At 34.2% G+C, this 144179-nt stretch overlaps 1 protein-coding gene across 1 annotated transcript; it reads right to left on the bottom strand.

Moving 5' to 3' along the window:
- Positions 1-44606: 44606 nt before the first annotated feature.
- Positions 44607-119654, bottom strand: Rtkn2 (rhotekin 2). The gene is made up of 12 exons (XM_046419866.2): positions 119362-119654; positions 113936-114132; positions 92417-92475; positions 88470-88523; positions 87031-87148; positions 84254-84451; positions 71163-71257; positions 67577-67683; positions 66506-66637; positions 54712-54877; positions 50408-50515; positions 44607-48961 (listed from the first exon to the last, which is right to left on the bottom strand). Exons 1-12 carry the CDS (start codon positions 119419-119421, stop codon positions 48426-48428), a joined length of 1830 nt encoding a protein of 609 aa, XP_046275822.1. The 5' UTR covers positions 119422-119654; the 3' UTR covers positions 44607-48425.
- Between the last annotated feature and the right edge of the window lie 24525 nt (positions 119655-144179).

The following is a 144179-nucleotide window of genomic DNA, read 5'->3' as shown; positions in this document are numbered from 1 at the left end:
TCTGCCAAATATGGTTAGGTATCAATCCTCTAGGATTGACTTCAAGATTAACTTGTGGTAAAAAGGTCACACAATTTTGACATTGTTTTATTATTTGTCTAGCTTGTTCCTTAGTTATTTTAAAATGCTTTTGTAAAGTATTAGCACTGACATGGAACTTTTTATGAAAATTTGTAGCTTCTTCTAGTGTAGAGAAAATATGTATGTCACGTGTAGTTTTATCTGCTAAATCATTACCCAAACTAAGGGCTCCAGACAATCCTGTATGTGCCCTGATATGTCCTATAAAGAATGGATCTTTTCTGTCCCAGATTAGACTTTGTATAGTGGAAAGCAAAGAGATGGCTCTCAACATCTCCAAGTGGAGTGACCAGCACCATTTAAATGGCAGATGCTCATACAAATAAGTAAAATTTCAATTTCTCTCCAACAAAATTCTGTGCTATGATTATTTGCAATATTTTCACTTAACACTTTTCTTATGACTATCCCTCAGAGGCCTGAAAGTGGCTATGACTTATAGTAGCCAAATAAGTCATCTGATTGGCAATTTAAGGAAATTTACTTGAAAATTTACTGTCAAGTCAAAGACTTTCTGACTCCTCTTTCTCAGCCTCTCTTCTTATTTTTTTAATTTGTTTTTTAATTAGTTATACATGACAGTAGAATGCAACTTATATACTTTGATGTATCATATATAGATGGGATATAATTTCTCAGTTTTCTGAGTATACATATTGTAGAATCACATTGGTCATACAGTCACATACATAATACAGTAATAAAATCTGTTTCATTCTACTATTTTTCTTATCCCCACATCCCCTGCCTTCCCTTCCTTTCACTTCCCTCTTTTTATACCCAAGTGACTTCTCAGGCAAAAATAATTCTCTCTCTCCTCTTGCACAAAGTCTATTCATAAGAATTTATTAAACCATTTAGTGGCTGACATATATTTTCTGTTTCTTCTCAGTAGGAGATGGGGAAGGGAAGACTGGGGTACATAATGAAATGCTTTGGGTATTGCTCAAGGTATTTCAGGGATCATAATTGGAGGTATGAGGAAAATTCTGGAGCTCACAGACCCTTGAAGACATTTTCTAGCATTTGTCCCTGGTAAATGGAAGTTGGTTGTAGCTTCTCCTTTCTTACAACTTGCAGATTAATCATAGTGAAAGGGGCATAGACCTCCCTCTCTCTCTCTATCTCTGTACCTCACCTAGTGCTGGTGAGAGCTCACCACAAAGATGACCAAGGGAGGTCTACACAATATGGTAGTCAAGGCATCAAGTTCAGCATAAGATATTCTTAGTTCAAATTCTACATTTGCTAGCTGTGTCTCCCTAAGAAAAACAGTTAAGCTCTCTGTGGCTCTATTTCCCTGGATATAAAATGAGGATAATAATATTGACCTCTAAGAGCAGTGGTAAAGCAGAGAAATGAGATTAGACATGTATAATAACTGGCACCAAGTAAGTACCTGAGGAATATGAATCCCTTCTTCTCCCCCATACTGTAAGTTTTGGTAAATGATGCTGGATTTATGTGAGTCATCAATCTACTTCTCGGGTTCAGAAGACTGAGTCCCCACTCAATTAATTTCCCAAATTAACATTCTAGAATATTAAAATTAGAAGGCACTTTTCATACAACCTTGTTCAGCCCACCCATTTTGCAGATGATGAAACGAAGATCTAGAACATTGAGGGGCCTTGCTCAAAGCCTGATATTTCTCCTTTATTGCTCCTTGTCCTATATCTCATTTATTACCATCTTTTTTGAAGTCCATGTTTACACACCCTGGCTGATGTTTAACTATTTGCACCTCTAGTAATATTTTTTGGTGTTGCCACATGGGGTTATTTCAGATCTTTTACAGTGTTCTTTCAAAAGGACAATGCAGTGAATTCCTCAAGCTCCCCAAAGGTGCCACACTGGTGCTTGGAACTGGCCACGGGTTCCAAATCCCTTCTTCTTGAGAGAAGGCCATGCCCTCTAGACACATGTGTCCTCTGTCAGAACTGCATCCTTTTGAGGTTGGAGTACTCTCTCAGAGGCAGGGGACCCCCACACTCTTTAAAGACAGATTTCCCTCTGTCTCAGGACCAGGGTCTGTCAGAAATCCTGAGACATGGAGTTGGATCTTCCAGTCCAGAGGCCTCAGGCAGTCTGGATGGCTTCTACTCCATCTAAGTTGCCAGTTTCTGCTTGTACTTACCCGTGTGGGAGGGTCCATCAGTGCCCCTTGGGAACAAAAATTATGAAAACAGGCTAATCAGAACACAGAAGAGTCTAGCCACCTCCTAGAGAACTGAGCTCGCAATGTCAAGTGCAGTGAGTTCCACCAGGGAGAACAGGGGGACACACAGGAAGGAAGCTCCCTTGGACTCCTGACAGATCCCAGCACACTGTGATACCCCATTGCAATGTCATCCTCAGCCCTCGGTGTCTGGGATCACTTTGGGAGATTTCAAAGTCTGAATGTTGGCAGGGAGGTGGGTAGACATATCAGAGTCTGATTGGGGGCAGGAAGGATATGTTTCAAAAACTCCCCAATGTATCTCATGAGCTGCTCCCCATCTTCTAGGGTTGCTGGATTTCACAAAAACCAAAAAACAATAAAACCACAATACCTTAGTTAAAAATGAATTTCAAATAACAATGAACACTCTTTAGCAAAAGTATGTCCTAGGTGATACTTGGGGCATGCTTATATTCAAAAAAATGTTATTTATCTGCAATTCAAATTTAACAGCCACCGTGTATTTTATCTGGCAACTCTTCTACCGTCCCCACCCTCAAACAGGAAAGTGACATTTTAAAATATCATTCTAAAAAAATACACTTACTGTCAAAAATTTAGAGAAGTATGAAAAATAAAAATTAAAACCAGTCATAATTTGCCACCCAGAGTTGTTAACCACTGTTAACATTTTGGTCTATTCTTGTCAGTCCGTGTGTGTATGTGTGTGGGGGTTGATTTACTGTGAATCATGTTTATTTATAAAATTATAATTATATAAAATACATGGTTTTATATTATTCTATATAGTATTACACATATATATGAAAACATTTTTATATTTGAGGAAATATGTAGCATTAAGCATATAATGTTATATCTTTATTTTACTTATCCTTATATATGTTTAATGCTATATATATTCTTACATCTTTAATATCTTTCATGAGCAGTTCTTTTTAAAAAAAAATTAAGTTGTAAATGGACACAATGCCTTTATTTTATTTTTGTTTTATGTGGTGCTGAGGATCGAACCCAGTGCCTCACATGCGCTAAGCAAGCGTTCTACCACTGAGCCACAACCCCAGCCCATGAGAAGGTCTTTTAATGGCTGAAAATGCTCACTTACTCCAGCTCAGGCATGCTGGGGAGTGAGAGGACAGATCTCTACAGACACCTCCATTTTTGCAGATCGTGATTAGCTATCAGATTCCTGATATGGCAAATACCTAGCACCATGCCAGACCCATAGGAGGAATTTAAGAAAGACTTGTTGATTAAGTGAGTAAATGAAAGAATAAACCCTACTGGACCTGGGAGCACCTAAGCCCAAACACAATGCCCATTTTCCATCACATAGGTTCCTGTTGAATGGAAGAGTTCCTGTTTGAATTTAAGCAAGGAGTTGATAACATAGCATTCTGGCCTCTGATGTTGAACAAAAGCAGAGTCCTTATTTTACTTCAAATTTCATAAATATTCAGCATCTGTCTGGTACCAAGCTCTATTGTGGGCACTCTGGATGTAGAAATGAACAGGATAGAGGAACTGAGGAATTACAGACATATGAAACTACATTTGTGTGGGCTGGTGGTAATAACAGATAACAATAGGTAATGACAGATAATAAAGGAGTAAATAAATAAACATCATAATTTCATACAGTGATGAATAAGAACTGAAGCCATTACAGACACACAGCCTACTGTCTATGCTAACATGATTACACTACTCCACAAAATTCTAGCCCTAAAATGACCAAGTTACAAATAATGTTTGTCTCAGGAACTTTCTGAAAATCCATTTTTCTGAAAAAAAGACTCTTTAACAGGTAGTCAGCTGTTTCTCAGAACAATCCAACTGGTCTACACATTCTTCAATGCCCCCTGGGAACCCTCATCTCACTGTTTTCATCCGTTCTAAACTATTATCTCACAAATTTGTAATTTGATGCAGACTTTGCAATTCCCATCTGTCTTCACATTGAAAGACCCACTTTAACATAGACTCTCAAAACCTTATCAATATCCCAATCTTTTCTATTTTATTTATTTTTTAGTTTTAGATGGACACAATACCTTTACTTTATTTATTTATTTTTATGTGGTGCTGAGGATTGAACCCAGTGCCATACACATTCTAGGCAGGTGTGCTACCGCTGAGCTACAAGTGCAACTCCAGTATCCCACTCTTGAGCTCCCCCTCGTAAGAGGCTTCTATGACTCCATCAAAGTAGTTACCACTTATCACACCAAGCAACAAACATGACTTTGTACAATCAGTGTTATTTCAGTAGTCTTATGTGGGATTTAGCAGTCAATATGAGTACTAGGAAGTGAAAGCAGGGTTGCTGGATCCCACAGTGATGGTGGTGGGGCTGACAGTGGTAGTATTACTGATTGGGTGGAAGCTTCTCAAAAATGAGAGCTGAGACCTGAATAAAGACCAGAAGCCTCAGCTTTAGCCCTTTCCATATCCTGGGAGCAAAGATTTCCAGGCACTGGGACTAACAAAAGAAGGAAGTTTGGAAGCAAAGAAAAGAAAGTCAGAGAGATGAGGAGTAGGTGAATGCCACAGCCCAACATAAGGAATTTGGATTTTATGCTAAGTATGATTTTTAACAACTGGAAGATTTAAGCAGGGAAGTGATATGCCTTCGTCCATTCATCCAGTCAAGAAACATTAATTGAGAACCCTCTCTTACCTGGCATGTGTGTGTTGAACTGTGGCTGGAGATTTAGCATTCTGAAGGAAAGACAGACACAAACAAGCCAGCCTGCAGAAGGAGAAGCCAATCCCCATGTATCACAGGAAGTGTGGGAAGGAAAGGATGAATAACCTAGAAGTCATACAGCCAGCCCAACTGCCCTTCCCTGTCACTGTTCTGGCTTCCACATCTTCAGGGTTTCATGTAAATGTGGTTTGCCTAGTGGTGCTCTCATCTTAGGGCTCCCAGGACATAAAAACAAATCCAGGCTGTGGACACCCCAGGGCAGCCTTCTGCACACAGTATGTGCTCAACAAATGTTGGAAAGGTGATTGAATTTTTAGGTACTTATGTACAACCAGTTCCAAACCATTTTGAAATTGTGCAGAGAGCTGTAAACATTATTAAAATGCACACATGTGTGCACACACACGCACATACACACATACACAATGATAAATCAGATCAAGGGAATGAAAAGATAAGGAAATAAATAAAATCCATAAAATCCAGAATTAAAGTTAGTAGTTAAAAATACTTAATGAATAGTTTTTTGAGTTGAGGTGAATTGTAATAAGTCTTCCTGCAGCCACTGAAAAGAGAGCAAAGGTCCCTTGTTAGACTCATAGGAAAAACAAAAAACAAACAAACAAAAACTAGAAGTCATTGGCTCAGGAAAAGCCTAGTTCTTTCCAGTACTGGATCAAAGAAGTTTTTTATGGTCCTAATAAAGGGATTTTTCTGTGAGACAGTATATATAACACATCCCTAAAACAGATATAGTTGTGGGTTTCAAATGGCTATTTCTTGAAACACCCCCATGGGAACATTATCTAGGCACATCTGAGCATAATTCCCTCAAGGTGGCTGGGCCGGGGAGGAGGAAGTAGAGTGACAACTCTGACCAACAGTTTGCTGATGATCACAACATAGAATAGCAGGACTGAGATGATTGTTGGTGTGGATGGAGTTGATAGGGGCCCAGTGCTCTCTGAATGTGGTAGAGGCAGGTGCATATATGCATTGCACCCACCTTGGAAAAAAAGTGACTTAGAACACAGGAGGCACCCTCTCCTCACATCCTGCATGGACCAACTTTAGGCCTTACTGGAGCAAAGTGAGGGGAGCTGGAGGCCTCAACAGAGGAGGGATTTCTTCATGAAAGAAGAAAGATGGGGGGAATCCTCATGAAGTGCTAGAGTAAACACTTCATATTTTACATCTGTGAAGAAAGCATCTCCTGGCAGGCAAGCTTACAAAATGTGTGCAGTTAGTGGTGGGGTCATCCAGGGCTTGTCTGCGGCTCCATCGGGGTGCCCCATTTCCTGGCTCTACAGCAGCGACATAAAAACCTGCTCCTGACTGATGGCTGACATATGAGGTGACAGGCAAGGAAATGGTTTCCTTTGGCTGCATGCGTGTGTCCCAATTTACAGCTCCTCTGGAAGTAGCAAGGGCAGATGACTCTACTGCTATTGCATAATTATGGACTCTCAATGGCTTCTTTATGGAGAACACTTGGTTTGGAAAAGAAAATCATGATGAATTCAATACAAAAAAGTAACATCTCTTTTTCATTATTGTTATTATTGAATAATTTTGAGCAATGCTTAAATTCCTTGAATTTTCTAACCAGATCTGTGTTTGTGGACATAGCCTGTGCTAGGCTTTAATGATGTTGAATACTTTAGATGAGAGAGCTGTATTTCTTGCCAAGTGCATTGTCTTTTTGGATCCTGACATTGTTTGTAGATTGGGAAATGGAAGCCCATTGAAGGTTCAGTGACTTCACTCCAAGACCACACACAGTTGCTCCTGAATCCCCAATTTCTTAACCCCTACTTGATTGCCCTTTACATGAGATGATGTTGGCTTAGACCTAATGCAGGGCAGTAGCAGCAGGAGACAAGACATTGACATCCAACACCTGTTAGCTTTATCTTTTCCATTTTGCTACTAATGGGATACTCTTAGATTGGGGAATAAAGATGCAGTTGTTTCCATAGTCTGACCCTCTACTTCTACATTTCCCAGTATCTGCCTTTCCATGAGTCCTAACTAAAAATGCTCTAAACATATGCTCTTCATCCAGCATATCAGAAACCACCCAGGATAATGAAAGATTTGCAAGACTGGCATTAGAATTCCCTCTTTGCCTTAAGACTCAGCCTTGTCATTGACTCTGTGGCCTCAGATCTGTTACCATGTCTTTCTTTTCCAAGTAGCATTACCAACAATAACAGCGTTTTGTAAAAGCTCATATATGAACTGAAGGATGAGGAGAAATACCAAATAGGATGAAGCCATGAGCAACCACAAGAATAGCAAGAGGATGGAAGTCGATGAGCAAACCACAGGTTGCACACTCTGGTGAAGGATATGAGGCAAGAAAGAAATTTATAAATTGTTAGACAATAAAATCAAGTAAATTAATTATTTGAATGGTAATAAGATAGTGGTGGAATTTATGACTACCATTATAGTGCCAGGTTTGCACTGATTTCAACTTTGATGGGAAAGTCAACAACACGCACCGCTTAATCTATATGATCATGTTCCTTCCATTAGGTATACAATGTTAAAATTATATTCAGGTTTCAACTTCATATGATGTACATATTTGATTTAGGTGCTATTTTGGGGAGAGGAGAAGGAGAATGGGCATAAAGGGAAAAGAAGGAGTAAGACATTCTGTCTATCAATGCTGATCATAGACTATTCTCTGAGTAAATGCCTTTGGAAGGCCCATCTGCTGAATAAACAGACACAGCTTAGGAAGGGTTATCAGAGGACTATGGAAGAAATATTTATAGCCATTTTTCAATTACAGAAAAAAAATACAAATATCTAAGGGGGACTAAAAGCAAACAGGAAGAGTAAATAAATGCAATTGATCAATATTCCACGTTTTAAAAAAGAAACCAAGGTACTTTCAAAGGATTTCAGCACCAAACATTGGAACAAAGAAGGTTTTGCCTTCTAGTAACCAGAATCTTCTATGAACTAGGTTGAGCTATTCTCTGATATTTGTTTATATGCAGACTCTGATTCCTATGTTTCCCTTCAGCCTGCAAGTTCCCCAACTATGATTACCTCCAATATATGAGCTCATTTCTCTGCACTTACTCCCAAATGGTCGACATCGATTTGCAACGTTAATGAAGTAAGTACCCAAGTATCCTTGTTCATGAGCTATTACCTCGGTATTGATTGTAGCCTTAATTGACAATTACTTGAATGAGCCGGGCTACACTGAGCTTTTATTAATTTTCCATTGTGATGCTCATTACTAAACTTCATTGCAATTGTGTAACAATGTAAACTCCCCACTGTGGCTAACTGAAGTGGAAAATTCCACTGGCCATTTCCCAAACCTATTTATCCTGGAAAATAAAGAATTTTGGTATTGTTAAATTTGATATCAGGATTTTAAGCCTTGATTCTGTGGGAAGAGAATCATGACTTTGGTTGTGAAAATAAATAAATAGAATTTGCTAAATTATTTTTCCTTCACTGCTATTTCAGAGGACATGTGGTACTCAGGGACTTGATTTTCCCCTTTCTGCCTAGAGAAACTGTGAACTCCATGCTACTGTGAAATTATATTTATCCCCTCTCCTTTTGTTAGATTAATTTTAATTAAGGGTGGCAAAGAACCAGGGAGATGATATTATATGACTTGAGAAATGTTTATTTCCTTCATCTATGCCCTGTGAATATATATATATGTATATGCATTTTAGTATTTATTTATTAAATATGCATATATATATATATATATATATATATATATATATATATATATATAAATTGACCATTCTTGCCAACAGAAAAATGTTTAATTTTAAACTTTCCTCAAATAATAAGCAAAACATATAAGAAATATCAAGACCCTATTGGAAATGAAAGTCAGAGCGTCATCACAGATGCGCTCTTAGGAAAAGCAAAATCTTGCTCACCTGTATACCTCTCAGGGACACACTGAGACAACAGTTCCTCCTTTTTGTAGACCACAAGAATCAAAAACTACTCTGGCCCTTCCCTCTTCACCAGCCTTATACTAGTATACCTTTATCATCTAATATGCCCCTGTCATTAATCATTTGGGGGTTGTAAACATGCAAGTTGTGCTGAATTATAGCCACACTTGGAAAATGAAGAAATATAATTATAGGGGCCATTCCTTCTGATCTATGCGTGGTGTGGACTGAGTTTGAGGCATATGATGGGAAAAGGTGATTTGGAAATTTGACTTAGGCCATCTGAATAAGCCTGAGCAATGGATGTGATATGACATAGAACTGATTTGAGTTGGATTCACTTTGTTAAATCTACTAAGGTGAGGCTACTCCCATGGTCTTCTGAGAAAACAACCAGCATAGCAGAATGGAGGGAGTTTAAAAGTTCACCCATCAGGGAACTGTTCAATTCTTGATCTTGCTGTTCTAGAAATATAATTGGTAAATATCCACAAACATTTTAGGAAAGATATTGATTTAACACCCAACGAATTCAACTTTTAATTAATCACATTGGTTTTGTTTTGTTTACTGTTACACACTCATGGGAGGTCAATGATTCTCCTATGAGAGAAGATGTCGCAAAAGAAAAAGAAAAATGAACATAACCTACTTTGTACACAATCTTGTGTGAAAGGCAATGCATGTGATGGAAAATATTCTTTCCCAGAAGTTACAGTTCTCCTGGCTTAAATTCTCTAAAGCTCATTGTAAAATGATAGGGGTGGTCCATTTAACCTTTGAGGGACTTTCTGTGCTCTCAAGTGCTATGATTTTATTCTTGAGACATTGAGTTGCATGATGGTAAGATAATGTGAATAGTTCTGCACTGGGAGACCAGAACATTGCTTCAAATTTTCTTTCTCTTTCCCACTGTGTGGCCTTCACCTCACTGGACTGCACTTTCCTCTGCTGAATTATGAGGGGCTCTTGAGCCAGGTAGCCTGTATGGTCCCTTCCACTTCATAATTTCTTCAGCAACATATCAATGTGGCTGGCTACAGGACCCAGTTATTTAATTAAACACTAATCTAGGTGTTGTGAAGGTTCTTTTGCAGATGTAGTTAATGTCTACAATCAGCTGACTTTAAGTAAATAAGATGAATTACTCTAAAAAATGAGGGCAGACCTTGCCTAATCAGTTGAAAGTTCTTAATAACATAAACTGAAGTTTCCAGGAGAAATGAAAAATTCTTCCTCAAGGTTGCAGCATTATTCCTGCCAGTTTCTGGCTTGCTAGCCCACCCTACAGATTTGGGACCTGTCAGTCCCCACAACTGTGTGAACCAGTTCCTTAAGACAAATCTCCTTATGTACATATTCATGCTGTGGCTTCTTTTTCTCTGGAAAACCCTGATAGACAGCTCTCCAGGTGAGATGGTAAAACTATGGCAATCAAAGGAAGATGCATATCTTCTACTTGCTAACAGGTAAGAGTAAGCATAGAAACATAAAACACAGTTGACTTCAGTGGCTATAATCAGCTCCACAATATTTATTTCTTAGAGCTGCATAGTTTGTTTTCAACATTTAAAAACAAGAAGATATAAAGTTTGAATTTCTAATCCTCTTAGATTACTGGAGATCTAACAAGCTGAGGGTCTGTATTCCTACAAGGAAATAATCAGCTCGAACTATATCCTCAAACTGGGTTACCTGTCACCCTAGGGTACTCTATGGCTTTCCGTGTTCTCATTTCTAAAGTTGATCTTCTTGGCAACCAGCTTGCTTTCTGGTTTCTGAGCCTCATAGCTGCCCTGTTTTCCCCTCAGCTTGCCTTTACAATCCTTCTTTTCCCACTTTATTAGATACAGTAGATAGAGAGATATGTGGCTCAGCTACCCCTTCAACAAAGGACTTGCTGTCTGTCCCAGTCAAATGCTGAGCCCATCCTGCATAGATATGTTCACCTGGAATCTTAGAATGTTATCTCAATGGATTAAGGGTCTTTGTAATTAAGGTCAGGATCTTGAGATGAGATCATCTTGGATTACAGTGAATTCTAAATGCAGTGATATCCTTATAAGAGATTGAAAAGAAGAGAACAGATATGGAGACAGAGGCAGGGATGGGAGTAATGCATCTACACACCAAAAGCCAAGAGTTTCCAGGAACCACCTGAATCTGAGAAAAGGCATGAAATATATTCTCTCTCAGCGCTGCCAGAAGGAACCAACTCTGTCCACATCGTGTTTATTGGACTTCTAGCATCCAGAACCATGATAGCATAAATTTCTGTTAATTTAAGCTACAAATGTGTAGTAATTGGTTGTGACAGCTCTATGAAGCCCAAACACAGGAGATTATGATCAGTAGACAGCAAACCAAAGGTCAGTTGCTTCCAGCCCTGTCTGAGACCACACCCTTCCCAGGACAGCCTGAAGCCTGTTGGCTGGGTGTATGATGTACATTGTGGGAGTAGAGCCTGTCACCAGAACTTTAATGGGCTGGTTAAGTCTACAACAATATCTTTTCTACTCAGGCCTGCTACCTCCCCCTTTTCTTTCTAATTTTGATGCCTAATAAACATCTTTCCCTACATTCTGCTTCCCAAGAACCCAGCCCTCAATGCAAAGGAGATAGACACCCTTCGCCCAACTCAAATCATACTATGGTGCAATCTTAATATGGGGTTACAACTTTTTGTTGACACTGAGGCTATTCAGAATATTGAAGTTGATGTAACAAAATGGTTCCTTTACTCTTTTTTTAATATTTATGTTTTAGTTGTAGTTGGACACAATATCTTTATTTACTTTTATGTGGTGATGAGGATCGAACCCAGAGCCTCGCACGTGCTAGGTGAGTGCTCTACTGTTGAGCCACAATTCTAGCCCTCTTTACTCTTTTTTGCAAATCAGGTTTTTTAGCCTTTACATCTATAAATGCCAAAAACAGAAATGGAGATGTTGCTAAGCTTGTTGATTCTAGTATTAAGATCCATCCATCCATATGTGAACCAACTGGAAAAAATAAAACCCCATCCATCGTCTACAGGCATTCATTTTTAGGTAAAATTCTAATTTTATGTTTATTATTCATAAAAATGTTAAAAGCATATGTAGGTTGTTTTGATCAATTTTTCCAGAAGATACATTTTGTGAACACTTGTATGACCTTCTGGTCACAAGAAATAAAATTTCAATTTGTATTTTTATTTATGTCAGTATGAAGTCTGTTAAGGCAATGAGAAAATACATGAAAACAAATATTAGAATACAATTTTGTGGTATAAATTAAAATATGAATTCACAGAGTAAAAGAGTAAAATTTTGTGTATCAAATAAAAAGTTGTGCTTTTTTTTTAAATGGTTGATGGTGCTATGAAATTACTATGGGGTTTACATTTTGTTAAAAGATGTAAACTTTTATTTTTAAATGTTACCATTTAATGTGCAATTCTAATTACCCTTTAAGAGTTAACCTAAAAATTTGGTAAGAGGTACATAGTTTATAAAAAAAAATTTAAGGATGCTCATGAGCAAAAATGTTCAGTGACCCCTGATGTGTTTTTCTACTGGCCCTTTTAGGCTTTCACTAAACAGCTGAATACCTCCATCAATCTTGAGTTGCATTTCTTGGAAGCATTATCTTCACCAGATCTCTGAATGCCATGGCTGAAATACAGAGATGGGTGGCTTTCCTTTAATTCCCACAACAGCTCTTTATAGGCAAGGACCATAGCAGAATGCTCTGAGGGACAAGAAAGAGACTTGAGTCACAAATTCCCCCAAAGGTATTTAAGAGGGTGTTCCTTCCCCATCTTCCCCCATGCTCTATCCCCAGCTTTCTTCCCTTCTCCAAGGGGTTCCCTTAGTAGTGGAAAATGATAGATCTGAGGAGGACTATTAGCTGCATGATTGTTGTTCCTTCTGAAATAATAATTAAAGCTATAAGATGGACTCCTATTTATTAAGTGCTTACTCTGTGCCAGGTGGAAAAAAAATGAACTCTCTTTAACAGTTGTCATCAGAAATCTTTACAAGAAGGGAACTATATTGGGGAATACCTTGATAAGCTCTCTTAGGGACTTTTCATAAAATTCACCCAGAGAATGAGTGAGCAAAGCAAGAAAATGTGGGGGGTGGGGAATTACGACAATGATAGCTGACACATTTATAAATGCTTACTATGTGCTAGGTACTTTTTTAACTGCTCTGCATATAGAAATCTATTGAATTCTTACAACCACTCTATTATTATTCCCATTCTAAAGACAGGAAAACCAAGGTGCAGAGTGATTGAGTAACATGTCTCAGCGCTGGAAAGTGGTAAAGTGTCACCTGGCTCCCAAGTCTAATGCTCTTATTTACTATACTGCATCTATGTTCTTAACCACAGAACTATGCTACAACAGGACTTTTTGAAATAACAAGATAGTGATTACAACAACCTTGTGCCTTTTTATCATACGCTAAGGAAACAGAATAGAGACCGAAAATAGACCCGTACATAGAAAATTAACATATGATAATTAGGCATTTCAAATCAGTAGCAAAAATGAAAATAAATTTCTACTTCACACCTAACTCAAATTAAATTCCAGATGGATCAAATGTATGTATATGTAAATGTATCAAAAATTTTAAGCACTAGGAGAAAATATTGGAATATTTTTATAAGTTTGGCATTTTCTTCTAGGAAGACGAAGCCTGGAATTAAAAAAAAAAAAAAAGATTTGTACCTTTAGCTACATAAGTATAAAAATTTTCTATATGGAAAAAAACAATTTAATCCAATTGCAAGACAATATTCTGAAAAAAAACTGAAAATGTATGATAAAGGGACAGAATCTATGATATATTTAAAAAGTCTGTAAATTAACAAAAAAGCCAAACTGCCAATTAGAATAAGGGAGGAAAACATGCAATTCATAGAAAGATAAATCCAAATGGACAATGAACGTATAAATATATACATAATCATATCAAAAGTCAAAACCGTGCAAATCAAAAAACAGAGGATATCATATTTAAAGAAACAGCAAAAACTAAAATGTTTGCAAATGCAGCAGATAAGAAAACTCTTAAGACACTGTTGGCATATTGGTGGTACTGTAAATGTTGAACCTTTTTGGAGAACACTGGCTGTAGCTATTTCAACAGAATATTCATATTCCCTTTGTCCTAGAAATTACAGAGGGGGATTATCATGTTGCCAATACTCAAGAACCTTAGAGTGAGTTCACATTTTCCTCCTGGGTCAATTGTGCATCTCAGCATGGTATGCAAAATCCTCCATAATCTGGGGATCCCCTACGTATTCAGTGCCACACCCCAGCAACCCCTCACTCTAAGCCTGTCAGGTCACAAAAAAGAGCACCTCCCCACCTCCTTATGCCTCTGCTCATGCAGTTGCATCTTATGAAGGACACAACCTCCTTGATTCCCCACATGCTTCAAGGCCCAGAGACATGTTCCATCTCTTCCATGATACCAGGTTTCTAATAGTCCCTTACACAAGTAAGGACCCAATAAACACAAGTTTTTGTTACTTTAATATTATTGGCACTTCACTATCTACTCTCTCAGGTGACTCCATGACAAAGCACTATAGTTTACAGAGTTTTAACATCAGACCTAGGGTAAGGCTTGATCTACCATCTTCTGTTTCAAGTTATTTTACCAGCAGGCACTGGCCCATAATACATGCTACATCTACTGTTAGCAGAATGATTCCAGCCATTTATCTGCTCTCTCTTTTCATGCTTGCCCAAATCCCCATCAATGCCAAAAGAGAATCAAACCTGTGGAATCAAATTTTTCTTGCAAGTAGATTAGGTAGATGACAAAACTATCATGTGTTCTATCACATGAAATTTAGTGTGTGTATGTGCATCTGAGTGTTTTCATTCATTCATTCATTCATTCATTCCTCCATTCCTCTAAGAGAAGTTCCTCTTTGTTTGCTTTTAAGTGGGCTAGTAACTATTCTCAGTTTAGAACTAGCCAAAGAATCAATCTTGACCCAGTTGCTAGGATACTATGTCTCTGGAGCAGAAGTTAAGAATCAATTTCCCCATTCTTTAAAGAACATGTATTTAAGTAAATCACTTCCTCAGAAATATCAATTCATTCCAAAAGAATTTAAATAATATGGAAAACAAGAGGATTTTTGTGTAGAAGCTGTATCTTGACAGTGAAGTAGATGTATACTTAAGAAAAATATATTTACACAGACAATCTACCTCTTGTTCAAGAGAGAAAATAGACTTTAATGTAGTAATAGGACTATTTATGCAATGAGCTCTCATGGGCTGCTGCATAAATAATGACTTTTGAATTGTGTGAATGTTTTTATGTGAAAACTGGTTTTGTGAACTTTCCTAAGAATTTAGTTCTGTGATTACATCAAAGGCTGAATTTATATTAGCAAATGAAGTACTGTGAAGACATGGAGGCATTTTCTAATGAAAACATAACTAAAAGCACATTTTCTTAAAAGACATGTTTTGAAAAACCTCAGCATCTTAATTTAATGGCCCCAATGTCTTGCAAAGGATTCTCTTGGTCAGCAAATGGCTTCCCTGGCATTCTCGGACATCAGCAAGCCCTGCTCCAGGGAGGGATGCCAGCCAGCCTGTGAAATGTTTCTGCAAGAACTTTTGGCTGCCTTAACTGCCTAAAGCAAATGTTTGTTTGCTGCAGTGCGCGAATCAAATGCTTTTGTGTGAAAACACTTGCTAGAGAAACAAATGTTTGTTTTGGTAATCGACATTTGGACTGTTGGAACATTACCACTTAAGATATTGGTTTGAAAAATATACATTTAATTGGGAAAACACCAGTTAGGATCAAGGACCAGGTAGGACATGAATTGAGGCTGTAAGGTAATGAGATTGAAATTGGGCCCAAATTTTTCATTTCCCCTTGTCAGAACTGACTAGGAAAATGGCGCCTTGTTTTTACATGTTGCTGTATAATGTTACTGAGCAACACTATAAAAAACGAGTGATTTACTTCCTTCTAGAAGTGTATGACTTATAAATTATCAAAGACGGCAGCAAGAGTGTATTTATCTAGTATTAATATTTAAATGCCATTTTCCTATTGAATGTACCACATGCTCCATATTAATCTTTTAGATTAGACTTAGTACAAATTGATGTTTCCTAAATGGAAGATTTCTTCTTACAGTTCACTTTTGATTATCCATGCTAACAGGCAGGAGGAAAGGTACAGATACTCTAAAACAGCAGGAGATGCAGAAATAAGCTTTGGCTTCTGAGAGCATTAAATTTTTTAGTAGCAGAAAGAAACTAATTACATTTTAAGGGAAAGAGATATTTAGAAAGGAGCTTGGGTGGCAAGATGGTCATTTATAAAGTAAATAAATTTGGTCATAGATAGTCCATGAGTAGAAAGCCAAATTTTACTATACTGAGTCCAAGAGGGAAGGTTAAAGGGACAAAAATTAATGTCAACTATTTCCCTGTACATTTTATTTATTTATTTATTTATTTATTTATTTATTTATTTATTTATTTATTTTCTTACTGATAGTCTATATTTATACTGGGGACCTCAGGGCCCTAAAATCCTGAAAGAAAAAGTAAAAGAATAAATAACATAATCAGCAACCATATATCTAATACAATTTAGTTGATTTTAAACTATATTTTTAGTTTGCTGAAATTCATGAGTATACATAAATATATTTGATTTTTTACCATTGAGTTTTTCATTTTTTCAATTTAAGTTCATCTAAAATTTATGAGCTGAAACCTATAATCTAATCACTATATACTTAATATTATAATAAAATTATGACCCAAATTCTTTGCTTCTAGTCTTAGCTATAGTTGGAGTCTTTGTGTGTGTGTTTGAATATATATATATATATATATATATATATATATATAGGCATATATTTATATATTATACATATGAAATATTTTTAAATAGAAAAGTAAGCCAGCATCAGTTTGGAATAGCCAAATGGAAGAATTATTCATTAAAACATCAAGAAACATGACTTTGTATCTTAAATCCACCCATTACTAACTATTTCCATTTGTCAACTTCATGAGAAAGATAAGTGATGTAATGCATGTATATTTGAAGCACTTTGAGCTCCCCAGAACTTAATAATTCAGAGTATTACAGTAAATTCCCATTTATTCTAAATCCAAACTACCAGAAAGAAGAAATAATGAGAATTTTTTGTGCAATTTACAAAATGATAATGTCCCTGGAGCATTACAAGATGCTAAATTCTTTGAACAGTCAGAGAAAAGATTAAATTTTGTTCAGCATAAAAGATTAAATTTTGTTCAGCATAATTTTGTGGTAAGAATAGAGTTCTAATTCTTTGAAGATAGTAATTAATCCATGTGTACCCTATGGTGATTCTTCTTTTTAACTTCAATATAGAAATAGTATCTTTGCATTTCCAGGAAACTTTGGCTTTGTATTTCTAGTCTAATCAGACCTTAAAATATATAGCACATCATAAACTTAAGTTTGATAATGGATCACATGTGTCCTACTTCATTAGCTATAAATGATTCAATGTGGTTGCCAAGTTAAAGGGAAAAAAAGTCCACTCAAGCAGATAAAAGGACAAGATAATATTTAGTACTGGGCTCTCTCAGAGTATACAAGCCCATGCTCAGGCACACACTGGAACCAAGGATGGGAGATCTATGGGAAAGCTGGGAAATTTTATGCTGCTTTCTGTCTTTGTGTTACATGTTTTACATTATCTGCTTTATTCTTTTCTCAGACTGCAAACCAATTTCTTTCCCTGTTCTCTCCAGTAGGTGGAGAGTTGGACCCTTTATGGTAACAGACATATTGTCTTGTGGGGTCAGGTGTTGGAGAAAAAGAAAGCTCTTTTGGCCTACTTGAACAGTAAGGGGAGGATAGGAAAGGTTTTGCTGGAGTCAAAGAACAGCCCCTACAACCCATGGACCCCCTTCTATCCTTCAGCTGATCCAGGGAAGAGAGGAAGGATCATAACCCAGAAAAATCAACAACCATCATGGATAGAGGGAGGGGAATTTATCCAAGAAGAGAACTGGCTCAGTGTCAGCTAGAAGATTTATACTCAGTTCTCAAACTTTTTAGATTCAGAATCCCTTTATAGTCTTAAAAATTACTGAGGATCTCAAGTAGTATTTGTTTACATGGTTCATAGCTATCAAAATTTACCCTATTAGATGGGGGCTGATGTAGTTCAGTGGAAGAGCACTCACCTTGCATGTGGGAGGTACTGGGTTTGATCCTTAGCATCACATAAAAGTAAAATAAAGGTATTGCATCCATCTACAACTAAATTTTTTTTAAAATTTACTATATTAGAATCTAAAATTGAGAAATTTAAAATGATTTAATTTTTAATTAATTAAAAAATAAATCCACTGTATGTTAATATTGATAACATTTTTAATTAAAATGACAGTGTTTTCCAAAATAAAAAGAAAAGTAGCGAGAAAAGTAGCCTTATTTTACATTTTTGCAAATCACTGGCTTGATAAAAGGTAGCTGGATTCTCATTATCTCTTTTTGCACTTAATCTGTTATGATATATTACTGGGCTGAAGTATATGTAGAAAATTCACCTTCCACAGATATGTATCTGGGAAAAGAAGGAGTACTTTAGTAGCCTCTTAATATAGTCATGAATATTGTTTTCTGATACTCCATCAAAATCTGACAAATGATAATTGCAATGTAGAATAGGAAACTTTATCAATGCACATCTTGTACTCAGTTACAATTTTATCAGGTCATCTAGTACTTTTACTCATGCACAATTTTGTAACATCAAACAATAGTCATTTGAAAAATACTGACTGAATTATACATGTTTTCCAAATGTTGAGATATTTCCTTATGCAATATAAAAACTACATTTTCTACTATTATCACCAATTAATCCATCAGGAGTTTTTAAGTGCTAAGAAGCTGTCATAAAGTTCTAATTTTCTCTAGAAAGCTTAAATTTTAGAGTGTTGTTATTTCTGTGTCTTTTAGACACAGTGACCTGGTTTACTTTTGATAAAATGCCTGAAAAATACACAAGCCTAAGTAACCATTATTTGTAAGCAGTTGTTATTTCAAAAAAAAAAGGCTAGATAAGCTTACAACTGAAGTGCCCACTCAAGAGCTTTTCCTTGAGACAATCCTCATATTCTGGTACTTGTTATCACATGAAACATTAAAATAACATGTCATCAAGGATCAGTGTTTAATGATAATAATAATTAACTGTTCCATTAAATATGCTATAGGAAACTCCCCCACTCCTATTTCATGCACTGTCACAAAGAATACAATGACCAACCACTATTAGCAGGGCCTGGTGTTGCTGTTGAAGCTGCTTTTGGATTTACCCTTCAGCTTTTTTACCATCAGGGTTAAGTCAAAGTAGTAAAGAAGCAAACATCATTTTAGTGTTATTATGATAATAGTTTTGCCTTTTCATACTATTAAGTGGTATCAAAGAGAACCTACCACCGCCTCTGCCAGGTATTTGATATATATCAACCTGCTAAACACAGATTTGTATAAGCTGAAACCACTGAGCAATTAAATTGTACATCCATATTAAATAGGAAAGTGCTACATTAAATAAAAGCATAAGCAAATTATAACTTTTTAATAATCAATTCTACGGGGAATTTAAAAACTCAGACTGATACTAGGCATAGTGGCACATGCCTATAATCTGAGTGACTGGGGAAGCTGAGGCAGGAAGATCCCAAGTTCAACTCTGCAACTTACTAAGGCCCTAAGCAACTCAGCAAGACCCTGTCTCAAAATAAAAAGTGAAAAAGGACTGGAGATATGGCTCAGTGGCTAAGTGTGTCTGGGTCAATTCCTAGTACCAACCAACCAACAAACAAATAAAACCCAGGCTGGTAAAGTTGTAAAAGAACCTTGGTTAAGGTTAAACATAGCATCCAGTGGAAGAGTATTTAGAATAATAAATGCTGTGGTTTTTGTTTGATGGATTACCTTGCAGGAACTGAGAAGGCCATGCAATGAGCCATGTGGTATGGCAATTTTCCAAATCACATAAAATTAAAAATGTAAGGAAATCCTTAATGCTTAAACTACCACAAATAGGTTTGTAAGTTAAAACAAGAACAATAAAAATAACACAAAACTAAAATTTCAAAGGAGGAAGTTACAATATAATATTGACTCAAGATCACCACTGTGAATTTACTGACCCACAGAGCCATGACTATAGAAAGAAAGATTTAATCCAGACTTAATCATGCATCAGCTGTATAATCTTAATTAGGCCTCAGTTTTCACATATGCAAAATGGGAGTAATAATCCATATATGACAGGTACTATTATATTACATGAGCCAATATATTTAAAGTATTGAAAAGTACCTGACACATAGTAGATATTTAAAAAGTTTTATTGTTATAAAAGTTTTAGGAGGCTATAGTATAGAGAAACCTGGTTGCTTATCTAATAAATTGGCCTTATTATATACCTTAAATAAACCATTAAAATAAAACTATAGCTTGAAAATTCAACAAAGGAGATAAATTGAATAATTTTTAAAACTCAATTAATCTAAAAGATGGCAGAAATAGAAGAAAAGGCAGAGGTTTAAAATTGGATTAAAAAGCAAGACCTTAGTTCTAGAATGCCTGCAATAAACTTGCTTTAAATATAAAGAACAATGGGGTTAAATGTGAAACAATCAAAAGAGGTAAACCATACTAAAACTAATCACAAGAAAGTGTTTTCAGCTGAATAAAAATGAAAACACACATACCAAAATTTTGTAAGATGCTGCTAAAGCTGTATTTAGAGGGGAATTGATGCAGTAAATGCCTATAGGAGATAAGAAGAATAGTGTCAAATCAGCAACTTCAGCTTCCACTCTAAAAAACAAGAAAATACAGGCTGGAGATGTAGCTCAGCCAAGAGTGCTTGCCTGACATTCTCAAGGCCTTGGGTTCCTGGGTTTGGTCCTCAGTACTGAGAGAGAGAGAGAGAGAGAGAGAGAAGGAGAGAGAGAGAAGGCAGGGATAGAGAGAGAAGAGGGGGAGAGGTAGAGAGAGGGAGAGAAACAAACAAACTAGGAAATGAATAAATGAAACTCAAAGTAAGCAGAAGGGAAATAACAGAGACCACGTAGAAATCAGTGAATTTGAAAAAAAAGAAGGAATAAAGTAAAAATTTCCTAGATCAATAAACTTCTGGTTTATTAGAAAAAGATCAGGAAAAAATATGAGAAAATTTTACAATATCAGAAATGAAAGAGATAATATAGTATCTATATTAAACACTATAAAAAATAAAGAAATGGCAACCAAGGTTAAACCAATAAATTTGAAAACCTAGATGAAATATATAAATTTTATCAAAGGCACAAACTATCAGATCTCTCAAGAAGAAATAGATAACCTGAATGGCCTTCTACCTATTAAAGAAATTAAAACTTAAAAAAAAAAAAGATGAATCTGGGCACAGAGGGCTTTTACTGGTAAGTTCTACCAAATATTTAGGAAGGACTAACACCAGTTTTACACAAGCTGTTACAGAAAACTGGAGGATGAAATACTACCCAAGTAATCCTTTGAGACCAGCATTAGTCTGATACTAAAATCTGATGAAGATGTACAAGGAAAGAAATTACTGACCCATATGAATGACTATGCAAAAATCCTGAACAAAATTTTACCAAATCAATTCTACCAACATGTTGAAAGGACAACAATCAAGTGGTCATTAATTCTAGGAATGTGTTTGGTTTAACATTTTGAAAATCACCACATGTAACCACAAATGTAAATTGTCATATTAGCATGACAAAAAAAAAACCCATGTGATTATCTCAACAGATGCAGAAAAAGTCTTTGATAAAATCCAAAAAAATTTCAGATATAAACTCTGCAAACTCGGCATGTAAGAGAACTTCCTTAATCAAATAGAAAGCATCTATGAAAGATGTATAGATAACTAATGATGAAGTCTTCCTTTTTTTTTTTTCGGATTTCTTCTCTTTAAGATCAGAAGTAACGCAAGGCACCTGCACTCAACCACTTCTGTTCAACACTGCACTGGAGGTTCCAGCCAGTGCAATAAGGTAAGGAAAACAAATAAAAGAAATCAAGATTGTGAAGGAAACAAGTAAAATTGTCTTTATTAAAAAGACAACATAATTAACTCTGTCAAAATCCAAGAATTAGACCCCTCCACCAGCAGATACCTATCAGAGCCCAGCCTCTGGCACAAGACCACCTCTTCCAACCAGCAGACTATCACTGGGAGCCCAGGCCCGGCCCAGATCCACCCACACCAACTTGCACAGGACCCAGGTCCAGGGTAGGTCTGAGCCCCGCCCCCCTGCACCCAACTTTACAACCTGGGAGCCTATGGGAGCCTAAGCCTAACCCATTCCTTCTTGGGACCCTGCAGTCATCACCCTAGCCTTCCCTATACAGTAGCCCCTAACTTTCTGACAATAGACAGGGCCTAGAAGCAGCTGTATCTCAGAGCAGGCATCCCAAAGAGAATGTGAGGCCCACCCTTTCAGCCCCATATCTGTAAGACATTGTTTCCATCTTAGGGCCCCTCAACTGTATCTCGAGTTACCTTGGCTATTGCCGCCACCACCCTTAGATGCAGTAGCATACATTGAGGGACACCAGCAGGGCCTGGAAGCCCAACATCAAGGTAAAGTACAGACAATCTGCATAGGTTCTACAAGAATATAGGGTAGAAATTGTAATATCTCAGATCCACACTGCAAGAAAGGAAGACACATAGATAACATGAAAAAACAAAGGAGGAAAGTAGGCTCCAAATAAACCAGGATGCTATAATAACAGAACCCAAGAATAGAAAAGTTGATGAAATGTCAGAGAAGGAGTTCAGAAGGTTAATAATTAAAATGATCTGAGAATTAAAGAATGATCTAAATGAGAAAATACAGGCAAAATTGATCACTCCAACAAAGAGATAAGAAAGCAAATACAGGTAGCAAAAGATTACTTCAAGAAAGAGATAGAGACTTTGAAAAAAAAAAACTAGTCAGAAATCCTTGAAATGAAGGATACAATAAACAAAATAAAAAACTCAATAGAAAGCATAACCAACAGACTAGATCACTTGGAAGAGAATGTCAGATAATGAAGACAAAGTATACAATTTGGAAAATAAAGTTGATTACACAGTGAAGACAGTAACAAACCATGAACAGAACATCCAAGAATTCTGGGACAGCATCAAAAGACCAAATCTAAGAGTTACTGGGATAGAGGAAGACACAGAGTTTCAAACCAAAGGAATGCACAATCTCTTCAATGAGATAATATCAGAAAATTTCCCAAGCATAAAGAACAAATTGGAAAACCAAATACAAGAAGCTAACAGAACACCAAATGTACAAAATTACAACAGATCTACACAAAGGCACATTATAATGAAAATGCCTAGCATACAGAATAATGATAGAATCTTAAAAGCGGCAAGAGAGAGGAATCAGATCTCATATAGGGGGAGACCAATTAGTATCTCAGCAGATTTTTCAAACCAGACCCACAAAGGCAGGAGATCATGGAACAACATATACCAAGCTCTGAAAGAAAAATGCCAACCAAGAATCTTATATCCAGCAAAACTAAGCTTTAGATTTGATGATGAAATAAAAACCTTCCATGATAAACAAAAGTTAAAAGAATTTACAACTAGTAAACCTGCACTACAGAACATCCTCAGCAAACCACAAAGAGGAAATAAAAAAAAAATGATGAAAATCAGCAGAGGGAGGTATTATACTAAAGGAAAATCTAATCAGAGGAGAAACCAAGTCACATTAAATACCAAAAGTAAACAAAAATGACTGGGAATACAATTCATGTCTCAATAATAACCCTGAATGTTAATGGCCTAAACTCACCAATCAAAAGACATAGACTAGCAGATTGGATCAAAAAAACCAAAAGGCTCAACAATATGCAGCCTCCAATAGACTCATCTCATAGGAAAAGACATCCACAGACTGAAGGTGAAGGACTGGAAAAAATCATACCACTCACATGCTCACATGGACTGCGGAAGCAAGCAGGGGTTTCCAACCTCATATCAAATAAATTAGACTTCAAGCTAAACTCAATCAAAAAGAATAAAGAATGACAATACATACTGCTCAAGGGAACCATACAACAATAAGACTTAACAATTATAAATATATATGCCCCAAACAATGGAGCATTTGCATTCATCAAACAAACTCTTTTCAAGTTCAAGAGTCAAATAGATCACAACACAATAATTTTGGGTGACTTTAACACACATCTTTCATCACTAGATAGATCTTCCAAACAAAAGCTGAACAAAAAAACCCTGTAGAACTCAATAATACAATCAATAACTTAGACTTAACTGACATATATAGAATATTTCATCCTTCAACCAGAGAATACACTTTCTTCTCAGCAGCACATGGATCCTTCTCTAAAATAGACCATATCTTATGCCATATAGCAACTCTTAGCAAATATAAAAAAGTAGAAATACTACCTTGCATTCTATCAGATCATAATGGAATGAAATTAGAAATCAATGATAAAATAAGAAATAAAAGCTACTCCAACACCTGGAGACTAAATAATATGCTTCTGAATGAACAATGGGTTGCAGAAGACATCAAGGAGGAGATTAAAAAATTTTTAGAGGTTAATGAGAACACAGACACAACATATTGAAATCTCTGGGATACTATGAAAGCAGTTCTAAGAGAAAAGTTCATTGCATGGAGTTCATTCCTTAAAAGAAGAAGAAGTTAACAAATAAATGACTTAACATTACATCTCAAAGCCCTAGAAGAAGAAGAACAAATCAACACCAAAAGCAATACAAGGAAGGAAATAATTAAAATTAGAGCTGAAATCAATGAAATTGAAACAAAAGAAACAATTTAAAAAATTGACAGAACAAAAAGTTGGTTCTTTGAAAAAATAAATAAAATTGACAGAACCTTAGCCATGCTAACAAAGAGATGGAGAGAGAAAATTCAAATTACTAACATACGTGATAAAAAGGAAATATCACAACAGACACTACAGAAATACAGACGATAATTAGAAATTATTTTGAAAACTTGAACTCCATTAAAATAGAAAATATCAAAAGCTTCGACAAATTTGTAGAGTCATATAATTTGCCTAAAGTGAATCAGGATGATATACACAATTTAAACAAATCAATTTCAAGCAACGAAATAGAATATGCCATCAGAAGTCTACCAAACAAGAAAAGTCCAGGAACAGATGGATACACAGCCAAGTTCTACAAGATCTTTAAAGAAGAACTAATACCAATACTCCTCAATTTATTTCAGAAAATAGAAAAAGAGGCAGTACTTCCAAACTCATTCTGTGAGGCCAATGTTATCCTGATTCCAAAACCAGGCAAAGACACATAAACAAACAAACTAACAAACAAACAACAAAAAAAAAACTTCAGACCAATATCTCTAATGAACATAGATGCAAAAATTCTCAATAAAATTCTGGCAAATCAAATACAAAAACATATAAAAAAGATCATGCACCATGATCAAGTGGGATTCATCCCAGGATGCAAGGTTGGTTCAACATATGGAATTAAATAAATGTAATTCATCACATCAATAGACTTAAAGATAAGAATCATATGATAAATTCAATAGATGCAGCAAAAGCATTTGACAAAATACAGCACCCCTTCATGTTCAAAACACTAGAAAAATTAGGGATAACAGGAACATATCTTAACATTGTAAAAGCTATCTATGCTAAGCCCCAGGCAAACATCATTCTAAATGGAGAAAAATTGAAGGCATTCCCTCTAAAAACTGGAACAAGACAGTGATGCCTTCTTTCACCACTTCTATTTAATATAGTTCTTGAAACACTGGCCAGAGCAATTAGACAGATGAAAGAAATCAAAGGGAAAAAGAAGAACTCAAATTGGCACTATTTGCTGATGATGTGATTCTATACCTAGAAGACCCTAAAAGTTCCACTAGAAAACTTCTAGAACTAGCAAATGAATTCAGCAAAGTAGCAGGATATAAAATCAACACCCATAAATCAAAGGCATTTCTATATATCAGTGACAAATCCTCAGAAAGGGAAATGAGGAAAACTATCCCATTTACAATAGCCTAAAAAAAATATTTGGGAATCAGCTTAATGAAAGAGGTAAAAGATCTATATAATGAAAATTACAGAACCCTAAAGAAAGAAATCAAAGACCACCCTAGAAGATGAAAAGATCTAACTTGTTCTTGGATAGGCAGAATTAATATTATCAAAATGACCATACTACCAAAATCACTAGAGTCATATAATTTGCCTAAATTGAATCAGGATAATCTGCACAATTTAAACAAATCAATTTCAAATCTCCATACTGCTTTCCATATTGGCTGCACCAATTTGCAGTCCCACCAGCAGTGTATGAGTGTACCTTTTTCCTCACATCCTTGCCAACACTTGTTTGTATTCATAATAGCTGCCATTCTGACTAAAGTGATTTAAATTGCATTAAATAACTATACAAATTTAATGCAATTCTGGTCAAAATCCCAGTAACATTCCTCATAGAAATAGAAAAAGCAGTCACGAAATACACCTAGAAAAATAAGAGACCCAGAATAGCTAAAGCAATCCTTAGCAAGAAAAGTGAAGCAGGTGAAATAATTATTCCAGACCTTAAACTATACTACAGACCAATAGTAACCAAAACAGCATGGTATTGGCACCAAAACAGACTGGTAGACCAATGGTACAGAATAGAGGACACAGAAACTAACCCACAAAATTACAATTATCTTATACTAGACAAAGCGCCAAAAACATGCATTGGAGAAAAGATAGCCTCTTCAACAAATGGTGCTGGGAAATCTGGAAATCCACGTGCAACAAACTGAAATTAATCCCTATCTCTCACCATGCACAAAACTCAACTCAAAATGGATCAAGGTCCTAGGAATATAGCCAGAGACCCTGCGTCTAATAGAAGAAAAAGTAGGTCCTAATCTCCTTCATGTGGGATTAGGCCCCAACTTCCTTAATAAGACTCCTTTGGCAAAAGAATTAAAATCAAGAATCAATAAATGGATGGACTCAAACTAAAAAGTTTCTTCTCAACAAAAGAAACAATCTATGAGGTGAATAGAGAACCTACATCTTGGGAGCAAATCTTTACCCCTCACACATCAGGTAGAGCACTAATCTCTAGGGTATATAAAGAACTCAAAAAGCTAAGCACCAAAAAAAAAAAAAAAAAAAGAACAACAAATAACCCAATCAATAAATGGGCCAAGGATCTGAAAGACACTTCTCAGAAGATAATATACAATCAATCAACAAATATATGAAAAAATATTCATCATCACTAGCAATTAGAGAAATGCAAATCAATACTACTGTAAGATTTCATCTCACTCCAGTCAGAATGGAAGCTATTATGAAGACAAACAAGTGTTGGCAAGGATGTGAGGAAAAAGGTACACTCATACACTGTTAGTGGGACTGCAAATTGGTGCAGCCATTATGGAAAGCAGTATGGAGATTTCTTGGAAAATTGGGAATGGAACCAACATTTGACCCAGCTATCCCACTCCTTGGTCTATACCCAAAGGACTTAAAAACAGCATACTACAGGGACACAGTCACATCAATGTTTATAGTAGTACAATTCACAATAGCTAAACTGTATAACCAACCTAGATGCCCTTCAGTAGATGAATGGATAAAAAAAAAATGTGGCATATATACACAATGGAATATTACTCAGCAATAAAAGATAATAAAATCATGGCATTTGCAGGTAAATGGACGGAGTTAGAGAAGATAATACTAAGTGAAGCAAACCAATACCTCCCCCCCAAAAAATACTGAATATTTTCTCTGATATAAGGAGGCTAATTCATAGAGGGGTAGGGAGGGGGAACATGGGAGAAATAGAAGAACTCTAGTTAGGGCAGAGGGATAGGAGGGGAAAGGAGGGGGACATGGGGTTAGAAATGATGTGGAATGTGATGGACATTATTATCCAAAGTACATGTATGAAGAAACCAATTGGTGTGAATATACTTTGCATACAACAAGAGATATGAAAAATTGTGTTCTATATGTGTAGTAAAAATTGTAATGCATTGCGCTATCATATATAAATAAAAAATAATGTAAAAAATCCAAAAATTATGTTGCATTTACATATACTAGCAAAAATATACCAGATATTAAAAGAAATATATAATGTATAATAGCATCACATTTTAAACTGGTTAGATAGAAATCTGACAAAAGATGCAGAAGATCTTTACACTGAAGACTACAAAACATTTCTGAGAAAAATTAAGAAGGATCTAAGTAAATGGGAAAATATACTGTGTTCCTGGGCAAGAAGACAATTGCCAATTTCTCCTCCAAAACCTATTGATCAAATATAATCCTAATTAAAATGCCAGTAGGAATTTGTAGAAACTGACATGGAAATGCAAAGGATCTTGGGTAATCACACAAATCTAAATAAAGAAAGAATAATAAAGTCCTAGGGCTAACAACCTGATTTCAAGACCTATTATAAAACTTGAGTAATCAAGACAGTGTGGCTTTGGTGTAAAGAAAGAAAATAGATCAATGAGAAAAAAATAGAGTACCTGAATTCAAAAATAACTCATAAATACATGGACAATTGATTCTGTAAAATAGTACAAAGGCAACTTAGTGAAGAGACAGTAGCATTTTCAATAAATGATGCTGAAATAATTATATATTCACATGCAAAAAATGAAATTTGATCTCTATGTCATAACATATATAAAAACAAATTAGGAAATGTATCACAGGGAAAATATGAAATCTAAAAACTATGAAAATTTTAGAAGATACAGGAGAAATCTTAATGAACTTGACAAAATTTTTTTCAATGACATTGCAAACATTAATCCATGAAATAGAAAAAAAAAAGAGAGAGAGAGATGAACTTTTTATTTATTTATTTTTTTAAATCTTTTTTATTGGTTGTTCAAAACATTACAGAGCTTTGGACATATCATATTTTATACATTAGATTCAAGTGGGTTATGAACTCCCATTTTTACCCCAAATACAGATTGCAGAATCACATCGGTTACACATCCACATTTTTACATAATGCCATATTAGTGACTGTTGTATTCTGCTACCTTTCCTATCCTCAACTATCCCCCCTCCCTTCCCCTCCCATCTTCTCTCTCTACCCCATCTACTGTAATTCATTTCTCTCCTTGTTTATTTTCCCATTCCCCTCACAACCTCTTATATGTAATTTTGTATAACAATGAGGGTCTCCTTCCATTTCCATGCAATTTCCCTTTTCTCTCCCTTTCCCTCCCACCTCATGTCTCTGTTTAATGTTAATCTTGTCCTCCTGCTCTTCCTCCCTGCTCTGTTCTTAGTTGCCCTCATTATATCAAAGAAGACATTTGGCATTTGTTTTTTAGGGATTGGCTAGCTTCACTTAGCATAATCTGCTCTAGTGCCATCCATTTCCCTGCAAATTCCATGATTTTGTCATTTTTTAGTGCTGCGTAATACTCCATGGTGTATAAATGCCACATTTTTTTTATCCATTCATCTATTGAAGGGCATCTGGGTTGGTTCCACAGTCTAGCAATTGTGAATTGTGCTGCTATGAACATCGATGTGGCAGTATCTCTGTAGTACGCTCTTTTAAGGTCTTCACGGAATAGTCCAGAAGGGCAATAGCTGGGTCAAATGGTGGTTCCATTCCCAGCTTTCCCAGGAATCTCCATACTGCTTTCCAAATTGGCTGCACCAATTTGCAGTCCCACCAGCAATGTACAAGAGTACCCTTTTCCCCACATCCTCGCCAGCACTTGTTGTTTGACTTCAGAATGGCTGCCTATCTTACTGGAGTGAGATGGTATCTTAGGGTGGTTTTGATTTGCATTTCTCTGACTGCTAGAGATGGTGAGCATTTTTTCATGTACTTGTTGATTGATTGTATGTCCTCCTCCGAGAAGTGTCTGTTCAGGTCCTTGGCCCATTTGAGAGATGAACTTACCTTCACTGAAATTAAAAGCACTGTTCAGAGAAGTCAGTCTTGGACAAAATACTCACAAACCATGTATCTGTCAAAGGACTTGAAAAATATAATAACAGGAACAAAATTCAATTTATTAAGTTGTAGAGGTAAGGAGGTCAGCAGATCATGTGGAATCTGATAGGTCACTGTAAGGACTAGGGCTTGCATCATGAATTAAATAGGGAGCCTTTGGATGAATTTTGAGCATGGGAGGTATACCATCTGATTTGTGTTTTCACAGGATTCCTCTGGGTGCCATCCGGAACAAGCTTAGTAAAGGTAGGCAGGCCAATGAGAAGACGATTCAAATAATTCAGGCAAGAGATGATGGCAGCTTGTATTAGGGTGGAAGCAATATAGATGGAGATAAAATGTTTGCAGTTTGGATACAGTTTGAACAGATACCCACTATATTTTGCTGATGAATTGTACACAGGATATTAAGGGAAGAGAGGAGCCAAAGATGATGACTTCAAGTTTTTGTTTTGGGTACCAGAAATTGAACTCAGAGGCACTCAACCACTGAGTCACATCCCCAGCCCTATTTTATATTTAGAGACAGGATCTCACTGAGTTGCTTAGCTGTTGTTGAGGCTGGCTTTGAACTCAAGATCCTCTTGCTTCAACCTCATGATCACTGGGATTACAGGCGTGTGCTATTGCACCAGGCTGACTTCAAGGTTTTTGATCTGAGCAACTGGAAGGATGGAGTTGCTACCTAGTAGTTAAGAACTGTGAGAATATCAAAATTGGAAGATAATAAAAAGTCATGAAAAGTTTGAAATCTAAAGACTTGCATCTGTAGTTACTTAAAAGGAGCTGGGAGATATAACTGCAAAAATACACACTAAGCAGTGGATAACTCTGAGCAATGGTAATCTGAAAAGTGGCAACAGGATGAGAAGAAGGTATAATTATGTATGTTTACATTTGTTTTTAAGTGTAATATTCTTCTGTACCATTTATACATGTATTTATTTCTATTGTGATTAAAATTTGTGTGGGCGTTGAAATGAATCAAGTGACCACAAATAAGTTATCCTATGAAAGCCATGATGGTCTAGGGGCTTACAGTGTCCTTTCAAGTTCAGCCACTGATTTGCCTAGGAGTTAACTCTCAATTCTTACCCCAACTTCCTCCACAGGCTTCTGTGAAATGTGGAGTGTGTGAACAGACTCTCTAATTCACTTGCCCCATTTTGAAAACAGAACCGAGAGATCTCAGCGCCTACCTACCTCACAGGAAGTTTGAGGTTGGATGAGATAAGGTGATCAAATAATCTTAGTTACTCCAAAGACAGGTGCTCGTGTAGGCAGAAGATGAGTCCCGGAATATTAAAAGCTGTCATAAAATGAAGCTGTTTCTGCCTTTTGATCACATAGGCATTTTGATACTCTTGAACGATTGCTCTTCATTTAGTCTGCTGCGGAATGAGTGTTTCTCCCCAAACAGTATTAATTTTAGCATTTTTGTTCATGCTTTCTGTCAAACAAGATTTCCGCAGCCTTTGATTTTTATCAAGATTTACTTGACTTTAGTCTTCAAAGCATTTAATTCAAAGTTCACTCTATCAGGGGGTGGATTAGTTGAGTAACTGCAATATCAGTGTTGAATTTCATAATAGTTTGTTACAATATTTCTCTCCACAGGAAATATACTTACCAGAGTCACGTACTAATGAACAATGAAGTGACTGTCCGAATAGCAGACAACTTTAAAAGAAAGTTATTTGTAAACACTGAATGGAAAGCAAATGACAGTTCTACAGATGCTCATTTGGTGCCTTTTAATATTCTTGTACAGCCACTATAATGTGTCAGGTACTACACTGGGGGCTAGGAATAAAGGAAGAAAACACAAGTTTTTCCCCTCATGCAGCTTAGGTTCTGCCAGAACAAAGCCACATTGTGTTTTAAATGGTGCATCAGCTCTTCAATGAGGCATCTAAGATACTATGTGAAGGGGAATTTGGAGATTGCTGGCAATATTGGTTTCTGGATATTATGTATTGGATTAGTATTGCTTTGAAAAAAATCACCTGTAGACCCACAAAAGTGAGGAGAAAACCAGAAAATCACCATTGATCAGAATCACAAATGGTTGTCAGTGGAAAAGGTTACAAGTTTCAGGAAAAATGAGTTGTCTCGATTATAAGAAAAACTTTCTTAGAACTGAAACTTACCAGAAATTGGGCTGAACTTTCTAAAAACAATCTTAAAAACAATTGTGATAAATAGAGGCTAGATACTCCTGGATATTATGGGTTGAAGGAATGGCCTCTGCCTGTGGGAGAGTTGAAGTAGATTACCTTTGAAGTCCCTTTCTCATCTAAGGAGCTTATGATAAGCACTGCAATTATGAAATTGTATTTTCTCTAGAGAGAGATTTCTCAACAACAAAATACACCCAAGATGCTAATATTCTATTTATATTTTATAATTATTTAACAATGATCTCAAACAAGAGATGAGTAAAGAAAACAAACAGCTCTTATTAATTATTGAACAGAAAAAAAAAGAATATCTTGTACAAGATACTCTTTTGCCTGAAGCTCAATTAGAAATCTTACAATTCACTGGTGTAGTGTCTGTCCAATTTAATATTGACACTGCCAGGTGCAGTGACATACACCTGTAATCTCAGAGGTTCAGGAGGCTGAGGCAGGAGGATTACAAGTTCAAAGCCAGCCTCAATAACTTAGTATTACCTTAAGCAAATTAGTGAGACCTTGTCTCAAAATAAAATATAAAAATAGGCTGGAGATATGGCTCAGTAGTTAAGCGTCCCTGGGTTCAAACACCAGTACCAAAAAAAAAAAAAAGGTAACTAAATTGGTAAGTTGTCATTCTACTTACCATAGTGGATGCCACCATATCCATCCTTAACTCCCCAGAAGTAATTGCTTTTGCCTTCCTGATCTAATTTGCCACCGACAAAGTTCAGATGACTCTTATCTCATTTTTATTTCCCTCATTTCTATGATTTATAAAAATCAAGCACTCAACAATCAAAAATCCTTACATTTTTGACTGACAGCTCCTCCAAGTTGACTGGATTGGGACAATAAGTTAGGCCTACACTAATGAGCATTTGGTTGCTTCAGTTTCTCTGGCTCTGATTCAAAGAAAGTTTCTGGCAAAGCATTAAAACTCACTTTCAAAGTGGGTTGAGACTTCAGAGAAGTTCTTAGTTTGGTTTCTTTCAGGAGAGAATAGGGTAATCATCTGAATTCATGGTACAGTTACATGTGACTCCTAAGTCCTCATTTTGCAACAACCCTAAATTAGCTTACTAAACAGTACATCTACTGTTTCTTAGACCTAGAACAACGTCTGAACAATATTAATAGCTACAGTACCTAACATTTATTAAACACTTCTTGGAACTTTCCAGATAGTTTTTTACACAGTCAAATCAATAAATCCTTGCAATGACCTGCTGAGGAAGGTCCTATTGTTGCCATTTTATAGGCTCTGAGCTTTAACAAGACTTATGTGGAGTGGCTGAAGGTCAGTCAGTGAAATAGCACAGTAGGACTAAAACCCAAAGTGGAGGCTTTCTGTGTGAAATAGCTGGACCCTGTAAGGTATGGCTGACAACAGTAAAGAACTGTGTTGCCAGACCTGAGTCGTCTTTCCCTTCTCCATGTCTGACTCCCTGCCATGGGGATCTCACTCTCACCTACTGATTTATTTATTTATTCTAATCAGTTATATATGACAGCAGAATGTGCTTCAATTCATTGTACACAAATGGAGCAGAATTTTTTACTTCTCTGGTTGTACCCAAAGTAGGATCACACCATTTGTGCAATCATACCTAGGGTAATGATGAACACCTCATCCCACCATCTTTCTTGTCCCCATGCTCCCTCCCCCTCCCCTTTGCCCCATCCAAATTTCCTCCACTCACCTTTTCAGATTGTTTTGTTTTATATTAGGGAATTTTTCTGTAATTCAGCCAAATTTTCTACATAGTGTATTCAAACAATGAGAAATTAAAAAAAAAAGTTCCTCTATAGAAATGGGACTGATGAAGAAACCTTGATTTGAAGAATAGTGTGGACTTTGCCAAGGAAGACAGCCCATTGAACATCTTTGCCTTCCATCAGTCAACAGGGAAGGAGATTGGGGCTACAGGGATAGGAGCTATTAGCCCCTACAAGAGAAGGAGGTGTAAGGCCTAAAGAGACATGTTCTCTCCATGATTCTTGGTCCCAGGAATCAGTGGAGGGCTGGATAGTACGGAATTAGGCCTTTGAGAGACTAGGCATTGAAGATTTGATGGCCTCCTCCCTCCATCCCATATAATTAAAAATAGTACAGTACCAACTCATAAAATATAAATCATACACATGTTGAAATGAAGATACTTTTTTCCTATTAAAAAATCTGGTATCTCTCATGTGTATGTGGTGTGTTTTATTGAATTGAGCATTGGTTAGTTTTGTCTACTGAGTAATCCAATATTGAGCAGTTAAAATGTAAGGTTCTAGAAGGCCAATTCACTACAACAAAGAGCAAGTAGAGTTGATCAAAAGCTTATCAGTTTCTAAACCGAATGACAAGTAGTAGTATTTTGTTAAGGTCAATCAAGCAATTCATTAAAACCATAGTTTTCATACTATTCTGGGAAATGTCAGGTTCCTATGGAGAAGGTTCTGGGATCATTGGAGATGGATAGAGAAGCATGGCTTGTGCTCTTCACCCCTTCCCTCTCCAGAGTAGTTCCACATTGTCTTATGTAGTCAAGATCTATATAAGATTGTTGGAAATGCAGTTTTGTGGCAAACAAACAAACAAACAAACAAACAAAACACTATAAAATTGTTCTTTTACTGACACTGGAACTGTACCACATGAATCAATCCAACTAATGTACAGTCTCTGTGAGAACAGAGACTAGGCCCAGGAAGCCACCACAGTCCTGTATGGGGACTAGGAAAGTTTTGGATGAGAACATTTTCCCTCCAAATATGTGATTAATAGTACACATTATAAATTGCTTCCCAGGCAGTTCATGGCAGGGGGGAAAAAAACAGATTATTTTCACTGGTGTTGGTTAAGACTTGTGGTACATTTAGTCTTACATTTTCTGAGTCCTCCAAACATTTTATTGTACTGGTTGATATTGGTCTAAAATGGAATTGTATCTCCAAACATTTATTGAATTGCTTAGACTACATTACCACATAACACAGCAAAGCTTTTGAAGTATATGCCAGTCACACTATTCTAATTTCCCAAAGAAACCTGGAGTGGCTGACTTGGGGATGATGATAGCTTTGTTCTCATAACTAACTACTTCAACACTTTGGGCATCACAAATTACAAAAAAAAAAAAAAAAAAAAAAAAGAACAAAGAAAAAAACAAAGTTGAGTATCCCTCAGTAGGAATCATGGACTCCATTCAAAGCCCTTGGACACAATCACTGAGGTTTGCCCTAGGCCCTCGAGTTTCCTCCTTTCAATCTGTTCACTCTTCTGGGTCACCCTTCACAACCCTTCAGGCCTCTCCTTCCCTCTTGCTACAAAGAAGAGAATTTGATAAGACTCAGTCATGCTAAGATGTTGCAGGTGGATGCAATTTAATGTGTCACCCTCTCCTTGTTAAAAAAAAATGCTGGTAGGTAAGAAAAATCAAATCAATAGTGCAACATTAGTGATCTGGATAGATTCGAAAAGTTTCCTCTTTATAAAGTCACAGGCTGCTAGGTCCTCTCTACATCTTCATAATGACAAAGCGTGCCTTAGAAATGGCCCAGTCCTCCATGAACTTACCATATACTGATGATATTTAAAAGCTATGTTCTCCTATGAGAGACAATTTAAGAATAAAAATGCTCCCAATACTATTTGTAGCCATCTTTGCCCTTACTACATTAAAAAAGAATCGGTCAAAGATGTGATCTGAAAAGACGAAGGCCCACGTGGCAGATTTCTTCAGCTTTCTAAATAAACCCATGTACTTTATTTAGTTTACAATTCAAGGCTTTCCATGAGCTGACCCCACCTGCCTAGTCAACCTTAACCTTATTTCCCCTAAGTAAAAGCCATATACAAGTAAGCCATTTTAAGCGCTTGGATATACACTATATATATTTTCAAGTCTTTAAAGTTATTTATTAGTGTGAAAATATATTGCTCTAAAACTGCATGATTAAAACAATAAACATTATTATCCTACAGTTACTGTGCAAAAAGAATTTAGGAGTAGCTTATCTATGTGGTCTGGCTTGGAATTCTTCAGGAGGTTAGTCAGGACTTGAGCATCTACTTCTGAGGTGACTAATTAGAAAGTTGATGCTGGTTACCGGTAGGAGGTCTCAGTTCTTCTCCACGCGGGTCTGTTTGGAGATAGCAATCATTTCCCCCAGAGAATGATCCAAGGGAGACAGGTATAAGGTGTCTTTTTTTTTTTTTTTTTTATAATCTAGCCTAACAAGTCACATGGAATCACCTTTACTTTACTATATTCTATGAGAATTACTATGGTCCAGTGCATGCTCAAGGGTAAATGAATCAGATTCCATCTTTGAAGGAAGAATGTCAAAATTCTTGTGGAAATATTTTAAACCATCATAATGCTCCCACCTCTTTGCTCATTCTATTCTTTCTGCTCAGCAGGTCACTTCCTTTATTAGCAGAGTCCAATTCCACATAACTTTCAAGACCCAGTTTAACTGTTACTTCCTCCAAAAAGCCTTCTCAATGCCTCTGAAGAGCTTTTTTTTTCTTTGTATGCCCATTATATTTCTACATTTTATTTTATTTCGGTTTTACTACACTTACTGCTCTGTAATCTTAAAGGATAAGTATTCATGTATTCCAAGCCAGGGTTTATCAGCATTGGAACTACAGACATTTTGGACTAGATAATTCTTTGTTGTGGGGGCCTGTCCTGTACACTGTAAGATCTTAAGCACCGTCCCTGGTCTCTTCCCATCAGTTGCAAGCAGTATTTCCCACCCTCAGTTATGATGAAAAATCTCTTCAGAAATTGTCAAATGTTCTGTGTGGGCAAAAATTACTCCTGATTGAGTCATACAGCTCTAGACAATTAAGTTCTGTGACTAATTTTGTATCCCCAAGTCACTACCCTAAAGATTCTTCTAACAAGCTAAGTGAAGAACAGACTTTATTCTTTATGTTGCTGGACCCACCAGTTATCCTGTACAACCCTTCCTAGGCATTCTTTAATCTTCTGAGTGATTCCAATAGCCTTACTTTCTTTTCTTTTAACTTGGTGCAATATAGTTAAACATAAAAGTGGAATTTGTTGTGATATGTTCATACATGTACGTAACATAGTTAATTCCATTCCACTGTTCCCACCCTTTTCCCAACACTCTGCTGTGCCCTTCATTCCCTTTCATCTATTCTGTTGTTTTCCCTTCTATTTTCATGAGACACCCCGCCTTTTAAATTTCCTTATTTCTCTCCAGCCTCCACAAATAAGACAATTGGTTATTTCACTTAGCATGGTATTCTCCAGTTTCATCCATTTGCCACCAAATACCATAATTTCATTCTTCTTTATGGCTGAGCAAAACTCCATTATACATATAACACATTTTCTTTAAGCATTCATCTGTTGATGGGCACCTGGGATGGTCCCAGAACTTGGTTATTTTGAATTGTGCTGCTACAAACATTGGTATGCAATTAACAATATAGTGTGCTGATTGTATTTCTTTTGGATAAATACCAAGGAGTGGGATAGATGGGCCATATGGTAGTTCCATTCCTAGTCTTTTGAGGAATCATCATACTTCTTTCTAAAGTGGTTGTACTAATTTGCAGTCCTACCAACCATGTTGAATATACCATTTCCCTCCAACATCTTTACAGCATTTATTATTATTTTTATGTTTTGATGATTGCCACTCTAATTAGAGTGAGGTTCAGTATAGTTTTGATTTGCATTTTCCTGATGGTTAAGGATGTTAAATTTTTAAAAAATATTAATTGGCTGTTTACATTTCTTCTCTTGAGAAATATCTGTGGAGTTCATTTGCCCATTTATTAATTGGGTTATTTGTTTTATATATTTTGGTCTTGTTTTTGGTGTAAGATTGTTTGAGCTCCTTATATATATTCTAGTTATTAATTTCCTGTTGGAAAAGTAGCTGACAAAGGTTTTCTCCCATTCTATCCACTCTCTTAAGTTTTGTTTACTCTGCAGAAGCATTTAAACTTGAAGCCATTTGCTTATTGATTCTTGATTTTTCATTTCTTGAGTTTTAGAAGTCATAGTAAAGAAGTCGGTGCCTGTGCCAATGCATTGGAGTGTTGACCCTGTTTTCTTCTAGCAGTTGCAGTTTTTCTGGTCTAATTCCTAGGTCTTTGATCCACTGAGTTGATTTTTGTGCAGGGTAAGAGGAATATAGTTTCATTGTTCTACATATGGATATCTAGCTTCTCCATCACATTTGTTAAAAATGCTATTTTTTCTCTGATATTTTTGGCAAGGTTTGCCAAGGATCAGATGACTCTATCAATGTTAATTTATCTCTATGTCTTCTATTCTTTGTCATTGGTCTTCATGTCTGTTTTTGTGGCAATACTATGCTGTTTTTGTAACCATGGCTCTGCAGTATAATTTGAGATCAGATATTGTGATGCTGCCAGTATCATTCAGTATTAATTTGGTTGATATAGGTCTTTTATTCTTCCATATGAATTTTGGAATTACTCATATGGAAGAATAAAAGACCTATAACAATGTTAAGAATGCCATTAGTTTATTTTCAATATTAAAAGTTTGTATCTGTCATTCAAAAATGTCATTTGTATTTTGATGGACATCACATGGAATCTGTATATCACTTGAGGTAATGTGGTCATTTGATGATATCAATTCTGCCTGTCCTAGAACATGGGAGGTCCTTCCATTTTCTAAGGTCTTCTTCAATATTCAATAATTTTTATTGTAGAAGCCTTTCACTTCTTTGGTTAGATTAAACCCCACCCCTTTTCTTTTGAGGCTATTGTAAATGAAATTTTTTTCTTGATTTCTTTCTAGTAGATTCATTATTGGGATATAGAGAGGCAATTGATTTTTTGCATGTTGCTTTTGTATCCTACTATTTTCTTGAATTTGTTTATCAGTTCTAGAAGTCTCTGAATTATTATTATTTTAAATACCATTTTGGGTCTCATAAGAATAGAGTCATGTTAGCACAGAGATGATTTGTCTTCTTTTCCTATTTTTATCCCTTTAATTTCCTGCTCTTGCCTGATTGTTCTGGCTAGAGTTCCAAGAACTACATTGAATAGGAATGGTAAGTGTGGACGCTTGTCTTCTTCCTGATTGTAGAAGAAATGCTAGAAGAATGTCATTACATTCATCAGGGATATTGGTGTATAGATTTCCTTTCTTGATATGTCTTTATCTAGTTTTGGCATCAGAGCAATACTGGCTTCAAAGAATGTTTGGGAGTGTTCCCTTCCCTTCTATTTTATAAAATATTTTGAAGGAGATAATATCATGTCTTCTTTAAAGGTTTGGTAGAACCCGACTGAGAACTGATCTGATTCTGGTCTTGTCTTTGTTGGAAACCTTTTTATTATTGCTTCAATAGTGATGCATTATATTGGTCTGTTTATATTTTCTATATCCTCTTGGTTTAATATGGGTCAATATTTTCTAGATTTTTGATTTATTTAAATACAAGTTTTCAAAATAGTCCCTAATGATGCTTCATATTTCAGAAATGTCTATGGTGATAACTCCTTTTTCATAACTAATTTTGTTGATTGGGGTCTTCTCCCTCATTCTTTTAGTTAGTTTGGCTATGGGTTTGTCAAGCTTATTTATCTTTTCCAATAGCAAACTCTTCATTATATTGATCCTTTGGATTGTTTTAAACTCTCAATTTCATTAATTTTGGCTCTACTCTTAATTATTTCTTGTTTTCTACTAGTTTTGGAACTTGATCTTGCTTTTATAGCGACTGAATTATTTATTTGGGATTTTTTTAAGATAGACTCTCAGTAGTATAAACTTCCTTCTTAGAACTGCCTTTGTAGTGTCCCAGAAATTTTGATGTGTTGTATCTCTGTACTCGTTTTTAAAAATTTTGCTTTCTCCCTTGATTTTTCTGACCCATTCCTCATTCAATCTGGTTTCTGTTTCAACATGGATTCTTTTTTTCTTTTTTTTTACTTTGTTAGTATTTTTAATCTCATTCCATTATGATCTGATTATATAAAAAGAATTATCTAGTTTTTTTGTATTTGATAAGACTTGCTTTGTGTACTGAAATATGATGTATTTTGGAGAAGATTGCATGCACAGCTGAGAAGAAAGTGTTCCACTGCTGGTGCATCAAATATTCTATAATTATCTGTTAGGTCCATTTAACTGATAGGTATTTTTCAGGCCTGAGCATCTTTGATTTGTCTGGATGACCTACCTATCTATTGGTGATAGAGGTGTGTTGAAATCACCCAGTATTATTTTATTGGGGTTTATCTGGGGTTTTATATCTAGTAGTGTTTGTTTTATGTTAGTAGCTGCACTGATGTTTGGGGCATAAATAGTCAATAGTCTTCAATAAATTTTTCCACCTTTTATTTTAAGTTAGCCTCTGTTGCTTTAGCCTCTGTTGCTTTCCACCTAAAGAAATATAATTAATGAGGACCAACTCATACTTCAAAACCTGGTTCGAGTATCACTTCTTCCAGTTTTTCCAGATGTTATTACATGGAATTTATTTTCTCCTTCATATCTCTACTAACACCTTCCACCGCCTGTTGGTAGAGACAGGTTTACATATATCCAAATGCTCCTTAAACCTAGGGCCATACACTGTCATGCCAAAAAATAGCATAGGTTGTATCTCATTGTGAATTAAAGGAATTTGGAGCTTAAATGCAAAGGAATATACAAAGGGACCATATTTCTAGGGGAAAGGTATTCGTGGAGGCTAGTTTGGCAAAACTTTTTTTTTCTATTTCATTTATTAAAGATTATTAGTATATTGAGAATGAGAGCACTCACTCTGAATAATGACTGATTAGAGTCAAAGCCTGCCTTAACTAAGTTATTGTCACATCTTGAGCAAGTTACCTAATTGTTTTGTCCTTTAAATTGTTTTTTTCTATAAAATGAGATTATAATACTTCCTGTAGAGTTAAAACATAGAACACATAAAACTCAGAGCTGCTCTAGCTGAACAGGAAAGACCCAGAGGCTCCATTTCTTGGTATTATCCCAACGGCATCAATTCAGGAGCCTTGGCATCACTGGGTCATGAGAGACAAACACCAGTAGCCATTCCCCCCAACTTAATTTTACTGATAAGGAAATTAAACAGGTAAATAAATAACATCCAAGTGAACATGACTAGTCAGTGGTATCCAGGAACAAGAATTCAATTTCCTTAAATCGTAAGCTGAGTGTTCCTTCCACTAATCCTGCCAATGCTAGTTCTGAAGTCAACTATTATTTTAAATTTATTTTCCTGAAATGACATTTAAGATCCTATATATGGACCAACATATCCTTCCTTTCCCTATCATTACATTTGCTTCAATCATGCCAATTTATTGTTCCTGTGTGTCTTACTTCTAGCCTTAACACGCTCACTCCAGTTTTGTTCAGTAAGGTATCCTACCCAACCCATTCCTGTCTACAACTTCCATGACTAGTCATCTCCCTTTGAGTGCTGTAAAATTAAACACCTACAGAAACCACTGGATGAAATGTTTCCTATTTTACTTACCCCCTACAAGATTTGAAAAATCCTATAATGAGTCCTGACATCATTGCAAAATATTCTTAGTATATAATTTTGTACTGCCTAACTCATTATTTTAATAGTAAAAGGAAATAAGGCCTTTTTCACATATTTGAAAAATTGCTTTCTAAAAGTTCTAATATCTCTCACTAATCTCTCATAGCACTTAAAATTAGAGGCCTAATTATGTTAGATTGCCCACTCTTTATATTGCCCACATTGTTTTATGTATCCTTTCATCTTTACAACTTGTTTTTTAATGGGAGATAGAAATTATTTTAAATGTCTGTATCTGGATAGATTTATACTAAATAAAATGGAGACAGGCAAGTAGTAATTAATCTCAGTATTCTCTATTATGTTTGGACCCACCCACTAGAATATGAGCTTACTGAAATTAGGTATTCTTCTGATTTGTAAGCCCTAATAGTGCCAAATATAGGGTTTGAGACAGAATTGGCAATAAGTATTTGCACATACTTTTAGGTGTGTTCTAAAGTTTTATACACTAAGTCTAACATGTCACAATAAGAAAAAAGAAAAAGAAAAGAAAATGGGAAGAGTTATAAGTGACTTTAAGGTTATATATGCATTGGTATATTTTGATCAGGTATATCCTCTCCCCTTTTATGCATTTTTCATGTACTACATGCCATGCTGAAGAAATAAGACAAAGATTTAAGTACCAAATACTGGGTTATGCATTTAATGCATTATCTTATTTAATACTTTCAACTATCCTATGTGGTAAGTTTTTTTTTTCCTAAAGATTTATAAAAAACATATCAGATGAGGTTAAAAACAAAAAACCACCAACCAAACAACTGAACAACAAAACAAAAAGTGCCTTGCCCCAAAGTATACAGCTAGGTCCTGGTAGAAACATAATTAAACCCAGGTCTAACTCCAGAATCCATACTCAACTACTATGCAGTATGATTAGGGAAAGTCTTCTATTTACCTACATTTGTTAGGTACAGCTAATAAAAAGCTATAGAAATTATTAAATAAGTTAATTCATATAAAATATTTATCACAACCTTATAACAAATATTCAATAAATAACCTGTACTCATTCTCATCATAGCATAATGGCAGGGCTAAAAGTTCAAGAAGACATTTTTCAAAGCTCCTTTGCTTTGAAAAATGTAGAATTCTAAAAGGCAGAATTCTAAAATGACACATCAATATTTCCTGCCCCATGAATAAGAAGAAATAACACATGTGGAATTATTTCATATGCAAAAGGAACTTTCCAGATGTAATTAAATATATCAATAAGTGGATCTTAAATTAATCAAAAGATCATCCTATGAGCATCCCTCCTTCACATGGGCCCTTTAAAAGCAAAGTATTTTCTTCAACTTGGTAGCAAATAGTCAAGACTTGAAGCATAAGGAAGATCTGATGCTCTGCTGGTGGCTTAGAAGATTAAAGAGACCACATACAAGAACTGGGGAGTGGTTCTAGTCGCTGAGTGCCCCGTAGCCAATAGCCAGTCCTACAAGCATACAGAACTCTATAAAACTATGAATAAGATGGAAAGTGGATTTTCCCTAGAGCCTCCAGAAAGAAGTCCAGCCTTGTTAACACCTTGATTTCAGCATTATGGGTTCATAAACAAAGATTCCATTTGAGCCAACCAAAACTTCTTATATCTAGAAATGTGAGATGATCAACTGGTATTGGGTTGGGTAGCTAAGCTTATGATAATCTGTAATACAGGGGACAAACCCAGAACATAGAAAATATAAATTATAAGCAAAGGCTTAAATGATCCAGCTCTCTCACGCACAGCACAAAAGAAGGAATATAACACATACATTTTAATATTGGAGGTTAAGTGGGTAATTCTTAAGACTTTTTCTCCTTCTGATATAAATTATAACTAAGTTAAAATGTATCTCTTAAAATAACTAAGTTCAACAAAAACATAATTGTTCACATAAAATTTGCTTTGAATAGATAATAAACATAAAAATAGTTTGATAGAAGACAGAAAAGTATCCTTTTTCAACAAAATTAATTTTGAAATCCTGAAACATGCTTGTAATACAGTATAATTTTATATACAAGATCTTTTCAATCTACCTCTCCTTTAGTAGCTGCATTGAGGTTACTATATCTCTCAAAAGCAAACTGCTACAAATGAAAATACAATTTTCATTAAGATTTGGCATGATTTTGATTAATTATCAAATATGCAGGGATTGGTATTTTTTTCTATAGTCAGAGAAAGAAAAATGTTTTAAAATATTTTTGTAATAGCTTATTTTTAAAAACTGAACCTTAAGGTATTTTGTTCAACATTAACACAGTGATTAGTAGTCTTCTCTCTTTAGAGAAAGAGAAGTTTTTCCTGAAAAGAAACATGAAATATTTCTAATCATACTACACTTAGAAATAAAACGCTGAGATAATATAATCGAGCCAGAAGTGCTCATTTGTTTTCCCCTCCCTCTGATGTGCTCCATGGGAATAAATTACATACTGAGGGAGGTGAATTAAAGTAAGAAGTCTCCTTGTGGCTAACAGTGACTGAATATACCAGGTAACTAATTTATTATCAGAGTGACTTAAGCTCTGGGGAGATTCTGGATCACAAACTAAAAATTAGGTTATATCAGTAGATTTTAAAGAGTATGTACATATTAAGGATTATATGCAAACATTTAAATAAATGTTAATTATACCAAACCAATCAGAGTATTAGTCTTATAATAACTAGCACCAGCTCCTGCATGTCTTTCTCTAATTAAACTGATTCTACCACACAATTTCTATCAGTCTAGCCCAGAGGGCAGACCTAAGGAAAATTATCAGAAAATGTCTTCATGAATCAGTTCCTTTAATGTACAGAAGTTTGAATTACATGACTTAGGCTTCTTTACCAAACCTTTGAATTTTTTAAAAGTCTGTGATAAAATTAATGCTTTTTAATCCAGAAATCAGATCCGCATTTAATTAAAAAATAAAAATGATAAACAATACTAAGGATACCAGCATGTCAAAAACAAAACAAACAAACAAAAAACACACCCTAACATATTTCCAAATAAAATCTGTCTTTTAAAAATTCAAAGGTAATATTATTCCCAGGTTAAACTAGAAAAATGCATAATCCAGAATAAACAATCTTCATAGAACTATTATTATCAATGAAGAAGTTAAACATAAACATGTAAATACTTAGGAACAATAATACTTTGAAATGTTTAAGTACAAAAAGTCAACTCTATATTATAGTTTAACAGAACATCGAATATAATTATTAGAACACAGATGGTCATCAATTAAAATTTAAGTACTATTCAATAATTCACTGTTTTAAAAAAAGAATTTTAATAAATTTTAGACAAATATTCTTTCCTGCAAAAGGATTTCTCTTCTTTTTCACAGTACAGCATTCTGTCTCTATTTATTATGATTGTTCTTCATTCATGGTAACAGATGATTACATTAGAATGCATTTAACATAAGCTGCACCAAACTGCTCCATAGTTTCATTTTGGACTGAATTAATTAACTTCACAGTAGGTGACTGAGGTGCTGAACATAAGCCTAAAGAAATACTTGATTGTTCAACCTATCTTATATGAGTCCTCTCTAAACCAAGGCAACCTCCATTTTTAGTAAATAGTATCAGGTAAAATACATTTGATGGGATACTAAAGGGTAAAGATAAGATGTTTATAATAAATGGATTTAGTTTTCCATATACATTCACATCCACTGAAAGAAGTTAGGGGGCACTGCAGACAGTTAAGGAGGGCTTAAGAAACTCAGAAACAGTTGGCATGCCTAATGTTTTTTGAAAGAGGTATGCATTTACAATTAAAACAACAACAAAACAGTCTTCTTTGTCCTTGCAAGATGTAAAAATAAAAAATTTATCACTTTGTAGCAATTAAAAATAATACTATCTTAAATGCTACTGTAAGTAATTTATATCCTACAGCTTAAAACGTAAATGTAATTGTCTGAGACATTATCTTCAGAACATCAAAATTATCATAATATAAAATATCTGTTCCTTCTATGATGTTTCTCTAATTATAATATTATTATCAAGATCTGACAGCTAACTCTTTAAGTTTATAGTCTTCATACATCAAGAAGCAAATTAAAAGGACAAACAAGGAATATGAAAAGCCAGCTCATAAAAATCTGAAACATCTTTTATATTACATGGCATATTTCTTTGTCATAAACTCTGGTTCAGGAAATGAGAAAACAAATACTTCTGATGAACTCCCTGACAGTTTTTAACTCAGTATTTTTAGATATTTTTTTAAATTGTGAAGGAAGGAAGGTGGGGGAGGAGCAGAGGAGGCAGAGTGTAGGAGGGGGAAGGAAGAAAAAAAAACCTACCCAACTTTGTATTGTAACCACCCCCTTTATGGGGGTGTGAGCTAGCATTTAATGAACACAGTGGTCAAAGGGCATAGCTGAAGACTTCAAGGGATCTTAAAGGCTTTGTAACATATAATAAGATGGGTCCTCAGAAACAGAATAACTTGTGGGGGTGGGGTAGATTGGGGGGTTGGTCCTTGATTAGGCTTCACCTAAATAGTTCTAGGAAGGACTTCAGATCTGCTTCTGAGTTCCTCTCTGAGAACACAACTGCTAGGAAATTTCTCTATGAGTAAATTCTCTTTCCTGTACAACTTAGATTTTTCCTGTTGTAATTTGCATGAGGAGAAATGACAAGAATATAATTTGGAAGTTTTAATACTGGCTTATAATAAAAGAAGGTATCAACAACAAGGGGGAAAAAAAAAGAATGTTTAGATGCCAGTTAGAAGAAACAATTTAGCCTGCAGCATCTTCTAGCTCAAAAATTTAGGGCACTGATAGTCACGAATGCTGTCAAAAACAGCAGTGAGGTTTTAAAAAATAAACAAAAAATTCAAACAATAATATCCTTTCCATTTTTAATATGCCATTTACTGAAACAGCAAACACAACAGAAATTTATAAGAGCCTTCTCATAAAAAAAAAAATAAAATAAACTAACCATTTTTTAGATTTTCATACATGTAATTGTGTCTGAATTCCATCAGGTAAACACACGACACTTTCTTCTCACCAAATGCGTCCTGGTGTCACCAATCACAAGAGACCTTTTGTGTCTTTACTCCCTAGAGTTCTAATTCTTACTAAAAATCCTGGGCAAGCACAAAAGTAACCTGGCAGTTACATCATGCTCTATAAATGAAGAAAGACTCAGCTATCTAAAAATAACGAGAGGCTCCATTTAAATTAATGCTTTTTTTGGTCAAGTGTTCATTTTATTTTGTAATAATGTAGTTCTGATCCAAATAGAGTTCTTACTAGCTTTAAAAAGATCTCTAGAGATTACACACAGGGCAGTAATTTAATTCTTATATTTTTACTTCTTGCAATAACGTTTAAGGTTCAGTGTGAATTGAGATTTTTAGTGCTGTTGCTGACACCTTATGGAAACTTTTATTTGGAAATTCTGATTAGATTTTTAAAACCATTCATCTGTTGTTTACAAGGAGCATTAAAAAATGGATTTTTTTGTTCCTTGAAGATATTCATCCTCTTGCTATTTATTCCTCCCTTCATTTCATAATCCTGTTTGGGTCACTGCGATTAGTTGCTATGGCAATTACCTCCTATGGAAATGATTTCAATGTTATTATTGTAAGAATATGACTTTTAATGAATAATATCAATAGCAGACATCAACCCTTACTAGAGAAAGGAAACCTAATTAAAATTTAAAAAAGGATTAATTCTGGAAATTATTACCATGGCAAATTTTTTTCTGATATTTTTGAATCTACCATCTGCTTTTTAAATAAGTATTAAATAAATTTTAAGGTGTTAATCAGCTACTCACTTCCCCAAATTCTAAAAAATCACAATGGAAATTAGCACCACACACAGAAAAGTGGATGTAAAGAACATTTCATCTACCATTTCTCTAAACTAATAAATGTTATGCTTCACTTATGAGAATTAATGTCAACAGGATTTCAGGGCTCATCAAGGAAATGACTTTGAATAGCACATTAGAAATTCCCTTTAAAGACAAAGAATTTAATATTCCAAAATTTATCCCAGGAATTTAAAAGGTCAACCCTATAAACTAGTGAGTTAAACAATAGATGAGAGTCAGTGAACCATTAGATGAGAATTCCAGAATGCTAAGAAGAAAATTTTCTTGGGTGGATTCTATAATTTGTGGTTTGAATAAAACCTTTGAAACATTCCATTAGTATTAAAATTCTCACAATGAGAATATGGCTCATATTTAACACATTTTAAATTACTAGACAGTCTCTCCCCAAAAGAAATGTTAATGCTTTCTTCTGCGTAGTGCTTATTCACTGCCTGGTACTAATTTAGGAATAAATTAACCCTTCCAACAATTAGGATATTGTCTAGAAACTGCCTCTTACACTCTGCAGGGAAAATCACTTATATTCTGAAACTCAGAAATAAAAGAGAAATCAATGTCTTCATTATAAAGATGTTTTTCTACACCAAATAGCTTATTAATTACATATGCAAGCCACTACCATATTTACCTATGAAATTACAAGACATTAATATATTTATGACTGAATTAAGCCTCACAGTTATAGATTTTGTTAAATGTTTTATATGGTAAGGGCTTTCTATACTTGTGCCTGTAACCATGATCTAGGGTCCAAAATGTCTCTGATGGATTTCTGCCTTGGAGCTGGCACTGGCTTAGCTTCAATATTGGTTTCAGTATCCGTGTGCGCACCATCAGTTAAAGTCTTTTTCCTGGCAGGAAGAAGTTTTTGAGGAGCAGCGATTGGTTTCTGTAAGTGATGCATTAGGATTGATAGTCTGGTATCCAAAGGCGAGGTTTGAGATATACTTGCTTCTCCCCAGTTGTCCTTAACCAATTGATCTGTGTTGCTCTGTGTTTTTAAGCTGAATGGAGGTTTATCGGAAGGAGGAAGGGGAGCTCGTCTCTTTTTCCTTTTCCCATCATGTAATTGCTCACTTGTAGGGGACAATACCTTTTTCTGGATGACCATTTTATGATTACCATCAAAGACTGAGGCCCAAGGAGGAGGGGAGGATTCTTCATCCTGACCAATAAGAAACTGTCCATTCATCTCTTCAATTTTTTTTTGTATTATATCAGTCAAACTTTCAAGCTTCATAGGCGAGTCAATACCTGGAATAATTTTAAGAAAAAAGTACATAGGAAAAATTCAAAAAATGTATGCACTTTACCTGAGTAAATTATTAGCTTTTCAAATGAATATGCTATGATTGCCATCAAAAGCTCAAGGGTAGGATAAGCAATAAAATGTTCACTTGTAATCAACAGATCCAATAAACAAGGGTACTCTGAACTGCACTATAAACACACATTATATATAACAAACAGGCACACACATAATAGTGTGTACACAGGGTACACATAAATAATAAGCATAATACACTCTTGCACCCATGTATAAATATACCCCTAAATAAAGTAGAGCTTTATGAATACTTTTTAAAATTCTATAGGTTTAGTATTTATTAGGTAACTTTTCTTTGATTTAAAGCCTTATTTTGTCTTCTAGGAAAACTTGATATATAAACTGAAATGACTACAACTCAGTATTCTTTTCTGTAGATCAGTGAAGTCTCTGTTAAATGGGAAGAAAACCCAAATCAAAAATCCAGGAAAAGAGAACAAAGTCCTCAAACCACTTTGATGATAATAGTGCTAAGTAAAACTTTTGTCTTGGGAAAAATGAGAATAGAGATAACTTCTATTGAATTAAATTTTGATGTTTTTAATTGTGTAAACCTAAATGCACCATTTTTTAATCTAACATTTTAAAGTACATACAAATGTAAGCAAATTAGTGGAAAATTAGACCAGAATTCACCATTGACTTTTCTTGTTCACAACATTATTCATGGAGATAATCTCCCATGGATAAATAAACACCTTTTTTTTTTTTTTTTTTTTTTTTTTTTAAGAGAGAAAGTATTTATTTATTTAGTTTTTGGTGGACACAACATCTTTGTTTGTATGTGGTGCTGAGAATCGAACCCGGGCCGCACACATGCCAGGCGAGCACGCTACTGCTTGAGCCACATCCCCAACCCCAATAAACACCTTTTAAAGTGTAGGTAAATGGTATATTAATAAGCTAAGAAATTTAAAAATTTTTAAAGTAGTAGACTTAACTAATCATTTTTGGTCAGAGATGAAAGCTTCCTTTCATTAACATGCTCCTATCACTACTAGTTAAAAATTAATTTAATAAAATACAGAAAAAATTATTAAATATGATGACATTTTAGAATCTTCAAGTTTATAGTTTTAGAATTTTCATCCGCTACCCAGCTAATATTTATTTTTGCTGCAACCTTATTCATTTAAGCCTTAAAATTTTTGTTTGATTTTGAGCATTTAAACTATGAAAAATGTGTATTCATTAATTTTGTATTAATTCATTTATTAAACATGAGTTCTCTAGTCTGTAATCATGTTTTTTTTCATTCATTTTGATTGTGCTCTGAAAATTTTAGCATTTTAATGTCAATAGAATAAGCCGCTTGAGTACAGACAATGTTGTTTTTGTTACCCTGTAGCTTAGAAAAGACAAACCCCACTTACTCATATCATGGTAGACTGAGGTTGCCTCTTTTGTCAAGAACAAAGGTGGTTTCCGTGGTGACATAATCTCAATTTTCATAAGTTCTTCACAACAGTGCTTCCATTGGCCTAAGAAAGAAAGAAAAAGACAGGCTAGTTTAGAACATAAATGTGAAGATATTTATTTCATTTTTAACAGAGATTAACATATTTTTTGTTGAAAAATAACAGTGAATCTACAAATAAAGCATTGCCTTAAGAAAGCCTGCTGAAAAACCTAAAAAATTTCAAAGTCTCATTCTGTACATAAAAGTAATATATTTAAAAAATAAAGTTCTATGCACAGATATTAAAATATCTAGGCTATTAGATACTATACTCTTTCAATAAATGGCCAATAATAATTTTAAAATATCTATTCATGGCAAAAGTTTGTTCAGGTTCTCTTCTTTTAAATATTAAAAAATCAACTGAAACACAATTGCCTAGAAGAAAGGAGGGAAAAAAAAGGCAAAGTATGAGAGTTCTCAAAAATATCTTTAATTTTGAAAATATTGATTAAGAAATAAGAATTATTTATCTAATTACTATCTTTTTAAGATGATTATCATCTTTTCAAAATCATGTAAGTCTAGATAAACATTGTGTTTTCATCTAAACCAAAAGGTATATAAAAACCTTTTACTATAAGAAAATATCATGCAATAAAATTCTGAGTCTAATTTGTTTTAAGAAAAGGCACTTTAAATTATGAAATTAAGTATTCAGAATAAGATAAAAACAATACTCTTGGGTAAGGTGTTTCAACTATTCCATTAAAAATTTAAGGTGTGGATATTATTAATTTTTCTTCTAATTGTTTCACTATTTTGACAAAATTTTCATATTTCTCCTGAATGGCTATATAAACTTTAACCTTTCCAAATTTACTGTGTATCTGCATGCTGGATAGCAACTATGCTAGATACTATGTACCTCTATACTAAGATTACAAAAATAATTGAGGGTCACCATTTTTATATCTTACAACAGTAAAAAACTAAATGAGATCCACCTACATGTCTTTTTATTAAGACTGAATCATACTCAATATTTCTTTTTCTTTTTTTTTTTAATATCCAACTTAGCTGTTTTCCATAGCTTAAAAATTGAAAGACATTCCATGTTTAGTCAAATTATCTATTCATTTTTGTTGTTTCTAGTTGAATGTACTGCCATGGCAAAATGAGAATGTGTGCATAAATTTAAAATCCATTATCTTAACTAGCTAAGAAATATAAAAAAGCCTTTCAGTATGTTTTATTATGATGCTAAGTACAGAATATGGTAAAAATTTCAAAATAAGCCACATAGCAAGTTGAAGAGGAAATAAATTCCTGAGTACAAGGCTTTAAAGTTTGCTCTCTAAAATTTAAATCCAGTAGGATCTGAGATCTGACAACTTATTCCTCCCCCGACTTCCTTTTTTAAAAATAAATATATAAAAATCAGTTTTTTCTTCTTGGTAGCAGGAAAAAAGTCCTTATCTAATGGGAAAATAATGATTCACTTTAAACTGGCAAATATTTCTCTGTCACATTCTTAGACAAATTATTATAAAGTATAGTATTTTCTGTATATTGATAGATGAAAGCATTTCATCGTTAAACTGGTAGCAGAATACTAATCATGTTGAAAATTGGAATATAATGCCACATTATTCTGTGTGTATCGGGTGTCAGATGTACAAATGTAATATGTTCACTGGTCAAGACTTTACAATTGAAATACTCACTGTGCCAGTGAATAAATGTGTATGCATAGACAGAGATAGCCAAGATGCCAACAGGAAAAGAGGCCCAATATGAAATGTTAAATGGATACATACTGTTCACATAACAATCCATTTACTGACGATGTTTCCCACATTCTTTATTGTCATAATGTTCCCAGTCAAAATGATCTATTATCTAAGCTGGTAATGTAACTCAATATTTATATTCTTAAATATTTGAAAAATTCAATGTTCCAAGTCTATTTTAACTTTCTGTGTCTTTGATTCCTAGTTCTACCCCTGTTAACCATCCAAAACAAGTGTCATTCTCTTTTTCATGTTTGTTAGCTCTCAAATATTAAAATTAGCCACTATATCCCCCTTTCTTCCTAACCTCTGTGAAATGACTATTCTTCTTCAGGATAAACAGACCTATTTCCATCATTGCTTCCAAAGGAATCCTAATTATCCTACTCCTAGTTTCCCACTCATAGGTAGGGCCAAAGAATTGAAATTTGCTGCAAATATTAAATTCTTTTTATTTTCTTCTGTTCTAGATATTTCCCTCTGCTTCATTCTAAATACCATGTTTCAACCAAGATCATAAGAGGTTATCTTTGTTACTGGGAAAATAATTATTATAAGGTACAAGTCAATATTTAGGATAGTATAAACGCTTCCACCATTGTTTCATATCATTATTCACATTGTATTCCAAAGTGTAAAAACATTTGCACTTTAAAAATTACATAAACTGCTTGACCTGGTAGAGCATGCTTATAAGCCCAGTGTCTTAGAAGGAAAGAGGATCACAAATTCCAGGTCAGCCTGGGCAACTAAGCCAGACCCTGTCTCAAAATAAAAAATAAAAAGGGCTAAGGATGCAGTTCAGTGGCAGAGTACCCTGTATTCAACCCCAAGTACCACAAAAACAACAAAAAACAATTATATAGATTGGCGGTTTTTTATTCTAAAAAGCATTAAATGCCAAAGAAGTAGACCAAGAACCAAGTTGTTATCACTATCTTAATTTTATAGTTAAAAAAGGTCATAAATTCCTTATCCTTCCAACTCTCCACTTTAGCAAGATAAATTACTTTAGATAATCTAGAAAATGAGACTGTTTTCTAATAGTAGTTGACAGACTACTATTTTGGCATTATTATCTCCATATACCTCTACTTTCTGTTTCTGTGTACATAGAAAAGTGTAAAATATCATAATTGTAAGACTGACTTTAAATTGAAGGACTTAGGAAAACAGTTAAAATTAAACTACAATCAGCAAAAGAAAGGAAGTTATCATTTGAGTTACACACTCACGATCTACTGAAATTTTCAACTAAAGAAATGTAGTACAAGCTGATGGACATGGAACAAATATTTAAATTTTTTGAATGCCTAGGGATGGTACTTAAGGAAAACAAATCCTAAAGTATCCATGAAGACCACATAGAGAATCTTCTAGTTCAATGGAGTGATCCAGATACTTCTTTAGTGCTGTTTTCCCAATTTTAGAACAGAGTGACATAACTTCTACCTCATGAGGGTGTCATGAGAGAATGAAGCCATCAAGTACTTGAAAAGGAATCAATAAATTTAGTTCCCTTTCTTACCTCCTTTCCAACCTTCACTATAATATCCAATAAAGCCAGGAATCAGAGAAGGCCTGAAAAATGAATCTGAGGACTCTCTTTATAGTATTCCAGAAATTCCCAAAATGTCTTTAGTATTACTTCTATGAGTTATAGAAATAACTTTCTATTGTTTGGAAATGGGTCTATTTTGTATTTCTACAAAATAGCATTCTATAGACATAAAAATTACTGGTTAAATCTAATAGTAGGCTCACTTAGATCAGAAATAGCCATCATCAACATTCTAGATTTTCAACATAAAATTAAAGATAATACATATTCTGTTAATTTATTGTCAGTAAAGACAAAGAGCTGCTGTAATTTCAATATTTTCTTGTTGGTAAAATTCTTCCTTAAATTGAAAATTAAATATTAGAACATCATAAACTTTACACACTAGAATCCCACTACAATACTATCACACTGATTTGACTGTATTATTGAGATGGGAAAACCATATGTGGTTTAAAAGAAAAAAAGTCTCTGGATGATGTCCAAGATGATATTGTAACAAATCTGGAGTTAACAGAAGGTTACATAAAAATGAGGCTCCTTCTGAACATTTCAATATTTTAGGATCATCATTATCCTAGAAAAGTTTTTGCTCCTCAAATGGCTTCTTATCCCTTGGCTCAAATGCATTGCCTTAAGCAGTGAAAATCTAATATTTTGAGAAAATGTGTCTGGTTGTTTTAGGGATCAAAGGACCTTAAGAGTATGAGAAAGGTATGCTAAGAATTCAAAGGTATACTATATAATAGTCAGGCATTGGAAAGAGATTGAGAGAGAAAAAAAAAATCAGTGTATCCATATACTACCATTTTTTCCAAAAGCACAAAAAACTCTTGCTACAAATTATAATTTTAATATTTAGATAGCTGTGTGTAACCTTTCAGGCCACATGAATATACCATGAGATTCCAAATATCTACTCACTAAGATCAAAGAAATGCTGCCAGAAGCCTTCCATCCATTTCTGAAGATCTTCTCTACAGTCAACTGCAAAAACATGAGTTAGAGCTTGTCCAGCAACAGGGTTGATGACAGAGAAATTATGGATTCTTTTTTTGGCATCTTTATCCATTACATGGATTCTGGTTTCCTAAAAATTAGGGCAAAATTAGTGTTGTATAAGAGAATATTTCTGTAGTGCTCAAACAAATATTTTATTGCTTAGCTACCATATTTATACAAGATATACTTATAAAAATAGTGCTGATCATTTGAAATTTAAAATATGTCATTTTGAGAATTTTCAATATTCAAACTCAAATCTAGGAGGTTTTTTAAAAAAGAACGCTTTATATTAAAAAATCTGAGTAATGCTTAAAAGTATGCTACATATAGCACCAACATTAAATTACACAAGATTAAAACAACCTCTGTTTGGATCTCAGTTTAAGTGGGAGTTTGCTGTCTTTTATATACATCTTAAAATCTGCAATAAAACAAGTACAGCATGTCATAACTTTAATGTGGATTATATACTAAATGTATTTCCAACAATAATAAAATTGAATCATAAAGTATGTTTCCTATTCTAATATTCATACATATTATAGTGTTATCAGTTAAAGTAGTAAAGCCATAACTTAGTGTTTACCTCAACAAAACAGTTAGGCATTCATTCCTCTTAATGTTTATTTCACATGTAACATTCATTTACACATCTCATAGCTAAAGATCCATAAGCTAATATAACTTATAATGTTAAAATTATTTTTTAAGTACTGAATTCAACACTCGACCACAAAGGCAATGATTTCATTCATGTTTACAGTTTATAGTTTAAACCTTTTTTCTAAATGGTACCAGGTATGGCATTTTGATGATGACACTGTGTCTATAGGTAGAAGAAAGAAGTCTACTCCCAAGGCACAGCAGGCCACAAGTAAACTATAAACAACATACAGTTTTGACCAAGGAATTTGGGAGAATAAGTCTACAATGGAACTATTCATAATATAAAGCTAGAGACCTGGCTGCCAGCATAATGACTACTTTACGTTTTTCCAGGATAGTGCTGTTCAAGAAAAATACAATGTCAGCCGCATATGTAATTTATATTTTTCTAGAAACAATGTTTTAAAAAGTAGAAACTGATAAAATTAATTTTAATAATTTTATGTAACCCAACATATGCTATCGTCATTTTAACATATAATTAATCTAAAAATTGAGATATTTTATATTATTTTCTCATATTCAGTTTTCAAAACCCAGTTTGTATTTTACATTTAACAGCATATCTCAATTCAGAATAGCCACAATTTAAGTGCCCAACAGCCACTAGGGGCTAGTGGCTACTGTATATAGTAGTACCAGAAAAACATGGTTAAGCCTATAATAATGTATGTAGAAAACTCTTTTGGCTGGCAGTTACAAAAGCAGATTAAGAATGGGAAGAAATTCTTCACTTCACTGAATATAAAGTCAAGAAAGATTGACTGTATGTACAATCACAACCAAAACTCACATACACACACAATGATATTTATGTGGGTATTAGAGAAGTATCAGTTAGGAAGAAAAGCTATTCATTCCCTGAAAAAATGGGGAACTACAGGCAGCTAGACACTATACATACACCATAGAAGAAGTTCTTTTCTGAAGGAATTAATTCTTATTTAAAATCACATGAGCAAAATAGATGCTATATACAGAAGCAACATAATTTTGAAACTTTAGAGTGTTACAAAATAAATGGATTGTTAACCCTCTTAGAGTCAGTCTATTCTGTCATTGTAGAAATCTGGGAACTTTGGAATATCTTTAGAGGACTGTAATGGGACTTATGGCTAGCATCTTCATTTTATTATAACAGGGTCTTTGTACACTTCAATGCCTTGTTAATAAAACTTTGTGAATTGTATTTTATGTAATTATTTACACAATGTAAAAATAAGCTGTCCTAAATGGTATCCTTGAAAGCTGAAAAAAATTGCATCTAATGAATCTCTTTAAAAATAAAGTGTATTGAAAAATAGTAGAAAGACCAGTGGACTATACAAAGGGGAATGATGTGAAGGTAAGAGGGACAGGGAAAGACAGTGGAATCTGACCTAACTATCCTATGTACATATATGAATACACCACAGTGAATCTCCCCATCATGTACATCCACAAGACACTAATTAATAAATATTAATTATTGTAATTACATATATATTAATTATTGTAAATAGCAGAAAGATCAGTAGAGTAGAGGGAAAGGAACAGGGGGAGAGAGGAGGGGAGGGAAAGGAGAAGTACTAGGAACTAGATTAGAACAAATTATATTCCATGCTTTTATAATTATGCCAAAATGAATCCTAATGTTACACATAACTAAAAAGAACCAATAAAAAATAAAGTTTATTATCATTATCAGAGAATGAATTAAGCTCTAGGAAGAATTCTATCAGACTAAATGAAGGCTGAATCATAGTGGAGGGAAAAACCTATTGTTGTTTCTATTAAAAAATAAGAAGCATTCTTGTTACTGAAATTGTGCTCCCTTCCACTCAATTTCATTTTAATGCAAATTTATGACTACTTTTTGAATATGGGATTAAAATAAATTCAACTTTTAAATAAGAAATATGTGATTTTATAGATTAATGTTTATATTTTTAACAATGTATCATTTAAAATGAAACTCCTATGTAGAAATTGTGATGAAGTAGATCATTTATATCCTCCTAGGAAAAAAAATACAAGAATCTACAGATAAATACTATACACTCCATTAACTCTGGCAACCATAAATACCACTACATTTTTAAAACGTGAGAGGTTTTTAAAAGGTGCAAATGAAATGCAAAAATCTGAATAAACTTCTCTTTTCACCCAAAATAATTTAACTAATAGGAAATATCTTACACTAAAAATTACACATTAAAGGGAAAGTGATTAGAACAAGTAAAGTTTCTCAATTTTAGAAACTGAATGCAAGCTGTTTTTAAATGGAGACAAGTATCAATAATAGAACTCGGGTATTGCCTTCTCAAAAGAGAAAGTGATTAGAAAACACTAAAGTGTATTTTAGGGCAGCTCATTAAAGAATTTGTAATGGGTAGAAGAGAGAAGTATCTCTTCTTAGCAGGTTCTCAAAGCAAGCAATTTGGGACTTTCTGCCCCTTGGTATATCTACCACATAAAATATTGCCTTGCACCCAGTAAGTGGCTAAAAAAATTATGAATAAAAGAACTAGAGAGGAAAAGAACAACCTAGATAATCATAAAAGAAAATTTGGCATTAAAAGACTCAGATCCCAGAAACAGCTTAAATCCAACTCTTTAATTTAGATGAGGAAACATCTTTTGAGAGAGAGATGTTCTATGTGAGACCTGAGTTTCCCATTTTGCTTTTGCTTATCTAAAATCTTTTGATTGATTTGTGAGGATTGGTACTCAACTTTTATTGATTGGAGATTAATTACTGTAAAATTTTAATTGAGAGCTGGCTTTGCTTTTGCAATCAGCACACACATAACTACAAACTTCCTCTGCATAAGATAGTGGCAGTACCCAGAAAAGGCCAAGTGAGGGTTATAAAAACAATATGAGGAGTCAAAACATAAAACTCCAAAGTTAAAGGAAAATTTCCTTCAGGGTTTTCATTATTTTAAATTGAAACTGTTGTTTAACCTCTCCATTTCTGGGTAAATGGAAAATTAATAGATCAGGACTAGATTTATAAATTGTTTATTATTTTACTTTTGACTTTAAAAAAGTTTACAACTGCACCATATTATGGTCTAAACAGTCTTTCCTATAAAGTGGAATCAGAGCTCTATGGAAAAATGGCCAATTACCAGACTGAATCTAGAAAATGTAGAGAATATGATTTTGGAGCATCCTCTCTTAACAGAAATCAAAAGTTACTAGGGTTGTGTCAAAAGGATTCAAGAGCCAACTTGAGAAGGATTCCATTAGTCAGCATGGGCAATTAAAGCATCAATAAGAATAACACTGGTCATGGGCTGTTTTTGAATCCATAAATTTATATAGAGAATAGTTCAAAGAACTATATCTGAATATTGAACATATATTTGAACCCATAGTCATAATATTTAAATAGTAACTCACTGGCCACCTTTGAAGGTGTAATCACCTAATTTTTTAGGAACTTACATATAAATACAAAAAGAAAGGAAAAAGAAAATCAAACCCTTATTTTGTCTTTTCTGTAAGAACTATACCTCAGGGTAATTAAACAATTGATGACATAGAGGTATTCCCACCTGATAAATGAACGAAGAATTGTTAAAATATTGTCAGTTTGCAGTCCCTAAAAATAAAATAAAATAAAGAATCTAAGCAATGTTCATCAGTGGATATTAAAATGAGTGGAAGACCCAAACATATTCTATACCTCCTAATAACAGTATATAACACTTTCTAAAATATCTTCTTGGGGTGGGTCATACTCAGTGGTAGAGTGCTTGCCTGGCATGCATGATGTCCTGCATTCAACTCCCAGTACCACACACACAAAATAATAATAATATAAAATATCTTCTTAACAACTAACTAACAACTTGAGAATGAGTCAAAATATAGAAGAAAAAAAGGCAACCCAGAAATGTAATCAGCAAAATTCAGATTATAACAAACCCTGAAGGATGAATAACTCAATTATCTTCAATAAATAAATGGTATGTGTGTATGCATGCATGAGTATTTGTGTACATGCACAAATGTGTAAGAGACAGAAATAGAGAGAGAGAATGGAACAAGAACCAAGACTAAAAAATCTAACCAACTGAAATGTATGGGGATCCTGATTCAAAATACTGTTGCAAAAACGTGCAACAAGAATTTAATGATATATTAACCACATATGACTATACATATACACACAACATACACACACACACACACACAATTGTTTTTTCTTGCCACACTTGGAATACTTTCAACTAAAATAGTATAGTCTCTAGGATGTGCTTCAAGTAATTCTAGAGTGGGGGCAATGTGTAAGGCTACACATTTACTTACACGCTAGACATTTACTTACATCCTTGGTCTCATCTAATGTGCAGTCGGGGATAATAAATGTTGCTGCTTAAAACAAGCATCAGAGTTTATACATACTCTAAAAATCACACACTCACAATAAATGACTAGGAGTACTTGAACTGTGTAAAGCATAGCCATAAATTAAACCAAGTATTAGGGGTGATCACTATCAATTTGATATAATTATTTTCAATCTATGATAATGTAAACTGTAAATTCCTAAAGAAAAAAGGATGTTTCAGAAGTTTTTTTGTTATATTTAATAAGAGACAATGTGAATACTTGATAATGGTCAGATATTAAGAAGACTAACATAAATTAAAAAAAAATACCATGTGCTTTATAGTAACTTTTTTTTCTGGAGTCCATGATAAATATAATAGCTAAAGGTAATTTGAAGACAATTTTAAAAAGCTCTAAGATGTCAAACAGTGTTATTGATTTGCTTAGTACAGACTACAACATGAAAATGAATGATGTATAGTATTTAAATCAAGAAAAGACTATTGATCTCAAAGACCATACTTCTTTTCTATCCCACCCCCACTCCATTGGCAATGGATAAAGCTTTGGCTTAATAAAATGCTTTCTACAATGTAGAGGAGATTCAGTTAAGTACCTGTTATAGAGAATGTCTTGCTCAACAACATTCATAGTGAAGTGTTTTGAAGTTGAAGCAATCACTTTGAAGTAAATCACCCTTTCAAATTTGGATTGAAAAGGGGAGGGGAACAGCTTTTAGGCTTTTCTTCCCTTAATGTGACTATTTCCACAGATGGCTCCCTATGAAAATTAATGAACTGACATAGCCTTATAGGAAATGCCATTTAGAAGGACAAGAATTATGGTTACAGAACAGACTCTGTGATCGAAATAACAGTACTATTATTTATATATCTTAGCAACGGCAAAATTCAGTTTTCACATAATTTGTAAAGTAGCATTATACAAAATTATTATTTTCTAAATCATGAAAGAAAAACTCAGATTTGTATTTGATGTTTCAATTATTAAGCTTAAAAAGAATGTAGAGATTTAGCATTGGAAATAAACTGAAAACAAAAGCAAAAACATTATCTTAAATTTTTGATTTGGTCCTTACCTGCTATATTTAAAAAAATTACAAACTGGCATGTATCAAATATCCACTGTTTATTTAACAATACAGTAATGTCTAATGGACATTGTCCATTAGACACCCCAAAGAAAGTGGAAAAATCTCTACTTTTGTATTTTAAAACCAAGTAATTTAAAACACAGACTACATATAAAACCTGTTTATCACGATATGAGACAGAGTGTAGAGGTAGGGAAAGGAAGAAGAGAATACTTATAATACTTATTTGCTACCCACAGAAAGGGCAATACCAACCCCAATACTATGTTACCAAAAAGACTACAATACCAATGTGTACCACGAATTCCCTACTCTGAAAATTGGTAATTAAAATATTAAGATTTATCATCCTGCCTTCTCAGAGGGGATTCATCCCTAGTTGATTCTTTACAAAAGAATGCCAACTAATACATGGAGAAGGAAGGAAAGTATGAGAAAATCATATGGAATCTCCAATATTATAACTATACAGGGGAGGAAAATCATAGAAACCATTATGTGAAATACTGTTGGACAACAAAGATCTCACATAGCACCAAGGTAGCACCTCAATGACTACTTGCTAACTTAAAAGAGGAAGAATTACTTCTAGCTGGAGAGGTGGAATTATGAGTAGTGAGTCAACTTGACATCATGTGCTTCCTAACAGAATTCCTTTACAAAGCATTTGTCAAAACTCTAGCCAAGTGCAGTAATGCACACTTGTAATACAAGCAACTCAGGATGCTGAGGCAGGAGAATCATGAGTTCAAAGCCAGCCTCAGGAGATTAGTGAGACACTTAGCAACTCAGTGAAACCCTGTCTCTAAATAAAAACATTTCAAAAAGGGGCTGGGAATATGGCTCAGTGGTTGAAGCCCCCCAGGGTTCAATCCACAGTACCAAAACAAAACAAAAAAACTCTAGCAAAAAGGTTTAAAATGAATATAATCAAGCCTTCAGGCCTCATTCACAATTTAGAATAACTATAGAAGATACAAAATCAGTGAACAGTCCTAGATTGAAAACACAAATTGAAAGGACATTTTGGGGTCACTGAGGAAATCTGAATGGTCTAAATATTAGATGACCTAGAAGTTAATTTTCCTAGTTGTTATAATAGTACTATAATTATATATGCATACAAGTCCCCTATTTTTAAGACTTGCATGCTAACTTATTCAGGGACAAAGTGTCACTATGTTGAAGTCTTATGTTTCAATGGATCAGAAAAAAATACAGATACAACTAAAGAGAAGACTAAAATATGGGTGATCACTATAGTATGTTTTTAAAACTTTTCTGTACATTTATATCATTTTGTAAACTCAGAAAAATAAATAAAACTTACTTTAAAAAAACTAATATATTTCTTTTTCTTTTTTTTTTTTTTTACAAGGGCTCAAAGGAAGCAGGAACTGAAGTAGGAACTGCAAAGGAAAGTTTCTACAGAGAAAAAGAATAGGAATCAGCACTAGAGAAAATTAAGATTACAACATTGTAAAGCTGGAAAATGGAGGATTTTGTCATTGGTTTCAACTTTGAGGGCAGCAATTAAATTATATTGATATTTCCGACCTTAACTTTCACCTCTTGTTTAACTTTCAAAATTCTCTTTTGTACTTTACAAAACTCTCTACTTTTGTAGATTGTCATGTATGGGAAGAAATATTTGAGTCATTAGTCTTCAGGATCAAATATGGTCCATGTTGCCCCCAAGTCTAAGTCTAAATCTATATTAATTGCTGGCTTAATAATTTTTCTGTAAGTACATAATGGTCAGTTGTGGAACAAGCACTGGAATGTCTATTGATGATTTCTGTCATCATAAGAATGGCACTGATTATAGAATACCATCAGTCACCTGGCCATCAGCTTTTGTTACCACTAGGAAAAATAAATCAATTTGCTCAGGCCATGTAAACACTGTTACCACTTTCATGGAACTGCATCATTATAATTAGACAGGAAATACAGATGTACTGGCTATAATCACAGAGGTGTTTCATTATATATTTCTTCCTAAATTGAAATGGTAAGGTTACAATACATGGCTAAGCCAATACCTATAGGTCGACTGTGGCTTCAAGCTCATTTCAGAAATACTTTTTACACTTAAAACTGATTCAGAGTGGGTGTAGAGACAGGAAAGTCTAATTTTACCTTCTAAATATGGTCTAACAGTATGTCTACGAGGAAACAGAAAAACAGACAATGAATTTTTATCTTATTTTCCCCTACCCATTAGAAAAAGAGTGAGTCATCTAATTTTCCTTACTAGTTTGGCAAGTTCTGTCTGATTTCCATGTCTGTTTCTTCATTTGTGAAACAGAAATAACATACCTGCTTTGTCTACCTTAAAGGGCTGAGATAAGGTGAATTGAATACTGTGGAGACTTTCTTCAAATAAAGGAAATAACTTTAAAACCATTATCTGCTTAGTTATGAATATGAAGAAAGGACCTACAGAATGGGAGAAACTCTTTGTTGGCTACTCTTCTGATAGAGAATTAATATTCAGAATATTAAAGAATTAAAAAAACTTAACACTGGAAAAACAAATAATCCAATTGATAAATGGACTAATGAACTAAATAGACACTTTTCAAAAGAAAAAATACTAATGACCAACAAATACATGAAAAAAATGTTCAACATCTTTAGCAATTAGGGAAATGCAAATGAAAACTACACTGAGATTTTATTTCACTCCAGTTAAAATGTCAGCTGGAGTTGATGTGGGGAAAAGGAACACTTTTACACCGTTAGCAGGAATGTAACTAGTACAACCACTATGGAAATCAGTACGAAAATTCGTCAAAAGACTAGGAATGGAACCACCATACATATATCCCAGCTAGTAACCACTCAAGATTTATCCTGAGAAACCAAAGTCAGCATATTATAGTAATACCTGCATACCTAATTCACAATAGCCAAACTACGGAACCAGCCTAGGTCCTTCAATAAATGAATGGATAAAGAAAATGTGGAACATTATACATAATGGAGTTTTCAGTCATAAAGAAGAATGAAACTGTGTCATTTTCAGCAAAGATAGATAGAATAAGCCAAACTCAGAAAATCAAGGATCCTATGTTTTTATATGTGGAAAGTAGAGAGGATAAAGGAAAAGAAAGGTAGGGAGGGGAGAATCTCAAGAAAAGTAGAGGAGGACCACAGGAAAGAGACCAGAGGGAGGGAGGAACGGAGAGGAAATACTGGAGAATCATATTGACCAAATTATATTGTTATATCATGTGTATGTACAAATACGTAACAATGAATCCCACTATTACATGTAATTAAAATGCATCAATAAAAAATATGAAAAAATATTTGTTTAGATTAAATCTTAATTTGGTTTATGACTATTTATACTCTACAGTACAACAAGTAAGAAAAAAATCAGTAAGACTGCATTTTTACTATCTAGTTATCTAGTACAAATCAAGTTAGACATAATTACATATGGTAGAACTCTTCCAAAAATATTTAACCTGAATCTAGTGAAACAATTAGTCACATACATTACAAGAGAAAAATTGGCCTGAACTTTTAAAAAATGGTAATGTCATGAAAGATCAAAACAAACAAAGGCAGGACATGAAGAGCATATTTTTTGATAAAAGGAAATAAAGTACTTGGTGATCAGAGGTTCTAGTTCAAACAAAAAAAAGTTACAAAGAATATTTTGGGGACAACTGGGGCAATTTGTTCTGCATATTAGATAATTTTGTATCAACAATAAATTTCTTTAGAATGATAATATATGGTTCTGAAGAAAAATGTGCTTTAGGAGAAATATGTCAAAATATTCAGGGGAGACATGTTATACTGTGTACCCTGATTTTCAAATGATTCAGAATAAAATTAACTAGAGAGAAAGCATGTAACAAAAATATTAACAACAGCTGAAGAATCTGGGTGAAGGATATATAGCTATTCACTATTTTGTTTTAATTTCCAAAAGACTAAGATATAGAAAAGCGAGATTAAAGAGAAACACTATGTGAACAAACCAAAATAAAATAAAAGGTGGCAAGTAATGAAAAAAATCAATTTTTTCATTACTAAAATCACATTTCTATAAACCTAATTTTTCTAAATAAATTCACTGTAATAAAATTGATTAATTACTTATTTATATTATTCAGGAAGAACACTAATGCTTCTAATAAACAAAAGTTACATTAGATGGTACCACAATATTATAAAAAGTTGGTGGTGCATGCCTGTAATCTCAGCGACATGAAAGGCCTCTGAGGTGGGAGGATTGCAAGTTCTCAAGGTCAGCCTCAGCAACTTAGGGAGGCCCTAAGCAACTTATTGAGAAGTGAAACCCTGTCTCAAAATTAAAAATAATAATAATAAAATAAAAAATTATAAACCACTGGGGATGTAGTTCAGTGATAAAGCACTTCTGGGTTTAATACCTAGTACCTCAAACAACAATAACAAAAAACCCACTATAAAACTTCTTTTTTTTTTTTTTTAAAGTCTTACTAAAGGATTTCCTTTAGGAGAGAAAAAAAAAAAGCAGTGTAATTTCTAAAAGCAGGATGGACAGCGAGACAAAAACTCCATTATTGGAAAAGGTTATGGAATTAAACAAGTCCATATAGATCAGAAGACTGTGCTGACATGTTTTCAGGAATACACTATTCTATAAAAGGACATATGATTTTACATTTTTCTTTAAAAGTTTAAAGTAGAACATGTATAGTAACAGATGTGATAGTTCATATTTTATCATGTACTCACTTCAGTTAAATCACTCAAAAGGCAAGTAAAATAAAACTAGAAACAAGTGCTACCCAACAGGCAGAAAATACAGTATTTTACTCTAGAAATACCATTAAAGTGTTCTAGAGTAGGAATACTATAAAAGAGAAGAAAGAGACTATCTCATAGATACTAGAATTGAAAACATGAAACTAAATTTAAGATAGTGAGAAAAAACAAACTAAGTCTGCTTTATTTGGAAAGTTTTCCTACATAATTTTAGTTGAAAAAATTATAACTAAATTTCAATAGTTTTTTGTTTTGGTACTGGGAATTGAATCAGGGACACTCAACCACTGAGCCACATCCCCAGCCCTATTTTGTATTTTATTTAGAGACAGGGTCTCACTGAGTTGCTTAGTGCTTTGCTTTTGCTAAAGTTAGATTTCCCTGTGCTGACAGAAGATTGGACAACTGCCCAACGATTCCAAAAGAAATCAGAAAAGATATACTCAGGAATATCTTTTTATGGGTTGATTTGAATATTAACTACAAAGAGCATCACTGTAACATGAGCTAACATTTTATGTTTACATAATCTCTTAGTTAAATAAATTCATGAAAAATGTAAATATCTTGTTAATGTGGAGTTACATTCTTTAACTTAAAACTTATTTACCAGTATTGGTTTCTCTTACTGTGTTCTTAGAAAATATACAGCATTTCCTTTAATGAATAAGTTCTATAAAGCAAAGAAATAAGAACAGAGTAAATATTAAATTATCTTTATGAACTAATCTGTTTTTAGCAATCCTTTCTTTGTAGGATGACAACAATGTGAATGAAGTATATAAACAAGAACAAACTTCATAAAACATTTTATTTTCAAAATAGCATTTCCTTTACCTTATGAATGGGCACTACCAAGGTTGGTTCCATTTTAGCTTCAATTTCTTCCGGACTATAAAAACAATACAGTTTACCTCCTCTCAAAACACAATACAACCTTCTCCAACTAATCAGACCTTCCACCATTTGCTGGAAAAAGAAAAAAAATCAAGAAACAATCAACTATAGATCATTATCACCTTCCTTCTAAATTCAATACAACACCTAAATAATTAAACTTATATTCACTTTTTAGACCTTTTAAAATGTGATGAAATAACCTTCTAATTTGCTTTACAATAAGTTCAACTGCCCCAAATCTGAAAGAAAGTTAATATCAGAGAAGAAATGTCTGGAATTCTGAAAAGCATTAAAGCAAAATGAAAGTAATTATTACCATATAACTTTTACACACATAAAATCATAAATCAATGTTTTAGGAAAGCTAGTCTATTAAAAATTAGTGCTTAGAATCTCACAGCAATTCATCAAATGACTCAGGAAAATTATAAAAATAACTCTCAATGTTGAAAATATAATTTTCCCTTACTGTTCTCAGAACATTAGAAAATGTTGACTACCTGGTAAGAATGCAAATTTTCTTTCCCCGTAATGGAATCTTTTAGAAAAAGCTATTGATTCATTGAAGCCCACAATTAATTATTTACTGAATATAAATAACTATGGCTATAAATAAATCAGGAGTAGGTGGCAAAGAGGCAGCTTTGGAAGCCCAGAGGCCTAAACTGTGCCAGAAGCTGTTTGCCAGAAGGGCCTTTTTGTGAGCGATGTTGCACAGCCATCATCAGTTTCCACAAGGAGTCCTCTGTTGCCGATTACCTGCTACTTACTGCAGGGTCATGGAACAGAGGGGCAGGGAGGAGCAGCTCCAGAGCCATCAAAACAGCATCAGACCCCTGCCCTTGCCATCCTTCTCACCCCAGCACTTCCCACAGTCTATGTTTAACAACATTTAGAAAACAAACATTTAAAAAAAGACTTCTCAATATTAGTAGGTCAAACAGCTGTCTGTATATTAAGATTTCAACTAAAGCTACAATTGTTGTAGGATATTTAAAGTCCTCTAACCTGCTGATTAAGAAATCCTGCACATGCATCCTCAGCCATACAAGCTGGCTGGGCAACTAATCGGCAGCACATGTTGCCATATAAGGGAAGCCAAAATGAAGACTCCTCTATTCAAAGGAGAAAGAAAAAAAAACTCAAGTTATAAATATATGCTTATTTGAGGTCATTACACATTTTGGTATTTCTTCTTATAGGTTTTTCATTATACATTAACATATTTTTAAATTAGTTTTATATAAAGGTTTTTACCTACTCATGTACCAGTATTATATTTAATGACGATCAAATATAAGCAAGTAGAGAGGATACGATAATATTAAACTGATAGTTTAGAGTATGTGATCACCTGGAATAATCATGGATCTTTTAGCCTCTTAATTTTATTTGATCTTAAAAGTAATTATTCAATAGGGATTATTCAGAGACTAGAAGTAATCTCTTTTAATATAAAAACATTCTAATGATTTGTTGGTCAAATTCTACTTACTGCTCATTATGATAACTAGCAAGAGGATCCTCTGAATGAAACATTATTTCAGCCAATAACTTTCTTCCATTTTCCCTTATTGAACAATTAAGTCATAATCCATTAGGTACAGCCCCCCAAGATCATCTGTGCAGGGATTGAGGAAGGAGCTATGCTGTCCATGAGCTGGGTATGGGAGCCAGACAGAATGAGGATAAGCAGGAGGGCTGCCAGCATGAGGCAACAGAACTTGAATGGGCTGAAAGGATGTTCACATCCAGGCACAGCCTACACTGGGGAATCTGTCTGGAGTAGGGAGAGTGAGGAGGGCAGATTAGAGCCATAAGGGGTGGTGTGATGCAGGGAGTAAGAGCCTCAGCAGAGTGAGGAGGGCCTCCTTATGGAGTGACCGCTTGATGTGAAGTGTCAGAACACAAGCAGAATAACAGTGACCACTTCTGGTGGGCATCCCACTCACGGGAATCAGAGACTGAGAGCAGTGAAGGAGCCATCCACACATGGTGTGAATAGGAATAGTGTTGTCAGAGCCCTACCTCCAAGAAGAAGGGCGACCAATGTTCCTTAAGAACAAGGCTGACTCCAGGGATGGGCCAGGGGAAATACATGACAAGCTGGAGTATTTAGGTATGTCACTGAGCAGGAAAGTGCTCAAAGAAAGATATCAAAAAGATGAGCACCATACTAAATATGGGCTCCCACTGGCCCAATCTGGAACAATTTGACCCTTTAAAAAAACAGTGACATCAATGGGTTATGGTACATTGGGTAAAACAGAAAAACATGAATCCAAAAAGTAGAAGTCTTATAAGAAATGTATACTTACGTAGTTTCAAAGCACCTACTCCCACCACAAAATATGTATTAATTTGAAAGTAGAGAGCAAAAGAGTAACTTTACAGTAGACAAACTTAACAGATGCCACTTTAACCAAGTGTACTGGGATGAATCAAAATTACATGCCACTTGATAGGATACAACAAGAGCAAAACATCATTGTCAAAGATACATATTCTGAATCTTAATCCATATAAATCTAAAATGAGAAACTTTTACAAAATAACCAACTATAATACTGAAAAATATCGAAGTCATAAAAGTCAGTAAAAGACTTAGGAAGTGGTCCAGACTGAAAGAAACTAAAGAAGTATGATAATTAAATTTAATGTGTAATTCTGCACTGTTTTTTTTTTTTTTTTTTTTTTTTTAGTATAAAGAACACTATTGAAACAACAAGCAAAACTTGAATAATTAGATGGTAGTAATGTTTTAGTTTTCTGAGTTGGTAGTTGTGGTGACATAGTGGAATGACATAATAGTTGTTAACCTATTAACATTCTCAGGGGTAACTTAGCATCATGTAAGCAATTTGCTATAGTGTATTTTAGTGTGTAAGCAAGTATATATCCTTTGTATAGAAGGAAAGTACTGAGTAATTTTTTCTGTGCATCAGGTACAAATAAAAATCCAACTGTTAGTGGACTACCCATGGCTCTTAGTGCACACTGATCCACACGTAAATGACTTTTGAAGTTTTCACTGCACTCTTATGGGCAGTACCTATAAAATGGCTACCATAAGCTATAATTATTATTTACATAAAAAGTCTTAGTAACTCTGAAAAAAATTGGTTTTGGTAAATATAGAATTATTTAATACATAAATGCAGGGTAGCCAAGGTGTTTTATTTGGTTAAAGGAAAAAGAACAGCCATAACACAGAACAAAAAGTAAAACAAAAAAGTTTTCAATAACTTACCTACCCAACATTCTACTATGGAATAGCACACAATAAATTTTCTGGGACTATTCAAATCTTTTTTAATTAATACCTTGTTAAAGCTGCTAACTTTTAGAAATAAAGGGCTTGACCTGGGAGAAATAAATGTATAAACATAATACATGGATGATTCAAACATGCAGACACAAATAAATAAATGAGTCACAATTTCTTAATATAGGCAGGAAATGCAATAAGAATTCCATAAAGGCATGTATTTGAGTAGTATATCAGAAATTTTTTATATAGGGAATCACAGATTTATGAATGAATTATGCTCTAAATACTTATAAGCCAGTTGTTTTTAAGTTAGAATATACTTCCTAAAGAAACAGAATAACAAATGATTTGATTTTCAGACCAGAATGTAAACTTACTGCAATCAATAATATAAATAGAACCAAATACCACATGTAATAATGTGTTTCTCTGTAAATAAGTTGATATTTTATGTGATGTAAAGGAAAATAATTCCTTCCTGCCTGCATTTCCTGAAAAGTGAATATAGAATTCCTTGCTCCACAGCCTGCTTGCCCAAACTCTGCAATCACCTATTACTTCTAATCTGGGTTTCTCAGTGTTGGGGACCCCTGTGGAAGACAGTATAGAGCCACAGTTCTTCCATACTTCTGACAAGAAATATGGCATCTAAGGCTAGCTATTTATATGTCTAAGTATTAATTTCTCATTAAAAAAATACCACTTACCTTAAGTAGGGGGTTTGATATGAAAATAAGATAATGCATACATGACATCTATTATATGCCTGGCACATAATAGATGCTTTTCCTAATTTCATAACTAGGGCAATCTCACTGCCAAACCACATCCACAGCTAAAGGAGCCTGAAGCAGAGTAAATAAAATAAGCTTTACTCTTAATTATATCACAGTGAAACTTCGGATAAACAAAGGCAAAGAGATTAATAAATGAAACAATACTTTCACAGAAGTAAAAAATAATTCTCAATAATCAATAAAAGAAACCAAAAATAAAGTGGAGTTTGGCTTGATTTCAAACCTAAATATGAGACAGGTCTTTAAATTTCAGCTAAAAAAGTAGTGAAGTCATCAACTTCAAGTCAAAGATAAGGACTCAAACAACCTCTCACTAAATCTTAAAAGCAAATCTCAGCATAAAGAAAGAAAAACACTTCCTATTTGGGAAAGGGAAAGATACATTTAAAAGAACCTAGAGAATCACTCATGCCCATATTACTTAAGCCAACATCCAAATCAGAACATTAAAATTAGAAATAATCAATGTCACCACATATATATTGACATACTATATGTAGTAAATAAAAATATATAATGTACTCACCATTTCCATTAATAGATAGATTGTGAGTCTTGAAGCTATCATCAGCACTTTCCAAGGTTAGGGTGGTATGAGCTAGCAAATTATACTTTGCACCACTAGTGGTGAGAAAGAAGACATATTATAAGTAATTTTATGTTCTCTATTATGTAATATACTTATAAATTAACAAAATAACAACCTGATTTAAAAAATGGGCAAAGGACTTAAACAGACATTTCTCCAAAGATGAAAACACCAAAAAGCCATATTCAACATCAACAGTCCTTTGAATACAAATCAAACCACAATAAGACATCACATCATACCCGTTATGATGGCAATTAGTAAACACAACAACAGATGCAGAAAGTAAGGAATGTTGGCTAGGATGCAGAGAAACTGGAACCTTTGCACATTACTGACTCTGACGCTCCCTGTTTCCTCATTCTCCATTTTATAATGCCTGGTCACCTCTACACAAATTAAAGTGGGGCACAATTCTTGCTGAATTCTTTCTCTCAATTGCAATAGCATATCCTGATTAAAATCTGTACTTACCCCTTTAACTAATGCCCAGCTTTGTTTTATCTTTTACAAAATGAATCTCCTTCTAGTTCAAACATGACTTCAAAGATTTGGAATTCCTATCTATAGTATGGGAGAATGGATGACTTTATTACTAATTCCATTTTTATCACTATAGCCACTTCTATGCTACTTAAGCTAAAAGAGCATTCTTGCCAAAACATCTAGGAATTTTGGTGACAAATTTCATATCCTGGCATTTTGTGGTGATAAGAAGATAATTTTTTTTGAATAACAACTTTATTTTATGTACTAATTTAAATTCATTTGTGACTTTTCTTGGTTTTTATTGACTAAAACAGTAAAATACCCAAACATGAAACAGTATATTAAAAGAGAAGAGAAACAAAGAAAAAAATGTGAATAAACTTTAAGAGACTGATGTCTGATGGGATTTTTTTAAATTGTGCCAGGTGATACATTTCATAAACCTCCTTTGTCTCTCACTAAATCTTTAATGAAATCTTTATAACAAAATAAGCATAAAATTAATAGCCACACAATGTATGCATGTATTTTTTTTTAAATAAACAAAGACCCAGCCCATAGAATGTTCCCCACCGGGAGAATGTCTCTTGGTTTTTAATGTACAATCATTACTAAAGACTAGAAATATCTCTCAATACACAATGTTTTAGGTAAAAATTTATATAGGAAAATTTATGTTTCTGTCTCCAAATCTCAACTTGACATTTTAAACAAAACAATGCATGAGTAAATTTCAAGTCACATTTAACAATCAGTATAATGTCAGACTTACATTGTAGACTCCTGGAAAAGTTCACTAAGTATCAACAAATCTCCACTACTGCTAGAACTAAGAGAGGTATTAGTCTCACACTTAATGTGGGCCACTTTGAATGCTCTACAGAGCTATTCAAAAATAGCTTTTATTTTTGTCTACTATCTATACAATGAGTCTATCAAAGTTGAGGAATTATTAGATGAAACTGTGGAGAAAGAATTAGTGTAATTAAGACCAGCAATTACAATGGAAGAGCTATTATATAAAAACCTATCTATTAATAATCACATGAGTTTTATGGATTTTATTCTGTGTGAGATATAAACCAAATGGTGAGTTTTGATCAGAAGAATGTGTTATAGTCTGCTTTGTACCATAATTAAACGATTACTCTGACTTCTGTGTTGAGAACAGACTACAGGGGCCAAAAGTGAAAACAAAGACTTCATCTAGAAAGCTCTTCCAACTGGCCAGGCAAGGCTAGAATTGGATGGTAGTGATACAGTGGTAGGAAGTGGTAATGTTCTTGATAAATTCTCAATGTTGACTCAATGGGAACATTAATTGTGGAAGAAAGGAAAAGAATCAAGAACATTTCTGAATCTAAGTCCAAACAATTAGAAAAGTGGAACTGTTGTTGTTATGGTTTGGATCTGGAATGTCCCCTAAAGGCTCATGTATTGAAGACTTAGTACCCAATGCAGCAATATTTGGAGGTGGGCTTGTGTGAAGTGACTGGATCATGAGGGTTCTAACTACATCAATGGATTATCCAATTGATGGGTCACCTGTGAATGGACTACTGGGAGGTGGTAGAAACCTTAGGAGGTAGGGCCTAGTTACAGCAGTAGGCTACTGGTGGTTGTGACCTAGAAAGGTCTATCTTGTCCCTGGCTACTTTTTCTCTTTCTTTCTGCTTCCTAGCCACCATGAAGTGGAGCAGCTTTTCATTGCCATACCTTCTACGATGTTCTGCCTCACCACAATCCACCATCAATTGAATCCTCTAAAACTGCGAGCCAAAATAAACTTTTCTGCCTTACAGACACATTTCTTAGGCATTTTGTCACAGGATGAAAGGCTAAAACAGTTATTTACTAGAATGAGGAAGAAAGAGAGGAACAGATATGGAAAGTAAGAATTTAATTTTGGACAAGCAAGTTTAACTGCTTCAAATATCTAGATTTATTATTGGGTAAACAGTTAGGGTACAGCCTGGTGACAGTGGAGGAAAAAGTATTGGATATATAAATTTGGGAATTACCAGTATGTAGATGAAATTTAATCAAAGTTATAGAGTCCTGTGAAGTCCAATGGCCAAATACTCCATCATCTCAGATTAAGCCGAAAAGCAAGAGGCGAGAGGAAAGGAACAGTCACCGTGGTAGAAGAAAAAAACCAAGAAATCAGTATCCTAGAAGGCGAAGAAAAAGCTATTTTATGGAGAATGATTAATTTTGTTATTAGTCTGAAGGTCCAGGAAGAAGAACACCAATAATTTATCATCAGATGTGGTCACATACAGATAACTGTTGACCTTGACAAGAGTAGCAATTTCTGCAAGATAGGATGAAAGTATCACAATAGAAATCATTGAAACAGTCTGAAAGAGAATGGGAAGAGAGGAAGTGGAGATAGAAATATAAAAAGCTCTTTCCTATAAAGGACAGCTATGGAATGGGAGGTGTTTATGTGTGTGGGAATGATGCAATAGAAGAAAAGCTAATAATATAGGAGAAAGGGGAGCCAGCTCTGACTAAGGGAGAGGATGGAATCTAGTTCACAAGCAGATGGGCCTAGATACAAAGGCAGTTCACAAGGAAGGAAACAAAACAGACACAGATGCAGGTGGATGGAGGGAATTTGAGTTGTTTTCTGATTACTTCAGAAATATCCCTGATATATGAAACAAAGTCATCAGGTGTGAATGAGGCATAAAAAGGGGGAAATTATGTGAAATAATGTAAAAAGAGGTAAAGTGGGAGATATGAAAACCTAGTAGAACTGTTCAGTCATATACTGAGAACCATCTATCTAGAGTGAACAAAGCAGAATGACTGTTTTTCTCCAGCTTCTTCATTTATACCTCATAAGTGTAGGTACACTGCAAAGATGCTAAGGAGAATGTAACCAAGGTTGAAGTCCTTCTAAGGTACGGTACGTATGACAAAAGGAAAGATATGCTGGGAAAGAATAAAATAGAAAATCTTGAAGTCTAAACTAAGCTGGAGCAAGAATACTGAATTAAAGAACCTGGAAGATGTGGTAAAGACTGAAAAACCTAGTATAAAGATTTTAGAGAGCATGTAATTATTAGTAATGACAAGACCAAGGAAACAATCATGGGATAGATGCTGAAAAGGACAGGATCAATGGAGGCAAGAAGGTCATGAAACTAAGAGATCAAGTTACTAAACAGGGTGTCTACAAGTATACAAAGAAATTTTAAGAGTGACACTGTAATTTATTCTCATTGATCACCAAAAACACTTGAGTAGTCTTCATTTTAAGAATAGTAATTTCAATACACAGTAGAATATAAAATATTGCTATTAGTGTGCACTGGAAGAAAACTTATAAACTGTGCATCTGAACTTGGAACACTGTAGAAGTGGCATGTTTAGGGAACAATTTGTGTGGCAGAATAGGCTAAAGTTATGTAATGACCAAATTACATGTTCAAATTGTTTCTCAGGCCTTAAGTGATGATTGTGACTGGGAATTTTCTTCCTCAACTACTTTAACATAAATATGCAAGACATTAACCTCTATTTCCCATGAATGCTACAGGTGAAAAGAACTATACAAAAAAGTTACTGACATCCTCCTAAGAATGGTAAAATTAAGATATAACCAACAAACAGATAATATGGCCATTAAAATGATTAAAGACTCTAGAATAACTTTGGAGAAAACAGTATAATTAGTAATGTCTAAATATCTCCCAAAGCTAGGCATTTAAAAACCTGGGAGGAAAATACCACCTCAAAATTTTAGAAAGTTTTAATTTAAGTGGTTGAATATAAGGTGCTGGGAGCCATTAGCCAAGTAGGTATGACAATTTCCTTGCCAGCGTACCCCATGTTGCAGTGACATTGAATGTAGGTGACCTTGCTCAAGGACCAAGGCGGATTAGGGTGTTCCCAGTTTAAGATAATCGTGTTTAGGGCATTCCCAGTTTAGGTTCCAGGTTTAAGATTATTCCTGCTGGGAATAGGGCGTATCCTGCTGCCTGAGTTCCCCTTGAGTTCTCACGGGATTCAGACAGTATATTTTGGAGATAGAAGCCCAGTGGAGGTGGATTTGGGCAGAGAACGTGGATTTCCCCAGAACGTGATTGTAGATGGCTGGTGTGAGTTCGGGAATAAAGAGTTGCTGTTTGAATCTACAAGCTGTGTGGTGGCTCCTGATTGTGTGCCCGCTGTACCCAGCCAGACTGCGGCATTTGTGCCCAGCCAGACATTGGCATTTGGTGGCCCGTGCAGGGAACTTCTGAAGCTTAGAGGTAAGTGAAATTGCTCGCCCCTGAGGAAGAGCGAAAGAATGGGTGATCAATTCAAAAAACAATGTGTTCTTGTTTTGATTTATTTTGTTTTTATTTCAAGCTGCCTATCCCTAGAAATTTCTCAGGCAAACTGGGGGAAATGGTTGATTCAAGGTTTGAAGTTATTCGCCTCCGAGCAAGAGAAATTGTTAGAGGAAGGAGGCACCCCAGTGAGACCAAGAACAATTAGGGCATATGTTGATACAATACAAAAATGTAGCCCATGGCTTTTTAAAGACGAGTTATTAAGTATATCAATGGGACCATCATGGTATCCTGTAGAAGGATTTTTCTTCAACAAGAAAGAGAGGGCTAGTTCTGTTTACTACATTTGTCTAAGATCTTGGTTTTTACAGACATTTGACTAATTTACAAGGCTAAAGTGTTAAAATATCAACCACTAAATATGAAATCAAGTACTCTTTACTTATTAAGTCCCATAAGGTAATATATTTAAACATTATGTGTGTTTTCATAAATTGGTAAATGGAAAAATGTTTAATATTGCTTGTGTCTGTGTCTTTGCTAAAACAAGGTTATTAAGTGTTAAGATTCTATCATGTGTAATTTATATACAAAGAGTAGAAAAATTTTCAGTTGGGTTTCAATTATAGTATTATAGTATCAAAAACATGAAAGTCTTTCATCTTATTAAAGTGGAGTAATTTGTCTAAATCAGAAATTTTATAAGAGTTGTTTCAAAATGTGAATTTATAAAAAGGGTTAACGGTTAAAAAAGAGAGAAAAAGATTCAAGATATGGAAATATATTTTAATATAATAAAAGGTTAAAGGAAAAAGAAATGTTTCTAGATGAGATAATCTCTGTGTGGTAAAGTAAAAAGTTGTAAAATGCCATTTAAAAAGATTTTGAGGAAACTAGACTTACTTTAAAAGCTTGAGAAAGGAAGAAAGAAGAAAAAGGTATTTGTACATGGCAGATTGAGACAAAGCTTCTCAATGGAGTTAAAAAAGAAGGCCTTTGGTTGAAGGGCAGCCATGTAAACTAACATTGAAGCGATTTAAACAAAATCTAAGCCTCGTTTAAAAGAGTGAAGTTGTAGGTGGTGAAAAAGTACATTTAAAAGTACAGTATAGATGATAATTAAAAGGCTTTAAAAGGTTAAATTGAAGGTGGTTAAAATGCCTTCATGATGGAGGAAAGAAGCTTAGTTAATCTTAAAGGCATTGCTTAAAAAAAATGAGAAGATAATAGGATAAAAGATTTAGATAAAATAGATTAAAAATTTGAAGTGGAAAACTTTAAAGACAGAAGTATAGAAAGTTAAAAAAAAGAGATAAAAAAGATATAGGAAGATAGAAAAGATGTAGGAAGACAATAATTTTAAACCCACAAAATAGGAAACAAGAAAACTAAGAGGAAAAAAAAGCAACTAAGGGTAAAAATACAAACCTTAAAAAAAAAAAAAAAACAACTAGAAGATAGAAATAAGATAGAAAATGGTTGAAAATGTCAAGTAAGGTATTACACAGATACAAAATGCAAAAAGCTAAGACACCTATTAGATACAGACATATACTTATTAAAGCAAAAAGAGGGAATTGGAAAGGGGTATATATCCCCCAAAGATAAACTTAAAATAACGCTTTTTACTCTAAACTTTTTAAATTTGGATTCATCAGGATTTAGTGCTGCGGAAAGGCATATGTATCCAAAAAATGTACATAAGCCTAAGGTACTTTGGAAAGATATTCTAACAGGACAATGGAAAGGTCCTGACCCAGTGATTGTCTGGAGTCGGGGTTTTGTTTGTGTGTTTCCACAGGAAGAACAGCAGCCGATTTGGATTCCAGAGAGATTAACTAAAACAATTTCTACAGATCGAAAAGAAGATGATTTGACTCAAATCCATAACAGCTGATATCCAGAACACCATGCTTGGCCATTCTTACATCTACGACAGTGATTAACTAGTGATGCAATTTTTATTTCCTTGCCAGCGCACCCCATGTTAATTGTGGTAGTGCTGACATATCTTTGCTGATGGTGTCACAAGTGATGCAATTTTTCCCAAGGAGCCGTCAATTGGCTTGGTGTCGTGGCATTTCTGTATCCTCCCTTCTGCTAGTGATGGTCTAAAATTTGGGGGCCAATGGCTTATGCTGGACCGGTAGTCAGTGACGGGTATGATTCAATTGCAGTGGTATCAACCTAAGACAGGAGGCTGACGCCTAAAGGTCAGTTTTCCGATGACGGGTAAGAACCATATGTTGAATTGGACAACCTACCAGGCACGGTCCTTAAGCCACATTAACCTCACTCCCCCACTGGCACCAAGGCCAAATTTGGGGGCCAACAGAGGTGAGGCAAAGAACCTCACCCCCCCACTGGTGCATAGACCTATCCACAAGTATGGCTGTATGCTGGACCGGTAGTCAGTGACGGGTATGATTCAATTGCAGTGGTATCAACCTAAGACAGGAGGCTGACGCCTAAAGGTCAGTTTTCCGATGACAGGTAAGAACCATATGTTGAATTGGACAACCTACCAGGCACGGTCCTTAAGCCACATTGCTTGTTGTTTAATTAATCAGAAGGGGGGAGATGCTGGGAGCCATTAGCCAAGTAGGTATGACAATTTCCTTGCCAGCGTACCCCATGTTGCAGTGACATTGAATGTAGGTGACCTTGCTCAAGGACCAAGGCGGATTAGGGTGTTCCCAGTTTAAGATAATCGTGTTTAGGGCATTCCCAGTTTAGGTTCCAGGTTTAAGGTTTAAGATTATTCCTGCTGGGAATAGGGCGTATCCTGCTGCCTGAGTTCCCCTTGAGTTCTCACGGGATTCAGACAGTATATTTTGGAGATAGAAGCCCAGTGGAGGTGGATTTGGGCAGAGAACGTGGATTTCCCCAGAATGTGATTGTAGATGGCTGGTGTGAGTTCGGGAATAAAGAGTTGCTGTTTGAATCTACAAGCTGTGTGGTGGCTCCTGATTGTGTGCCCACTGTGCCCAGCCAGACTGCGGCATTTGTACCCAGCCAGACTGTGGCATTTGTGCCCAGCCAGACTGCGGCAATAAGGAACATTTTTTCTCTTCTTGATTCTATTTCTCAAATTTATATCACTTTTCTAATTAAAATAACTAATGTGGTTAAATGATACTACAATTAAAACCATCCCTAAGAATCAATTACATGTAAAGTACTATAATACTACATCTACATATATTAAATTTAAGGCACTTTGACAACTAATATCTTTTTTAATATTCAAAACAATTACCTTGGGTAGGTAGGGCAGATATTTCAGCCTATATTTTCAAATGGAAAAAATGAAGTTCAGAGAATTTAACTAACTTGCCTGTAGCTAACAAGAAGGCCCTACTATACCATACTACTTTCATGCTTCATTAATCGTTTAAAAAACCTTTTCAATTAAAACAAATACAAGGGCTGCTGATTCGACTCAGTGGTACAGTACTTGTGTAGCATGCACAAGGCCCAGGGTGTGATGCCCAACACCACCAAAAACAAACAAACAAAAAACAAAACTAAACTAAATATATAGTACATAGTGACATTTTACTCCAAGAATTTTGAGTGTAAGGGCCTCGAGTTAACCTCTGAATACAATGTACCAACTGACATAATTGCAGAATAATCATTTCTAAATGATTAAACAATTATATGCAGAAGTAAATAAGTCTTTACTCATATTTAAAAACTGCATTATCTTTCACAACCTCAAATATTTAATAATCTTGCTCCTAAAACATAAATAATCTATATATCCAGACAAGGATTAGGATAATTGTTTTGTAACTCCTGTGTAATTTAAAATGTAATATTGTGCCTTATTTTTAAATATTTTAATACAACTTTTTGTACAGTAAAATATCACACTTGATTTTACCAGTTTTCACAAAATTATATTTTAAAAGGTATATGTTTATTCAGGTGAGAATAATGTACTAAATAGTTAAAGGAACATGAAATAGATAATTCAGCTATTAGAGGAAATGGCAAAGTTGAATTAAAGGAATTTCAGTAAGCTAAATTCCATAAATAAAATGAATAAATGAATCACATCAGGGAGCATACTAAAAATTACCAAAAATGTTCACTGTCTTCTTTCAGATCCAACAATACTTTATGATGATATTTCAAGTTACTTCATTTTTAAACCATGACTAATTACAATGCCATTGCTTCCAAAACCAACAATGACTTCACTTTTAAAACATTCTTGTCAGGATAACATTTTCTTTCTAAAACATTACACTCATTCCTTTTAGCCAACCCTAATATTGAGTTCCCAAAAGTTTAATCAGCTACATTTTTAATTGAATGGGCCAACAATTATAACATGAGGGGGGTGATGTGAAAAACAACTATTTTAAACTGTAGTCTGAAATAATGCCCTTTTATCAAGAAAAATAGCTATATTTGGTCACATGTCATATTACCAGGAAAGATATACATTGTTTTATATGTGTTCATTTTGGTTTAAAATTAGAATCTACAGAAGTCTTCAGAGTGAACTAGATCACACCTCTAGAGCAAAAAAATTAATCATTTTGTGCATTTTGATTACTAATGTTATTCTCAAAACTCCTGTCATGGTGCTAAAGTGGACAGTTAAGGAAGTATCAGGTAAAAATAGGGGAGGGGAGGGAAAGGGGGATAGGAAGGGCAGCAGAATAAAATAGACATTATTATTGCTGTATGTATATAGGTGACTGTATAACCAATGTGATTCTGCAACCTGTACAATCAGAAAAATTAGAAATTATACCCCATTTGATTCAAATGTATGAATTGTCAAGATCATTGTACTGCCATGTGTAGCTAATAAAAAAAAAGAACATTAAGATGTTGGCTTATGAAATAAAACGTTGGCTGACCAAGCTCTTTAAAAAAAAATAGTCCTTGTATAACCTAGTATACTCTGGATTCACCAGAAGAGAAGAGAATGCTGGTATTAGGAGCACATAATATGGTGAAGTGTTATACAAGGTATTATTGTATCTTTTGACCAACTATAATGGGACAAAATAAGCAAATGGCAAAGTTGCATGAGAAATGTTCATAAAGAAAATTAGTATTTGAATTCTGGGACAAACCAAGTAGAATGACAAATGTGACTAGCAGAGTGAACACTTATAGAAATACATGCCTATCCCTATGAAAAAGAATTTAAGACAAAATAATGTTATTCCTCCAACTACCTCTAGGCTTCAAAGAGAAATATAGGTTAAATATAGGTTCTAATATAATTTAGAATATACTTAGCTAAATATAGGTTCTAATATAATTTAGAAAATATTTAGCTAGGAAATTATTAACATGACTTTAAATTTTAAAAAAGTCTCTACATTTTATAATCCTATGTCAAGTTTCCAAATGGCAATGTTTCAGCACACATTTAAGAGAGGGCTTAGAAAACGCTGGTTAAACAACAATAAAAATAGTAACAATAAATGGCAAGAGCTACATTTATTAAATGCTTATTTGATGATGTCCACAAATTATCTTTCTGAACCTCAACAATCCTATGGAGTGAGATGATATTGGTGTTATTATTATTATTCTCATTTTACAGAGGATTAAAAAAGCAGAGTATATTAATTTGCACTGGGTCAAGTAATAAATGATAAGTAATAAGTGACAGAATAAGATATTGAGTATTCGCTGTCCAACAACAAAGTTTTTAATTGTTTGAAGACTCTATTTGTTATTTTGCATTCTTTGAAGGGAGTATTAACCCTGGGAATGTCCCTAAGAAACTTTTTAAAAGAGAAATGGCTCTATCTAAGCATCTTTAACTTTCATTTAAGCAAACTGAGACCCAGAGAGAAATGTAATATGCCCAAGATATAGTATAGCTGAATAAGAGACACTACTGGTCCTGCTATTTCTTAAATAAGAAATTCTGCTGCTTAAACATTTTTTAGACTATTGAACTAAGTAATTATCTCTAAGGTCTCTTTCAGTTCTAAAACCTATGTTTCAACCTGAACATAGAATTATTTAATCATCATCAAAAAAAAAAAAAATAGTTCCATTACCTTTTGGTTGAGTTAAAGTACTTTCCAGCAAATCCTTGACACAATCTTAATGTACAATAGTGTTTGAGATAGTCTTAGATCTCAAGGATGAAAATTAAAGGTCCTCTGACCCCTCTGAAATGACATTTTTATTGGAAAGACTCACATTTTCTTTGATTGTTTTTTTGACTGTTGAATGAGCCCTATTCATGAATAATAAAATCAACTTAATGATCCACAGATACCTTAAAAAACTAAAAAAACCCAAAAACAACTAAAATAGAACAGATACCTAATAATTATATTATAAATAATAAAGGTCAAGGACTGCCTTATGAAATCTGTTTACATAATTGCATTCAGTTAAGATATAAAATATATGTTAGCACAAGCCTCAATCAAAATTGATGGAAAGTCATTATGCTAGAGTGCCAACACACATTTCACATGTAATACATCTGACATGAGTTATTTAATTACATTTGGATGACTGATGCTTCCAGGATCTATACCTAAAATACTTCATTTTTTGTTATTACAGTAAAACTACGGACATGCTGAAAAGTCGATTATATTAGACATGTAAAGAAATTCTAGAAATGCAGCCTAATCAATGGTTTCCCAATAAAACATAAATATAAAACTATTTGAGGAAAAAACCCAAACACAATGTTTGAAGAAGGTATCTGAAAGAAATCAATGCTCCATGGAGAAATGGTGATTCCAAGTCTGTATAGAAAAACACAAGACAAACAGTGAACATTCTATGATGGCAGGGAGAGAAGAAGCTATCAATGATTAGGTAGTATCAGAAGGATGCAGGAATCATCTTGAAGGTTTCCCACTGATCAAAGATGGAATAATTCGGGCATCAAAGAGAAGAAGAAGAACTATAACAGAATGAAACACAAAAGAATAGAAAGTCAGAGTTCAAATAAAACAACAGTATTTACTTCCATGGTTCCTAGGATATCAACTTATTTTAAAACTGGGTACATGTTAAGAATCAAGTAGTTTTCCCACTAAGTTTTATTGTAGTTGTATCCAGAGAATTTATAAGGGAACAGTCAAGAATGCCAGTTTAGGAAAAAAGTACAGGACAAATTTAGGAAGTCACCTAATTATAATCCCTAATGAAGTAATGAGTTATCAGTAATAGCTGTAAAAAGCATTAGAAAAAAGACTGATAGGGAACTTTATAATGTATGGATCAGGGTGGCAACACCTGGACCCAAAAGTGGAACAAGGATTGGGAGACAGTAGGAAATATACCTAATGATATGAAGTATTATTACCCTAAAAGAATTTGAATCTAATCAGCGCTGGAGATCTAACTACGAGGTTATAGGAAATACACGGGCCAGAAAAAAATGTTTTAAAAAGAAGGTACAATCAGATAGATTCAAACCACAGAAAATCCTACAAGACCTGGTTTCTTCAAAAAATAGTGACTAGAAAAAAAGAGAGAATTGCAATATTTATATTTTTAATGTAATATTATAGACCTGTTTGGATTCTTTGTTTTTTGCTTTTTGTTTTTGTTTTTTTTGGTACTAGGGGCACTTAACTACTGAGCCACATCTCCAGTGTTTTTTCATTTTGAGACAGGGTCACATTAAGTTGCTGACTGTCTCCCTAAGCAGCTGAGGCTAGCTTTGAACCTGCAATCCTCCTTCTTAGGCCTCCCAAGCCACTGGAATTACAAGCATGCACCACCTCACCCAGAAACCTGTTTGGATTCTGATTTGAACAAACAAATCACAAGAGGGCATTTTAAGAATGGTACAATTTGAATATAGGCTAGATATTAGTTATATTAAAGATATTTTTTATTTCACTCCATGTAGTAGTGATAATGTAAGTTTATTAAAATGTGATAAAAAAAATTTAAGGTCTGTGAGAATAAATCAGGCTATACATACAGAAATCCAATTAGTAGACTTAAATGTAGCAAAAAATGGACAGACACACAATCCCTTCTCAAGAAAAACATTTCATCTTTCTGGTAGATATTGGAATTCCAAACTATTAAAATACTGTGTCAATGACTTCCTACCTTCAAAGGAAAATACTACACTTAACTCAGCTGGGTAAATGTCAGACAACTAAGTTTTGTTTCTGCTTCAGGATGCTTTTCCATTCAAAACGTAAACACATACTCCATATATTATACTTTGAAATATCACAAATGTATATTATGTTACCATAAAAACTGTATTAGAAAACTTACACAGTAGTAGAATTGAAGAACAAACATGTTTCATGATTCTCTTCCTGAAGCACTGAATTTATTTTCTTTCCTGTAGCTTTACTTATAGATGTCTTAAGTTTCTTAGCTAGCTTTTTTGGTGTATTGGTTATGGAAGATTCTTCTGTACAGCAACTATACATTTCCACCTTTATCTGAAAGTCTGGTCCTGCTTCATTACTATAAACAAAGGCATTCATGTTAGAAATTTAATTCAGTAGAAAATAAAATTACAACGTCCTTTGATGTTTCCATAACATTCAAAAACAGCATTTACAATGTAATGAGACAGAATCTTCCTGTTTATTTAGTATCTAAATGGTCTAAGCATGTCACTACAACTTTCAGAGCTATCAGCTTCTAAAGTAAGACAAACTTAACTCAGTAAAATAAATGTATAAAGGCATATTACTTTAAAAGAATAAAATGCTATGGTCATTCTGTTCCACTGCTATTTGTCCTTTTCAGGCCTTTAATACCGCTGTTTTTAAGGTATTTAAATTACATGTATAACTTCTTGATATGACTGTTCCCCAAAAACAAAATCTGCTGAACCTTTAGTTTCTTTCTTTTTAAAAAATTATGACTCCATTTATATAAAATGTCCAGAAGGCAAAATTATAAACACAGAAAGATCAGTGGTTGCCTTGGGAATAGAGGGTTATGGGGATTGACTACACACAGGTTTAAGGTAATGTTTGGGGTGATGGCGATATTCTAAAACTGAATTTGAACATTTAGTTTTCATTTCTTCTTCATAGTCACTTAGTCCCCTTACCACTGGGTATCCCATCCCCATTTCTGTAACCTAATAACTATAAACAACATTTCACTTTTTGGTTATATAGGAGAGAAAAATGTCACAAAGTTAACAGAAATGATAACATGTTCAGGCATGAATTCCTTGGGATGTGCTGTCTTGGTGATCTTTGTATTCTTAACCCAGCCTTGTGCCTGGAACTAGAAGGTGCTCAGTACACATTTATTAAACAGTCTGATTAAACTCATATGAAGAAATTCTGCAATTTGAGCAAATACTAAGATTGGCTTTGCCTATTTTCAGACACAATGAACTACCTTTAGCATAAAATATTGTGGTGGTGTTACTAACAATAAAATAACTTAAGACTGCAAAAGAGGTCTGTCAGCAACAGATGTTGCCTGCAGACAGAAGGTCTATCGGTCTCAAAGATTTTAGAAATGCAACATGAACTTTTTAAATGGCCAATCTATAGTTTGGATAAATCCAAGAAACAACTTCCAGATATTTTTATAGTTTATTATTTGGCAGCTTCTAAACATACAGTATTCCTGGTAATGACTAACAAATGTCAATATTTAGAGGAAAACCAGAGCTTCATAAATATTGAATACTTATTAAAAACAATCATCATAACCAAAAGCACATTTTTAAACATTTAGAACATTTGTCAGCAGTTATTTTTAGAACAATTTTAAATATTTACAGAATTTTTAAAAAATTATAAATCATGTGTTTTCTTCCCAAGTAATTCATATTGTTCTTGAACCCTTGAAAAACAGTCTGATTTTTGGCTTTGTGGTAAAAATAAACAATAGCAAAGTGATGTGAAGAAAAGAGTCCCATTAACAGGATAATTTTGTCAGAAAAAAAATTTCTTAACAATAGTTGATAATGGAAATAAATATATTTAGATAACTAGGGAAAAAATTTAGCCTCAATTATCTAAGTATTAGGGGTTGTTTGGGAGGAGAGGGACCCTAAATAAATTCCTTTGGTTTAATACAGCTTATAAAAAGACCTGCGTTACTACTAATAACTCAGAACAATACATTTTATTTTTCTGCACTCTACAATTATTTTGGGACACTGGACCAGAAGCCACAAAATATGGTTTGCCGTAGTCTTTCTAATGTTAGATCTGAGTGGCAAAACTAGTCCTCTGAATTCTCAGCTGAAGCTCTACAGCTGAAAATGGCAGAAACCATGTATATTGATTTTATCTTAATAGTTCAGTAGATATTAACATTAATATATGAAGATAGAATCTTTGAAAGCCTAAAATAAACACAAATCCCATACTAATTTAGGCCAATTTGAAAGACGGCAGGAAAAACTTATGTTGGTTAAAAATTATTTCTATAGCTACGTGATGTGTTCTTTCTGGTTCTATATTATGACCACAATAAAAAGAGCCTGTAAAAGAGCAGGGGCAATAAAAACAGCCCTGAGGATCACCCATTTTTTTTTTTATTGTTTGGGAGTATATGAAAGAAGCGCACCATAAGAAAAAGAACACCCCCAAATTTACCAGAGTGGTTTTTCTTATGATTCATATTTCAGGAATATCTTATAAATGAATCTGTTTTACTGTTTTTTGTATTTCTGTAATTAAATTTCTTATTGAGATAGAAGAGTCTGTTTTATGTTCAAATTCACTCTATATCAAACAATACTAAGTGAAATTCCATTCTAGTCATAGTTTAGTCAATAATGGAAATATATTTACTATAAAATGTTTTAAAATTTATCATATCCAATGAGTCAAATATTCACTGCTAATATTCATTATAAGATTTCCATTTTATTTTACATCATAAATTTGCATATGAAAAAATGGCCTCATTTTGAATAAAGTAAGACTACAATGACCCAATAAATAGACCTTCATCCAAAGGCTCCCAAACTAAAATTCTTTAAGAAAACAAACAAACAAACCAACCCAGAAAGAAAAAATCTTCATAGATACTTTCATTCTTTGAAGATTAAAGATACTTACAATATTGTTACATTTTCAAAACATATATCTGTGATTGTTTTATCCACAATCACCATGTCAGTATCAAAAACTTCAGCTCCCATTTTGAATAAACAAAAAATGGCATAGCGCTGTGATCCTATAGAAGACAACATTTTAAGCAGCAATACATACAAGAAATATTAACATTGTCTTAAAATCATCTTGAAAATGAAAAGTATCAGCTTAAATATTTGTTAATAGATTCTAATTTTCATACATTGTATATTGTAACCTTTAACCTTTTTAATAGCTATTCTGTCAGTATACAGTAATACCTTACTCAACTAACAAACATCTTTAAACCAAAGAGTATTAAAAAATTAAGTTAAACATAAAGAACTCTAAAGGACTATCAGCAGGCTAAAGAAACAACCAAAATCATGAACTTTATTACCAGAAAACTCTTAACTCTTAATTAATAATGAATTTATTGTTATGTATACGCTATCACTTCTGTCATTTTGGTCTCCAAGTTTATTTAAGAAAAAAATGTTTTTTATTAGAAGAGGTTAAGAGTAGACACATTAACAACAGCAAAACATTTTCCACCAAACTAAAAGCAAGGGAGGAAACCACAAAAAATAAATAAATTAATTAAAAGTAGACATGGGAACACAAAAGACATAGCTGCTGGGCCTTTTAATTTGGTGATGTTATAAAGTATTAGGTGATTAAAGGGCTAAATCCTCATTATTGAGAAACCAGCTCTTTAGAAAAACTTATTCTCTACAGAAATCAGATTTACTTAATTCCCACATGCATTCCTTTGAAAAATAAATTATATTTCCTAATTGAATAACAAACACTAAACTGATTTTAAATTCTTCATATAAAACTAATTATGCTCAATATGATTCAGTTTTTCAAGTATGAGGAACAAAGCCATCACAATAGACAAAAAGATAAAGGATTATCACATCTTTTCTCTTTGCCTCTAACAACAAGAAATCATTTGAGGTTAATTTCCATGACCTAAGCAATACGAAGATTTGTGAAGACCATATAAAGTCATAAAATGCTGAAGAAGAAAAAACATTAGATCAAGCTAAAAATCTTCCTTTATTACATCCTGTTAAATAATCTGAAGTAACAAAATAAAGCAGAAAAGATCTCCTGGATTCTAGTCAAAGAAATGTTGCCTTTACCTTTATTCTGTGAACATTTTTTTTTTTTTTTAGTTCCACATTTTCCTTACTGTCTCACCACCCTGAACCCATTAGTTACTATCCTTGCACAGGTTCTGATAAACAACTAAATATTACATTTGCTGTGCATCATATCTTAATTAGTAAAAAGGAACATATTTATATCAAAAATCAGAAAACAGTTCAACAAGATTCTGGTTATTCTGTCAAATGACGTCAATTTATTTATACACTAAAGGTAACTTCTCAATTACAAATTAAAATCTTACATACGTTCTTTGCTGCTGAAGTGATCAGAGTCTTTCCACATTAGTGGTATTCGAACATCTACAAATAAGGTGGAAAATGACAAGTAATAATTCAGTAAGTTTTATTTATTACAGTGACCTGAACTTCTGAATTCTATGACAGATTCTGACCACTGAAACCAAAATGAAATGTATTATTTAACAGCAAATTTTCTAGTTACTTTTTATGATTTGTACATGGACTAATTATTTACATGCTTATTTATTTATTTTTGTGGTACTAGAAATGGAATTCAAGGGTGCCCTACCACTGAGCCATATTCCTAAACCTTTTTATTTTGAGATGGGGTCTTGCCTAGGCTGGCCCTGAACTTGCAATCCTACTGCTTTAGGCTCCACAGTCTCTGGAATTAGAAGTGTGTGCTATTATATGCCCAGCCGAGTTTGTACTCTTAAAAGCTATTTTATATGTGTGAAACTCTGAAGCATGTGAGGTGAAAATACAAACATTCTTATAAGAATAATTGTTCTGGCTCTACATATATGCCCTTTTCTTCCTCACTGATTTATGATGTTATATTTATTAGACATGCCATTCTGAACAAATGTTGCCGGGCTATCCACTTTATGGATTCAATTAAATCATTTATCAATTACTAAATGTCCTAAAATCAATACCATAATATTATAACTATTGTTCCTTTATATTCTACTTCAGAAATAGGTTTTTTTGGAAGCATTTTATGCTAATTTCATTATATGAATTTTCTTCCCAAGTGTTTCATTAGTTCTATATTCTATTATCCATATTAACTTGGAAAACTAAAAACTTAATAACAGTTTGTCTTTACATACAGTAGTATATTTACTGTTACATTTTAACAAAGGTTATCATTATATATTTAATAGTTTTGTTTTTTGTTATTTTCATTGTAAAGTAGATCTTTTTTGCCATTATATTTTTTAGTCAGCTATTTCTGGTTTTGAGAGAAATTGCCATTTTTTTATATTTATCTTAAATCCAGCCACTTTTTACTGAATTATTAATTCAAATAGTGTTTCAGTAAATTCCCTTAGGTTTTTTAGGTCTGCAATCCATTATCTTCAAATATTCAATCTGTCTATTCATTTTCAATAGTTTCATCTTTTATTATTTTAGCCAGAATTTCCAAAATGGTGTTATTTTGTTCTTGATTTTAATGGGAATGATTTTATTATTTTATAATTATTATTTAGCTAATGTCCTGTCAAAGAGCCCACTCTTGCTTGACCACAGTTGCTGACTCATTTCATTTCATAACTGTTCTTGTTCGCAGCTGTTCTTACTCTGGGTAGGATTAACTATTTACACTATCATGGAAAGAATATGGACCCTGACTTCCTTTGCTGTATACCCATAGCCTGTGGGTCAATCTCGCCCTTTCCCAGGCCTATCTATGTAAGCTCCTTAAGGTAGACATTTCTTATCGATTTCCTAGGTGGTCATGTACTGTTGAGACAACAAAGAATGTATAACACATTAACTATGTTTCCTAATTCAGCTTCACTGAAGGAAGTTCCTTCCAGATTCTTGCAATGGTTGACTCCATTTTAATTTAGAATATTCTTACCTTTGTTTTTCTTAAGTCTTCATAGAAATTTAGTTAATAAACCAAGAGAGTCAAATTAGGATAGTTAACTTAAAAGTATCAGATCCTTGAAGTCTATTAAAGATATTTTCTAAAGGAAAAATTGAGATACTAGAAAATTGATTTGGTTTAGTCATTGAACGAGTAGTTAGTAAAAAAGGTGAGACAATTACCACAGTGTTATTATTTGGTGCTCAGCAGAAAGAATCAGGATAAGCCTATTATTCTTTTTACATTTATAGAGATCTGGCCAGTGAGTGGTGAAGTGAAAATGGAAAATCCAGTTGTCTCCTGACTATGAAAGTAATCTCAGAAACATTATGAAACTTTGCTGCAAATTTATTTTGGCCAAAATAAAAGTCACATTTTCATGCCCATGGCAAGAGAAAATGGAATTACAAAGGTGAATTTGTTTTTTAGTTCATTGTTTTTATAAATATACATACAAGACGTAATTTAGTCTAGGTTAAGATAAAATTACCTATATATTCCATCTCTTGAGAGTTTTGGTTCTTTAATTTAATTTAAAATTATCTTTTGAAAGAAGGAACACATGCATAAATAAGTTCAGATATGTGAATGTCTGTAGTCATGAAGGTTTTGTTCTTTTATTTTAAATGCTTTAATTTAGTCTCCCTTCTAAATATATAGTTAATTCTAATATCATGAATTGCAGCAGTCTATGAAATGACAATAAATGTTGAATCTATCATGGAATTTGAATGTTCAATAGCAATTTAATATATCTCATTTTTATAGTGAATAGTGCCATATTAGAAGCGAAACAAGGATTATGATTTAAGTATTTATAGAAAATCCCCTTCAAACATCTATCATATTTATTAAGATTAAAATGTTTAAACTTAGAGTACTATTATATAATTGTAATGTTTGGCAGCTAAAGGATACAAGGAGATATAAAACATGTTTCATGTCAGTCTTACAATCTGAAAGATGACAACATGAATATAAATAACTATAAAACAAGCAACAGATTTCTCAATATAGTTTAATTCTTTTTTTGAAATTTTTTTTGCTTAGCTGCTGGAAATTTCTGATTTTAGCCAAAAATGTCCTAAATAAAGTGCAGGTCTTTTCTTCCTGGATGATAATGTCTGTTTAGCCATAAAGTGAGTGGTGAAGCTGGAAATGGAAAACAGTTCTTTAAGTGGCAGGGGCTGAAACGTAGCAGCAGACTCCCTAATACAATGCTTTTGGCCAAGGAAATAAACCAGTTATTTCTTAAGGACTGATAGAGGTCCTATTGTTTCCAAAATGTACTGATGAGATAATATTTGTAAAAGTGCATTTTCTTAACAGTATACACATGAGTCAGTCATGTATTCACTTAATCTGAGGCATCACCATTGTCTTACAGTTTCCTTAACACTTGAAGAAACTGAGACTACACAGCATAAGTGCCATCTAGTGGTAAAAGGTCTCTTAACTGCATTTAACTCAAAGGAAACATTTCTAACAGGGGAGGGTTTGTAGTTGAACAAATATGTTGAAGAAAATTTAATTATTTCACAAGTCAATTAGGTGTCTGCCACATAGTGTGTGTCAAAAACAGGAGAAATGTCTGCTTAAAGCAAATGGCTTCTGTATAGGAGTAATGGAAGATGTGGCTAAGAAAAAGAAGTGGGTCAGAAAGGAAAACAGGGAAAAGTTTGGTCTTCATCCTACAGGCAACAAGAGTCATCCATTCAATGAATTTCACTGAGCAATTTCTATGCACCAAGCACTATACCAGTTAGTTTATGAGTCTAAAATGATAAACAAAATAAACAGTTCCAACCCCATGAAACTCTTGGTTTAGACAATCATTAAAACAGAAAAGGAATGGTATCAATCAATTTGAGTTTGCAGCCCAGCTCTGCCACTTAACAGCAAGTCACTTAACCTCTGAATCTATAGAAAATGAGAATAATTATCCTACCTATTTTACAAGGCTGCCCCAAGGAGAAAAGTGTACAATATATGTAATATATGAGACTTTTTTGAGGCGGAGGGTGTCTTTCATTCTTTCTTCTTCTTCTTTTATGTGTGTGTGTGTGTGTGTGTGTATACATGCGCACTGTTAGGATGGAAGCCAGGGCTTCCTTGCACATGTCAGGCAAGTACTGTACCTCTCAATTACATCCCCAGACCAGCTCCTGAAACATTTTTTTTCCCACACAGTAAAGTTCTATTCAAATGTAGAGCATAATGATTAAAATAGATTTATATCAAATATTCAGATACATGTATGAAAAGTAAAATGAAGAGACTGGAAATCAAGAATAAAAACTCATCAACTCTAGTTATTTAATACAATGTATTCAGCAATATAAATATAGCATACCTGATATGGCAACCTTTCCTTTGCAAGCTGTTCTTTCTTTACTTTCAGAATTCATATCACTGTCAAAAGAAAAATTCTAATAAACAAAAAAACTTTTCTAATAAGCAACTGTTTCAAAAAACCTTTTAAAAATGCCTAAATATTAAAATACATACCTATGAATAATCACTTTGTTAATGTAAACTATTTGACTGAAACTTCTTCAAGATATTTAGTCAACAACTAACAATTATTAAGAGAAATACATAGAACCATTCTCTTTTTCATATAAACTTTGTATTCCTTGATGATTGTATACTGGTCTCTCTAAAATGAAACTCTTTTGTTGCATTTGTAAATGAGATAAACAATATGTGTCCAGGTCCCCATTACCTGGAAATGACTATTCCATAAATTACATTTCTAGCTTACTAAGTATAGTGGCTTGAAAAAGTTAACATACTTCTCAATCACATGATGTGCTACTCAAAAGAATACCTCGCTCATCTTTACAGAATCTGAAAAATATCCAGAAATTACTCTGTGCTATGTTTATATGCAGTCAATATCATATTTTACTTCTTCTAAATGTCAAAGAACCAAGTATATACTAGGGCAAATAATAAATTGAAAAAGGAAGACGATAACTCTATAGAGAGAATAAAATGTGGAGAGAAAAGTCTGACTATGCCAATAGAAAAAAGTTTCAAATAATATTCTGGGAATATAAGACATTTGCAAATATAATTAAGAATATACTATCATTAAAAACCTTCAAAATCGATAATAGTTAACTCCTACTAGATCATAACAACTCCCAATCCTTAAATATTTCCCCAATATCCTTTTCCCTAATAACCTGCATTTACAGATTAGTATTCCATTTCTTTTGTTTTTTAAGTAGGAGAGTTTTATTGAGTTAGTATTCCATTTCTAAGGCAATACTTCTAAGAGTATTTTTGTATTATTTTTGTCCCTGTTCAACTTGATTGTCAATTAACTGTCAGCTAATAAGGTAATTCAAATATATGATGAAAACAGTATTCCATTTGAATACTGTTTGATTCTAAGAGTTTCTGGGAAAAAATTGGGTAGGAATTTGAAGTGGAAAGTTATTTAATTTTTAGAAGAGGATCACACAACTCATTGCCCTCAGCAGGCTTATTAAAAGGACTATTTATTCATATCATGCATCCAATTTGTAGATAAAATATATCATTTTACTTTTTTACTCCCTTTATGGATTAAACATAAAAGTATCAGAGTTGGCATATAGTCCAAATGAGCTAAAATAATATACTGACATGTTTTAAGCTGTTAAGTTTACATGGGACATTTAATAGAATCATACCCTATGTATGATTAAAATAATATAGTAGATTTAAAGTCATATATTCTCAGAATCCCATCTAATTACTTTATGCTCATGCCTGATATTTTGGGAATTTATGTAGTTAAAAATATCAGTACTCTATTTCAAAATAATGTTTCTTTGAATCACAAATTTAAAAGTCGAGTTTGACATTAAAATGTGTTAAAGAATATCATGCTTATTGCTTCATCATGTGGTGAAAAGTTCATCTGAGGAGTTCATTATATATTTTAGAGAAATAACATACTAAAAGGACCACTAGGAATCAAAACACAAATCTCAGTGTCCTCAAACTGGTACAAAAATGCTACACAAATATGGTTGTCTGGCATTTGTAAGCAATAACTTTAAAAGTCAGCTTTTATATGAGCAATACATAATAAAAATTCTTAAAATATTTATTTCAGTGAAAAAATGCAAGGAAGCTCTAAAATGGTGGCACCTAAAGTTTATGGAGTAGGTCTATATTTTGCTGGAGTTGAGATCCATTAGGCATTATTAAATTGGATTACATTTGAGGCTTTGGCAGGCATGTGAAATTCTGAAATACTACAACCACCAAAAAGAAAACTTGCTGAATATTTACAAGAAGAAAAATTCCCTCTCCAAACTACCCAACCACCTGGCAGAGTACAGCTTTCTTCCCTGCAATTATAAATTATATGCATAGGCATTTCCAGGAGCATTCACAGCAAACATATTATACACAAATATAATCAAACTATAATATAAATCAAATTAACCATATAATCTTACAGAATAATTTTCTGGATTTAAAAAATATGAGAGGAGGAGAACTCAGCCTCAATTTTCTGAAGCTTAACTTTATTTTCAATTCAAATAATTCCCCAAACTGTTATTAAGGGCTCTAAAAGGTGATATTTTTCTAATTAATCCAAATTCACAATAAAATTGTTAAACATTATCTGTTTAATAATGTGCCGCTGCAGTTCAGTTTGCTACAGTTAAATAAATACTTGTTAGAAAATCTGCAATGTTAATGCCAATTCTGAATTCTATGATTAGAGAGCCAGCCTGAGGAAAAAGCAAATAACCACAAATTACTAAAAGAATTCACAAATAAATAATAGTGTGCTTTATTCATATGAACCTAGTTTGAGGCATGATTTTGGTGAGGCCTGTAAATGCTAACTTATAAGATCAACATATAAAAGACAAATTTTTAATTGTATTTTATTACTTATATTTCTGCCTGTAGGTAAATAAAATGACCAAAAGAGGGTGCCAATCTGCCACTTTGTTGCTCAAATATCTGTGTTAAAACTGACTGAGTAAATACAGATTATCCTACTTATTGTTACATAAGGGAATTTAAAATTAACAAGTTATAATGAGAAATAGCACAATGATAAAAGTATTTTACATTTTCATAATTTAATACTTAAAGAATTCTAAATGGTATTCTATTATTTGAAAAGAGGTCATAAAATCCTTCACTTTTTATACAAGTAAGTGAAAACAGAAAACAGAAATCTTAGCATGGAATTTTAACCTTTCTTAAAACCATGTGGTATAAATTAATAGCTTCAGAAATATCTTAAATTCTACTCCAAATGTGATATGTTTTAAAACAATAATGTTTGCAAATGCATGTTTCATTATAGAACTACTAACATAATTTTTAACTTCCAATCTACACTTTTTAATTTATAGTACAAAAGCAATAAACTAGGAAACTGAAGTATAAAAACCAAGTACAGTCATCTCATAAAACTTGCAAGATTATTTTAGCATTATTCAAAACATCACAATTATGTTGAACAACACACATAATTAAGTCCTATAAATGACTCTAATTAGCATTTTTTTAAAGATAGACACAATATCTTTATTTATTTATTTTTATATGGTGCTGAGGATCAAACCCAGTGCCTCACATGTGAGAGGCAAGCGCTCTAATGCTGAGCTATCCCCAGCCCCTAATTAGCATTATTTTTACAAAGCCAAATAAAGCATTTCAGAATTTAAGTCAACAAGAGATGGATTGGGTGGGGTAGGGGAGATGGATGGATAGATGATATTGCTAAAATGTAAGATCTGTGAGTATAGGGGGATTTTTCGGTCCATCTATTTTTTGTTTTTTTTGCTGTGTAACAAAATATCTGTTCTACAGCTCAGTGCTTTCTATGGCACTAGTGAATGAGTACTACTGTTGAATAAACTGAAATAAGGATATGGTCATTTTGATGGAACAAACAGTAGGATCTGGACTCAAGCCTTAGGTTTGGATTTCAGGCATTAACTACTGGTTATGTTCACAAGTTGCTGTTAACCTCTTAACTTTATTAGCCTTATTTATAAAATGGGGAAAATATCTAGCTCGCAGAGCTACTCCACGACTTCATATTTTAAATGTATCATATGTCTTTCTTTAAAATATTACACAAATAAAAGAATTACCGGGATTTTTGGCCCAAGTCTTTATCTTTGGGCTGACACAGAAGAGGCACTAGATCATTTGCCAAAGTGATCAGAGTTTGACTTGCCAGTTCTTGTAAAATAGTGGTGGCCATCAAAATCTGATTCTCTTTACTCATTCTACAAAAGCCTTCAGATAAATAAGGAAAACAAAATCACCTATAGTTTATACTGAGGATATAACTAAAAAACAGAGACTACTATCAAGCATCAATTTATACATAATGGGGAAACTACCATCTGAAACCATCAAAGCAAGCTCATGGAGGCCTTACCTATGGAAAGAGTTAGGTGACTACTCTCTCTCTCTTTTTTTTTATTGGTTGTTCAAAACATTACAAAGCTCATGACATATCATCTTTCATACATTTGACTCAATTGGGTTATGAACTCCCATTTTTACCCCAAATACAAATTGCAGAATCACATCGGTTACACACTCACATTTTTACATAATGGCATATTAGTGACTGTTGTATTCTGCTACCTTTCCTTTCCCCTACTATCCCCCCTCCCCTCCCCTCCCATCATCCCTCTCTACTTCATCTGCTGTTGTTCAATTCTCTCCCTTGTTCCCCCCCCCTTTCCCCTCACATCCTCGTCTATGTAATTTTGTGTAACATTGAGGGTCTCCTACCATTTCCATATGCTTTCCCTTCTCTCTCCCTTTCTCTCCCCCCACTCGTCTTTGTTTAATGTTAATCTTTTCCTCATGTTCTTCCTTCCTGTTCTGTTCTTAGTTGCTCTCTTTATATCAAAGAAGACATTTGGCATTTGTTTTTTAAGGATTGGCTAGCTTCGCTTAGCATAATCTGCTCTAATGCCATCCATTTCCCTGCAAATTCTATGATTTTGTCATTTTTTATTGCTGCGTAGTACTCCATTGTGTATAGATGCCACATTTTTTTTATCCATTCATCTATTGAAGGGCATCTAGGTTGGTTCCACAGTCTAGCTATTGTGAATTGTGCCGCTATGATCATTGATGTGGCAGTATCCCTATAGTACCCTCTTTTAAGATCCTCAGGGAATAGTTTGAGGAGGGCGATAGCTGGGTCAAATGGTGGATCCATTCCCAGCTTTCCCAAGTATCTCCATACTGCTTTCCAGATTGGCCTTACCAATTTGCAGTCCCACCAGCAATGTACAAGTGTACCCTTTTCCCCACATCCTCGCCAACACTTGTTGTTGTTTGAATTCATAATGGCTGCCAATCTTACTGGAGTGAGATGGTATCTTAGGGTGGTTTTGATTTGCATTTCTCTGACTGCTAGAGATGGTGAGCATTTTTTCATGTACTTGTTGATTGATTGTATGTCCTCCTCTGTGAAGTGTCTGTTCAGGTCCTTGGCCCATTTGTTGATTGGGTTGTTTGTTATCTTATTTTTAATTTTTTGAGTTCTTTGTATATTCTGGATATTAGGGCTCTATCTGAAGTGTGAGGGGTAAAAATTTGTTCCCAGGATGTAGGCTCTCTGTTTACCTCTCTTATTGTTTCTCTTGCTGAGAAAAGTAGCTCAGATTGAAGAAATCCTCCTTCAGAAAACAATATAATAGAAAAACTATTTTAAAAATAACTACTTGAAAAGAACTGCAAGTGCCCTAAAGCAGGTAGTAATTGGAAAAGAGTCAAAACTGAGAAAAGGGAGTGGCACTATGGAATATACACATAGTAAAACAATACTTATCAATAAAGAGGGGAAAAAATAACATACGTGACCAATTTCACAAGTACTATGTTGAAACATTCCATTTACACTATGCTGCAGAACAGGCAAAATAAACATATGGTCGAAAATAATCAAAAGACTGGCGGCCTCTTGAGGGAAACAGAAGCAAGAACTATTGGGAATTGGGAAGGAGTACATGGAAACAGGACATATCCCCAAAATGCAATTAATTCAAAGAGAAAAGAAGTAAAACACAAACAGAAATAACTCAGTTTATGAAATTAATACAGAGAGACAAAGATTATTTTAAGTAATTTTTGAATAGTTGCCTGTTCTATGTTGACACACATGTATGTATATGTATATACTCACAAATATGCACATATGTACATGTACACACACCACATAGACAAGAACTGTAAAGAATGTAATTTTTAATTGCATTGTAAAAAAGTAAGATGAAGTGATGGGAGGATAGAGAAAGAGATATAAGATAAGGAAAAAAAGCAAATACAGCAAAATATTAATTATACAATCCATGTGGCAAGCATGTAGGTCCCCACAGTATAATTTTTCTACTTTTTTGTATGTTGGAAATTCTTCATTATCATTTCTGTATGTTGAAAAAGAACTGTAAAGAAATCCTGAATTTGCGTGGATAGGTTTACCACCAGGAATACTGTTCTATAGTTGTCAAACTAGTTTATATAATCATTGTATAAAAATAAAAAAAAAATATTACTGTTATTGGCAATAAATATTTTCAGCATAAGAGAAGAGAAATAGAAATAAAAAACAAAATTAATTTAAGAAAACAAAGGCCTATCAATATCAATGTAAACTCGTGATTTAATTTTTTCTTTTTTTTGTAGCTATGTCCACTGAAAAGTCCTAGAATCAGTGGTACCCAGACTTTGCTTTCAGAATTCATTAACCATTAAAGGGAACCAGAACTCATAGAAATGGCTGACTCAAGTCCTGGAGCAGGGAAAACACAAGACAACCTTGGTCTTTTCTGTATGTGTCAAAAGCAAGAAGTTCTTAAAAGACTACAGGAGAATGCTGAAGGAACTCCCACTAAACAAGAAGAGGAACCATCCTTAATTGGGCTGTCTCAACTATGAGTACCCTCAAAGCTCCAGGTATTAATCCTCATAGTTAGCCTATGAAGTGAGGAAAGATTTCAAATCTATTTTACCAATAAGAAGAACTACACACTGTCCCAGTTTCCAATCTGATTCACAATCTGATTGAAACGATGTACTTATAAATAGCTCCCAGAAAGTAATAAGTTATGGTATAATATTCACAATTCAGATGCTACCAGAACCAGGAGGAAGCAAGTAATAATTTTTTGAGTCCTTATTCTGGACATGAAAGAAGAAACAACCACCTTTTGAATTGAATTATCAAGGAATCCCTGATGCTGCCATTAGTGTTTCAGAACACAAGGGATTTTGCCAAGTGGGAATGGAAGACAGTCACTTTAGTATAAGGCCCTGGAGACAAGAAAATGAAAGAACTATTTTGGAGATACAGATCAATCATTTGTCTGCAATAACTAGAAATTGAGAGATAAGACTATGAAAAGTTTGGAATTAGACTACAAAGATCCTAGAATGCCTATCCAAAAAATTTTAGTAAATGGAAACTATTAGCTGTTTTTTGAGAAGGGGATTGATAGAAGTCTTTTAAGTAGATATACCTAGTAGCAATAGTATGTAGGGAGGAAATAGAAGGATAGTCTAATTAACAAGTTAAAAGGCTACCAAATTGACAGATTGCTATAAACAAGCCATTCCATGCTCTAAACAGAGGCAGGAAGCCATCTGTGCTCTCACCTAATATCTACCCAATCTAGAAAAATTTCCGCATCCACTTTTTTGGATCAGTCTAACTTCACTGTGAATTATAAATAAAGCTAGGTATATTTTGCTTATTCATGAATAAAAAATATAAGGCATTTCATACCTGACTACAATTTAGAACAACGTGTTGTTATAGTATTAGAACATTACATTAATCAAACCCTTAGCCAGTTATCAATATTTTCAAAAGATATGTGGTTTAAAAAATATCACTGATCTCCCAACTGGAGTGTCACATCTAACTACAATAAGACTACTTTTTCAAGGATGATATAAAAACTAGCAGAAAATTAAATTGCCAGACATGGTGGCAACTCAAGAGGATGGGGAAAGAGGATTGCAAGTTGGAGACTAGCCTCAGCAATTTAGTGAGGCTCTAAACAACTTAGTGAAAATCTGTCTCAAAATAAAAAATAAAAAGGGCAGGGAAACATCTCCACTGTTCTTGGATAATCCATGCTCATCTTTCACCCTAAGCCTTCATTTTTCTAATGGTTTTTCTTGGAATGTTGCTTTCTTCCGACTCACATAACTAAAATCTCTCCATCCTTCACGATCCAGCAGAACTAGATCCAATTCTTAGACATTCTTTTATTCTACCATTTTATACTGATTTGATTCTCCTGTGGAAAAGTCTAATTTATTGTCTATATTAATTTTTAACTATTTAATCATAAAATTTTAGAAGCAGTAGACTAGTGTTCTTTTCATTAAAATGTTATTTAACTCTGACAGTAATACAAAAATGGAGTAGTAATACAAAACTAAGGAAAAGACTGCTGAGTATCTAAAGGTACAATATTAGCTGCATATACATTCTCCTGTGTTGACAAACTGCCTTCTTTTTAATATAGACACTCTAGCAGAGTGCTTAATAAGCATTCTGCAAGAAAAAACAAACACTTGACTTTAAGTCCCAGATAGACCCCAATACAATAATAGTTAGTGATTTCAATATATCCCTCTCAACAAGAGACAGGTAGGTCATCCAGACATAAAAATCAATAAAGACACTTCTGACCTAAGTGATAACTATAAATCAAATGTTCATATATGTGTGCGTGTATGTGTATATGTGTGTGTGTATATATGTATGTGTGTATATGTGTGTGTGTGTGTGTGTGTATATGACAGACTATTTCCCCCAGCAATAGCTCAATATAGTTTCTTCTCAGCAGTCCATGGAACCTTTTCCAAAACAGACCATATTTTAGACACCAAGAAAGTCTTAGCAAATACAAAACAAACAAACAAAAACCAATATTATCCCATGTATCTTATCAGATTACAATGGATTGAAATTAGAAATCAACAGCAAGAAAATTCATAGAAACCACATAAACAGATGGAGATTGAATAATACTTTTAAAAATGAGGAATGGATTGTTCAGAAAATGAGAGAAGAAATTCTAAAAATTCCTAGAATCAAATCATACCATTGATACAATAAAGCAAAATCTCTGAGACACTATGAAGGTGGTACTAGAGGAAAGTTTATAGCTTTAAGTGCTCACAATAAAAAAAATGAAAACAAAAACAAAGAAACTGAAAGATCCCAAATAAATAGTCTAATGCTACATCTCAAGGTCCTACAAAAGCAGCAACAAACTAATTCCAAAACAAATTAAAGACAGATATTAATTAATGTTAGAAGTAAAACTAATAAAATAGAGAATTAAAACAATTACAAAGGATCAAAGTAACATCGAGTTGGTTCTTTGAACAAATAAACAAGTTTGATAAATTCCTAGCCAAACTAACCAAAATAATGAGAAGACCCAAATCAACATATTAGAGATAAAAAAGGAGATTTCACAACAGACATTTCTGAAATCCAGAGGATCAACAGGAATTATTTCAGAAACTTGTGTTCCAATAAATCAGAAAATCTAGAAAATACTGACAAATTTCTAAACACACGTGACATACCCAATTTGAACCAAGTAGATACAGAAAACCTAAACAACCCAACATCAAGCAGTAAGACTGAGCAATAAAAAAAAAAAAAAAAAGCCTTCCAACAAAGAAAAGCCCTGGACCAGATAGATTCTCATCTAGGTTCTACCAGACATTTAAAGAACACTACTACTCCTCAAATTATTCCATTAAATAGAAAGGGAGAGAACACTCTTAACACTCTTAAATTCTATGAAGCCAGTACCACCCTGCTACCAAAATCAGTTGAAGACACATTAAGGAAACAAAACTACAGAACAATATTCTTGATGAACAGAGACACAAAATCTTTAACAAAACACTAGCAACTGGGCATGGTGGTGCAGGCCTATAGTCAGGAGACTGAGACAGAAGGATCACAAGTTCAAAGCCAACCTCAAGAATGTAGCAAAGACCTAAGCAACTTATTGAAACCCTGTCTCAAAATAAAAAGTTAAAAAAAAAAGGGTGGGGGAGAGGGGGGACTGGAGATGTAGCTCAGTGATTAAAAAAAAAATCCAACCTCATTTAAGAAGAATGTACACTACCAGAGATATAAGGTTGGTTTAATATATATATATATATATATATATATATATATATATATATATATATATATCAATAAATGTAATTTATCACATAAATAGAATTTAGGACAAAAATCACATGATCATGTGATGCAAAAAAAAAAAAAAAAAAAGCCTTTTATGAATTCAGCACCCATTCCTGATAAAAACACTAGAGAAACTGGGGATAGAAAGACCATCATAAAGGCTATGTATGACAGATCCAACACTAACGTCATACTAAATGAAGAAAAACTGAAATTATTTTCTCTAAAATCAGAAAGAATATAAGAATGTCTACCCTCACCACTCATGTTCAATAACATGAACATGACACTCTGGTCAGAACACTCAGTCATGAGAAGAAAAATAAAGGAAAACAAATAGGAAAAATAGAAGTCAGACTACTTTTGCTTGTTGATGACATGATTCTGTACCTAAAGAACCTAAAACCATCTACCAGATTTCTAGATCTGATAAACAAATTCAGCAAAGTAGCAGAAAGATCAACATACAACGATCAATAGCTTTCTAATATCCCGAAAATGAATCTGTTAAGTAAAGTACTTCATTCACACACACACAAATAAAATACTTAGTAATAAATCTAACTAAGAAGATAAAAGACTTCTACAATGAAAATTATAAAACACTGAAGAAAGAAATTGAAGACAACCTTAGAAAATGCGTGTCTTTTCATTTACTGATAGGTAGAATTAATATTGTCAAAATGGCCATATTACCAAAAATGATCTACAGAATCAATGCAATCCCCATCAAAATACTAATGATATTCTTTAAAGGAATAGAAAAAAAAGAGTCTTAAATTTTATATGGAAGAATAAAAGACCCACAGTAAGCCAAATCAATCCTGAGCAACAAGAGTTGGCCTGGAGGTATCACAATACATGAACTCAAATTATATTATAGAGCTACAGTCACAAAAGCAGTATGGTATTGGCATTAAACATAGAAATGAAGACCAGCGGAGTAGGCTAGAAAACAGAGGCAAATTCATATAGATACAGTCATCTGATCCTTGACATAGGTGCCAAAAGTATATGTTGGAGAAACAATAGCCTTTTTAACAAATGGTGCTGGAAAAAGTGGATACCCCTACATAGAAGAATGAAACTAGATCCCTATATCTCAACCTAAACAAAATTCAACTCAAAGTAGAACAAAGACCTAGGTATTAGACCAGAAATACTGCAATTGATAAAAGAAAACATAGGATCAACATTCCAACACATTGGTGCAGGCACTGACTTCTTTAATAAGACTCCTAATGATTAAGCAATAAAATGAAGAATCAATAGTTGGGATAGCATTAAATTAAAAAGCTTCTGCACAGCAAATAAAACAATTAAAAGCATGAAGAGAGAACCTACAGAATGGGAGAAAAATTAGTTGGTTCATTTTCCAATAAGGGATTAATAACATGTAAAGAACACAAACAACAACAACAAAAAAAAAAACTAACAGCCCACTCAATAAATGAGCAAAAGATCTAAAAAAATGACATTTACTCAAAAGAAGAAATACGAATGGCTAATAAATGTGTGAAAAAGGAGATGCAAATCAAAACCACACTGAGATTTCATCTCACCTCAGCTACAATGGCAGCCATAAAGAATACAAATAATAATTGCTGGCAAGGATGTAAGGAAAAACATGCACTCATACATTGTTGGTGGGGCAGCAAATTAGTACAACCACTTCCAGCAGCAGTATGGAGCTTCCTCATGAGATAGGAATGGAACCACCATATGACCCAGCTATCCCACTACTTGGTATTTGTGCAAAAAAACAAAAACAAAAACAAAAACAAAATCAGTATCCTATAGTGATACACGCATATTGATATGTATAGCAGCATAATTTACAATAGCCAAGTTATGGAACTAGTCTAAGGGTGCATCAATTGACAAATGGATAAAGAAAATGTGGTTCACAGGGAGACCGCAGGGACTACCACTGCATGACTGCCTTGCTGGAGACAGGACCACCGCAAATGCCCACACCCACGCAGAGAGGACCACTGTGCTGGGGTTCCCTATCCATCACCATGAGGCTCCAGCCAAACCACCTCCATCATGGGACACTGAAGCCACTGCTATAGCTCTCCCCACGTGGTAATCTCCACCATGGGACAACGGACAGGGCCAGGGGCAGCTGCCCCTTGCAGCATAGCACACCACAGTGCAGCATCACCGAACAGGCCGTCTAACACCATTGCACAGCCCATTCTTCTAGCCCTATCTCCGAAAGTGGTTGCCTCCATCTTGGGACACTTCCACTACCATCTTGGGTTACCTCCGCTGCCACCTCAGCCATCTTTAGTTGGGGCAGCTTCCATCTTGTGACACAAACGGGCCTGGAAGCCCAAAATCTACCAACAGGCTTAACACTACTGCCGCCACCAACTAGGAATATGGCTGCTTCTATCCAGGGACAACAACTAGGACCTGGAAGACCATCACCAAGTTCCCTGTGGGCCCAGTTGCAACAGAGGTATCCCTACTAGGTGTGCTAACAGACACCATCCTGTTGTAGAGGTATCAGGGAGCCTTGCATGGCATTGGCTCTCTCTCTTTTTCCTCCTGATATCACCCAACTTCTTTAGATTCCCCTTTCACTTGTCGTATAATCTAATACCTCTATATTCTCACATCTTACCTCATTAACATCACATCCTAATCCTACCTCCCCATTCTCTCTCTGTCCACTATTAGTAACTGTAACCATTATGCAAACCTACTGGCTATGTGGTAGAAGATAACCAAACTCATCATTTCTGTTTAAAGAGAAAAAACTGTAAATGTCTAAATAGAAGTTAATTGATTTATGGCTGCATATTGGTTGCTTTGGTGCTGCAAACATTCATCTCCCCGTTCAAGGTGAGGTACTGTAACCTGCAAGGATACTACAAGATTATAAGGTAGAAACTGCAATACCTCAGATCTGCACTGCCAAGAGAGGAAGACTCATAGCCAACATGAAGAAACAAGGGGGGAAAGTACCCCCCCAAAATCAAGTTACTACAATAATAAAGTCCATTGACAGGGCAGTAGATGAAATGTGAGAGAAGGAGTACAGAATATATATAATTAAAATGATCTGCAAATTAAAGAGTGACCTAAAAGAGCAAATATAGGCAAAGATTGATAACTCCAACAATGAGATAAGAGAGCAAATACAGGCAAGAATTGACCACACCAACAAAGAGATGAGAAAAAATACAGTAGCAAAAGATTACTTCAAGAAAGAAAATCTTAGAAAAAACAACAACAACACCCAAACAGAAATCCTTGAAATAAAGGAGACAATAAACCAAATAAAAAACTCAACAGAAAGCATGAGCAACAGACTAGATCACTTGGAAGTCAGAATTTCAAACAACGAAGACAAAATATACAATCTTGAAAACAAAGTTGACCACACAGTGAAGAAGGTAAGAAACCATGAACAGAATATCCAAGAATTATGGAATAACATCAAAAGACAAAAATCTAAGATTTATCAGGATAGAGGAAGGCACAGAGATTCAAACCAAAGGAATACACAAACTCTTCAGTGAAATAATATAAATTTCCCAAACATGAAGAATGAATTGGAAAATCAATACAAGAGGCTTATAGGACACCAAATGTTCAAAATTACAACAGATCTACACCAAGGCACGCTATAATGAATATGCCTAGCATACAGAATAAGGATAGAATTTTAAAGGCTGAAAGAGAGAGTAATCTGATTACATGTAGTGGGAGATCAATTTGCATCTCAGTAGATTTTTCAACCCAGACCCTCAAAGCCAGGAGATCCTGGAACAACATATACCACGTTCTGAAATAAAATGGATGCCAACCAAGAATTATATATCCAGCAAAATTAAGCTTCAGATTTGATAATGAAATAAAAACCTTCCATGATAAACAAAAATAAAAAGAATTTACCACCGAAGAGCAGGAGAAGAAGATTAACATTAAACAGGGATGGGAGGTGGGAGGGAAAGGGAGAGAGAAGGGAAATTGCATGGAAATGGAAGGAGACCCTCAGGGTTATACAAAAGTACATACAAGAGGAAGTGAGGGGAAAGGGAAAAATAATACAAGGGGGAGAAATGAATGACAGTAGAGGGGTTAGAGAGAGAAGAGGGGAGGGGAGGGGAGGGGAGGGGGGATAGTAGAGGATAGGAAAGGCAGCAGAACACAACAGACACTAGTATGGCAATATGTAAATCAATGGATGTGTAACTGATGTGATTCTGCAATCTGTATATGGGGTAAAAATGGGAGTTCATAACCCACTTGAATCAAAGTGTGAAATATGATATATCAAGAAATTTGTAATGTTTTGAACAACCAACAATAAAAAATTTAAAAAAAAAAAGAATTTACCGCAAGAAACCCTGCACTACAGAACATTCTTGGCAGAATATTCCATGAGGAGGAAATGAAAAACAACAATGAAAATCAGCAAAGGGAGGAACTACACTAAACGAAAGGCCAATCAAAGGTAAAACGAAGTCAGGTTAAAAACCAAAAATAAACCAAAATGACCAGGAATACAAAATATATTTCAATAATAACTCTGAATATAAATGGCCTAAACTCATCAATTAAAAGACATAGACTGGCAGACTGGATTAAAGGGGAAAGAAAAAAAAAGACCCATCAATATGCTGCCTTCAAGGGAATCATCTTATTGGAAAAGCCATCCACAGACTGAAGGTGAAAGGATGGGAAAAAAACTATCACTCACATGGACCACGTAAACAAGGAACAGTTTCCATCCTCATATCAGATTAAGTGGACTTCAAACCAAAGTTAGTGAAAAGGAATAAAGTAGGATATTTCATACTACACAAGGGAATCATACATCAACAGGACATAACAATCGTAAATATGCCCCAATGGGGCATCTATGTATATCAAACAAACCCTTCTCTACTACAAGAATCAAATAGTCCACAACACAGTAATACTGGGTAACTTTTAACATACCTCTCTCACCACTGGATAGATCTGCCAAATAAAAACTAAACAAAGAAACCATACAACTCAATAAAACAATAATTTAAACTTAATAGACATAGAATATTCTACCCATCAATGAGAGAATAAACTTTTTTCTCAGCAGAACATACATCTTTCTCCAAAATAGGCCATATGTTATGCCACAAGGCAAGTCTTAGCAAATATAAAATATAGAGATACTACTCTGCATTCTATCTAACCATAATGGAATGAAATTAGAAATAAATGAAAAAGTAAAAAATAGAAGCTACTCCACCACCTACAAACTAAATAATACCCCACAAAATGACACACAGATAATGGAAGATATCAGGGATGAGATAAAAAAAAAATCCTAGGGTACATGAGAACTCCAATACAATATATCAAAATCTCTGGGACACTATGAAGGCAGTGCTAAGAGGAAAGTTCACTGCATTAAGCTCATTCATTAAAAGAAGAAAAAGTCAACAAATAAATGACCTGACACTACCTCTCAAAGCCCTAGAAAAGAAAAAACCAACACCAAAAGTAGTGGAAAACAGGCAATAATTAAAATCAAGGCTAAAATCAATGAAATTGAAACAAAAGAAACAATTCAAAAATTGACAAAATGAAATGCTAGTTACTTGAAAAATTAAATAAAATTGACAAACCCTTAGCCACCCCAATGAAAAGGAGGAGAGAGAAAACAATAATTACTAAAATTCGTGATGAAAAAGGAAATATCATGACAGACACTAATTAGAATTAGAAGCTATTTTGAAAATGTATACTCCAATAAAATAGAAAACCTCAAAGACACCGACAAATTTCTAAAGGCATATGATCTACCCAAAATGAACCAGGAGGACATACATAATTTAAACAGATCAATTTCAACCATCAAAAGCCTACCAACCAAGAAAAGCCCAGGAACAGATGGATTCCAACTGAGTTCTACAAGATCTACAAAGAAGAATTAATATCCTCAAATTATTCCATGAAATAGAAAACAAGGGAACTCTTCCATACTCATTCTATGAAGCTAGTATCATCCTGATACCAAAACCAGACAGAGACACATCAAGGAAAGAAAATTTCAGACCACTATCCCCAATGAACATAGATGCAAAATTCTCAATAAAATTCTGGCAAATCTCTGGGGCTGGGGCTGGGGCTCGGCAGTAGAGCGCTTGCTTAGCATGTGCCAGGCCCTGGGTCCGATCCTCAGCACCACATATAAATAAATAAGAAATAAAGGTGTTGTGTCCAACTACATCTAAAAATAAATAAATATATATTTTTTTTAATTTGGCAAATTGTATGCAAAAATATGTTAAAAAAAATAGTGCACCATGATTAAGTGGGGTTCATTCCAGGGATACAAGGTTGGTTCAACATATGGAAATCAATAAATGTAAGACATCACGTCAATAGACTTAAAGATAAGAATCATATGATTTGACAAAATACAGCACCCTTTCATATTCAAAACACTAGAAAAACTTAGAAGGAACATACCTCAACATTGTAAAATCTATGTTAAACCCAAGGCCAACATCATTCTAAATGGAGAAAAATTAAAAGTATTCCCTCTAAAAACTAGAACAAGACAGAGATGCCCTCTTTCACCACTTCTATTCCACATAGTCCTTGAAAGTCTAGCCAGGGCAATTAGAGAGACAAAAGAAACTGAAAGAATATGAATAGGAAAAGAAGAACTCAAACTATCATTATTTGCTGATGACATGATTCTATACATAGAGGATCTAATAAAACTCCACCAGAAAACTCTAGAATTAATAAATTAATTCAGCAAAGTAGCAGGATATAAAATCAATGCCCATAAATCAAATGTATTTCTATACATCAGTGATGACTCCTCTGAAAGAGAAATTAGGAAAACTACCCCATTCACAATAGCCTAAAAAAAAAAAAAACTTGGGAATCAATTTAACAAAAGAGGTGAAAGACTTCTCCAATAAAAACTACAGAACACTAAAGAAATTGAAGAAGACCTTAGAAGATGGAAAGATCTCCAGTGCTCTTGGATAGGCAGAATTAATATTGTCAAAATGGCCACACTACCCAAAGTGCTATACAGATTCAATGCAATTCCAATTAAAATCCCAAGGTCATTCCTTATAGAAACAGAAAAACCAATCATGAAATTCATTTGGGAAAATAAGAGACCCAGAATAGCCAAAGAAATCCTTAGCAAGAAGAGTAAATCAGGACACATCACAATACCAGACCTTAAACTATACTACAAAGCTATAGTAACAAAAACAGCATGGTATTTGGTATTGGTACCAAAACAGACATGTAGACCAATGGTACAGAAAAGAAGACACAGAGACAAACCAACATAAAAACAGTTATTTATACTAGACAAAGATGCCAAAAACATACACTGGAGAAAAAAATAGCCTCTTCAACAAATGGTGCTGGGAAAACTGGAAATCCATGTGCAGCAAAATGAAACTAAACCTCTCTCTCTCTCACCATGCACAAAACTCAATTCAAAGTTGATCAAGGACTTAGGAATTAGACCAGAGACCCTACACCTAATAGAAGAAAAAGGAGGCCCAAATCTTCAACATGTTGGCTTAGAATCTGACTTCTTTAACAAAACTTGGAAAGCACAAAAAATAAAATCAAGAATCAATAAATGGGATGGATTCAAACTAAAAAGTTTCTTCTCAACAAAAGAAACAATCAATAAGGTGAAGAGAGAGCCTACATTTTGGGAGCAAATTTTGCCATACACACATCACATAGAGCACTAATCTCCAGGATATGTAAGTACTCAAAAAACTTGACATCAAAACAAACAAACAAACAAACAAACAATAAATGGGCTAACGAACTGAACAGACACGTCTCAGAAAAAGATATACAATCAATCAACAAATATATGAAAAAATATGCAACATCTCTAGTTATATATATATATTAATATATATATATAATATATATATTATATATATACAGAAATGCAATTCAAAAATACTTTAAGATTTCATCTCACTCCAATCAGAATGGCAGTTATCAAAAATACAAGCAACAATAAGTTTTGGTGAGGATGTTGAGGAAAAGGCACATTCATACATTGCTGGTGGGAGTGCAAATTGGTGTAACCAATCTGGAAAGCAGTATGGAGATTCCTTAGAAAACCTGGAATATAACCACCATTTGACCCAGCTATCCCACTCCTTGGTCTATACCCAAAGGACATAAAAACAGCATACTATAGTGACGCAGCCACATAGATGTTTATAGCAGCAAAATTTACAATAGCTAAACTGTGGAACCAACCTAGATGTCCTTCAATAGATGAATGGATAAAGAACCTATGGTACATATACACAATGGAGTATTACCCAGCATTAAAAGAGAATAAATTCATAACATTTGCAGGTAAATGGATGAAGTTGGAGAATATCAAGGTAACCAAAATAAGTGTTTTTGGGTCCCAAAAAACCAGGGACCAAATGTTTTCTCTGATAAGTAGATGCTAATCCATAATCCATAAGTATATGCTAATCCATAATCCATCCAGCATGGGATGAATATAGATTACGCATTCAGAGATAGGCAGTCTTTTAATAAATAATGGCACATCTCCTTAGACATGAACTTTTAAGATGAAGCATTAAAATTTAGAATGTGGTAGAGTTTTGAGTTTTGTTCTCAGCTTTTATAGGGGATTTTGTGGGGAGGCAATTTCAGTGGAAAAGTTTGAGAAGTACTGCTTAAGAAAGTGTAAAACTAAGTTGGGCGTGGTGGTGCACACCTGTAATCCCAGTGGCTCAGGAGACTGAGGAACTTTGGATGGCACAAATGAGAGGTGGGAGGGAGCAAGGGGATAGGAAAGAGAAGGACATCATTACCCTAGGTACATGTATGATTGCACGAATGTTGTGACTCTAACTCGTGAACAACAAGAGAAGTGAAAAATTCTGCTCCATTTGTGTACTATGAATTGAAGAGCTTTCTATTGTCATCTGTAATTGATTAGAACTAATTTTTAAAAAAAGAAAATGTGGTTCATAGAGATAATGAAGTTTCACTTAGCCAAAACAAAAAATGAACTTATGTCATTTGCTAGTAACTGTATAGTACTGGAGAACATCATACTAAGTGAAATAAGCCAGAATCAGAAAGTCAAGGGTCAGGTATTTCTCTCATATGCAGAAGCTAGAGAGAAAAAAGAAATTTAAAAAAATGGCAATTTTGTGAAAATAGAAAGGAGAGAGTAGAAATGGGGGGACAGAGGGAGAGAGAGGAGGGAGCAAAAGAAGAAAAACTGTGGAATAAAGCTGACCAAATTATATTGGGTGCATGCAGGAATACACCACAAAGCACTCCAACTTTATATATCATTATAATGCCTCAATTTAAAAAGATAAGAAAGAAATCAAGTACTATAATTTCTAGTTTTATTTGATCAGTGAACTCAGGTTCTAAGAGTATACACAAAATAAAGTTGTGAGAAAAAAAATCCATTCAGAATATTCAAGGTTTCATTAAATTCTACAAATACTTCAATAAGCGAAGGTAACAATGGTTTATATGAAAGATGAACAAGTATGTGTGTATAGAAACAAAGATATTTTTATCTATCAAAGATCAGAAAAAAATTAAAATTCATACACTTTTAAATAGGCGTTCCAAAATTTTTCCTCATCTTTACTACATAAATTTAATAGAGATTAACCTTATTTAATGTTTTTATAAATCAGCAACTTCTGAAAATTTAAGCTGCCAAATTAAGAAAATTCCCAATTCATAATTTATTATAAATAAAGCACTAAATATGGAGGTAGTTATGGCTCACAGAAGAATATTGTAGACACCATGACACCACGAAAAATGATAAAATATGAAATGCTTAATCCTACACTTACTTTTTTGTGGGGTGGGTACCAAGGTTTGAACTCAGGGGCACTAGACCAGAGCCACATCCCCAGCTCTAAAATTTTATTTAGAGACAGAGTCTTACTGAGTTGCTTAGTGCCTCACTTTTGCTGAGGCTAGCTTTGAACTCTTGATCCTCCTGCCTCAGTCTCCTGAGCCACCACACCCAGATTAGTCCTACACTTTTTTAAGCAGTACTTCTCAAAATTTTCCACTGAAACTGCCTCCCAACAAAACCCCTATGAAAGCTGAGAACACAACTAAAAACTCTACCACATTCTAAAGTTTTATGCTTCATCTTCAAAGTTCATGTTCTAAGGAGATGTGTCATTATTTATTAAAAGACTATCTATCTTTGGACACAGAATCTATACTTAGTGACTCATGACCTGTTTGAAAAGTACTGAGTTAAATCAATGTATGTCTATCTGAAAAGTATTTTCCTATATTATGATACTGGAGCAATTTATTAATAATGCATGGACACAAAACAAACTATTTGACATTTGTTGAGTATTATATATGCAAAAGATGTTACATTAGGTTTATTCATATTTATTTACATATGCATTTTTTTATCTCAATCTTTAAAAAGTAAATATTATCATGCCTACCGTAATGAAAGAACTGAGACACAGAGATGAAAATAGCTATCCAAAAGCAATACAACTAGTAAGTTTGGCTACTTTGTACCCAGGTCTCTATTAAATCATGATCTTGTTAATATTTTATTTTTACAAAAATCTTCTCTAAACTTTCTATTTATTTATTTATTTACAGTACTGAGGTTGAACCTAGGGCACTCTACTGATGAGCTACATCCTCAGCCCTTTTTATTTTTTATTTTAGACAGGGTCTTACTAAATTACTTAGGCTGGCCTTAAACTTGTGATCCTCCTGTTTCAGTCTCCCATGTAGCTGGGATTATAGGCATGTGCCATAATACTATACCCAGCTTCTCCTACCTGTTTTTACCTTACTTTCCAAGTAGTGACCAGCACAATGGCTACTAATGTCTACAAAGAAACTTTTCACTTGTACCAGAGCTATAAGGCTAATCAACAAAGAGAGATGTAGGACTATTCCTATTGAAAAAGACACTAAGATCTAGTCACTAAATTGAGTAGATTGTTAGGTCAAAGTTAGAACTGGCATTGCAAATAGGATAGAATATAATTTCATATACAAATTGTAGATCTAATCTAAAAGGCAGCAAAGAGCGATAGCACAAAGGTTCAGAAGTTACTTAGCAAATCCTAACTCTCATTAGCTTGTCACTAGCTAGTTACATGCCCTTAAGTAAATTCCTTGCCTCTCTAGAACTTATGTTCATCATCTGAAGGGATATGCTAGAAGATTTTTACATTTCTTTCCATTCATAAGTTTTTTATGTTTATAATTTTGCTGCCCACTCATCTCAATTTCCTTATCTAAGTTTCTGTTATTCTTAACCAGTACCTTTTTACTAACAGGTCTCTAAGCAATTCATTTTTTTAAAGTCTACGTTTCTATGTGTACTCATCAGTTCACATTAGTTCTTTCCTCTTAAATATCCCCTTGCTCCTTGTTTCTTAGTCACTTTCCTTGTATTGTTACATGTTGAGCACAACAAATTGCCCAACGAAAACTGCTGCTTAATAGTTCACCCCGAGTCCTATTGTTAAAATGCTTAAAAAGGTATGGTGATTTGTACTTATATTTAAATTATATTGTATTTTCAATTCAAATATTCAAGTACATTAAAAGTCATAGGTAAACTGTGCTACTAACCATCTTCCGGTTTTATTTGCAATCTGCTCTTCTAATTTCTGTAGCTCCGATGTGTAAGCCATTATTCGAGTGTTGCACACCATGAGATTCTTAACTGCCTGTAAAACCTGGTCTTTCTGAGTGCTCAGAGAAAGGAGCTTCCATATGCCTTCTCGCATTCGAATTTCTAAGTCTATTTTTTCTTGAATGCTGCAGTCCTAAAATAAAGAAAAAAGCATTTTTAAAAGGTAGCAAAAATCCAGAATTACATTTTTTAAATCCATAATAGAAAATGTACTAGGGATCATTCATTTTATACCATATTGAGAAAGAAACAAAGTTTTAAATATATAATAGTATTAAAATAGAGCTTTTAATTTTTTTTTTTTTTTTTTGCAAAACCTTAATTTCTTTCATTGTTAGAAAGTTTTTACAATCTACTGGACAAACAGAAGAAAAACAATAATAAGACAGTACACATTCTTACTGTAACTGTACTAGGTTTAATAGTGTCCCCCCAAATTAATGTCCATCCACAACCTCAGAATGTAATCTTGTTTGAATGCAGGGTTCTGCTTAGAAAATGTCACAGGTCTAGCTACCTCAAACGGACACTTAGAATACACTTCTGGACATACTGAGTCTTCAAGAAACTACTAAGTATTTTAGTTCTGAAAGTCTTTTTTTAGTTCATTTAATAATCTTATAATGATTTAATCTATACACAAGCTTCACTTTCTGATTTTATTCAATGATTTTGTAAAAAGAAAATCTATAAATCATAAAGGTACTCTTTACCACAAACATGCAATAATGCTTCTTTTAAGTCTATTTTTGTGTAAAAATGAGCACTATTACTTGCTTTCTAACTACATCAAAATATAAATTTAAAATATGAAAGGAATCTAATAACAGTAAAAGTTTCAGATATTAGAAAGATAGTTATTTCAGAAAGAAAAGATGTAAGTTAGGAGAGAGATTAGTCTATAAAGATTACCCCCAAAAGAGAAACTGCAATAGATGATTTAAATTGACTATCCAAATCAATCAACTGTGCTTTTCACATACAGAAAACAGATCTAATTACCTTCTGTAATTACATCATGTAATCACCACATAAAAACCTTCTCTTGGTGTGTTGTAACTCAAAACTGGTGTACCATATAAATGTAGTCATTTGCTGGTTTTCCTTTTTTACACATGACTGAATTTCAACAACTCCATTTTATCTTTTTATGACTTGTCAGCCCCAAAGTAAATTCTTCCTTAATGTAATTAGCAATTAATTATAAGAATTATCTATGTGACCCATATGTCTCTTAACAGTGGCAGACTGGTTGGTATTGGAGAGTGAACACAGGGAGCAACTTGATGCTGGGAGGAAGAGCTTTACCCCACAACCCAAATATAAATACCATCTGGTGCCACTAAATTCAACTTTGCTTTTTAAATGCAACAATGAGGCATCCAGTTGAACTAGCACATGACTCTCAAAGCTGGCTGCTTCTTAGAATCATCTGAGGCAAAGAGGAAGGGCTTTATTAAAAAAAAAAAAAAAAAAAAAAAACTAAAACTGCTATCTAACCTAAACCAATGAGATCTCTGGAGGCGGGACCTGAGCATTTTTTAAAAAGTTCCTCTAGTGATTATATGTCTTAGATAGAGAAGGAACTACTGGACTACTGGAAATTTCTACAGCAACCTGGAAAGTTGCAACAGTGTTACAGAACCAGCAGGTGGCCACAGCCACATTAAGGAATCAATCTGGGCTTCTAGAGTTTCTATCCTATGAATGAAGATTGCCTTCTCCCTGTCACTTATTGAAAAAGACACCATAAAATTATAGAGGTTTGGGAAATAGTGAAGAAGAGAAATATAAGTTGAGGTTTAAAAAAAAGACTTATGTGTAGGATTAAGCTAATACTCATAAGAAAATGAGGTATATTCAGCAGATGTTACTATTAGAATTCTAACCTGAAAAAGTTACTAACAGGGGTTAGTAAACCATTGCCTGTTTGTCGCTTGTTTTGTAAATGAAGTTTCACTGGAGAGCAGTCATACTTACTCATATTGTCTATGGCTACTTTCAAGATACAATGGCAGAGTTATGTTATTTCAACATAGACTATGGCCTACAAAGCTGAAAATATCTAGCCTTTACCCACACCAATTCACATACATAAACTATGACCCTTCTCTCTTGCTGAGGGAGGTCTAGTCAGGCTAATGTAAGTGGATCTGGGGTAGCTAACATAAGCAGAATGGATTGGGAAGTGTATGCATGGATTTTTTAATGTATTCTGAATAATTCTAAAAGGTTATCATTTTAGCCAGAAATGTGTTTTCCACGCAACTTCTTTTAGTATACACCTATTCTTTCCTTGCAGAAGTAGACCTCTCTGGGCAAACAATACTAGCTGTAGTGTAAGGGTTGATGGAGTCAAAGAAGTTGTTTTTAGTTAATAAATGCAACAAAGTGATCCTAGGGAGGAAATGAGGGCAACCACTGAGCATTCAATGGTGACGGTTACTGATCTCAAAGAAGAGTAGGGGGCTAAAATCATCTGTTGTTGCCTCAGCCACAAGGAAATGGCCAGACAGAGTCAAGGCTGATTAAGACCAATGACAAAAGCATGTTTCCTTGTACCTATCCCTCTTTGCAGTGTTTGAATACAAATCTGCAGAATAGCAAAGAATGGGATGGAGCTACCCTCTTCTTATTTCTAGTTCAATTTTCTGAATAAGAGCTTGCTTATAATCAAGTCAAATAGAAACCTACATTAATGTCCTGATCTTGTAAGTACTTAAAGTTAGGCTGATAAAAATAAATGAACAGGGCAAGGCTGAGAATCAAATAGGAGGACACTTTATAAATCTAAGGCTAGAGGTATATCTCAGTGACAGAGTATTTGCCTAGCTTGTGCCAGGTCCAGAGTTTGATCCCTAGCACTGCAAATAAATAAATAAATAATCAACAAATAAATAAAATTTAAAAAGTAGAAATACAGAATATATGAGAAATTGACTTGGTTTTACAAGCTAGAAGAACACAAAGAAAGTACAAAAAAATGGCCTTGTTGTAGTTATTAAGAACTAATTTTTTAAAAAAAATTGAAGTTGCTGCTGGGAAGACAACATAGACATTATACAGTAGTAACTCCGATAGAAATTATCATTCACTAATGAATGATAAGAAAAGTCAAGTTTAACTAAGAGACCAAGGTAAAGATAAAGAAAAATTATAGAAGACTATATATGATAGGATCGCAGTTTTCCAAAAGAAATTTTGTGTATTTTAAGAATTGTTCATGAACATAAAAAGGTCTGGAGTTAGCACTACCATGAAAATGGAATTGGACAGAGAATTCTTAAACTCATATTTTTGTATCCATTGAATTTTCAGCAATTAGGTAGTATTATTTCTCAAATTTAATTTTCATTCAAGTCTTTTTCAAGAGCTTGGACATTTTAAAATAAAAAATAGTTGACTGCCCCAATTGCTCAGATGAGTGGGACAAAGGATGATGATGATGATGATGATGATGATAATAATAATAATAATAGTCATCTCTGAAGCATGTCATGAGTGCTGGTGCTGTACTCAGTACTTTAGAGAGGTTCTCAAGTTCCAACAACTTTCTAAGAAAGGCATTATAGCCAATACAACTATGGAAACTGGAATTAAAGAAGACAATTTAATCAAAATTGTACAGCATTCTACAACTTTGGAAACTAAACTTAGAAAAGACAGGTAACTTAATAAAAACTGGACAAGCAGAGTTGGATTTGACCTGACTCTGAATCTGAAACTAATGTTCTCTGCTGTGAGGAATCAGAGATGACTCCAAGGTTTAATAGGTCTTTGCCTAGCATGTGACCAAATCAAAGTCTTTAGTCTTACCCCTATTAGATGACAATTTCATTTATACAGAAAAAAACACACCAAATAAAATATTTCTTGTTTGAAATCTATTACTATTTTGTGATTTCTTCCAAGGTTCAAACAACAGAAGCAATTCCACATGAAAATTATTTTGACTTTAGACATCGCTAAACACATGTATATAACCCAGCACTTATGCACATTTAATATTTAAACATTTTCATTCCATGCAATTAAACTTCTTTTGTGATTTTATCTGCTGTTCTTTTTCCTATCCTTCCTAAATATTATTGCAATCACAGCTAATAAATATAGCTGGACAGCTACACCTATATGATAGTACAGGAACCTCAACAGATTGTCAATTCACTAGAAATCAAGATTATGCTAAAAATTGGGGCAGCCAAAGTACCTAACAAGATTTTTTTTAAGTATTTTAATCAAAATATTTATTTTTAAATGTTGACATAAACAGCACAAATTACTAATAAAGGTCCTGGACTACCAAACTGTAACTCCTAACATCTTGCTTTATTTTATTTTTCACAGTATTATTTAAAGACTTCTCAAAATCATATTACCTATTAAGGAAACTCCAGGCTTATAAACAAAGATATAAGGTGCACCATATGAAATTGCAAATATTATACCCACAAAACAGGCAATTTCATATGGTTTAAACAACTGCACTTCATGAGTGGTAAAAGGCAGAGATTAAAAAGGAAGTGAAAATCCAACTGAAAGACGTCATTGTTTTCTTTTAAGATCTTATAATTATGGTTAAGAGTAGATAGTATAATATTTAAGTAATGTTGCCAAGAAATAAGGCTGGTCTATGTTAAGTTAAAAGGTTTCTAACATATATTTTACATCATATCTAAAAAGCAAACACCAACTACTAGGGAATGATATTGTTTATTTTGTGCATATTCGAATATGTATCAACAAAATCCATCAATACGTACAACTAGAATGCACCAATAAAAATGTGGGGAAAAAAGCAAGCGTCAAGCTTATATCCAATTCAAAGTGTCCTCCCTTTTTCTTTTCTAATTATATGGAAAGAATTTACTATCAAACTTTCAATTTTCTAAAGCTGAGAGGTTGCAATTTGCTTCTCCATCCCGCCTCCCACCAACAGTTTATGTTGTGCATAGACATCGCTTGAAGAACTATGCTTTCCATTAAATCCGACACCAAGTCAACAGTCCTCCAGGGCGTTCCTGCAAATCCCGGGGCACCCACTGCCCCCAGCACCACCTACACTTGTAAAAACAAGAGCCCAAACCCTGTGGAGGGCAATGCACAGGAGTGCAGAGAAACGCGCTGCGGGGCTCTGGCACCGCGTCCCATTTCGGGCCTCAGTTGCTCCCTGAAAAATCAGAGGGTGCAGATGGCCAAGTCCTTCATAGCCCAAACAATGCATCTCCTAGTCCTTCCCTTTGTGTCTGGCGACTGCGGTCTTCAGGGCTTGAGGCTGGGGCTTTCCCGACCACCAGACACTGCGAGGCGTAAAGCTGCAGCGGAGTCCCTCTCGCCGGCTGCAGGCTCCCTCCTGACTCACCTGCTGGGCGGGAAGCCCCGCCAGGCTGAGCTCAGGCCCCTTCAGGGTCTGCTTCTCCATCTCCAGCGCAACCAGTCCCGGCTGTCGCCTCTCCTTCAAATGGGTAATTTGAAAAGCCCGCCCCTGACTGGAGCCTCAAAGTACGCCAACCGCTGGGCCGTACCAAGTCCCCGCCACAGGGGAACTGAGCACCGGGGGTCGCCAGGACCTCGCGCACGCGCAGTAAGTACACCCGGCGGCTCCCGCCGCCGGAAGTCGGCAGAGACCCGATTGCTGAGTGAGGACCTAGTGGGAAGGGTCCGGTGGCTGGCAAATTTAAGGAGCTGTCGGAGAATGGGGCGGGGCCTGAAAGGGGGCGGGCCGAGGGGCGGAGTCGGCGGCTGTGCAAGCTGTCCTGCTCAAGGTGTAGGCTGCGGTTTAACTGTGCCCTGCATTTGCCCTAAGTAGGGTCCTCCAAAGTGATCCTAGCAAACAGATTCCAGGCTGCAGTTCCTGGACCCCCGCCCCAGACAACTCAAGGAACAGAGTGTCACTAGGAGCCCCCGGTCTTGCTCTTAGAGAACCCGGTGGCCTGGCTCTCAAACCCTCTCATAGTACTGCCTTGTCACCCAAACTCACTTAGATATCGTGGTCTTGTGTATCAGGTTCTTGGGGCACCATGTCAGCTATTTTACAGTATTTCCTCTATTACCCCCAGTGTTGTGTTGTGTTGTGTTTTTAATTCCAGATGTGTTCCATCGCACCCCCTCTTCTTCTCTCCTCTCCTCTCTTCTCTCTCATTCCCCCACCATATCATAGCATTATAAGGTATGATTTCCAATTTCCAAGAGCCCCCATTTCTTGCTAACCCTAAAGATTAGTACAAAGACCACCTTTTATTAAAGGGTTTTCAGACTCTTGTACAATATTCAATGTTCAATGTTCTTGACTTATCATGATTTCCCCCTTGAAAAGGGTACAGGAAGCCTCTTTGGATTTAAGACGTTTTTCTCCTGAGGAAGGAATCTAACAAATCAACCCTCCTACTCTTGCCTCATAGAAAGCCTTGGACACTTCTCTCCATAAAGAGGATGACCAGGTTTTTTATTTGCCTGGGATAGTCCCTGTATGGATCTGCTATCCCAATGTTCCACCAGTCTTGCACATGTCCTAGAGTGAATTTTATTATATGTTCATCTTGTACATATGTTCATCTTATACACAAATTTTTTTTAGTTGGTGATTTGAAGATATACTTATTAAAAATATAAGAAGTGTTCTTTCTGTCAAATAGATAATGTTTCTTTGAGAGCCTCTGGACTAGGTGATACTAGAAGCTGCTCAGTTAAGAATGACTCTCCTCTTACAATAAGAGTATATGGGTCATTAAGAGTATATGGGTCATATCCTTACACACAACTATAAAGCATATGGAACTCAGAATTACCAACACAGAGTTCATCTTGTTCTCTCCAAACACATCTGAATTCCATTGTCATTAGGTTCCCCTTTTCCCAGTGCACACCTCATGCTACCACTTTATGGTATAATTATCCCCTACTCAACCTGAGTTGTATGAGTCTGGTATAATGCCTGACTCATAAAAGAAAACACACAGAGAGTTCATCATCAGACATACAGTATTTATCGCATAACACACACAGCTTTCAGACTCAGATCAAAATACGTACAGAAGGCAGCACTTACGAAAACAGGCAAACCGACCAAATGGACATTGGAAATGATGTGGAAATATTTGATGAGTGAATACTAGGTATACAACTGCAGATGTGTTTGTAATACTCCAAGAAGGTGCTCTGGTAAAGGCCATATTTAATACTTACCTAGACTACAGCTAGTTGCTATTAAAGACCTTTCTCTTTGGAGAAGATGTGATGTGACCCTATCTCTGTATTATTCATCAGAGGATGTATCCAGGAAGTTCTTCTGTGCTTAACTATTATCTGGTGATTAAAATATCTCAGAGTAAGACTTTTGTTTCCTTATTTATCTCCAGATTCTTTCTTGTTACTGCTAGTCTCATAAAACATATTCTCTTTGGTGTGTGTAATATCTATAACAACAGAATTGTTCATGGAAATGCCAAAAAGTTGAAGAGTTCACATGCAATAGTTGGATTAACTTGAGAATTTATTTATCCCAAGTAGTTTATGTATTGTACAACTCCAGGAAGTAATAAGTACTGCCTTTCACCATCTCAAATATTTGATGTTAAATTTGGACATCTCTTAATTTCCCCTCCTTGGTCTCTCCTAGAAGTTGGATATCTACCCAACTGCTTAGGTGCAAAGAGATTCAGCTGGAGGTTTAGTGATGGGATCATTGCCCTACCAATATTATTTCCCATGATAAAGTCAATATTTAATGCTAAGTGTAGTAAGTATTAACTGTATCTGATATAACAAATGCATGGTATTTAAAAATTAATTAAATGCTACTTGTCATAGAGTAGCCAACTTACATGATAATGATAAATGTCAAAGTGTACTCTTCTACTCTTTATTCCCTACATTTTTCTTCTTAAGTCTAAAAGGTTAAGGGAAGAAAAACACTGAAGTTGAACTCAGCTCTCTCTTACATAAAAGACCCATTATTTTTAAAAAACGTGGTTTTCAACAGAACAGGTGACTCTTGTGATTTCTAGTATACTCCTAGACTCTCAAAACTATAAAAATTCTCTTGGTGCTTCCTTTACTTGTTTGTTCATCTTATAGATAATGAAATTAGAATAAAATTCATAGAATAAAGCTGTATTTTGAGTTATATATGAGAGAGGAATAGGGAGAAAAAAACTAAGATAAAAATGCTAAGCAAAAGTGCAGCATTTTCTTAAATGATTGGGCCATACTCTACAAACAGCTGAAGCATCATGCAATCATAAGGAAGATATAGAATGCAGAGTCTGAAGACTTAATAGACCTACAACTGAAGGCAAGCCACTCTGCTTCCTTATCTATAAAACAAGAACATAATACCCATCTTGTCTTTTAAACATTGTTGAGAGACTCAGTGAGATAAGATTTGTGAGAGAACTTTGTAAACTAGTTGTCCCACAAAAATATGAGCCATTACTAGCGTAGGAAGAATAGTCAGTATCAAAGGCCATTGTACTGGCCCTGCAGAACTCTGGGTACTGAAGGAGAAAAATGTATATGAATCAGATGTATTTAATATGTATCGCCTACCATAGATAAATAATATCTAGAATATACATTTTAAAATCCAACAAATCTATAAAAATCCTATTGGAGAATGGCCGAATGGTATGGGAAAGTGAACCTAAATGGCAAATAAACACGAAAGATTGTTCAACCTTATTATTAGTCTGCAAATTGCCAGATTAAGACCTCAAAGAGGTAGCATTTTATAGTCACTAGATGTATCATTATTAAGAAATCTGATAATACTAGGGGTTGGTGAGGATATAAGCACAAGGGATATTATACATTGATGGAGGAAATGTTAATGTGTCTAATCAACTTGGAAAATAATTAGAAGTATCTTGTAAAGTCAAAACTGTGTGTATATCTGGCAATTCCATTTCTAGGTGTCAGTCCTTTGGGAAATTCTTACAAATTTCTATTACCAATATTGCTTATAATAGAATATTAAAGCAATCCAAGTGCTCATTCCAGGAATATGAATAAATTGTGCTGCTGTACCCAATGGAGTATCATATGTCTTTAAAAATGAATAAACCATAGCTATGTGTAATAATATGGATAAATCATTGAAATACTGAATGAAGTAAGCTAGTTTCAGAAGATACACAGGGTGAAATTATTTTGAACATCAATAATGATAATTGAAACATTACTGTTTAGGGAAACAGGCACATGATAAAAGTTTATACTTAACAAGAAAGAGAATACTAAAAATAGGATTTAGTTTAGTGGACATCTCTGAGAGGAAAACAAGATGAGAAAGAGAGAGAGCATACAGATATAAAGCTATTTACTGGTCATGTTTTAATTAAGTTGGGTGACCATAGATAGATAGGTGGGTAGATAGATATCAGGTAACCCTATGTATATAGATAAATAAATAGATAGATAGATCTATACAGATACATGTCAGGTAACCTGATATATATACATATAAATTTGTATGTCTAATTTTATATTAAATAATTTTATATTAAATAAGATATGACAGTTAAACAATAATATGTGGCATTAAAACCTTTATTTAGCAAAATAATAATGTAATTTTAGATTCCAAAATTTGACTTGAATTTGATGTATTTCCAGTACATTTTTACTGTTTAATGGCTTGGAAGCACAATTATGATGCACTGGTACATGTGCCCAGAAAGAGATGCTAAAGAATTGACTATGTGGACTTTTCTTCAAATTTAAGAGCTGGTATTTGGGAATAGTGGGAGGCAAGGGAGCAGAGGAATTCGTAAGAGATGAGAAGACTTTTCAGCAGATAAGGACAAAATTAAGTGTAATTTAAGTTATTACTGCTAACATGACCCACATATTACACACAGGCCAGTGTAAATTCAAGTGACATTATAATCAGAATGCTTCTTACTGACCAAGCAAATCAGAGGAATTAGTTGTATGACTTTTACCAGTAGCCTCAAACTTGTCCACTGGAGTTATATATAAAATGATGTCCTGAAGAGTTAAAGAGACTTGTTTTTAAGATCTTCAACTTAGGTTCCCTATCCTGAAGTTGATCTAATAGCTTGCTTGCTTGCTAGGCCTCATGTTGGTCACCCTTTCACAATCACCTTTTCCCATTTGGCAAAAGAAAGGCTTCACTTCACCCATCTCTATGGCATTGCTCCAGGCTATAAAAACCATCTGGGGGCTGAAGGGAAAGTTAAAATTATTGGTGTTGATATTGCTCTAGGCAATGAACCAGGGGCTTAGTGCTTATATTTATAAAAATGAAAACCAGATGTGGAATTGATGTTAAACCCTGTCTCATTCTAGCATAAGTAATATTTTCCCATGGATACATAAAGTAATGAGAGAAAAAGGGGCTCATCCTTTCCATAAATGTGAAAATGTATAAAATTACAGCATACATACATATGTTTGCTGCAGAGAAATATGATAAGGTGTGCAATAAAGACTTCTCACACATAAAAATATTTTATATTAGCATAAAATTCTATAGAAGTGACATAAAAACCCAAGTTCAAATAGGAAAGGAGAAACGTGAAGTTTTCAAATTAGAGGTCAAGTTGTTCATTTATTTTTACATGATGATGGTGAGTGGATATCAACTCTTTCATTGAATACACTTAATAAATATAAAGTTCTAAATTTTAATTGTAATTGTTTTCAATATACCAGCAATCACATCCTTTGTAACTATGGAAACATATGCTAAAACATGACAAATGCCACTTTGAAATTATTGCAGATGGAACCAGACCCACAACTGCAAATTCTTCTCTGATTCTGCTCCCTCTGAGCCATAACACCTCTCATGCATTCTCATAGGCTCTTCTTATTTCCAGGAAGCTTCAACACTTTCTCTAGGTAATTTTTTTCTTTATATATATGTTATATTGTGAATTCCTTTTTTCGTACTTTGGTTTTGGAAATGTCTTCTTTATTGATACCCAACGCCCTTTTCTCCTTCTCAAGGGTATCTTGGCCATTATTAGACCTTTTTCAATGTAAAAATTTGACCCAGCTTCTCAAGTTCTGAAGAAGAAAAATGGAAGCCCATTGGAATTTTTATCAGAATTGTATTGAATTTAGAGAAAAATTATATACTTAGGATGTTGGGTATTCCTATCCATGAACATCGTAAAGGTTGAAAATTTAGATCCTCAATATATTAAATGTCATAAAGTTTTCAATTTTTTCCACATAGGCCTAAGCATATTTTTTGTTTATCTGTGTCTAAATTCTTAAATTAATCTACTGGGTTTTTTCCCCCAACAATTACATGTTTCCTTTATAACAATTCAATTTTAGTTACTTCTTAAAATCTCCTTGGTCATTTTGAACAATATTTTGTTGCCTATTAGTTTTTGTGATTCTATTTTATTTCCATAAATCTTTTTATAATTACTGTACATTCTGTATCTACTCATTCTAATACTTGTAGCTCTTGAGTGTATTGATTTTATGTCATTTCCACTGAAATTTACAATGTTGATTTGATTCCTTGTGTTTTATAATCATTGACTGGGTGTTCATTTTTAGCTAATCTATACTTCCTTACAGAAAGGAAATTGCATGTGCTTCTTCTGGGAGGCATAAGGCTCTAGATACCCATGACCAGTTAACTCAGATACCAAGGCTTAGTATAAGAATCTTAAATACTAGTCCTTTCACCAGCCATAGGCAGAGCAAAACTCTCTCTCTCTCTCTCTCTCTCTCTCTCTCTCTCTCTCTCTCTCTGTGTGTGTGTGTGTGTACATGAATGTATGTACTTCTGGCTTACAGCTTTGATTTCAACTCATTTATTGTTTGGTTTTGTTCTTATTTTATTTTTAGTTCCTTACCGGGTTTTATTTTTTCCTGATATCCCAGCAATGCCATAAAACTATACTTAATGCAAAATTTAAAATTCACATAAAATTTAAAGGTGTCATACCCATGAAATCCATGGAATTGCTGATACAGAATTCCACAGGAAAAGAGAGTTTAACACAAAACTTATAAGTGCATAGTTAAAGAATAGTCTTTTTAAACTACACATATTTGGTTTTAAAGGAAACTCATTGTAGTATCTTTCTTTTTTCCTTTTTCCACCTGTAAAAACTGCTCAGTCTCCAAAAAGGACCATATCTCCTGATGTTCCCTTTGAATGTGATCCATTTGGAGCAGAACTAAATAGGAAGAAGAGTAGAACAAGTGCCACAAAGAATAGTAGAACAAAGAACCCCTCATCCAGGTCTAATTAGGGGACATTTCTCTTCCCTTGGGATGGAGGATCTTTACAACATCTGCCCTCTGAGGTTTCACAACTACTACAGACTACAAGTGCTATGTGTCTCCCATTCTTCCCCTTTCCAAATGAGAATAGTTACAGAGGTTATTCTGAACTTGCATCCCCAGTGTATATTGGATGCATGTGGAGGAGATAACTTGCCTTTTTGGTTTGTAAGTTTTGGTTCAAGCCACTTACACATATGAAACACATTTACCTCTCATGTAAGGACTACAATGTGTCACCCAAGATCTTGCATTTAACTTAACATCCTGCTTGGAATTTCTGGGTTTTCTCCTTCAGAAGCAGATGTCTGTTTCTACAGGAAGGAAAATGAATAGAATGGTTAGTGTCTAGGAAACCAGCTATTATAATCCGTGATATCTACTGCCACCACCAACACAAAATCCCAGTTTGTTTCACTTCCTCATAGGTTTACCTGTTTATAGGTGGTCGTTACTGTAAGACTTGCTTTGGCAGATAAACCACGAACAGAAGGGTCAGTGAACAAAAAAAAATATTGATATTAGGGGGCAGGGCTGACTATAACTGAAACTATCTTATTTTGAAGTCCAAACTCTAAAAATAAGTATGTGATTTGGTATAATTTGCTTTCCTTCCCCTTCCCTTTACCCTTTCTAATCCCCCCTCCCTCCTCCTTCCTCTTTGGTCGTATATCCAGGAATGCTTTATTACTGAGCTATATCACCAACCCTTTTTCAAAAATGTTTAATTTTGAGACAGAATGTTCCTCAGTGGCCCAAGCTGGCCTCAAACTTGTGATCCTCCTGCCTCAGTCTTATGAACTGCTGGGATTGCAGGTGTGTACCCCTTTACCCTTCCTATAATTTTGTATTTAAGTGACAGATGAATTTCCAAGATTGTGGATGGTATAATACCCTGGGGTTTGGAGTGAGAGAACTAAAGACAGCACCCAGTCATCTTGGGATGGCTTTATAGAAGCAAGACACCCATTTTTGTTCTGAACCTCTGGATCTGGTGATTGTGTAATTACCTTGTCCGTCCTGACTGATACAAGGACCAAACTGGGAGAGAGAGGATTTCAGTTATAGTCAGCCCTGCCCCCTAATATAATTTTGGCAAGTCCTCTGATACCCCTAAATAGGAGTTTCTTAAATCTGTAATGGAGAACTAATTACTCTTCCTGTTTGCTCCCCAGGCTTGTTTTGGGTATCCATTGTAAGTAAAGGTGTTTGAAAAATGTAAAGCATGTGCAAATATATGCCAGAAGTATCATTAACAATACTGAATTGGCATCTTCTCATCTATATAATGCCAATCCCAAGAAGAAAACACGGGAGATGTTATGAAAACTCAAGATTTAAATCAGATAACAATGGAATGAACGACTTGATAATTTCAGTGTGGAGTAGATATATTGCCATCTAAAATATTTCAATAATTATGCATGTCCTCTTTACTTTTTTAAAAAAATCTTTAATGCTTCTGAAATTTTATCATAAAAGTGTGAACAACAAAAATAAAACCAAAGGTAATTTTAGAACAGAAATATTTATTTATTTAAAAAAAAATTTTTTTAATTGTATTTGGACACAATACCTTTATTTATTTATTTTTATGTGGTGCTCAGGATTGAATCCACCACGGCCTCACATATGCCAGGCAAATGCTCTACCACTGAGCCACAATCCCAACCCAAAATATTTATTTTTTGCACATAGAAAAATATTCTATTTTTATGTAATTTGATATCAAAATAAATATTGAGTTGGCTGCCTGCTTGCCCCAATTCTAGAGTCAACCTTATTAAACTATTTTATTTTCAAGTCCATCTGCCTTTCCTGTTGTCCTAAATTCTGAGCCCCTCGGGGTTGATCTTTGTCTACCAATGAGATCACCTCATTACAAAGAACAAACGAAACAATCTTATAACATGCCCTTCCCATTATTTTCCCATTATTTTCTGAAAACCTAAAGGTAGGAAAATATTTCTGCGACTGCTTTCCAGAGTAGGAGACTTTCAGCAGTTCTGCATGGGTTAATGAAGAATATGAACTGATTCCTTAAACTTTCAGTGAGAGGTAACTCTGGGTCTTATGGGATTGTTGATTTTGGCTTGCTCTTTGCTGTGTTATGAATGTTCAAGAAGTAGGGTGGAGTTCTCTCCTAATTCTATGAAGTGCTACTGTGCTGACTGGTACTGTCACAGTAATGATAATGACATGTAATGAATAATTACACATGAAACCCTGAGTTCCTTCTCTTATTAGGTATCTGGAATGGATTCATTATCTCTGTTCTTCTAGTTTTGCATGGGGAAGTCTAAAAGATTCATGTTTCATTTTGAGCTGTATAAGCTTTACTGGTTATTTATGCTCAAACTGGGTGTTAAATAACTTCTAATGCTAAGTGAAAGCTTATGTTTCACTGGACACTGTTCTATTTTTTTCATCTATTAATTCTGCCATAAAGATAATTTTATTTCTTCAAACGATTTCTGTTACTTATAGAAAGGCAATCATTCATTTATAAAACACACATTAAATTCTTTACTTGAAATAAGTAAATAAAGTATAAAAAGCATGTAATAACAATAAAAAAACATTTTGTCACTTGTAACCCAAATAATATGACTGATGTTTTGAGAGAACATTTGTTCATGTTAGAAAATATGGTTTTCAGATTTTCACCTTTACATTGTTTATGTACCAACAATATCTTCAGACTTTAGAGTTTCATTTCTTTGCTTTGTGAAAACTGCTATATCAATGTCACTCTTTCCCTCTAACAGAATAAAAGTAAAAGGTAATATTTTATTCATAGGTTTAATATGTTTCTTAATGTGTAGTTCTAAACCTTTTTGAAGATTTTTGTGCTCTAATTACACAGTTGATTCATAGTTTCAAAATGTCAAACCAAAACATGCTTTTTAAAATATTGTTATGGCTAGAAACAAATATTGTATAATATTAAGTAGAAATACTAAGTAATCTCTCTGCTAAAATGATTTACTTCCCAATATCCATTATCTAATTTTTCTGTAAAGTTTTTATTTAACTGAATTCTGCTTAGTACTTCTTTGCTTAATAGTTTCTTAGGTTCAGCCTAATTTTAGAAATCACATACAATATGGTACATGTTTTATTATCGAAGGTGATATTTGTTTCCTCTTTTTGGAAATTACTTATTTACTAAAACTAAATTTTTATCTACTACTGCTGTTTCAAATTTATAAAATTATAAAAATAATAAAATAACAAGACTAGTTAAAAAAGTCATGATTGCCAAAAAATATTTTAACATAATGCCTTTTAAACAAAAATGGGTTTTATAAATTGGAAATGTCTGTAGAAAGAAATTAAAAAATCCTTAAGACTCGGAGTATTTTGTTGATTTTTTAATATATTTTTTTAAATTTATCAAGAGAGGAAACAAAAAAGAAACTAAACATGTTTGTAATCTTTTATTAGTCAAACAAAGTCTTTCCTCCAAAAATTTTTTTAGGAAAAATTGTTAATTTAGGTTGCACTAGAAAATTATTTTAAAACTGTATGATGACAGGTTATATTCATTAAATAAATTTAATATATTTCCTATGTTTTATGAATATGAGAATAGTTTATTAATTACCATCAAATATACAAGGTGGATATTATGCTTATTTTTCTAAAGTGTAGAGAAAAAAATCTATTGCATAAAGATTTTAGCAAAGATCTGGGTTGGTGTCATTTTTTTTTTTTTAATTTTATTTTTTTTATTGTTGGTTGTTCAAAACATTACATAGTTCTTGATATATCATCTTTCACACTTTGCTTCAAGTGGGTTATGAACTCCCATTTTTAGCCCATATACAGATTGCAGAATCACATCAATTACACATCCATTGATTTACATATTGCCATACTAGTGACTGTCATGTTCTGCTACCTTTCCTATCCTCTACTATCCCCCCTCCCCTCCCCTCCCCACCCCTCTTCTCTCTCTACCCCCTCTATTGACCTTCATTTCTCCCCCTTGTATTATTTTTCCCTTTCCCCTCATTTCCTCTTGTATGTTCTTTTGTATAACCCTGAGGGTCTCCTTCCATTTCCATGCAATTTCCCTTTTCTCTCCCTTTCCCTCCCACCTCTCATCTCTGTTTAATGTTAATCTTCTTCTCATGCTCTTCGTCCCTACTCTGTTCTTAGTTACTCTCCTTATATCAAAGGAGACATTTGGCATTTGCTTTTTAGGGATTGGCTAGCTTCACTTAGCATAATCTGCTCTAGTGCCATCCATTTCCCTGCAAATTCTATGATTTTGTCATTTTTTAATGCAGAGTAATACTCCATTGTGTATAAATGCCACATTTTTTTAATCCATTCGTCTATTGAAGGGCATTTGGGTTGGTTCCAAAGTCTTGCTATTGTGAATTGAGCTGCTATGAACATCGATGTAGCAGTGTCCCTGTAGCATGCTCTTTTTAGGTCTTTAGGGAATAGACCAAGAAGGGGAATAGCTGGGTCAAATGGTGGCTCAATTCCCAGCTTTCCAAGAAATCTCCATACTGCTTTCCAAATTGGCTGCACCAATTTGCAGTCCCACCAGCAATGTACAAGTGTACCCTTTTCCCCACATCCTCGCCAGCACTTGTTGTTGTTTGACTTCATAATGGCTGCCAATCTTACTGGAGTGAGATGGTATCTTAGGGTGGTTTTGATTTGCATTTCTCTGACTGCTAGAGATGGTGAGCATTTTTTCATGTACTTGTTGATTGATTGTATGTCCTCCTCTGTGAAGTGTCTGTTCAGGTCCTTGGCCCATTTGTTGATTGGGTTGTTAGTTATCTTATTGTCTAATTTTTGGAGTTCTTTGTATACTCTGGATATTAGGGCTCTGTCTGAAGTGTGAGGAGTAAAGATTTGTTCCCAGGATGTAGGCTCTCTATTTACCTCTCTTATTGTTTCTTTGGCTGAGAAAAAACTTTTTAGTTTGAGTAAGTCCCATTTGTTGATTCTAGTTATTAACTTTTGTGCTATGGGTGTCCTATTGAGGAATTTGGAGCCCGACCCCACAGTATGTAGATCGTAGCCAACTTTTTCTTCTATCAGACGGCGTGTCTCTGATTTGATATCAAGCTCCTTGATCCATTTTGAATTAACTTTTGTGCATGGCGAGAGAAAGGGATTCAGTTTCATTTTGTTGCATATGGATTTCCAGTTTTCCCAGCACCATTTGTTGAAGATGCTATCCTTCCTCCATTGCATGCTTTTAGCCCCTTTATCAAATATAAGATAGTTGTAGTTTTGTGGATTGGTTTCTGTGTCCTCTATTCTGTACCATTGGTCCACCCGCCTGTTTTGGTACCAGTACCATGCTGTTTTTGTTACTATTGCTCTGTAGTATAGTTTGAAGTCTGGTATCGCTATACCGCCTGATTCACACTTCCTGCTTAGCATTGTTTTTGCTATTCTAGGTCTTTTATTTTTCCATATGAATTTCATGATTGCTTTCTCTATTTCTACAAGAAATGCCTTTGGGATTTTGATTGGCATTGCATTAAACCTATAGAGAACTTTTGGTAATATCGCCATTTTGATGATGTTAGTTCTGCCTATCCATGAACAGGGTATATTTTTCCATCTTCTAAGATCTTCTTCTATTTCTCTCTTTAGGGTTCTGTAGTTTTCATTGTATAAGTCTTTCACCTCTTTTGTTAGGTTGATTCCCAAGTATTTTATTTTTTTTTGAAGATATTGTGAATGGAGTGGTTGTCCTCATTTCCATTTCAGAGGATTTGTCGCTGATATACAGGAATGCCTTTGATTTATGCATGTTGATTTTATATCCTGCCACTTTGCTGAATTCATTTATTAGCTCTAATAGTTTCTTTGTAGAGCCTTTTGGGTCTGCTAGGTATAGAATCATATCATCTGCAAATAGTGATAATTTAAGTTCTTCTTTTCCTATTTTTATGCCTTTAATTTCTTTCGTCTGTCTAATTGCTGTGGCCAGTGTTTCGAGAACTATGTTGAACAGAAGTGGTGAGAGAGGGCATCCCTGTCTTGTTCCAGATTTTAGAGGGAATGCCTTCAATTTTTCTCCATTCAGAATGATGCTAGCCTGAGGCTTAGCATAGATTGCTTTTACAATATTGAGGTATGTTCCTGTTATCCCTAGTTTTTCTAGAGTTTTGAACATAAAGGGATGCTGTACTTTGTCGAATGCTTTTTCCGCATCTATCGAGATGATCATATGGTTCTTATTTTTAAGTCTATTGATGTGGTGAATAACATTTATTGATTTCCGTATATTGAACCAGCCTTGCATCCCAGGGATGAATCCTACTTGATCATGGTGCACACAACAGTTTCACCAAGAAGAAAGAAACGAAGCAGTATGAAAAGACAAGGAAAGAAAGGACTACAAGCAATGCAGGTCAGCTCAACTTTAGAAGAGGTAACAGCTGCAGCAGATGGAATGGCAGATAAAGAATTCAGGATATATATGCTTCAGATGATCTGGAGTATCAAGGAAGAAATTAGACAGCAAAATCAGACAATGAAAGATCACTTCGACAAGGAATTACACAAACAAATCCAGGAAGCAAAGGATCAACTATACAGGGAGATAGAGGTTATAAAAAACAAACAAACAGAAATCCTAGAAATGCAGGAAGCAATAAACCAACTTAAAAACTCAATTGAGAGTACTACCAGCAGAGTAGAACACTTAGAAGATAGAACATCAGACAATGAAGACAAAGTATTTCAACTTGAAAAGAACATAGACAGCTCAGCAAGACTGTTAAGAAACCATGAGCAGAACATCCAAGAAATATGGGATAACATTAAGAGACCAAACTTAAGAGTCATTGGGATACAGGAAGGTATAGAACTCCATACCAAAGGAATGAGCAATTTATTCAATGAAATAATACGAGAAAACTTCCCAGACTTGAAGAATGAGACAGAATCCCAAATTCTAGAAGCCTACAGGACGCCGAATGTGCAAAATTATAAGAGATCCACACCTAGACACATTATAATGAAGATGCCCAACATACAGAATAAGGAGAGAATTTTAAAAGCTACAAGAGAAAGGAAGCAGATTACATTTAGGGGCAAGCCAATCAGGATAACAGCTGATCTTTCAACACAGACTCTGAAAGCTAGAAGATCCTGGAATAACATATTTCAAACACTGAAAGAAAATGGATTCCAACCAAGAATTGTGTATCCAGCGAAATTAAGCTTCAGGATGGAAGATGAAATTAAAACCTTCCACGACAAACAAAAGTTAAAAGAATATGCAGCTAGAAAACCATCTCTTCAAAACATCCTCAGCAAAACATTACAGGAAGAGGAAATGGAAAATAACAATGAAAACCAACAGTGGGAGGTAGGACAGTAAAGGGGGGGGAATAATCAAAGAGGAAAACAAACCATGTTTAGTAACATAAATAAACAAATATGGATGGAACAACAACCCATATCTCAATAATAACCCTAAATGTTAATGGCTTAAACTCACCAATTAAGAGACACAGGCTAGTAGAATGGATCTCAAAACAAGACCCAACAATATGCTGCCTACAGGAGACGCATTTGATAGGAAAAGACATACATAGGCTGAAGGTGAAAGGTTGGGAAAAATCATATCACTCATATGGACTTCGGGAAAAAGCAGGAGTGTCCATACTCATATCAAATAAAATAGATTTCAAGCCAAAGTTAATCAAAAGGGATAAAGAGGGACACTACATACTGCTTAAGGGAACCATACACCAACAAGACATAACAATCATAAATATATATGCCCCAAACAATGGTGCAGCTATGTTCATCAAACAAACTCTTCTCAAGTTCAAGAGTCTAATAGACCACCATACAATAATCATGGGAGACTTCAACACACCTCTCTCGCCACTGGACAGATCTTCCAAACAAAAGTTGAATAAGGAAACTATAGAACTCAATAACACAATTAATAACCTAGACTTAATTGGTGTCATTTTTTATGGCTTAATCAGGTCAGAATTTTTGGAACTCTTGGGAAAAATGTATATTAGGACTTTCAGAACAAAGAAGATTCCATCATAGAATTTTGGAAATTAGAACAAGGCTTAGAGAGTTATCTGTCTAGTTCTATTACACAATTTTCTAGAAATTTGTAGATATATTTTAATAAAATATTCTAAAAATAACAAAGGATTTACCACTCATTAAGTACTTCGAACATGTTATTGGGACATGTTGTAAATCTCTTCCTAAAGATCTTAAGTAATATATTAAATCGCTCACTTCAATTTATTATGTATTTGTGTTGGGTATTAACCCCCAGATGTCATCTTTGGGTACAATTCCTGTGTCTGATAAAAGAACATTTCACAGAATTGTTTTCTGGTGTGGCTTTTTTTTTTTTAATGCAGTAACTTTCATTTATTCGCAAATACATAGAAAGCTCCCCTTTTAGGTAAAATGTGAAGATTTGTATAAGCAACTTAGAGTAACTTAGTATTTATTATTGAATAATAACTGATGTGCCTTTAGATGTACTTCATAATATAATATATGTAATAAACAAAATAGCCACATGAAACTATTACTTTTTGCCAAAGCAGGAGCTATCGTTTTATAACAATATCATAAACAACTTCACACAAAATTATTTAAAATTTAAAAGAAGCAAACATTGTGATGTTCAGATATAAAATCTCTTTATACCTATGGACTATGGTAATTTTAGTGATCATAGAACTATTGAGTAGACTACAAATGCCTTTCCTCTAGCTTTACTAGAATTCTATAAAACAAGTAAACAATGGACAATAAAACATCCTGATATCAAGAGACATACTTAAATTATCTTCTGCTTCACTTTTTGAACGAAAAAAGTACATTTTTTGAAAGTTTTATACTGCATTTAAATTGATTATATATATATATATATATATATATATGGACACACACCTATATAAATACATATATGCATATGTGTATATATTGGAGATGCATTGTATAAAATTAAGGTGAACAATGTATACATGTATATATTTAATGTGTGGGTCTGTTGTGTGTGTGTACATAAACATACTTTATTCATTTTTTGTATCTTCTTTTCTTGTAATATGTCATGAAGTTTGGTCCACCTCGGGATTTTTCTACCTCTTTTATTCCCTTTAAGTGCTGCATAGGATTTTATGATAGATGTAACCTTTTTGATGACAACATTTACTAAAAAACATGAATTGGTTGTTAATGGTGGGCTAGCACAATATTTTTCCATCATTTTAAAATTACTACTTTCACTGTTGGCAAAGGCTTCACCCAGGTACATTATTACCCCTAAGCACTATCTCCCTACGTTCATCTCTCAGCCACAACAGCAATATGTAAAAGGCCTTTGCTGCAGTTTGTCTTTCCAGCGGCGAGCCTAAAAATTATAAGTGTTGTTGGAGGCGTAGACAGTTCAATGGAAAGAAAAGAGTGAGAAAGAAAAGATGCCCTGTGCTGAATATCCTGCTGTGCTGCTTGTTTTTCTGCTTCCCACACCCAGTTGTTACAGTGTATATGAGATTCATTAATCAAGCTGGGGCTCGGTGGTCATGACAGTTGCAATGTCTTCTAAATAAAATGCTTCCTTAGTGACACCATGACCGAAGGATGGTACAGCTGTACCCGTTACAGAACAAATGTATTCATTCGTCCACTGAGAAAGTCATTTTTTCCCTTCCATACACTAGCAGCAATTTTCTCTTTAACAATAAAGCAAAATCTCACTTTTAAGACAGAGCTCTTGGACAACAGTCACATCTATTTCTCTAAAGTCAAGAGTCAGCCTCAGAATTGCTGAATTCATTTTCAGCTTTTATTGGAGAAAGGTTGCTGTTAGGAGAATAAGCAAGCCGAATTTTATCTGCTGAGTTTTGAGACTTTAATTTTTCAGATAAAGAGTCCAACAAAAAGCCTTGCTGGCCTCACCCTCCAACTCAATACTCCACTAAACTGTGTAAAATTCTACATTTTGAATTAAATAATTTTCTGTCATTGCTATTTATTTCTCTAGCTGCATTACAAACCTCAAATTTACAAGATTAATACCAATAGGTCACACAACACTAGGTAAAATGTCCACTGCCATAGTAATCAATTTTAAAAATGAGATAACAAATCTGAATGCTATTATGATCCTCATATTTATGCTTGTATGAATAAAGTTATTCATTCCAGAATGTTAACAAGATGTCGTTCATGTATCATTAAAACAACATATGTCATATACATGGCTAAATTATTGAAGTACTTTTAATATTAATAATTTCATACAAATGTTTAGCAAGAATAACCAGTCAAAATTAATTAGTGATCAATTAGGATAGATTATTTCTCTTGACTCTCATTTATTTTCCTAATAATCAACTTGCCTTTTTTTCTAAAATTGGTCAATACGAAATAAGTCCTAGTCATTTCATGCTTCTATTTTTTAATAAGCTGGAACTATTTGAAGAAATTAGTTATTCTCTTGCAAGTTATTAATCCTTATGGATATTATAAATCATGTTTTCATCCCTTAAATTTGATATGCTCATTTTCACTTTAATTATTGTATACTAATATGATAGTACTGCAGTAATTGTATTAGTTCTATGTCTAATACATTTTGTAAAAATTCAATTTATTCTAAAATTAATCATACTTGACTTCACAGTACAAACATCTCTCTCATGGTTAGGAGAAACTCATTTTCAAGATGGTTAGCTGAAAGTATAAAAAGGGGACCTTATTTTTTAAAAAATTTTATTTAGTTTGGTTCCCTGATTTGAAGTTTGTGATTCAGTGTTCTTGGTACACAAATCTCCGAATTCAAAAGATCAATAGTCAAACTCCTTTATCTTTCTTTAGCAGAGGATATGGTATTAGTAAGAGTCATATTATCTGCAAGCTATGGTACAGAATATAGATTTGACATATCCAGTGAGAATTAAACCTTTGAATCTCAGCTGTGTTGAAGAGATGCTGGGTTCATGACAAGGGGCTCAACTTCTCCCATGGTAACTGTATTTGAGAAGGGTCATTCCCTCTACACATTTGTAGAATTTACCACTTCATTTAGCAATTTCTAACTTACAAATGAATGTTAAGATGGAAAAAAAGTAAATATAACTGCAGAACAAAGATAAGAAGAATCATTATCCTGAAAACACAACTCTTTTGAAAATTCTACCAACCAATTATTCTTAATGTAAAGTTTATCATTTAATTTAATTGGGGTCAATTCCTTTTTTGCCTACATTACTGAAAAGTAGTAAATTTTTTTCCTAATGGTTTTGACTTCATAGCTTATGCACCTATTCTTAAATTATTTTCATGGACCTCAATACAAATAAGCTAAAAGCAGATAATCTTTCTAAGTGTTTTCTTCCCCTTTTAATTATTTTCCCCATTTAAAAATGGAATCAAAGTCTCTTTGTTTAGATGATAACATAATCTTTTTAGTAGTCCTATAATGGGAAATATGAATTAGAGACTTGGCATGTAATAAAAACAACAGAAGAAGCAACTTATATTTACTTGGTATTTTTGTTTTGTAGTCATGGTGCTTAAAGCTTCGTATATTCTATCTCATTGAATCCTCGCAATCCTGAAGCAAGTAAATACAGTAATGGAAAGTATAAAAACTCTGAAGTTTAAAATTTTTGCTCGACTGACAGAGCTAAAATTAACCAACCTGGCTGGAATTTAAACCAGATCTATTTGTTTCTAGGGCTCACTGCACTATCATTTTGATACAAACAGAATAGAATAGATGTCTTTTATCAAATATCCTTTATCATTATTAGCAAGAACATTAAGACATAGACATGATTTGTCCAAGTTCTTTGCCATTTTATAACAAGAATGGGCTTTCCTCTAGTTTCCAATAACATATCCCTCAATTCTATCCAAAAGCTCATCAGAATATCTTTTACGGTCTGTATTTTTACCAATATTCTGATTGAACCCACTTGTGTAGTTTCCTAAGAATACTGAAGCTTACTTTACAACCTTCCTCTTCAGCTGGGCCCTCATCAGGATTGCCCTTAATGGTCCATTCATGGGTGTACAGGCTTTTCCCAGAATGGATCTCCAAATTCTTTTAGCCTCTACTCATTACCAGGTTCTAAAGCCACTTTCATATTTTTAAGTATTTGTTATAGTGACATCCCAATCCTTGGAGTCAAATTTCAGACTTAGTTTGTTCAGACTGTCCTATCAAAATATTTTAGATGGGTGATTTATGAATAACACAAATATACCTCTTACAGTTGTGGAGGCTGGGAAACCTGTGCTCACGGTGCTGGGAGATTTAGTATGCAGTGCTAAGAATCTCCTCATTAGATGGCAAGTTTTCTGTGTCCTCATATGGTGAAAGCAGAAAAGATCTCTTTAACTTCTTTTGTAAGGGCACTAAAACCATTTATGTGTTATCAAGTGCCCTCATAACATAATCGCTCCCCAAAGGCTCCAGCTCTTAATACTGTCACGTGGGATATTAGTTCATATCATATGAAATTTGGAGAGATACCAACATTCAGACCACAAAAATGATATTGACTAATGATAACAATAAATAAAAAATTTATATTTGGATATTATGATTGCAAATTGAAATCATAAAGCCCTTTAAACACTCACATCTTTGAAAAGGTATAAAATGTTGAGAAAATTCAGATTCACCACAAACTAGGTAAGGAAACTGTAGTACTTTTCAATCAATCCCTTTGCAATCTCAGAACATTCTGTATTCAATTAAACACTGATGGGAAATGTAACTTCACTCCTTAGTCCTAGGAAAATTGAGTTAATGTACAGACATGGTAACCACAGGTAAATAATTTTCCAAGTTGAGTCTTTTAAATGTCAATTTAAAAATAATTGGAAAATAAGGAATGGGGTTGTGGCTCAGTGGTAGATAGCTTGGCTAACAAGTATGAGACACTGGACTCAATCCTCAACACAACATAAAAATAAATAAATAAAATAAAGGGGGGCCTGGGGTTGTGGTTGTTGCTCAGTGGTAGAGTGCTCCCTAACATGCATGAAGCACTGGGTTCGATCCTCAGCACCACATAAAAATAAATTGTGTCCACCTAAAAACTAAAAAAAAAAAAAAAAAAAAAAAAAAATTCTAAAAAAATAAAGGTATTGTGTCCACAACTAAAAATAAAAAAATTGGGAAATATTTGAAAGGTGAAATTGAAACAAAATATTTGTGGAAGTTCAGGTTTAGTGGTGAACATTATTTAAAAACTACGGCACTGGGCTCTGTACCAGATTTTGCTCTGTCTGCTTACTAGAAGAAAGTGAGTTAGTAATACTTTTGTAAGTTGATTAATAGAGTCTGTCAGTTTAGATTAAAGCAAATACATTGTGTTTTCCCTGGGCAATTAATTTAGTAATTAATAACTTAAATCACTCGTTTTTAAAAATTAAGCCATTAATAGAGTGATTGCATATGAGCCTAAAACTATCAAAAAAGACATAAATATTTTTAAGTTCTTTGTTATGTATGGCAAATATTAAACACAACCCAGAGTAAGGAGAATAATTCAATAAAGTCCCATAAACCTATCATTTGATTTCAACACTATCAATTTATAGTCAATCTTGTTTTATCTTAGTTGCTTCCCTCCTCCTAGCCTTAGCCATGGATCAATTTGAAGTAAATCCCAAATGACATTTCATTTCTTCTAAAGTATTTCAGTGAGCTCTCTAAAAGATAAAATCTCTTTTAAGGAACATAACCATAATCCCATGATTCCAATAATTCCTTACTATCATCAACCATTCAGCCAGTGAGTTCATAGTTCTCTTATTGTTGTATAATTTTGAACTTTGTATCAGTGTCAAAATGTATTCCATACACTGTAGTGAGTTGATGTATTTGTAGAAACAACAGAATTCTATAGAATTTCTCACAGTCTAGATCTTGTTGATTGCATCTTAAATTTTTCTGTCCTCTGCATTTTTTGCAGATTAATACAGTAATGGTTCTCCACTGGGGGCAATTTTTGCCTGCAGATATTTTTGGTTGTCACAGTGGAGGGAGGTGCTCTTGGCATCTAGTAAGGAGAGGCTGAGGAGGCTACCAGTCATCCTATAATGCACAAGACAAGCCCCTCAAAGAAGAATTATCTGGCCCAAAATGTCAGTGGTGCCAAGGTTGAAAAACCCAGGAGTTTGAATGTTCCCCTCCAAATTTCCAGTTTGTCTAAATATTTTGATCTTCATATTTTAGCACTGATTGCTTTGAATCAATTTTAATTACTTTTTTAAAAAATATTTATTTTTTAGTTATAGTTGGACACAATACCTTTATTTTTATGTGGTGCTGAAGATCCAACCCAGGGCCTTGCATGTGCTAGGCAAGTGCTCAACCGCTGAGCTACAACCCCAGCCCTCAATTTTAATTAGTTTTAACAAATGATTTGAAATATCATTTCAAATGGGTTAAATTATTTGAGTGACTAGGGAGAGATCAAAAGTGCAATAAGAATTAAAAATTTCATTTGTTCCCTAATTAGATTTTTTTTTATTCACTAAAGTATGATTACACTCAGGAATTTTGATATTCTCAATAAAATTATGCTTGGAGTATGGGGCTTATTTTGTAAACCACTCATTTCAGATTAGTCTGCTGTCCCACTGATGTATGTTTTCTGAACCTATTACAGTAATAGAGAAAAATTTAGTATTTATAAAATTATCTACAAAATTTTGAGCAAATTCACACAAATGGCAATAAATCTGCTTCTCATATGTGCAGCTATAATTAAGTTTGAAAATTAAAAAAAAAGCCATCTGTCCTGGCTTTTGAAAAAAGCAACATCATCTAGAAGAAAATGGAAAAATTATCTAAGTTGCAAATGGTTCAAGTTTTCAGCAGTTAGTCACTACAGTTCATTATAGTGCATTGTAGTGCATTATAGACACATATGTCAGTAATCTAGTTTGTGTTTTTGTTTATTTTTAAGAAGAAAACTTCTGAGTTTCAACTCTGATGGTCAATTGAGTACAATTTTTATGTCTTTGTGTTCTATGCATCCCTTTAAAAGCTATCTTTAAGCTGGGTGTGTGTAATCCAAGGGAGAATGGAGCAGGAGAATTGCAAGTTCAACACCAGCCTCAGCAACTTAGCAAGGTTCTAAGCAACTTTGTGAGACCCTGTCTCAAAATTTTAAAATATATAAAACTACCTGGGGATGTAGTAGCTCAGTGGTAAAGAGCACCACTGGGTTTAATCATCAGTACCAAAAAAAAAAAAACAAACTTTAAAAGACAAGAAAGTGAACAATGGAATGATGTGTATTTGGAGAATGCGTAGTAGGTAACAGTTTGTTAATCTTGAACTCGAAAAATATTTTTATCACAAAGATTAAAAACAAGATAAAGATGAAGAACCCTATAAAATATTAACTGATATTATTTTGAAATTGTACCAAAGCTCTGTTTTTGAGGTAATGGCTCAGGTAGTCTCTTGGTAAATACATTAATGATACCACTTAACATGCATGAATAATTGGGTCAACCTACAAAAAAATCAAAAGTTTATTCTAAAAATAGATAATTTCTCTAATTACTTATTTGATAATAATATATTCACATATAAAAGTTTGCTTAAAATATTTTAAAGTTTATAGTAAAAATATCTTAAAATAGAATACAATATTATATATGATTGGCTATAAGGATTAGGAATCCGACTCAAAGTGGTTTAAATAAGTGAACAACTTTTCTTCAAGTACCTAAGGAATCCATGGGAAACCAGTGTGGGAGACACTACTAATGGTTCACCTTCTTCTACTACCACTTATTTCCTTCCAGGAAAAGCCTGCCCCTTTCTGTGGAGGTAGAAAATGATAGATCTTCACCTACTCAGCCTCCTTTGCAGCGAATGTTTGGCACATCATCCAGTCCTGGCCAATGAGACATAAGAAGTCAAATTGGGAATCAGTACAAAAAGCTATTATACTTTACTAGTGAGAGAGAGATCTTGAGGAGAAAGCACTTTTCTTTCCACTCTTTTGGCCAATAGTTGGACAGTAGCTATGGTCAAGACCCCTGATTTGCTCTACTTAATCAGTGCTACAACAAACTACCCCTGAACTCCTTGTGATAATGGGGAAAATAAATGCTTGTTTTTAATGAAATATTTTATTCTTTGTAGCCAAAAACACTCTAACTTTATTGCTGCCTGAGGCACTGTTAGTAAGATATATGACCTAATATTTGTCTCTCTATATAAACTCTGTATTCTTTAGCATTGGCTTGGTTATTGGGCTCCAGGTAGCAGCCCCAAGCATGTTCAAACTAATGTCATATTATTGATATAAGTTTCAGTGTAAAGAGAATTTCCTCTGAAAGAGTTCTTAGCACAGTTCTAGGATTTAGTCAAAGTCATCTGACTTGATCTCTACATCTTTCCCTGGAACAGATATATCTCTCTGGCCAGGGCACAAAGTATAATGATGAGGTCTTCTGACTACTGCCAAAGCTAGAGATGGGGGTCCACATATTCAGACCACACAGAGAGTAGAGCAATTTTCCAATGTCATTAATTGGAAAATGCAGCCAGATGCTGTGTAGACAAACAAAACTACTAAATAAACAAAACCCAGATGTTCAATGCAGTAAAAAAAAAAAAATGTTGATATGGCCCAAGCAAAGGATGTATAATGAAAAAAATCAGAATATTTAAAAAAGTGTGTTATTTTTAGGTGTCCATGATAGTAGAGTGTATTTTGACATATTACACGTATATGGAGTATAACTTATTCTAATTAGGATCCCATTCTTGTGGTTGTACAAAATGTGGAGTTTCACTGGTCATGTATTCATATATGAACACAGGAAAGTTATTTCTGATTTATTCTACTGTCTTTCCTATTCCCACCCCTCTCCCTTCCCTTCATTCCCCTTTGTCTAATCCAATGAACTTCTATTCTTCTCTCTCCACCCCTTGTTGTGTGTTAGCATCCACATTTCAGAGAGAACATTCAACCTTTGTTGTTGTTTTTTTTTTTTTTTTCAGATTGGCTTATTTTGCTTGGCATGATAGTCTTCAGATACATCCATTTACCAGCGAAAGTCATAAAGTCCTTCTTTTTATGACTGAGTAATATTCCATTATGTATATATACCACATTTTCTGTACCCCTAGATGTTGAGGAGCACCTAGGTTGGTTCCATAGAAAAAGCAGAATCTTGAAAGTTCTATTGACTAAATCTTTTAAAGACAACAGTCATTAAATTCCTCATATATTTTGAGTGTCATGGAAGTGCTGAGGATACAGAAAGTAGGACCCACTTTACTTGCTCTTCTAGTTTAATGAGGAGGTAGATAGAAATCAATGCTCATAGCACAGCAGATAAATTCTATCTGTAATGTGTGTCATTGTTTTGCAAAAGTAAGGAAGAAGAGAACTATCGAAGTCAGTCTAGGAGTGAATGAAACTTTCTACAAAACATTCCAAGAGTGGGTAAGAAGATAACTGAGTTTTCGGAAGTGAGAAAACCAGGAGAAAAATCAGGGAGTGAGTGAGCCCTTGGTGCATTTGATTAATTCTAGGCTATCAGTGGCCTTGGACAAGTTTTCTAATCTCTCTCTCTCTCTCTCTCTCTCTCTCTTTTACTCATCAAGAGTAAACAGGGGCGGGGAGGGGACATGGGGATAGGAAAGATGGTGAAATGAGACAAACATCATTACTCTGGGTAGATGTATGATTGCACGAATGGTGTGACCCTACTTTGGGTACAACCAGAGATGTGAAAAGTTGTGTTCCATTTGTGTACAATGAATTGAAGAGCATTCTGCTATCATTATGATTAGAACAAATAAATTTAAAAATTTTTAAAAGAAAGAAAAAAAGAGAAATAAATAGCAGAGATGAGGAATAAAAGAGAAATAAA

This window comes from Marmota monax, unplaced genomic scaffold (assembly GCF_021218885.2).
Source record: "Marmota monax isolate L192 unplaced genomic scaffold, Marmota_monax_Labrador192_F-V1.1 WCK01_AAM20220418_F8-fsc00019, whole genome shotgun sequence".
NCBI lineage: Eukaryota > Metazoa > Chordata > Mammalia > Rodentia > Sciuridae > Marmota > Marmota monax.
This window is presented reverse-complemented; position numbering and strand designations above follow the sequence as displayed.

Coding starts and splice junctions, on each gene's coding strand:
- Rtkn2 (XM_046419866.2), bottom strand. CDS start 119,421: ATGGAGAAGCAGACCCTGAAGGGGCCTGAGCTCAGCCTGGCGGGGCTT. Junction 92,476..113,935: donor GCAAATAAAACCGGAAGATG/GTTAGTAGCACA, acceptor TTCTTTTGACAG/TGATATGAATTCTGAAAGTA. Junction 87,149..88,469: donor TCACTTCAGCAGCAAAGAAC/GTATGTAAGATT, acceptor TGTCTTCTATAG/GATCACAGCGCTATGCCATT.